The sequence below is a fragment of the Crinia signifera genome, chromosome 11, assembly GCF_055691185.1.
Source record: "Crinia signifera chromosome 11, ASM5569118v1, whole genome shotgun sequence".
In the NCBI taxonomy this organism is placed as follows: Eukaryota; Metazoa; Chordata; class Amphibia; order Anura; family Myobatrachidae; genus Crinia; species Crinia signifera.
In genome coordinates this window covers 109,860,649-110,004,827 of record NC_139227.1, presented here as the reverse complement: position 1 = coordinate 110,004,827, position 144,179 = coordinate 109,860,649, and the positions used below count along the sequence as shown (strand labels likewise).

General features: G+C 43.6%; 1 protein-coding gene across 1 annotated transcript; it reads left to right on the top strand.

Moving 5' to 3' along the window:
* Positions 1 to 25,986: 25,986 nt before the first annotated feature.
* LGR4 (leucine rich repeat containing G protein-coupled receptor 4) lies at positions 25,987 to 133,507 on the top strand. The gene is made up of 18 exons (XM_083164215.1): positions 25,987 to 26,456; positions 60,074 to 60,145; positions 84,029 to 84,100; positions 86,453 to 86,524; positions 100,731 to 100,946; positions 102,393 to 102,464; positions 110,376 to 110,444; positions 111,383 to 111,454; positions 113,156 to 113,227; positions 114,141 to 114,209; positions 115,589 to 115,660; positions 115,780 to 115,845; positions 116,444 to 116,515; positions 119,123 to 119,194; positions 119,642 to 119,767; positions 120,546 to 120,667; positions 129,394 to 129,471; positions 130,102 to 133,507. The coding sequence occupies exons 1-18, from the start codon at positions 26,245 to 26,247 to the stop codon at positions 131,376 to 131,378; spliced, it is 2,883 nt and encodes a 960-aa protein (XP_083020341.1). The 5' UTR covers positions 25,987 to 26,244; the 3' UTR covers positions 131,379 to 133,507.
* Positions 133,508 to 144,179: the final 10,672 nt, after the last annotated feature.

Genomic DNA, 144,179 nt, shown 5'->3' with positions numbered 1-144,179 from the left:
TATGCCCTCAATACTCTGTCAGCGGTTCCCAAACTCTTTTGAGAATTAGAATCAGAATTATTTTCACGGAACCCTTAAACCAAAAGTTTCTCATTGAGAAAGTCAGATAATAATAAAAAGTTAAGTTATGTGGTAATAGACAGGATACACTTCTGTTAGTCCACTATTTGCCTATAACATTGGCCATAAATAATTTGAATTGGTCATGGACCACCAATACAGGGCACCCCTGCAAGTGCTCCAGTGCACCCCAGGGTGCCACAGCACACAATTTGGAAACCACCGCTGTTTGCCTGCAATTCCTTGGCTACTGGCCTCCGGGTAACCAAAAGGTTTCCCAGCATCTAGACCGCATATGATACATCGTGTGTGCTCCTTTTGCAAACTATGTATTGTATGTGATGCCATTGTATTGATACCACAGGATCCCACAAATCCATGTGGTGGCCATGGAGATCCCAGGGACCGTGGATCGGATCTGGAGGTAAAACACATACGTTATACCTCCACAAAATTTATCAGCCCGACACTGGGCTGGACCGGCCATCTGACACTTCAGGCAAATGCCAGAGGGGCAGATGTTCATGTGGGCCGATTTGTCCAATCAGGGTGGAAGCACCAGCTCCCGATTGGTGCACAGAGAAAGCCACTGGACTCGCGTTGGGTCCAGAGGCTCTATCTGTGCACCATTCAAGTCCAAGAGAGATGGGGGCATCACATGCGGCTATGCCTCACTCCTGCATGCCGGAAGCAGCGGCACACGCATGCCTGGCGTGTGCGTGCTCAAGCACGGTTTGTGCACGTGCATGACTTCAACGAGTGCGAGCACAAATGCCAGTCCATCCCTGGCCCAAAGGGTCGATGTCATGTGAAAAAGGGCCATAATTTATAAGTGTATGACCACCATTAGCCCTCCCCTACAACCTATCAATGGGACACTGAAGCAGCTTATCTTTGGAAAGACCAATCCATTTGATGTCCATTGATAAACATTGCATTGCATTCAGTGAGAGATTAAAACTCCATGGGGGCTCTAGGCACCCTGCTGATATGAGCCCACTTCTCTCAATTTGTCAAAAAAAGCAAAACCTAAAGACCCTACCACCGAAAACAGGGCCACATTCGGCCCCATCCGAATGGGTCTGAATCAGTCCCATAGAATATTAGCAATGCAAGGTGAGGTTCTGCGCCCCTACACTTATCTCATGGGCTGATCAGTGTAACCCATCAATGGCTGGGGCAGCATGGATGGTGTAATGGTTAGCATTACTGCTTGACAGCATTGAGGTCATGGGTTCTATCCCCACCATGTGTTATATATACTGGGCAGTACGGATGGTGTAATGGTTACATTACTGCCTTACAGTACTGAGGTCATGGTTCTATCCCCACCATGTGTTATATATACGGGGCAGCACGGATGGTGTAATGGTTAGCATTATTGCCTCACAGCGCTGAGGTCATGGGTTCTATTTTCACCATGTGTTATATATACAGGGCAGTACGGATGGTGTAATGGTTATAGCATTACTGCCTCACAGCACTGAGGTCATGGGTCCTATCCCCACCAAGTGTTATATATACAGGGCAGTACGGACGGTGTAATGGTTATAGCATTACTGCCTCACAGCACTGAGGTCATGGGTCCTATCCCCACCAAGTGTTATATATACAGGGCAGTACTGATGGTGTAATGGTTACATTACTGCCTCACAGTACTGAGGTCATGGGTTCTATTCCCACCATGTGTTATATATACAGGGCAGTACGGATGGTGTAATTGTTAGCATTACTGCCTCACAGCACTGAGGTCATGGGTTCTATCCCCACCATGTGTTATATATACGGGGCAGTACGGATGGTGTAATGGTTAGCATTACTGCCTCACAGCACTGAGGTCATGGGTTCTATTCTCCCCATGTGTTATATATACAGGGCAGTATGAATGTTGTAATGGTTTGCATTACTGCCTCACAGCACTGAGGTCATGGGTTCTATTCCCACAATGTGTTATATATATGGGGCAGTACGGATGGTGTAATGGTTCGCATTACTGCCTCACAGCACTGAGGTCATGGGTCCTATCCCCACCATGTGTTATATATACAGGGCAGTACGGATGGTGTAATGGTTAGCATTACTGTCTCACAGCACTGAGGTCATGGGTTCTATTCCCACCATGTGTTATATATACGGGGCAGTACGGATGATGTAATGGTTAGCATTACTGCCTCACAGCGCTGAGGTCATGGGTTCTATCCCCACCATGTGTTATATATACGGGCAGTACGGACGGTGTAATGGTTAGCATTACTGCGCTAAGGTCATGGGTTCTATCCCCACCATGGTCATAACTGTACGGAATTTGTAAATTCTCCCCGTACTTGCGTGGGTTTCCTCCCACATTCCAAAAATATACTGGTAGGTTATTTGGCTCCTATAACAAAAACATTTTTACCACAATTATATTTTATTTAGTCTTAAATAGTTTGTTGTTGGTTTATTATGTATTTTATTTTATGTTTGATTCCTACTTCCAAATTCCCATGTTGCCACAGTCCCGTGTTTGTGTTATCGGCTGATTCTGATTCTGATTGTATTGGATAGCCACTCTTTTGTTAGGTTCCGTTCAATTTTCAGTGGGGACTAATGTTTTATGCCATACTGTACAATGTTTGTATTTTCCATGCAATTTACAACCATTCCAGTATTATCCTCCCTATTTTAGGGAGTCAGAGGGCGGCTTTAGCAGGGAGTCGCCACTCCTGTCAATCAGAGGCTGCAATGGCTGCTTTGGTTCAGTCTTAAAGATCAAGGAGCCGCAAATAAATAAAAAAAAAAAAATTCTACAACAGCTGCTTTGATGTGAGCGTGTTTGATTGGCAGATGCTGAGCAATGTTTTTGGCTTAGAAATCCTAAGGCTTTAAAACAATATTATGTACCACTTCTAAACTTGTTAGGAAGTCATGGTCTGACCATGATTATCCAGCAAGCCTTCCTCATGGCAAACAGGAATGGAAGAAAACACCTTATTGGCAAGGAAATGGTGTTCAAGCCAACAGCGAGGTTTATGAAAGTAGAGATCTTCTACCTCCATATATGAATATAATTTATTGTCATCATCAAAAGCACATACAACTTGACAAATGACACTTCTATTTACAATAGCCCTCCTGTACAATAAAACAGCAAATCACAGTAATACAAACAAATGTAGCAGCTGAAAGGTAGCTATTGTGTAGTCACCTTGTATGTGCAGGATACTGGAAGATTATCAACTTCGATAGGTAAGTGCACTTTACCATATGAAAAAGCTACCGCTGGAGAAAGGAACCTTGAAGTTCGTCCCAATCAATCCGTTGGTATGCGTCCTCTCTAGTGATCACGGTACCGGTATTTACTACCGCTGGAGGAAGGAATCAGGAGCGGTGTCCCAATACGTACAAGAGATACCGGATCCTCTCTAGTTTGCGGAGATATAAAGGTGTAGTGCCAAGATGCTGGAAGGCACAGGGTGGTGAACTTCAGGGTGGTGATCCAATTGCTGGTGGTTAGTGATGGGCCTGGAGGGTGGAGGCCAATAACCACTGACGCGTTTTGCTACTTACCAGTAACTTTATCACGTACACATCGGCTTACGAACGCATGGAGGTCACTTGGATGATTTTTATCTTACTTGTTATGTAGGGAGCAGCCATCCCATAGCACAGAGACAAGAGGAGAGCAGAGACTCTCTCTGTCTCTCCTGTCTCTCCTCCCAGCAGCCTCCATCCACGCGGCACACGCTGCCGGGATCCTGCCTTCTGCATCCCTGCACAGCCTGTCTCTCCTCCCAGCAGCCTCCATCCACACGGCACACACTGCTGGGATCCCGCCTCCTGCATCCCTGCACAGCCTGTCTCTCCTCCCAGCAGCCTCCATCCACGCGGCACACGCTGCTGGGATCCCGCCTCCTGCATCCCTGCACAGCCTGTCTCTCCTCCCAGCAGCCTCCATCCAAGCAGCACACCCTGCCCGGGATCACGCCTTCTGCAGCCCTGCACAGCCTGTCTCTCATCCAAGCAGCCTCCATCCACACGGCACACACTGCTGGGACCCTGCTCCTGCAGCTCTGCACAGCCTGTGGCTCAGCCAATCACTGAGCCTCCGGCATCTCACTAGCACACTACAGGACAGCTGAGCCATCGCTCGGCTGCCCTGCACAGCCTGTCTCTCCTCCAAGCAGCCCCCATCCACACGGCACACACTGCCGGGATCCCTCCTCCTGCACGCTGCCTGGGATCCTGCCTCCTGCAGCCCTGCACAGCCTGTCTCTCCTCCAAGCAGCCCCCATCCACACGGCACACACTGCCGGGATCCCTCCTCCTGCACGCTGCCTGGGATCCTGCCTCCTGCAGCCCTGCACAGCCTGTCTCTCCTCCAAGCAGCCTCCATCCACACGGCACACACTGCTGGGATCCTGTGTCCTGCAGCCCTGCACAGCCTGTCTCTCTTCCAAGCAGCCTCCATCCATGCGGCACACGCTGCCCGGGATCCCGCCTTCTGCAGCCCTGCACAGCCTGTCTCTCATCCAAGCAGCCTCCATCCACACGGCACACACTGCTGGGACCCTGCTCCTGCAGCTCTGCACAGCCTGTGGCTCAGCCAATCACTGAGCCTCCAGCATCTCACTAGCACACTACAGGACAGCTGAGCCATCGCTCGGCTGCCCTGCACAGCCTGTCTCTCCTCCAAGCAGCCTCCATCCACACAGCACACACTGCCGGGATCCCTCCTCCTGCACGCTGCCTGGGATCCTGCCTCCTGCAGCCCTGCACAGCCTGTCTCTCCTCCAAGCAGCCTCTATCCACACGGCACACGCTGCCTGGAATCCCGCATCCTGCAGCCTCTATCCACGTGGCACACACTGCCCGGGATCTCGCATCCTGCAGCCCTGCACAGCCTGTCTCTCCTCCAAGCAACCTCTATCCACATGGCACACACTGCCCGGGATCTCGCATCCTGCAGCCCTGCACAGCCTGTCTCTCATCCAAGCAGCCTCCATCCACACGGCCAGTGCCAGATTAAGCCTTCGGGGGGCCCGGGGTACTTTAGACAGGGGGGCCCCCTTGCACTTGTCATTACTGGCCGCAAACTGCATGGGAGAATATTACACTGTCAATACACAGAGTAAAGGCAGAATAAACTTGGTCAATCGGTAACTGCAGGGGAGATTTTATATATAGCTTTAACCCAGGAAAATAACACATGTTCATTTTAGCTATGATGTGCAAACAGTTGCCAGGTTCCCATGAAAATCAGTTGTTAGTGTAGGACTTGCAGTGAAATGGGGTCCCTTGGCGATGGGCTGCAAGCTTAAATGCATTGATCAATTCATGAACTAAAACCCCATCATTTATTGAATTGATTATTTGAATGTTAAGGTGAGTTAGTTTGTAGTAGTGAGTGCTGGGCCCCCTGTGTTTTGTATTTACTAGAGTGTGTGGTTACAGGCCAATGCACCCCATCCTGGGAAGTGGGTGCTGTTTGCACCCCATTCTTAGGAATGGCGAGTGTGTTGGTACTTCTGTATCTATACACACACACACACACACACCACATGAAAAGCCTGTGTTTGTCCCTCTACACTTTACTCTGTAGGAGACCTCACAGTCCTAGTGCTGCCTCTGATTAAAAACCCTCCCATGACTAAGCTGCTGCTGCTGTTCTCCATGGGCCTGAGAAGCATGTAATGAGCTCCACCAATCAGAGCTCAGCACAAACCTCTCAGCCTCTGCCCTCTGGTGCAAAGTGTCATGGGACTTAGTAAACTCCCAGTAATGCACAGCACACTTGTGCAGTCAGTGTGCCTTGGCTCCCGATGTTCAGTACCATCATTCATTGTCACATTGGCAGATAGGTGAAGCTGCAGCACTACCCCACTCCCATGCACAAAACCTTTAGCTAAAACAATATATATATATATTTTTTGAAAAATACATGCCAACCACAGGGGGCCCCTAGCTATAAGGGGGGGCCCAGGGGCACTGACCCCTTGTGCCTCCATTATAATCTGGCCCTGCACACGGCACACACTGCCCGGGATCCCGCCTCCTGCAGTTCTGCACAGCCTGTGGCTCAGCCAATCACTGAGCCTCCGGCATCTTACTAGCACACAGAGCCATCGCTCTGCTGTCACTCAATTGAGTCAGAGCAGCGGGGAGTCGGGTTATGCGGCACCACTGAGGAAATTCCGGCCAGCTGCCCCTGTGTGGAGTGCAAAACATGTCCTCAGCGGCACCGCGGGCCATTCAAGATTGGGTTGTGGGCCGTAGTTTGCCCACTCCAGGGATAATTGGTACTTTTGTTTCATAAAACTCACCTGCAACCACATTTGATTAAGGTCCCTGGTGTGGATCTGTTTTTCGGAGATGGCCGACATCTTTGAGAATGGCTGGAGTTGTTCTTATTCACAGGATAATATTATATTTCAGCTATAAAACCCTGACAGTCAGAAAGGAAGGGTGATGGGGGTTTTCGAATATTAAAAAACAGACTGCGGAAAGGCTCGGTCTTATCCAGCATGATATCCAATTATCTCGTCTACCTGGAAATGTGCTCATGCGTAATGTCACCTGTTTCCCATTGCTGGAAATAACAATTATCATTTTAGATTATTTTCCGCTTTATGTAAAGATTGACCATAAAATTATAATATAATGGTCAATGCACAGAATCTTCCCGGAATATAAGATAGTTGAAGTCATTTTAGATTTTGCCGTAACCGGAAACCTCCTAATTATGTTATTAGAAACCAATTACAGCTCAAATGTGTCTTGGGGGGTTAAACATAAGTGATATCTCCAATTGCAGGGTCAATTCCTGGTAATATGTAAACGTGTACTTTCTAACCTTTCTACTGATGGATGAGCTAAGATATGAGAGAAATACTCTATTCAGCACGGATGGTGTAATGGTTACATTACCGCCTCACAGCGCTGAGGTCATAGGTTCTATCCCCACCATGTGTTATATATACAGGGCAGTACGGACGGTGTAATGGTTACATTACTGCCTCACAGTGCTGAGGTCATGGGTTCTATCCCCACCATGTGTTATATATACAGGGCAGTACGGACGGTGTAATGGTTATATTACTGCCTCACAGCCAGAGGCGTAGCTAGGGCGGAGCCGGCGGAGCACATGCTCCGGGCGCAGGTATGTCACCTGGCGCCGGAGCCGTGCACTTTGCCGCCGGCTCCCCCGCCCTGCTCGCCCGCTGTGCCCGTCATCAGTACCCCTGTACCGCCATGAAAACCCGGCGAGGGGGGCGTGGCCTGGCCGGCGGGAGGTGTGGAGCGACGGGTGGGGTGTGCAGCCTGTTTCTCCTTCTGCCCTGCCTCTCGGCGGCGCAATCTTGGAGGGCTCCGTCGGCGCAGATTCCTGCAGCCTCCAGCCTGCGCTGCGGCCTCTTCTTCTCCTGTGCCCCTGTGAGTGGCTCTGCATCTTTTTCTCTCCCTCTCGGGCATGGGACACACAGTGCTGAGCTGGAGCAAGATCACCTCTATCCTTAGTGGGGTGAATGTAATGATGCAGCCTCTGTCCTCACACTGGGAACCCCTGCTCTTCCTGTCTGGCTGTCTCCTGCATTATCTGGGGAACTGCTTTATTACACTGCACACTGGAAGACATTGCTTGTGCACAAGGTAATCTTTACTGCTGGTTAGACTTTGCAACATGCCAGACACCCTCCATTATGTGCTAGAAACCCTATATGTAGCCAGGTTGTCCAATCCTTTGGAATAATATTATTCTTGGAGTCCCGAGGTCCCCCATCTCCTGAACACAATTGGCGCAGTAATCTGCTACTGGGTGTTCTTCTTGCTGTCAGCCTCCTGTATGCACTTGGTGCTGTGCTAGCCACTGCCATCTCTTTTCGCGGCCATCCTACAGCTGAAGGTTGGCTTTCTTGGTGTCTTTGGTATTCCTGATTAGTGTGCTCTGTATGGGCATATGGAGTCCTTAGTTCAGCAAAAACCTGGACGAGCGCTCTCACTGCGCATGCGCTGGTTTGGGATGCGGGTGCCAGGGATGTGGCGCCATGATGTCACGTCATGGCACCGCATCCCTGGCACCGGCATCCCTAGCCGGTGCATGCGCAGTGAAAGCTCCTAGCAATGAGCATCTAGGGAAGTGGCACTTATGTGACAAATGTGTAATGGGCATTACAGTTTGTTATATAGTATGTAATGGGCATTACGGTGTGTTATATAGTATGTAATGGGCATTACGGTGTGTTATATAGTATGTAATGGGCATTACGGTGTGTTATATAGTATGTAATGGGCATTACGGTGTGTTATATAGTATGTAATGGGCATTACGGTTTGTTATATAGTATGTAATGGGCATTACAGTTTGTTATATAGTATGTAATGGGCATTACAGTTTGTTATATAGTATGTAATGGGCATTACGGTGTGTTATATAGTATGTAATGGGCATTACAGTTTGTTATATAGTATGTAATGGGCATTACAGTTTGTTATATAGTATGTAATGGGCATTACGGTTTGTTATATAGTATGTAATGGGCATTACAGTTTGTTATATAGTATGTAATGGGCATTACGGTGTGTTATATAGTATGTAATGGGCATTATGGTGTGTTATATAGTATGTAATGGGCATTACAGTTTGTTATATAGTATGTAATGGGCATTACAGTTTGTTATATAGTATGTAATGGGCATTACAGTTTGTTATATAGTATGTAATGGGCATTACAGTTTGTTATATAGTATGTAATGGGCATTACGGTTTGTTATATAGTATGTAATGGGCATTACGGTTTGTTATATAGTATGTAATGGGCATTACGGTTTGTTATATAGTATGTAATGGGCATTACGGTGTGTTATATAGTATGTAATGGGCATTATGGTGTGTTATATAGTATGTAATGGGCATTACAGTTTGTTATATAGTATGTAATGGGCATTACAGTTTGTTATATAGTATGTAATGGGCATTACAGTTTGTTATATAGTATGTAATGGGCATTACAGTTTGTTATATAGTATGTAATGGGCATTACAGTTTGTTATATAGTATGTAATGGGCATTACGGTGTGTTATATAGTATGTAATGGGCATTACTGTGTGTTATATAGTATGTATTGGACATTACATTGTGTTATATAGTATGTAATGGGCATTACGGTGTGTTATATAGTATGTAATGGGCATTACGGTGTGTTATATAGTATGTAATGGGCATTACGGTGTTATATAGTATGTAATGGGCATTACGGTGTGTTATATAGTATGTAATGGGCATTACGGTGTGTTATATAGTATGTAATGGGCATTACGGTGTGTTATATAGTATGTAATGGGCATTACGGTGTGTTATATAGTATGTAATGGGCATTACGGTGTTATATAGTATGTAATGGGCATTACGGTGTGTTATATAGTATGTAATGGGCATCACAGTTTGTTATATAGTATGTAATGGGCATCATGTGTGGCCTTATGTGTAATGGGTATTACAAAGTTCGCCAAGATGTGCAATGGGCATTACGGGTTGAGGTATAATGTTAAGCCACGCCCCATTTTCGCCACACAAGAGACTACTACAAATCTGGGGGGAGGGGGCGTGGGGGGGGGGGGGGGGGGCGCGAGACATGCCCTTGCTCCACGCACTGTGGCACCTAGCTACACCACTGCTCACAGCACTGAGGTCATGGGTTCTATCCCCACCATGTGTTATATATACGGGGCAGTACGGATGGTGTAATGGTTACATTACTGCCTCACAGCGCTGAGGTCATGGGTTCTATCCCCACCATGTGTTATATATACAGGGCAGTACGGATGGTGTAATGGTTACATTACTGCCTCACAGCGCTGAGGTCATGGGTTCTATCCCCACCATGTGTTATATATACGGGGCAGTACGGACGGTGTAATGGTTATATTACTGCCTCACAGCACTGAGGTCATGGGTTCTATCCCCACCATGTGTTATATATACGGGGCAGTACGGATGGTGTAATGGTTAGCATTACTGCCTCACAGCACTGAGGTCATGGGTTCTATCCCCACCATGTGTTATATATACTGGGCAGTACGGATGGTGTAATGGTTACATTACTGCCTCACAGCACTGAGGTCATGGGCTCTATCCCCACCATGTGTTATATATAAGGGGCAGTACGGATGGTGTAATGGTTAGCATTACTGCCTCACAGCGCTGAGGTCATGGGTTCTATCCCCACCATGTGTTATATATACGGGCAGTACGGATGGTGTAATGGTTAGCATTACTGCCTCACAGCGCTGAGATCATGGGTTCTATCCCCACCATGTGTTATATATACGGGGCAGTACGGACGGTGTAATGGTTAGCATTACTGCCTCACAGCACTGAGGTCATGGGTTCTATCCCCACCATGTGTTATATATAAGGTGCAGTACGGACGGTGTAATGGTTAGCATTACTGCTTCACAGCGCTGAGGTCATGGGTTCTATCCCCACCATGTGTTATATATATGGGGCAGTACGGACGGTGTAATGGTTAGCATTACTGCTTCACAGCGCTGAGGTCATGGGTTCTATTCCCACCATGGCCCTAACTGTGTTGAGTTTGTATAGTCTCCCTGTACTTGCGTGGGTTTCCTTCGGGTTTCTTCCCACACTCCAAAGATATACTGGTAGGCTAATTAGCGCCCCAAAAAACTTAACCCTAGAATGTTTCTATGTGTGCGTGTACATGTGGTAGGGAATATAGATTGTAAGCTCCACTGGGGCAGGGACTGATGTGAATGTCCAATTATTCTTTGTAAAGAGCTGCGGAATATGTGTAACTGTTTATAAATAAATTTTGACTTACACAATGCTTTGTCTTGCTATGAATAGAGTTGTCGGCACTAAGAGGTGTAACTAGGGCTGATGCCCAGGACAAATATAAAATGGAGACCCTTGAAAATGGCTCAAATGCGTTTTGCACATATGCAACTTTTTTATTACCTGAAGAACTACAGAATTGCGCAGGCGCAAAGAATTGGCTTTGCAAAATTGTTCAGCTATAAGCTAATGCCGCAGTACACCGGCACCTTCTGCCAGCTTCCGTGATCCGATGTTCGCTATCGAATAACTCTGCGTTACCATTGGTCATCTTAGTAATCTTCAGTAGCAATATTTCATAGAAAATTTAACTAGAAAATAGTATGCCAGGACTACAACTAGACCAACAACCAGTCCATGTGTATATACAATTGTGTGTAGGGGATAATACCAGGACTATGTTACCAATAAATGTCTTCATTTATTGGTAATATGGATCCACAGGAGATAAATACACAGGGTGAGATTTAATAGGATGAGAGATTCAGAAAGTGAGAGATTTAGTAAGAGATCTCCAGTTTTTTAAAGCGGCAATCATTTACACTGCAAAATCAAACGGGTTTTGCAGTGTAAATGATTGCCGCTTTAATAAAAACCTGGAGATTTCTTACCAAATCTCTCACTTTCTGAATCTCTCAACCTATTAAATCTCACCCATAGAGTCTTCAAATGGTATAAAAAAGGACATATTATAATCAACTAAACAAATTCTAGCTTGGTTCTTACCAATGGAGGCTCCAGAGGAGGAGCTGCCGCTGTTTAAAATTCAAAAACTGCCACTAACTGCCATTTCAAACGGACTCATTAGCAGTTGTTGTGGCTCCCCTATTTGAATTTTGAACTGTGCTACAGTCCCACCCCTGAAGCTGCCAATGGTTCTTACCCATCAAAAAGTTTACTGTTTACACGGGTCCGGGTTTGCTGGGTGGACCTGGGTCCCGCCCCCCCCTCCCTCCTTACAGGTAGCCGGGCAGTGGGGAGCCACTGCAGCACAGCCTCTCTCCCCAGCCCAGCACATGCTCGTCATCATCGGATCGGAGTCAGGAGGTCGGACAGGCTGCACATAAGTTTTGCGAAATCTTATGTACAGCCTGTCCCCGGACCCGTGCGGGGAACTGCAGCTGGCAGGGGATGCCGTCTAATAGACAGCCGGGCAGAGAGAAAAGGGGAGGCGGCGTAGGGAGCCGGGCAGGTGAGGAAGCTGTTGCCCTCAGACTCATAGTGCCGACGGGAGCAGCGATTGGCTGAGAGAGGTCTCAGCCAATCAATGGCTTCCTATTCATCTGTATGGGCTTTTTTTTTTTTTCAAGTGCCCTGCTCCTCCTACCGCTGCCCGGCACCAGCGTCTTCTCCTGCCCTGTGCCGGGCGCCCTGCTCCCGCTGGCACTGTGAGTCAGAGGGCAACAGCTTCCTCACCTGCCCGGCTCCCTATGCTGCCTCCCCCTGTTCCCTCCGCCCGGCTGTCTATTAGCTGGCATCCCCGCCCGCTGCAGTCCCCCGCACAGCTTCCTCCCCTGCCCGGCTCTCCACAACAGCTCCCCCTGCCTATCCAGTCTCAAGACTCCCTCCTCCTGCAGCTCCCCCGTGACTTCATATGATAAATCCATGTGATTTTTCATATGCAAAACTTGGCACATCATGTGCCTAATCGTGTGTCCCCCTCCCGGGGAGCTGCCGGGGAGCTGCCGGGGAAATCAGGTCCGACTTGTCCCTAGGACAAGTCGGACTAATGTATGAGGGCCTTAAGAGAACTCACTAGATTACATTGCTTTGTGTAAAGGGGTCCTAGCGATAGCGCTGCGGGGCCCCACACGTCACTATCGCCAGGTGATTAAGATCCTGCATGCTGGAAAAATCTAGTTACATCGCTGGTCAGGAGAACACTGGTCAGGAGAACGCTGATACACCGCTGTGCACCGTTGTGTGCTGAGCAATCTTGATGAGCGTTCTGACCAATCTAGCATCAGAATGCTCAGCAATATCTCCCCAGGTGTACGTCCCTTAAAGGTCTATACACACTGGGCGACTATGCCCAATGTGTATGGGCAGCGATGATGACAATCATCTCTGTGGGGAAACCAGCAGATGAACGGCTTTCTCGACGATGTTGCGGGAGCGCACAGCAGCGCTCACCGCTCATCGTCGGACCATACACACTGGGCGGCTTTGAGCTGAAAGCCACTGTTGAACCTGCTGTTTTGAGTGACTTTCTGCTCAAAGTCGCCCAGTGTGTATGGGCCTTAAGTGTCAGAGTTTAGCAGTAGCTCTTACTTATCTCGCAGGAGATAACAAGATGTCTAAACAATTCTAATATCACTTCAACATAACAAATGACTCATCTTGGGGCGCATTCAATTTAGTTTTTTTTTTTTACCTCATCACATTTAACACCTTACAACGTGTCATGATGTCCATCTTAAATATATCTATCACACCTGCCCTGACCTCACACCAATAATCCTACTATTCAGTGCCTAAAAAATCCCCCCCCCATGCATTAATTATAATTTTTTATCTACATGCTCATTGGCAGAGGTTTCTTGCTCGTTGCCAGGGGTTTCTTGCTCATTGCCAGGGGGTTACATGCTCATTGCCAGGGAGTTACATGTTCATTGCCAGGGGTTTCTTGCTCATTGCCATGGATTTCTTGCACATTGCCAGTGGGTAACATGCTCATTGCTATGGGTTTCTTTGCTCATTGCCAGGGGTTTCTTGCTCATTGCCATGACTTTCTTGCTTGTTGCCATGGGGTAACATGCTCATTGCCAGGGGGTTACATGCTCGCTGCCAGGGGTTTCTATGCTCATTGCCAGGGGTTTCTTGCTCATTGCCATGAATTTCTTTCTCGATGCCAGGGGGTAAAATGCTCATTGCCAGGGGGTTACATGCTCATTGCCATGGGTTTCTATGCTCATTGCCAGGGGTTTCTTGCTCATTGCCATGAATTTCTTACTCGTTGCCAGGTGGTTACATGCTTGTTGCCAGGGGCTTACATGCTTGTTGTTAGAGGTCACGTGCTAATTTCCAGGAGTTTAGTGCTCGCCGTGTGCCAGCGTTTCCCAGAATCCTGCACTTCTGGGTAATGTTGTATGCTCTCCCCTGACAGACACTAGAGGACCAGCAGGACAGAGGCTATTTTTGGGGGGTCTTTTTCAGCAGATTCCAGATGGCCAGACCACATGGTATCTGCAGAGACCCTTTGCCCCCGCAGTGCAGGCTCCACCCCCCCTCCCATCATCATCTGTACATGTAGGACGAGGGAGGATATTGTTAGCGAGAGCCCAGCCAATGCCGGCAACCCAAACATGTCCTGTCGCTCCCAATATCACGCTGGTCACATATTGTCTATCCAGCTTAGGGTGTTTTTTTTCTCATTTTATATTTTATTCATTCTAAAAAGTAAAAGCTGAATTTACAATACACATGCACACACATAAAGGGCCTAGTTCAGACCTGACCATACAGCTGCTAATTTTCAGAGCCTTGCGATTGAGTATACGCTGCCCCGCCAGAGTGAAATCCCGCCCCCTGCGAATTGCTTAGCACGGCCTGCGATTAGCTGCATATACATTTACAAGCCGCTCACCAGGACTTACTCAGCGGCTGCGATAGAAACAGGCTGTTCGGAGACAGAGCTGACGTCACACATGTGCAGCCTATCGATAATCGCCCAGCCTGATCATTCGCAGCAGCGCCATCAGGTCTGAATTAGGCCTTACTTCCGACATTACCAGATATTGCACAGGGTGGTGCGCTCATAACTTAAGTCCTTTTGGAGCCGTCTGAATTTATCCCAACAGATTTATACATTAGGCACAAAGCGAGATCGGAAATAAAGACGAATCGCTAAAAGGGATGAATTAAAGTGCACTATAAAATGTTCCTTTAACTAGAAACAACATAAATCCTTTTACCTCTCTTTTTACCCTAATGTATTTAAATGGAACATTTGCTAAATTGAATAAACTAATATACTTGTACAAGGGATTAGGCTGCTACTATTATTCAACTAGAAATAATTTAGATAATGAAAATAAACTCTCATTTAAAGATGAAGCACTTTATAGTTGGTTGATGTCAGTTTGGTTCCACCCTTAAACCATATATTATAGGGGAACATGAAAAGACATCTCCGAGTATTAAGAAAGCCAGCACCAAAAAGAAAAAAACCTTAAAGGAATGCTAATTCAAACATGGTGCTTGAATTAGAGAACTTTTAAGTATATTTGCAAGTTTAAAGCACAACTAAGCTCCAAAATTTGGAGACTGAAGGAACAATACGTTTTTCAGTCTTACCCTTATTTTCCATAACAAGTTTGATATACAAATGCAGCCATGCTCATCGTCGCCGTGCCAAAAGCCACGTTTGACTTTTGTGGCGATTGACGCAATCCCTTCACCGCGCACTTGTGTCTAATTTGCTTCGCAGATCACAGAAACGCATTGTGCGATGCTGACGCAGGGTGGTAATTCCGTACCACAGGTGCGATTTTGGCGCGACAAACAAGCACGCGGCAATGATGAGCATGTGTACATCTGTAGGGAAAAATATAATTGGGGAACATCATTAACTTTTTAGAGCATTACTGCTGTGTCCAAACCTGCAGAAGCAATGTGGAATCTAATGTGGAACCTAGATTGATTATTGCAATACTCCCCAATATAGACTTAAGGCCCCCATACATTAGTCCGACTTGTCCTAGGGACAAGTCGGACTTGATTTCCCCTGCAGCTCCCCGGGAGGGGGACACACAATTAGGCACTTGATGTGCCAAATTTTGCATATGATAAATCTCATGGATTTATCATATGCAGTCCCCGGGGAGCTGCAGGGGGAGAGCCGGGTGGGGGACGCTGGGGAGCAGCAGGGAACAGCTGGCAGGGTGAGCTGACAAATAGTCAGCTGGCCGGGGACACTGTTGATCCGGGCATGGGGAGAGGCTGGCAGGGGCAGTGTACACATAGGCAGCGGGCGGGGGGACGCCGGTGAACCGGCGAGAGGAACAGCTCACGTGCTGGGCAGGACCAGGCAGACGCAGCTTCAAGGAAGAAAAAAACCAATACAAAGAATGGGGAGCCAGTGATTGGCTGAGATCTCTCTCAGCCAATCGCTGCCTCCCCATTCATTTGTATTGAAGCTTTGTCTGCCTGGTCCTCCTGCCCATCAGTGAGCTGTTCCCCTCGCCGGTTTACCGGCATCCCCCCGCCCGCTGTCTATAGTGTCAGCTGCCCCTGCCAGCCTCTCCCCATGCCCGGCGTCCCCCGCCTGCTGACTATTTGTTAGCTCACCTTCCCCGGCGTCCCCCGCCCGCTGACCCTGCCCGGAGACTGCACATAAGATTTAGGAAATCTTATGTGCAGCCGGTGCGACTGCCCGACTCCGATTCGCACGGGACTGAATACATGTAAAGTGATCCGCGTCCCCTCGCCACGCTTCGGGCTCGGTGGCTCGCCACACTATCTAAAATCAACTCCACGCCGACGTGGATAGTGGGGGTATGAAAAGGTCGGACACTGCGTAACGCCGCCCCTCGCGGGCTCGCTGCGCTCACCACGCTTCGGGTTGGCGTTGATAGTGGGGGTGGCGTTAACAATGGGGGTGCATTTAACATTGCAAATCACATCGCATCGCATGCCACTTGCTGGCATGCGTTGCTATGCGATATTTAATTGTACAATCAGGGGCATTTTCCCGAAAATCACATCGCATACCATCGCATAGTACCTGGGGGTGTGCAAGGATGGAATAACATGCAAATCAACAGGAAATGGCCGAAAATCGGCTAAAAAAATCGGCCGAAAATTGGACGCAAATCGGCCGCAAAATCGCATCGCAGATCAAATCGCCCAAAAAATCGGCAGAAAATCGTCCGCAAATTGGACGATAAATCGGATGCGATATCGGATGCGATTTAGATGAAATCGGGCGCCGTGATAATACACAAGTACCGATTTTTGTTATGAGCAGCACGCATGATCTCCAGCTCCGATGCGCAGAGCACAGTGTATCGGATCGGATGTCATACACATGCGATTTGGCCCAGATTTCTCCCCTGATTTTTCGTCCCGATCTGTCCGGTGAAATTGGGCCCAAATCATGTAGTGTATGGGGGCCTTTAGTAAGGTCTGCCTCTCCATACTCATTAACTGTCCTATTCACTGCAACAGGACTTTCTCCGGACTGCACCCACTCTGTGGAATTTTCTCCCTCGCACAAACTATCTTCCATCTCAATGCTTCAGGTAAGCTTATGAAAGAAAAGAGCCACTCATGTCACCTCCATAATATATTTTCTCTCTGCACAGTTTATACATAACTTACATATGTTCTCTTAAACTCCTCCAACCTTCTTACTCAGGACTCAGTGCTGCAAGTAAGGGGGTACGGTGAGGTACGTCGTACCTTTAAGAAGGGGGGTTGCAGCCTGCACCCGAAGGGTGACACCATAGGATACCGGGATCCCCTGCGGCTGCTGCATTTATCTACCAAGCCTCCGGCGGCAGCAGGACCATCTCAAGTGCAGTGGGCTGGCTCATGAGCCCAATCCGAGCTCGCTGCCCTGCAGCCGCACTGACTGGCTGCCAGGCCGCCTGCTCTGAATAGCTAACTAGTCAGTGTTGCATTTGAAATAGCCGGACGGCCACCAGAGGCGCGGTAGCTAAAGTGCAGCAGCCATAGGAAGAGTGATTTGAGGCGGACAGTGAAGGGACCACCAGGTGGGTGCTTTGTGGTGGACAGGGTAGGGGTCAGTGGGAGGGCTGTGAAATGGAATTTGAAGGGGATCAGGGATGCAGAGAGTTGGACAGTGAAGGAAATGGAGTGCTGTAAGGTTGACTTGGAAGGGGGAAGTGCAGGGGTGGGGGTCAGCAAGTGCTTTGAGGTTGACAGTCAGTGCTGACCAGTGTGCGATATGGGGGGCAGCATATGAGTTGTGACTGGGTCAGTGAGGTAGGGAAACACTGAAAGAGGCGTAAGTGCTGTAAGCAGGTCATTAATGCAGTAAGTTGGACAGTGAATGCTGTTAGGGGGCAATGAGGGGGTCAATGTGTACTGTCAGTGGCAATTTTTCCGCATGCGGCTTTGGCGTGCACTGTCAGTACCACTAAGAAATAAAATTCTACTTGTACCACTGCCTCAGGTCAACATTACGTAGCACTTATCCCTGTATATAAATGAATCTTTATCCAATATCTAGTACTCTTGTGAGAAGGGAACACTTAGCCTTTTTGTCTCTTGTTAATGAGATTTAATTTATTACGGCTTTGTTCCCAATTGTGAAGAACAATAGAATATTCTGGTGTTATACTGTGTAAAGAAACGTAAAAAAATACAGAGCGAGGTGACCCGGAATATTCTGTCCTTACTGTAATATTTATACTGTGATATAAGCAGCGTTAGTTCATCCCCAGACTACGGTACTGTTGGCCGCTTGCAGAACACACTGTGTACCTACTACAACAGCATGATACAATGAGACGTAGGTATCTCTATGGAAACCGTTACGGTATAGATGATAGACAATGTCTAGATTGACAGTGACTAAGTCGACACTGAAAAAAGGTCGACATACTTTAGTTCGACACTACCAAAAGGTCGATACAAGCGTATGGGCCAGGTCGATATTCAAAAGGTCGACATAAGTGTCATGATTTTTTTTGGTGTCTATGTAATTGTATGTCGACACATGGACACTGTATATACATACCACATCCCCTCGGGCACGGTGCCTCGCGGCGCTCACCAAGCTTCAGGCTCAGTGCCTTGCGGTGCTCACCAAGCTTCAGGCACGGTGCCTCGCGGCGCTCACTGAGATTCAGGCACGGTGTCTTGTGGTGCTCACCGAGATTCAGGCACGGTACCTGGCATCGCTCACCAAGCATCAGGCACGGTGCCTCGCATCACACACCGAGCTTCAGGCACGGTGCCTCGCATCGCACACCAAGCTTCAGGCACGGTGCCTCGATGCGCTCGGCAAACCATTATGTTCCCACCCTATGTCCACTTGGATAGCAAAGTATGGTGGGTGTCAGATGTCAAGAATGACAAAGTGAAAAACGAATGTCAACATTTTTGCATGTGTTCACCTTTTCTCAAAATCGACCTACCTAATGTCGACATTTTGACTATCTAGAACAGGGGTGGCCAACCAGTCATAGACAAAGAGCCAAAAAATATGCTTTGGGACGACGAAGAGCCAACATCATGCGCATATGTACATTTATACATCGCCAACCTCATACATACATTTATACACCGCCACCCTCATACATACATACATACATACATACATACATACCATTTATAAACCGCCACCCTCATACATACATACCATTTATACACCGCCACCCTCATACATACATACATTTATACACCGCCACCCTCATACATACATACCATTTATACACCGCCACCCTCATACATACATACATTTATACACCGCCACCCTCATACATACATACCATTTATACACCGCCACCCTCATACATACATACATACATTTATACACCGCCACCCTCATACATACATACCATTTATACACCGCCACCCTCATACATACATACATTTATACACCGCCACCCTCATACATACATACCATTTATACACCGCCACCCTCATACATACATACATTTATACACCGCAACCCTCATACATACATACCATTTATACACCGCCACCCTCATACATACATACCATTTATACACCGCCACCCTCATACATACATACATTTATACACCGCCACCCTCATACATACATACCATTTATACACCGCCACCCTCATACATACATACATTTATACACCGCCACCCTCATACATACATACCATTTATACACCGCCACCCTCATACATACATACATTTATACACCGCAACCCTCATACATACATACCATTTATAAACCGCCACCCTCATACATACATACCATTTATACACCGCCACCCTCATACATACATACATTTATACACCGCCACCCTCATACATACATACCATTTATACACCGCCACCCTCATACATACATACATTTATACACCGCCACCCTCATACATACATACCATTTATACACCGCCACCCTCATACATACATACATTTATACACCGCAACCCTCATACATACATACCATTTATACACCGCCACCCTCATACATACATACATTTATACACCGCCACCCTCATACATACATACCATTTATACACCGCCACCCTCATACATACATACATTTATACACCGCAACCCTCATACATACATACCATTTATACACCGCCACCCTCATACATACATACATTTATACACCGCCACCCTCATACATACATACATACATACATTTATACATGCCACCCTCATACATACATACATTTATACACCGCCACCCTCATACATACATACCTTTTTTACACTGCCACCCTCATACATACATACATTTATACACCGCCACCCTCATACATACATACATTTATACACCGCCACCCTCATACATACATACCATTTATACACCGCCACCCTCATACATACATACATTTATACACCGCCACCCTCATACATACATACATACATTTATACACCGCAACCCTCATACATACATACCATTTATACACCGCCACCCTCATACATACATACATTTATACACCGCCACCCTCATACATACATACCATTTATACACCGCCACCCTCATACATACATACATTTATACACCGCCACCCTCATACATACATACATACATACATTTATACATGCCACCCTCATACATACATACATTTATACATGCCACCCTAATACATACATACCATTTATACACTGCCACCCTCATACATACATACATTTATACACCGCCACCCTCATACATACATACATTTATACATCGCCACCCTCATACATACATACATTTATACACCGCCACCCTCATACATACATACATTTATACATCGCCACCCTCATACATACATACCATTTATACACCGCCACCCTCATACATACAAACATTTATACACCGCAACCCTCATACATACATACATACATACATTTATACATGCCACCCTCATACATACATACATACATTTATACATGCCACCCTAATACATACATATATACCATTTATACACTGCCACCCTCATACATACATACATTTATACACCGCCACCCTCATACATACATACATTTATACATCGCCACCCTCATACATACATACCATTTATAAACCGCCACCCACATACATACATACATACATACATACATTTATACACCACCACCCTCAAAAAAGTGTGTGTGTGTGTGTGTGTGTGTGTGTGTGTGTGTGGGTTAACACTATAGAAGCCAATGGGGTTCACATTGCTATTCTCCCCCACCCACCCAATACTAGCAGTCAGGTCTCCTGTGCCCTGATGCCGGCTTCCACGTTCCGCAGCAGTGGGGATGGACCATGTGAGAGCGAAAGAGGTGGGGCAAGAGAGATGACACAAAGAGGGAGTAAAAGGCAGGTAGATAGAGAGAGGTGTGGGGGAAAAGGGGTGAGGGGAGGAGTGCGAATGTAAGGCAAGGCAAAGGGAGAGAGCATGGGTTAGAAAAGGGTTGTGTCCCCCCCCTCCCTCCAGATCTCCTGGACTACGTCTCCTTCTCACCTGCGGCTACGTAATCAATGTCAGGTCTTCTCTATGCCCCGGCGCCGGTCCCCGCGCAGTAGCTGGCCTCCTCTGCTTCAGCAGCAGCTGGACTTCCGTGCAGCAGCAGCTGGCTCACTCAATGGCTGCTGTTCCCTCAGCCACGGAACCTCCATCGGCTGGTCTCCTCGGCCCCAGCGCTGGCTCCCGCAGCATCATCTCCTATGCGCCGACGTCTTCTCAACGGCGTGGGTAAGGGGGCGGGGGGCAAGATGATGGATGTCCATCATATATTAGGAGGGGGGAGGGGGCTTGCTCCGCGGCTGGAGTCGGACCTGCTATGCAGCCGCTCACTGTGTGGGGAGACGCGGGCTGCCCGATCGCTGCTGACCACAGTGATCGGGAAGAACTTTAGCGCTGCGACGGGGGGTGATTGAAGGAGCCTCAGCTCCTTAAGCAAAGAGCCGCATGCGGCTCGAGAGCCGCTGGTTGGCCACCCCTGATCTAGAAAGTCGACCAACATTAGTCAATCAATAGAGGTAGACATCCACTAGGACTACACATGAAACAGCTTGACCTGCATTAGGTCGACATGGTCATTAGGGTGACACAAGCATTAGGTTGCCATGAAAAAAGTTTTTCATGTTTTTATGCATGTCGACCTATTTCATCCGTTGACCTAATGACTGCTACATAATGCTTAGACCTAGTGATCGCATCTCATATATAGGTGTATATAGGAGTGGTGTATACATGCCATACAACACAGTAAGGACAGTACTGCCATACAGATAACACTGGGCCTTATTCTGATCAGTGCGGCCCGATCAGAATATGCGGCCGCAACCATGCAGGCGAATCCCCGCCTTCCATACGGATCGCCACCTGCCGTCCGTACGCGGATATGTGGCGATCCGCATGAAATTGGACGGGGATACGCCTCCTCCGTCTTGGGAGCAGCCCCTGCATTCGATGGTCGCCGAACATCGAATGCAGGGCCGCACGCTCCACCAGGTCCCGCAACACAAGACCACACGGACACTTGTCCGTGTGAAATCATGTATGGGGGCGGGCAGCTGACATCCGGCGATGTCAGATGCCCGCCCCGTACCCACGCGTCACGGCCTCATTACCATGCATATGCCCCGCGTTTGCATGGGAACGCCCATGAAACGCGGGGCGTATGCATAGGGTAATGAGGCTAAGTAGCCCCTCACGCCCCTCTACGCCCCCTGTGCGGCGTATAAAGAATCCGTGCGGCGAAATCGCCTGCACATGCGCAGAGTGACCTCTGCACATGCGCAGACGATCAACATCGGCGGTCCGTCCGCATGCGGGAATATCCGCACCGATCAGAATAAGGCCCACAGTGAGGACAGAACTGCCATACATATAACACAGTGAGGACAGTACTGCCATACAACACAGTAAGGACAGTACTGCCATACAGATAACACAGTGAGGACAGAACTGCCATACATATAACATAATGAGGACAGTACTGCCATACAGATAACACAGTGAGGACAGTAGTGCCATACATATAACACAGTGAGGACAGTACTGCCATACATATAACACAGTAAGGACCGTAGTGCCATACATATAACGCAGTGAGGACAGTAGTGCCATACATATAACGCAGTGAGGACAGTACTACCATACATATAACACAGTGAGGACAGTACTGTCATACATATAACACAGTTAGGACAGTAGTGCCATACATATAACACAGTGAGGACAGTACTGCCATACATATAACACAGTAAGGACAGTGCTGCCATACATATAACGCAGTGAGGACAGTACTGCCATACATATAACACAGTGAGGACAGTACTGCCATACAAATAACACAATGAGGACAGTACTGCCATACATATAACACAGTAAGGACAGTACTGCCATACATATAACACAGTGAGGACAGTACTGCCATACATATAACACAGTGAGGACAGTACTGCCATACATATAACACAGTGAGGACAGTACTGCCATACATATAACGCAGTGAGCACAGTAGTGCCATACATATAACGCAGTGAGGACAGTACTGCCATACATATAACAGTGAGGACAGTACTGCCATACATATAACACAGTGAGCACAGTAGTGCCATACATATAACGCAGTGAGGACAGTACTGCCATACATATAACACAGTGAGGACAGTACTGCCATACATATAACACAGTGAGGACAGTACTGCCATACACATAACACAGTGAGTACAGTACTGCCATACATATAACACAGTGAGGACAGTACTGCCATACATATAATGCAGTGAGGACAGTAGTGCCATACATATAACGCAGTGAGGACAGTACTGCCATACATATAACAATGAGGACAGTACTGCCATACATATAACACAGTGAGGACAGTACTGCCATACATATAACACAGTGAGGACAGTACTGCCATACATATAACACAGTGAGGACAGTACTGCCATACATATAACGCAGTGAGCACAGTAGTGCCATACATATAACGCAGTGAGGACAGTACTGCCATACATATAACAGTGAGGACAGTACTGCCATACATATAACACAGTGAGCACAGTAGTGCCATACATATAACGCAGTGAGGATAGTACTGCCATACATATAACACAGTGAGGACAGTACTGCCATACATATAACACAGTGAGGACAGTACTGCCATACATATAACGCAGTGAGGACAGTACTGCCATACATATAACGCAGTGAGGACAGTAGTGCCATACATATAACGCAGTGAGGACAGTACTGCCATACATATAACAATAAGGACAGTACTGCCATACATATAACACAGTGAGGACAGTACTGCCATACATATAACACAGTGAGGACAGTACTGCCATACATATAACACAGTGAGGACAGTACTGCCATACATATTGCCATACAATTGGCTGGACGTTTATCTCTCCTTATCACCCTTGGATTTATCTCTTGTTAAAATGGTACTTGTGAATTATCCGGGCTGCCGATTTTTTTATCGCGCCCGAAAAATCGTGGGCATCGCGTCGGTCGCGGCCATTATAAGGGGCCGCGACGCGACCGACGCGATGCCCACGATTTCTCATAGACAGTAATGTTAAAAGATGCGATGGACCCGATTTCCCATAGACAGCAATGTTAAAATTATTACAGTAATGTTAAATGATGTGCAAAATAAAATGACAATGTGAAATGGGCCAATATGGCCATTTCACATTGGATATGTTTTAAAAAAAATGTTTCATGGCCCCGTCCTCCGACCTTTTCATACCCCTACTATCCACCTCGGCGTGGAGTTGAGAATAGAAAGTGTGGCGAGCGCAGCGAGCCACCGAGCCCGAAGCGTGGCTAGGGGACGCGGACACCTGTGAAGCCCGCGAGGGAACGCGGATACCTGTGAAGGTATCCGCGTCCCCTCGCGGGGCTCGCTGCGCTCGCCACGCTTCGGGCTCGGTGGCTCGCTGCGCTCGCCACACTTTCTATTCTCAACTCCACGCCGACGTGGATAGTAGGGGTATGAAAAGGTCGGAGGATGCGTACCGCCGCCCCTCGCGGGCTCGCTGCGCTCGCCACGCTTCGGGTTGGCATCAATAGCGGGGTGGCGTTAACGGTGTGGGGGCCATGAAACATTTTTTTTTAAAACATATCCAATGTGAAATGGGCCTTATTTTGGTTCATTCTTTCTGACAAAATCCTTCTTAGATGGACAAAACCATGTGCACTGCAGGGGGGGCAGATGTAACATGTGCAGAGAGAATTAGATTTGGGTGAGTAATTTTGTTTCTGTGCAGGGAAAATACTGACTGCTTTATTTTTACACTGCAATATAGATCTCACTTTGAAGTAAAACCCCACCCAAATCTAATTCTCTCTGCACATGTTACATCTGCCCCACCTGCAGTGCACATGGTTTTGCCCATCTAAGAAGGATTTTGTCAGAAAGAATGAACCAAAATAAGGCCCATTGTCATTTTATTTTAACATTGCTGTCTATGGGAAATCGGGTCCATCGCGTCTTTTAACATTACTGTCTATGGGAAATCGGGTCCATCGTGTCTTTTAACATTACTGTCTATGGGAAATCGCGGGCATCGCGGCCCCTTATAATGGCCACGACTGACGTGATGCCCGCGATTTGGGGGTAAATCGCGGGCATCGCGTCGGTCGGGTGTCCTTAAGTTAACTAAACTTAAGGACAAAATCGGCAGCCCGGATAATTCACAAGTACCGTTACAACTTAATACATCTGCCCCAATGTGCGCACACCTATGCCCCCCTCATGCAGCAGTGTACACTGAGGAAGGATTTTATTCCTCACTACAGACCCCTGTATGCAGCAGCAGCAGCAGCCGCAGCCAGACGGCCCAGTGTTACTATGACCACGCCCCCCAAACCACCGACCAATCCCAAAGAAGACTGTGTGTCTGTGCTGGAATTTGCATACGAACGCGTGCGGGCCAATGGGAGCTGTCCGCTCATTAGCATGCACCTTGGCTGATGCGTGCAGCGCTAGGAGGCAGCGGAGTGGCTGCGGCGGTCACACTGTGTCCCTGGTACTAGCGCTGCGCTGCCCGGAGCAGGAGGAGGCGGGGATAGGAGCTGCCCCCGGTGCTGCCCCCTGTGCCGCCGCCGCCGCTGGACTGATCGCGGGAGGCAGAGGAGAGAGGGAGCGCTGCATGGACTGATCCCTCCCTGCCGCCGCCGCCGCGCTCATTGTCTGCACACAAGCGGAGGCTCCTACTGCAGCCCACACTGGCCAGGATGAGGATGAGCCGCCCCGGCTGGCTGCGAGCTCTGCCCGCCCTCCTACTACCGCTGCTGCTGATCTCCCCTTCTTCAGGTGGGCCCAGCGGGGCTTCATCGCCGTCCCCCTGCCCGGTGCCATGCCGCTGCAACGCGGAGAGAGGAGTGGACTGCTCCGGGAGAGGGCTGCTGGCTGTGCCCGGGGGTCTCAGCGTCTTCACCAACATGCTGTGAGTAAGGCAGGTGGGGGGAAGGTGCAGGGGGCAGATAGGGGGTAGGGGTGCCCCCCCTCCCTCCCTAGCAAGGGGCAGATGCAGGTTGGTGGGTACTAGGCATAGTACTGTGACTCGGTACCAGGGGGTCAGTGTGGTGCCCTCTGCCCCAGCCCACACTCCCCATCACTGTATGCATGGGTCAGAGTCCCCCCCCCACCCCCCCATGCAGAATCCAGGGCAGGGTCACTCCTGCTGCTACCCTGTATGATAACCTAACTCCTGCAGTGCCCCACAGCTGGGTCACCACTGCCCCCATCCTGCCAGTCACCTGCTTATTCCATAGCCCTGGCATTCTGTATAAAGCCCTTTAAACCCTGAACTCTGGTGATAGTGGTGACCACAACTTATCCTGCTGACAGTCTCCTCATCTGAATCATTGTTGTTGTTATTGATGATATTTGGAAGTTGATTTATTACAGGCTTTGCTTATTCACTGACATTGTTGTGTAGGGAGAATATTCTATTTTCTTTATACCTTGTACTTTGCATAGTAGGTAAAGGTCACATCGCACCCAGATCATGGTGGAGATATTACCATAGAAGTCACTACTGGCTGCTTACAATGGTTCTGGCAGTGCCCGCTGTCTGAAGAGTTTTGCGTCCCCTGCTGTAACTGGCATCAAAGTTGCCATCAATTTCTTTGATTCATCTGAATTCATGCTTTAAATTCCTTTGTTATTGTAGCTACCAAATAAACCTTGGTTTCTTTTTGTGGCCTTTCAAATGGACACTTTTGTGTGTTGATCCAATAGTTGTGTTTCTTTGATAAGTCTATCTGTGTGGAGTTGGCATGTTCTTTCTTTGTATGGGTTTAATGCCACAATCCCAACACATACGTGTAGAGTAATTGCCATGTAAAACTTGTGAAAAAGTGTGTAGCTATAGATTGTAAGCTCCACTGCGGCAGGGACTGATCTATATAGATTGTTTCTTGCAAGTCTTCTATTAACCCTTTGAGTGCCAGCATCTGTAAGAGGTGCACAAATATCTGCAAAAAATCCCAGCGTTACTCACATTTGTTATATAAATTCAAAGAAAAAAAGATTATATATCCTGTATAAGGGAAACACTACATGTCATTATGCTGAATACAAATGGCATAGTTTGTATACATGTGTTGTGGCTGGCAGTCTAGTTTTGGTGTGGTGTTGTGGTCGGGTCTGTTTTTGCTTTTTGTCTATAGGTATAAGATAAAGACCCCTCTCCCTGCAGAGGTTGGTACATGACAAGCCCTTCAGTAGAATACAATATTGTTGAAGTCCTCCTGCAATTACCCCTACAGACCTATCTTCCCACCCAGAAAGTCCCAATGCTGTGCAGCCCTGGTGTTTGTGTCGTACAGTGGGACTGATGGTCTTGGGAAACGGTGTCTGGGAATTCTAGTACTGGACTATGGGACGTGTATGTGTTGGTTACTGATGTAACTATTGTACTCTGAAGATGTGCAGTCAAAAAAATGAACCTAGTGATATGTTTGTGACCGATGGACTGCTGGGACATGCAGTTCTGCAAGTGCTTACACGGCAGAACATCTAACTTAATGTGACAAGCAGTATATTTGTATGACACTCTCTTGAGGCATTTGTACCTCCTGTGTCACTTTACTTCCTCTGGCAGTGTAAACGTCTACAAATAAATCAGCTCCTTTGTGGGAACGTGTATATTTGGTGTGGTTTTTTTACACCGCGTACAGATTTTACTTCTGCCACTCTTTTTTGTATAGTTTATACAGATTTGTATGACTTCATGATCCCATTGTTGTACCATAGTTGAATAGAAATTTGTTGCTCTGGGTTTTTTTTTTGGGGGGGGGGGGGGGTGTTATGTTGTTGAACCTTCAGACAGCATTAAAGTTTATCCCTATAGATTGTGAGTTTGCGAGCAGGGCCCTCCTACCTCTATGTTGGTTTGTTTTATCACTGTTTCCATTTGTAAAGCACAACAAAATATGCAACGCTCTATACAAGACTGTAAATAAATAAAGTGCCTGTTTTATTGTCTAGTATAAGTCAAGGAATGTTTCGACCGTTAAAAGAATTAAACATTGACCTTGGGTGAGGAATAAAACTTCTGCACTTCCTTGGAAATTGAGACTTATCTGTAGTATATAGTCCATTATCTTTGTTCCTCTGCAAGGCTGTTGCAGGTTTTATATCCCAGACAAGTCCTGGCTATAAATTAAATCAATATGATTTTTGTTCCTCACTCCAGATGCGATACAGGTCAACTGTTTGGCAAGACTGAACTTTTTTTTTTTTTCTTCCCCCAACTACGCTTTCCAGTACAAGCAGTCCTCTTAATTATCCTGTGGTTTAGCTATTTCCCTTTATACAGAAAATCATATTTGGGACCTGTAATGTAGGCTCAAAGTTTATTAAAATAAATGATCTAAATTGCATTTGAATATTTTGTTTTTCTTTCTCTCCTTTTTCAATAAAGATGGCTGTGGTGAACTTTATTTTAACCCTTTAAGGGCCAACATCTGTGAGATGCACAAAGTATCTGCTAAAAATTCGTTATAAATTGTTATATAAATCAAATTAAAAAAAAAAATCTTGATTAAAAAAGGTATTTGCTATATCAGGCTGACATTACAGGACATTATGATAAAAATTGTTTGCTTGCCAATTTTCACCCCTATTTTGACAAATTGACTTGGCACTCAAAGGGTTAAAGTGGGGAGTGTGTGTATGTGTATTCTATCCGATCTTAAAAAAAAAAAAAAAAACTTGGAATACAACATATGAACATATGAACATATGAACAATGTGATAATGTAATATCTGTTAGATTATATAAGTATGGTAAATTATATCTGTATAAACTATAGTTTTGCAATTCCATGTTATTTTGGTTGTCATCACATTTTTGTTATAAAAAGTTGTGTTATATGGATTTTTCAACTGTAATTTTCAAGGATATTAGAGGATTTCTGTTTAGGACCTTTCCAACAATAGTTTTTTTTTTGTATGGTTAGCAAACTCCTTGCTGAATTGTAATATTAGTACTGTTTACAGGAGGGATTGCGTTATCCCATATACATCCATATAAAGGGTTGTGGTGTCCTGTACAGGCGTTACAGTTCTCAGAGAATCCCTACTTTTCATATAGTCACAATTTTAATATCCCTAACTTAGTGTTCATTCTAGCACCCGCCATCTTTGAAAACCCATGCAGTTCCTCTTCCCTGTCTGGGGTGTCGCTGTCTGCTGTGGTGCTTCTAGCACAGTGTGGTCTGTATATCAGCACTGATATGCAACCCAGATCTGTGCTAGAAACCCCACAGCAGACAGCGACAACCCAGGCAGGGAATAGGAACTGCATGGGTTTTAAAAGATGGCGGGTGCTAGAATGAACACACTACCTGAAGTTTACCTGACACAACGGAGGCAGCCATTTTGTGCAGAAACTTGTGTAATTGATAGGATATTGAGAGCACAAATTCTTACAACAATATTTTCTGTACAAGTTTTGAGCAAAAAATTGAGCATGGTAGACTTTATTTTTTGTGGGTAAGGGGTAAACCACAAAAATTTTACTTTGCTAAGTACTTCTAGTCCATGTAGATATATATGTGGTGTGTCCATGCCAACTGAATTATGTGGCATCTAATCGCTTCCCAGAAAGTACAAATGAGGTCGTTTTTTACATAGGTGGAGATGCCATTGGTCTACCTTGCATGATGTTGGTTACCTGTCACTGCCATATTGGGTGCTAACAGTTATGCATTCAAATTGATGTTTTCAGGATTGGCTGCGTAAAGATTGTTGTGGTCACCATACAAACTTCCTATATGTTATGATTGCAAGGCAATTCTGTCCCTATTTTTGGCATGTGTGATCTTGTCTATAACTTTGTTTTTACGCTTCCTTGTTTTTTGTTACTTTGACCCCATTTGGCTTATTTGTAGGTCGCAGGTTCATTTAATCAGCGTTTTTTTCTACAATGCAATTGCTCTACCTCTGAAGACTTTAGTCTTTCAGAAAAAGCATCAGCGGTAACAGGACAATGAAGGGAGACATTATGTAATTACATTAGTGTAATGCTGTATATTTTGGCGATTGTACAGACACGATTGAGAACTATTGTGGTAAAGGAATTTCAAAGTAAACAAGCAAGCAGCAACAAGTCAGGATATTTGGCTTCCTACATGTAGTATCTGACAATCTACAATAAATGCCGTGTGCACGGTACAATGAATTCACCTTTTCCATTTTAAAAGTTTGGAATATATATATATATATATATTACACTTTTTTTTATATTTTTTTTACACCTATTTTATTTTCTTATTTAACCCTTTGAGTGCCAATATAGCCGAGAGATGATCATAATATCCACTAAAAATGCCATCATCGCTCACATTTGTTATATAAATTCAAATAAAAAATGTGTAAAAAAGAGATTTTATTTCCTATATAAGGTAAAGCTTGTGGGTCGTTATGATGAATAGAAATGTTTGCTGGGCAATTATCCCACCTATTTTGACAAATTCACTTGGCACTCAAAGGGTTAATATTTGTTTTATTTGTGGTAGGGAATCTAGATTGTAAGCTCCACTGGGGCAGGGACTGATGTGAATTTAAATATTCTCTGTACAGCGCTGCGGAATATGTGTGCGCTATATAAATAACTGCTAATAAATAAATCCCCCAAACACACACACACACACACGCACACATTCTCACAAATATACAGAGAGTGCGAGCATTAGCACATAAGGTGCAATGTTCCGATTGACTGCAAATGACTTTCCTTGTGTCACCTTACTTTTTTTAATAGGAAAAACAAACAATGAAGCACAAGCTGCCACTGAGAGGGTTATGAAACTGTTTTCCATTTGCCAGGGGCAAATTTGGCAGTGAACTGCTTCAGCCCCCTTCAGGCAGGAACAGATGAACGACTCACATTGGTGAATGCACAGTAGTATTAGCACAGATGCTGACACAGCCCGCACGTTGGATGCACAGTAGTATTAGCACAGATGCTGACGCAGCCCGCACGTTGGATGCACAGTAGTATTAGCACAGATGCTGACGCAGCCCGCACGTTGGATGCACAGTAGTATTAGCACAGATGCTGACGCAGCACGCACGTTGGATGCACAGTAGTATTAGCACAGATGCTGACGCAGCCCGCACGTTGGATGCACAGTAGTATTAGCACAGATGCTGACGCAGCCCGCACGTTGGATGCACAGTAGTATTAGCACAGATGCTGACGCAGCCCGCATGTTGGATGCACAGTAGTATTAGCACAGATGCTGACGCAGCCCGCACGTTGGATGCGCAGTAGTATTAGCACAGATGCTGACCCAGCCCGCACGTTGGATGCGCAGTAGTATTAGCACAGATGCTGACGCAGCCCGCACGTTGGATGCACAGTAGTATTAGCACAGATGCTGACGCAGCCCGCACGTTGGATGCACAGTAGTATTAGCACAGATGCTGACGCAGCCCGCACGTTGGATGCACAGTAGTATTAGCACAGATGCTGACGCAGCCCGCACGTTGGATGCACAGTAGTATTAGCACAGATGCTGACGCAGCACGCACGTTGGATGCACAGTAGTATTAGCACAGATGCTGACGCATCCCGCACGTTGGATGCACAGTAGTATTAGCACAGATGCTGACGCAGCCCGCACGTTGGATGCACAGTAGTATTAGCACAGATGCTGACGCAGCCCGCACGTTGGATGCACAGTAGTATTAGCACAGATGCTGACACAGCCCGCATGTTGGATGCACAGTAGTATTAGCACAGATGCTGACGCAGCCCGCACGTTGGATGCGCAGTAGTATTAGCACAGATGCTGACCCAGCCCGCACGTTGGATGCACAGTAGTATTAGCACAGATGCTGACGCAGCCCGCACGTTGGATGCACAGTAGTATTAGCACAGATGCTGACGCAGCCCGCACGTTGGATGCACAGTAGTATTAGCACAGATGCTGACGCAGCCCGCACGTTGGAGTACTCCTGTTTTGTACTTGCTTCGCATTGTTCTATCTCCATAAACAGACTTTTATTTCTTGGCATCCAGAAGTGACAGGTCTTTTTTGGCCGTCAATTTGGCATGCCCCCTGGTTTCCTGGAGAAACATACGGGCCACATTCATGCTAGTGTGCCAGTTTTCAATATGATTTCTTTTTTGCCATGAAGAGGCAAAGAAATGTGTATACATTGGAAATTGTACTTCAGTTACAAAAATGGATGTAGTATGATTCACATTACAGAACGTAAGCCGTATGAATAGACCCCCCCCCCCTACCCCTATTATTTGTTTAAACACAAGAAGCAGGATCACTGTCTTAAGGTGCGTACACGCTGGCAATAAGGTCGCTGGATTGGAGTGTGCACCGGTGAGAAATCGCCGGGTGCGTGCTCCCGTTTTCAGCCCCCTAATGGTCACTGGTTGAAGAAGCCTCTTCTCCCGGCAGTGTGACATTTTCATCAGTGACAATCTCTGGTCTCAGAATTTGTGGGCTAGAAACGGTCACAGCTCAAAGTGAAAGTACATTGCAGAAGCTGCCATTTTGATAGGCTTTTAACTAGTACTTGATATAAAAATGAGAATACAACACGTCTACAAGTACGCTGATCATACTATCACATTAAACCAGGACACTCATGAATTACACATGTTCTATGGCTGGCTGACTTCAGGCCTGCATTTCACCTGGTCAGTAATCTGGAACACAACCTGCGTAATCCATGAGAGTTCCAGTATAAAGGGATAGTTTGGCCTTCACTTATGCGATGTCCGTTCATAGGCTGTTTACTCAACAATATTAGGTCAAACGACCCAATGACTGTGTTTTCCGAAAACATTGTCACCTTCTGTGCGATGGGTAATCGTGTCCTTTATAGTTACACCTTTTAATAATCCAAAATGATGAACACCTCTTATGTTTATGTTGAGTTTAAGTAATTGTTCTCTGCAGCTCCCATTTATCTGAACAGACTATTTAGTCTGATACTCATTTAGATGTGTTTTGTGTTGAGATGATTATGAGCCTTTTGAACTGTACCGTAATGTTTTTTTCTTGTTTTGTGAATGGGACTGTCAAATGAAATTGCCACTTTAATCTTTTTAAAAGCCCTTAGTAACAGGTGAAGATGAGAAGGTGATGATCAGAGATCTGATCTATTCTGTACACGACTCAGTAAGGGAGGGATACATTGGATTTCCTTTCATATTTTTTGCTGATGGATTATCCTGTCTACTACTCAGATTTGCTCTCCATACCCGCCGCTGAATGGGGTAGGCCAGTGTATTCCCTTTTCCGTTTGATGTTCTTGTTGGCAATGCACAAAAGGCGGCCATTTTGTGAGTTTACCCCATTTCAACAACAATACACTCAATCGCTTCGCTAGGGTAGTACTTGCAGAATCAATCTGTGGCCAGTTGCTTTTTTTAATTGATTGTTAATTTGTTTTATATTTATCAAACCTGAGCTTGATTGAGGTGAGATTCAGTTAGCGCCGTTAGTTGAAAAAGGGGGTAACCTCGGACTCTAACGCCCGCGGCTATTCAGTTAGTTTTATTTTTTTAAGTTGGATTTTAACACAAAGAATCTGAAAAGTTTCCAGATTCTATGCATTTAGCAGGTTTGTGGGACAAGGTACGGCTATGGCTAGGACCTATTCCCATACAGATTTATGTAGGTCACAGCATAGGACACATTTAAGAAAAAAATAAAACGGGTGTTGCTTGCTAACCGCACATATGATTGAAAGATGCCATGGCGTTATGGTTAGTGGCTGCATTGGTGCAAATATTGGGAGTACTTGTGCATCACCAACAAAGATGGCTTCTGTTCAGTGATAGGTTGTATAGGTAGAAGGTGGATGCTTTAACCGCAAAAGGCCAATAAGAGTGGAGTTGGCGTTGAGTGGCAATTTTGAGGGCTTCAGTTGAGTTTTGGGCTTATGGCCGCTGCCCTGAATTTTTGGTCCGGTCCCTCTTCCCCCTCCCTAATTACTCATTACCGGTGGCAGCGGCGCATCGTTACCTTCCATCATCCCCTCGGCATCTACCCTTCCAGAGGCCGGGGCCCGGGACAGCTGTACCCATAGCCACACCCCTGTCAGTGGCCCTGTGTGGGTCATTTATCTAAGGTCTGATTCAGCCAACCTCCATGGTCCGTTATTCGAATCGGCGAATCAATGTCTTGGATGCTCCATTTCCCATAGTTCCCCAGTCAGCAGCACAACGAGGAATTGCCCCAATAATTGCCGCGAATGAGCTCCTAGTATCTCCTCTCTTGGGTGATAGGATTGTAATGGGAACAGTACTTTTTTAATAGTATCATATCTTTGTTATTTCTTTTATTTGTGAAGTGGCTAGGAAATGATAGAATATGGTTACTATGGGCAACATCACCTCTTCGTTTTTTAGAAGGTTTGGTAAATGTATAGGGTAGTGTGGGGGGCAAGATGCCAAAACCTAATTACAATAAGATGCACTGCCTGTGGGGACCCAGAGTCCCTCCTTATACTGTGGTTCCTGCTAGGACTAAACATTTCATTGTCAGTCTCTTTCCATCCCAGATAATCTTGTTGCAGAGCATTTAAATAAAAATGTTTGTATATGAATTATAATAGACCATGGGGAGTCCATCTGGACCGGGGACCTTGGACGGTTCCTGGAATTTTAGTACAGTTTTCATTTTGTCAACTGTTATTTCATTGTTGTGGAATCTGACAGATAATTGGTCTAGAGCAGTGATTTTCAACCTTTTTACCTTGCGGCACACTAAATAGGACTTTAAAATTGCCAAGGCACACCATGAGATCCCCACAGGGCAAAACACATTGGCCACCACAGGAAAAACAAACCTATTGGCCCCCACATTAATAACAATCACACTGATCTCCACAGGTAACAAAAATAAAATAAATTGGCCCTTTACATGAAAAGAAGAGATCAGTAAATTACATTTGAACTGGTGGTGGCTGTAAATGGGTTTGGGCATCTCTAGATGTGGGGGCACACTTGAGAACAGCTCAAGGCACACTAGTGTGCCACGGCACACTGGTTGAAAAACACTGGTCTAGAGAGTGACGAAGGATTGTATATAGTGCATCCGTGTGCTGGCGAGGTGCGGTCCTGCGGATATGGTACAGGGAATAATACGCCTAGAATATATTGCTGATCGGTTTACTGTGGCAGGTAGTCCAGGCGGCACCGGCATAAGCTGTGACTATAGTACGTTATTTGTGCTGTATGAAGGATGGGTGCGCTTGGCAAATGGTTTTATGAATGAAGAACTGTATGTTTATGGGTTATGATACGGAGAAAACACATTGGGACTCTTTCAGACCTGTTTGCTAGGCATTTGCGTGCGAGTGGATGCATGCGCGTGTGAAAAATCATTCAATGGTCTCCGACCATCAAATTTTTAGTTTTTTTTTTTTTTTTTTTTTTTTTTAGTGCTTGTGATACTCGCCAAAGGCGTTCGCACAGATTTACACATGCGCATATTTGAAAACTGGTCCCAAATCTGGCCCATTATTCATGCATCTCTGGTTTTAAAGGACGTTTTTTTTTTAGGCATATTAAATTGAGCTATTCTTGTTACGTTTGTTTCTTTGTTGCAGTCTAGGTCACTTATGATGGTACAGTATATAGAATGCCGTTCTGGCCAGAAAAGACATGTGTCATTGTGTCCTCTACTATTGTATTGGTCTTGTATATTATATTATTTTAGCCTTGGCTTCACTTGCGGTCCCCTTCTCCTGATGCTTGTGATTACGGAGATCAAAAGTAATGTTCAGCCCATTTCAAGGTTAAAGAAGCCTCTGAAGTGTCAGGTTGTCTGTCATGACTGTATACAGGGACGGTAATGTATAAAGACCGTGTAATAATAATAAGAATATTGAATGGAGGCGAATAATATTCTGCTCCTTTCATGTAAAATACATTTACCTCCCGTTAGTGACTTAATTACTTGTGTTTGTTGCCGCTAAACCTAACATAGAAGATTATTTACAGAAGGAAATGGCCTCTTGTAACACTGTATCCAGGTGTTTGCTGTTGTCTTCTGTTATCAGGTTACCTGCAGTATTTTTTTTAACAGCTTTATAGAAAAAAAAACTATTTCCTGCTTTATGAAAGCCCTGCACTCGGGTGAGTTTATTGCACTCTAGATTCATTCTCTGATCGTTTTAAAAAGTGATGCAATGAAGAGTGATAATCCAGCAGCCAATCGGCTTTTAACTGTCCTGTCACAGGCTGGGTTTGAAAACTGACAGGCAGGAGCTGATTGGTTGTAGGTTTTTCACTCTCTGTTTTATCACTTTTGAAACTTAGTGCATCTGGTGCTAACCCTTTTAAACCGGGACACTTATGGATTACACAGGTTTGGTGGTTATTAAAACCAGGTGAAATGCAGGCTTGACAGCCAACCACTGAACCTGTGTAATTCATGAGCGTCCCGGTTTAAAGGGATAGCATGGCACGGCTATATTTAACGTTCAAGACATGAAATAGGTCGTCAAGGTTGTCAGGTCGACACTTTTTTACGAGCCGATGTGCCGACAGGTGGTATTTCATGCCCGACCTCCCACTAGAGCATGGAGGAACACCCATGCAAGGGGAAGCGGTACACTTTGACAGTGACATTCGGGACAAAAAACTTTAAAAATTCATGTCGACCTTTTCACGGTTAGCCGTTATCGACCTAATGCTTGTGCCAACCCTGTCGAACTTAGCCATGTTGACCTACTTCATGTTTCGACCTTCTGTGGAGCATGTCGACTCAATCACTCATTACCTATTCTCGCACCCTGCATTTTCCAAAACTCATGCAGTTGCTCTTCCCTGCCTGAGGGGTCGCTCTCTGCTGTATTGCTTCTAGCACAGTGTGGTTTGTATATCAGTGTGGAAATACAGACCACAGAAGCACCACAGCAGAGCGCAACACCCCAGGCAGGGAAGAGTAACTGCATGGGTTTTGGAAGATTCAGGGTGCAAGAATGAACACTACTATACTAGAAGCTTCTATGTACTTTTGGCTTTTTCCCCTTTTACATCTATTTGTTGTCAACTGTTTTGTATGTGTGCGATTACACCACCAATCTTTAACTTCGGCCACGCACCCGGACCATACGCATTTGTGCAATGTACGTTCTCCTTAAACTGAACTTTGATCCTGTGTCTCGACTGAATCCATTAATCGTTCCAGAAACACTCTACGACCCTGGTGCTTCCTTGGTCAGTGTCCTACACGTGTTTACAGCTATTTGTGCCCCAATGCTGCCAGCTATGTTTACAGCCTGCACTCAGATGTGGAAAGTTCTAGTGCTGTGAGAAATTCAGTATGTGCACAGGTTTCTCTCTCCTCAGACCATCTGCAGTAATGACAGCCGTGTGTTGACCGAGCTGTTAATATTTCACTCAGGTTGTGTAGGTCAGGTGTACTCGAAGGCTCTCTCCCTTTCCCATAGTGCATTGCATGGCACCCTTGCCGAGCATAGTCTGTGGGTTATAACGTTCGATAAACAGACTCCGTTGGAGGAATACAATTCCTGTGAGGTTTTTGTAGGTCAACAGACTTTGATTCAACCAATAGAATGAAATGGACCAAAGTCTATGCAAAGCATTATGGTTATGTGTGTAAAGCAGGGGTGGCCAAACCTGTCCTCAAGATCTACTAACGGTGCATGTTTTCCAGGCAACCTGCCTAGAGTAGGAATGAATGCAGCATGTTTGAAAATGTGACAGTTAGTGACAGTGGTGGATTCAGGGGGGGGGGGCACCCGGGCACGTGCCCCCTGTCATTTATTTTGTAGCTAAGGACCAGGGCTTTCCAATGAGCCCAGCCCCGTGTCTTTAGCCCCCCGGGAACCAGAGCTATCGCTTTGCAAACCTGTAACGTTTTTTCCCCATAGGATAATATGGGACCCGTCAATTCCGACCCCCACCCGGTTCCGACGGCTGCCAGTTCCCGATCTGGCATCACAGAAGCTTGTGGTTGATTTCATTCAATTCCAAATCGCTGGGCCTTTAATATGATATCAGGCTGGTCCAAATAGGTCAATCGGTTCCAGAGATATTGCATGTAAACCGATTTTTATTATTTTTTAAATGTAATCTCATAGCTGTTCATGTTCTTTGAGGGCAGATTACTCTGGAACCAAACGTTCCTGTTTCACTGGACCAAAATCATTCAAAGCCCGATCAAAAGTTCTTCAATATAATACTTGTCTCATGTAAATGGGTCAGTTGGTTCCGAAGATATAGCCGGTTAAATGAGATAACTGGTTAAAGGGGGGAGGGGTGGTTTTCTCTCCCCCTCACACCAGAAAATGCAGGGACTAGGCTGGTGTAAAAGGGGCCAACCTGGGAATGCATTTTCTGGGACCTGCAGTGGACCTGCAGTGCTCTGAATACAGCCAGGCTCTGCCACTGTCGGTGGCTATCACTTCTTCTGCTTGGCGGCGGCTGTCCCCCATTTACCACGAGCATGTATTCCTCCTTGGCAATGAGCATGTAATCCCACATGGCAACGAGCATGGAACCTCTGGCAATGAGCATGTAGAGAAGCAGCACTTATGTAGCATAATTTTTAATAGGCATTATGGTGTTTGGCATAAAACATAATGGCGTGTAACTTAACGTGTAATGGACATTATGGTGTAAATGTTTAATGCGAGCCTTTGGTGGACAATGTCCTTGTTTATGAAGTGTATTGTGAATTCTGTCTCAATCCATGTGACATTATGTGAATTTTGTCTCAATCCGTGTGGCATTATGTGAATTTTGGTTCAATCCATGTGGCATTTTGTGAATTTTGGCTCAATCCATGTGGCATTATGTGAATTTTTTCACAATCCGTGTGGCATTATGTGAATTTTGGCTCAATCCGTGTGGCATTATGTGAATTTTGGCTCAATCCGTATGGCATTTTATGCATTTGGCTCAATCCATGTGGCATTATGTGAATTTTGACACAATCCATGTGGCATTATGTGAATTTTGACACAATCCATGTGGCATTATTTGAATTTTGGCTCAATCCATGTGGCATTATGTCAATTTTGGCTCATTCCATTTGGCATCATGTGTAAGGGGCAAGTATAATGGGGTCTAGTATAGTTGTATAGTGTTGACACGCCCCCCTGTTGAGTGGCCACACACCCTTTTCCGGAGCGCGCCTTTGGTGCGCGCACAACTACATCCTTCACTTTTGTCTCCATGGTGGGCCTGCGTACTTTAAATGCCAGGGTCTATTTTTTATTCCATTCCCACCCTCTCCTGCCACTCTCTTAGCATGTACACTGGCACCACTAACACCGCCCCTCCCCCACCAAACCCTTTTTTATCATGGTGCCCCCCCTGTCATTTTATCCTGGATCCGACCCCTGGTTAGTGATGACTACAGCTGTGCACCAGCTAGGTGATCTGGGAAACGTGACAGTTAGTAATGACTACAGCTGTGCACCAGCTAGGTGGTCTGGTAATGTGACAGTTAGTAATGACTACAGCTGTGCACCAGCTAGGCGGTCTGGGGAATGTGACAGTTAGTAATGACTACAGCTGTGCACCAGCTAGGCGGTCTGGGGAATGTGACAGTTAGTGATGACTTCAGCTGTGCACCAGCTAGGTGATCTGCGGAATGTGACCGTTAGTAATGACTACAGCTGCGCAGCAGCTGGGTAACCTGGAAAACGTGGACCGTTGGTAGATCTCGAAGACCGGTTTGGCCACCCCTGGTGTAAAGCGTCCCCAGGGTGCATCTTTCTGACCTACGTACCTATATACAGTGTTGCCTGCTACGTTTGAACTTTTAGTATGTTGGTTTCCAAGTTTTCCCCTTCCTTTATGACAAATGACCTAGGAATACCATTTGCCCATTTATTACCAAAGCAGCAGGAGTCTCCCTATATCCGCCGAACCCATCTAAATCCATAAAAAAAAGAAGCTTTGTCCATTGTGTTGTCACCCCAGCTATTTGGACCTGAAGGTGCAGTACGACTGCGATCAGTAAAGGCCAAACATAACCGCTACTTGTCTGGCTTATAAGCATTCATTGTCCAGTGCAATTTGTATGTTGATTCATTGTAGCCCCTTCTACAGTACTATGTCCAGTTCTAAAGTTACTGCAATAACATAATTTACCTAGACGACACACAACTGTTTTATAGGGGCCTATTTGTTTAGCTATTTAAAACTCGTTGCTTATTAACCAGGCACCGGTCCACAAACCACATGCACAATTATAGGCACCCTGTAAATCGTATGCCCATTGCATCCTGGAATCGGGTGACGTAATGAGGGCTGGGCTATCCGATGGTATATAAACTGACAGATCGCACATCGCATTGCAATAAATAGCATGTGTTTAAAAACCAACTTGCGATGCGATAAATATGTGCAGCACTTAATATCTTGAGATGCGAGATTCAACCAATGTGTCTGTGCATCGTGTTGGATGACACATGCGATTGTCGTGCGCAATGCAATTTGTCGAAATTGTATGCTATAGCTCACAAGTGTATAGGCTGCATAATAAATACCCCTTTTACAGCAAGGCAAAAACCCAGGTTTTTGTCTCGTGGACCTGGGTCAGTGCTGGTGTAAAAGCGGTACTGGAAAAAAAAAAAAACCTGGGTCCATTTTCCTGCAGTGTAAACGGGTATCCTGGGTCATCCGACGCTGGACCAGTTTCCACCAATGACGGAGCCCCTGCCTCCCGACCACAGCATCCTGCAGTCAGTCCGGAGGTTGGGCAGGGGGCGCGTAAGCCTCCACTGCTGTATTATGCGGAGGAGGTGAATGGATGTCTGTGGCTGCGTATTGAAGTTGGGGGCAGCCCAGTAGCTTACCTTGGTGCTGGGCTTGCCCCCAGTGTGTTGATGACTTTGTGGGGGTCCCGGCTGGCAGATTTCCAGGCGCATAGAGATGTCCTCTCCAATCTGCCTCCGCCGGGGGATCGCGGTGGACAAAATCCTGGGTGCGACTCTGCGTTTTGGTGTGAAAGTGGTGTAACACTCTTTCCTGATAAACCGGAGGTTCTGAGCAACATTGGGCCCTAAGTATTGAGTCAGCAGCCTTGGTACTTGTCTTGGTTCTTGCAGTATTTCTGTACATTGGAATGTGAATCCCCTCTGTTCTAATAGGCTTTCTCGCTCAGTGCTCCTGATTGGGATTAGCCAATGGGAGTTGTCCTTAGGTGAAAGCTTTAAAAGACAAATTGTGTCTCTCCCCCAATTTACCTTCCTGATCCACTGTACAATCTCCTCTCATCTGTACTCCATGGCTTGTGAGAGATTTCCTCACAATAATTACCTTCCCTGCCCTTTGGCCTTTGTAACATTTGTATGGAGTAAACTCTGTGTTGCTCAGTGAGCGTTTCCAAACAAGGCAGTGCCCCAAGCTGTCCACACAAGTGATTTATGCCATTGACAATGCGTGTCGGGCCTCACTGCCTGAGATACACACATTCTCAACCTGCTTTGTGTACAGAGAATACAAGCAAATCAGTTTTAGTAAAAGTTCTACCAGGAGCAAACACTGAATAACCAGTGCAATCTGTTCCACGCTGATAAATTTTTCTACGAATGTTTCCATCCCTGCAGCTTTATGTGCTCTCTGGTATTACTGTTACACTGTGGTATTACTGTCCGTAGTGATTTCATATATGTATTTGTTTATTTATTAACCGTTTCTTATACCGCTTCCAGATCGCAAATGCAGGGTCACACCGGGACTTTGAAACGTTTCAGTCCCGGTGCAACCCTGCATGTGCGGTCTGTTCAGATTGCCTCTGCGAACCAGCATTCTTGCCGGTTCGCTGATGTCATGTGGGGGAGCAACAGAGCATGTGCGCATCATCAGGGGTGGGGGAGGAGGCAGCGCTTAGAGCTGGCACTGCCTTCTGCATAGTGTGAACGGGAAACGGGGCACTCCACCTGTTTTAACCCGTTCACACTGCACGGCAACAAATCTGTAAGAACTCTGCTTTTTTACCCGGTTCGGATTGCCATGTTGCTACCGGCTAGCTGTAACCGGTAACCCCTTTCACACCGCACTAATTACCGGGTAGAACCTGCTTTTACCTGGTAATTAGCTGCGACGTGAAAGGGGTATTATATAGCGCACACATATTCCGCAGCGCTGTACAGAGAATAGTTGAACATTCACATCAGTCCCTGCCCCATTGGAGCTTACAATCTATATTCCTTCCACGTGTACACGCACACACAGACATTCTAGGGGTAATTTGTTTGGAGCCAATTAACCTACCAGTATATTTTTTGGACTGTGGGAGGAAACTGGAGCACCCGGAGGAAACCCACGCAAGCACGAGGAGAATATCCAAACTCCACAGTTACGCCTATGGTATATGATGCGAATCTTGTGTTGGGTCCCGGAAACGTATGACATGAGTGTTTGTGATATTGCCTTGCTTTTTATATATTCCTTCTGTGTACTTTAAAATGTGAGAGTCTTCTTGCGTCATTGCAACTTGGACACACAAGGAACTGAGTAATGTGATAGCACAAGTGTATATCTGTGTGCGACTGAGTCTCTGAGTCTGTATATGAAGTGTTACAGTGTAGCTGTTTTCTGGTACTAGTGGGGTTCTGCACAGTTAGTCACACACTATACCAGTGTTCTATATCTAATTAATTTCAAATATGATTAATTTTTCAGCAAATACAGACAATTGGTAGACTCCAAAACCGGTAACACAAAGCATTCGTTGTCCAGCCTGTGTTATATAGGGCCTAATTTAGACATGATCGCCGGACAGATGTGTTCTCAAAATGTGCAAAATCAAGCTGCACTGCAGGTGGGGCAGATGTAACATGTGCATAGAGAGTTAGATTTTTTTTTCCCAACTCTCCACCTCCGTGTGGTATGAGCTGAAATAAAGGCGTTGGCAGCTGTTTGCTCCAGAACGGAGCAACAATTGAATAGCTCTGCAGTGACCCCTATTTAAAATTTGAATTCCGCTTCTTAAATGAATTGTGCTGTCAACCTTAAGGTGCCCACACACTAGAACGATTTTTGGTCCGATTGGCCGATTTTCGATAAATCGGCCGATATATCGACCGATATTTACCGATAATCGGTCGAAAATCGGTCGAAAATCGGCCGATGCTCGCTCCCGTGGATCTTTTGCTAAATCTTCTGATCTTACGTGCTGCACAAAAGATCAGAAGATTTAACAAAAGATCCATAGGAACGCACACGGGATCTTAAGAAAAATCTTTGGTAAAGATGTGCGCTTGCCTGAAATCTTTTGTCCAGATCGGACAAAAGATTTGAAGGCTAATTTATGCGCACATCTTATGATCGCAGATCTTTCTAGTGTGTGGGCACCTTTACTCCCCATATACACTAGACAAGAAATCAATAGATATCGCCCTTTAATAAAAAAAAAGTCTAGTGTGTACAGTATAGGCAATGACCCGCAGTCGTCTAGTGTGTATCCGGATCGTGTCACAATTCCCTTGATGTGTGTAATTTCACATAAGATCTGCAACTCCAGCATACTGGTCACTGGCAGCATCTTCAGATATCATAGGATCCATTTCACAATACACACCTCACGATATGCGCAAAAACACGCACACAATACATCATACGAGCCGTCTAAATCGTGAATTCAGGCTGGAAATCATTCTGCTGGAGATTTGGGCGAGGTGTGTTCAAACTGAAATTTCAATTGCAGTGTAAAAATAAAGCAGCCAGTATTCACACTGCACAGAAACAAAACTCGTCCAAATCTAACTAAATTACATCTGCCTAACCTGCAGCGCACATGGTTTTGTCCATTTACAAACAAAATGTGCACCGCAATGAGGACTGAATTAGGCCCTTAGTACTCGAGCACTAGAGTCTAGTCCAATTTAAACTGTTGTGATTTCTTAAATCCGAATTCCTGTGCTTATAACAGAGATACATGTTTTAAGTTGTCACTTCTTGCTGAACTAATACATGTATACTTTCCAAAATAGGGGGGGGGGGGTGTTGAGACGTTGACAGTGGCTGCGAATGGTAGGACCTCTGCATTCATTGATGAATCCATTGTTTTGAATGAATCTGGGACACCTTGTTCACATGATTATGTGCTCATGGGAGCTCATTAGCTGCAAAAGAGGTGTTTAATAGTTTTACATCCCGGTCATATATACATCAGAATTCTGTGGAAATGGAAGCTGACATGTCCTCCAGTCATGGTCAGAAAGCTGCTGATTTATTGCTGGAAATTCGACTTGAGCAACCTGACCCGTGTTCTGCCCAGAAATGCGGTAATTTGAGACTATCTCCCTGGCTTCTTCCCATAGTTATCACATAATGGGTGTGGTGAACCTTTATCTGATAGTAAACCCCCACCACAATGTCATGGCCTGTGGCGCCTCTATGGTGGCTGTGTTACTGAAATGCCATCCGGCACTTACAAGGTTAATGTCGTTTTTTTTAACCTTTATTATTTACTGGGTGTGACTGTTCCCCCGCAATATCAATTAATAAGATTTATATTGAGCGATGTTGCAATATGATGTGTTCGAGCAGTTTTCGTTTGCACTTGTTTATGCAGTTTTCTCTTCACAATAAATGAATGCAATAAAAATGAAGAGGGTTGATCTTAAGTCACAGTGGATGTAGTTGTGAGGGGAAGCGGTCATCTATTAGAATGAACTTAGGTCTAAAGTCATTAGGTCGACCCCACTAGGTCGACTGGCAGGAAGGTCGACTGGCAGGAAGGTCGACTGGCAGGAAGGTCGACCTGACTTAAGGTCGACATGGGCCAAGGTCGACATGACTTAAGGTCGAATTTGCATAAAGGTCGACATGAGGAAGGTCGACTGGTCATAAGGTCGATGGGGTTTTTCACTGTTTCTTGAGCCGACATGTGCCGACAGGCGGTATTTCATGCCCTACCATCCACTAGGGCGTGGAGGAGGTTATTAAAGCTGTGGCGAGCGAAGCGAGCCACCGTGCCCGATGCATTGCGAGCGATGCGAGGGTCCGATTCTCATTGCCAACTGTGTCCATGTCGACTGTGTCGACATTCGGATAAAAAAAGTGAAAAACCCATGTCGACCTTATGACCAGTCGACCTTCCTCATGTCGACCTTTATGCAAATTCGACCTTAAGTCATGTCGACCTTGGCCCATGTCGACCTTAAATCAGGTCGACCTTCCAGCCAGTCGACCTAATGACTGTAGACCGAAGTTCATTCTGACAGATGTACCGATTCCAGTTGTGAGCACACGTGGAAGCCTGGTTTACCACCATGTGCAGGAATTGGTGCAGCTACTGCGGGGTGTGTGTGTGTGTCTGTGTGTGTGTGGGGGGGGGGGGGTGCTCATGTCCCTGCAAAACCTAATCATTAGTGTTTGCACTTGTTCCAGCTCATGCTAAAGGCTTCCCCTCCCCGAACACACCAATCCGTATTACCCAGACATTTTAGTACATGCCCATGACACTCGCCCATCCACAGACTTTCCGATACTCATGGCTGTTTGACGCAACTGCTGCACAGATCTGTGAAGGCTCCTTCATGTTACTCATTTCTGGTCTCTCTGTGTATAATACAGACCTGGAATGTCCGGTAGAGGGTTTGACAGTTCCCCCCGGATCCTGGCAGAGTGGATGGAGTATTCCTCAGTGGAGGGGTTGGATTGGGGGCTTTATAGTGTGATTTGGAGCATTGTACCGCAGAGTGCTTTCTGACTTCCCACCTAGGATAGCAATTCCAGGCACCAAGTCTTACAGGCAGAAACATATTAAATGTTTTTTAATAAGCAAACAAACATTTTGAAATGTTTATTGATGTTTTTACTATTGCAGAATAACCCTCAATAGACAGTGTAGCAAATAGAATTCATCCGCACATTGTCCGTGGCTAGTTATGTGTTCTACAGAGCGGAGAGTCACTGCGTTACTTCTCCTGGCTTATGTGTGTTCTGGACATCTTATGTGTGTTCTGTACATCTTATGTGTGTTCTGTACATCTTTTACTCCTCCTGTCTGTGTACTGTGTGCGCTACAATTTTTCTTCCATAAACACCATGGTAATATGGCAATGGCCTGCCTGAACCCATCCGTGTTGACTAATAATGATTGTAGATGAATACACCAGAGAGGTGAGAATATCGAGAAAACTTTGCTGCATTTCCTGGTTTTGAACAGAAGCCCTTGTGCGTGCTTCAGGTACAAAGGCCCAGCATTCCACAGGTTACATGAGCCATGCTGTGTACTTGAGGCCAAGCCCTGCAAGACTCTGCACCCTGGGACCCTCGACAGAGCTGGTCTCGGTGCTACATTAACAATTATCGAGAAGTGTGTGTGTGTATATACAGTATGTTATTTCTGCCTGCTCCTGTTCCTAGAATCTGCAGCAGGTATATATGTAATTGTAGTATTTTTAGTATTTTTGCTTTTAGGATTGTCTGCTTATTGCTGTACTTTGTTATGCTTGTTGGACTTCTATTTCCCACATTACGTTGCAGTGGGACTTCTTCTTGGCATCTCAAAAATGTATATTGATATTATTATTATTATTATTTACTAGTGAAAATCTCATCAAAATACGGCTTCTACAATGTACTTGTCTTTCACTTTGAGCTGTGACAGTTTTTAGACCATAAACACTCCACCCCCAGTCCCTATCTGCTCCAACCTCCAATCTGTCTTTTATAAGCTCCCTCTCTCCATATCCAGCAACTTTGAAACACCTCAGTGTCCCTACAAAAATTGCTTTCACTTTCTTGACCTCTTTTAGTACAAAAAGGAGTAATATGGTCCGTTGAGTGGCCTCTAGTGGTCACTGGCGGCACTTCACCTTATAATGGTGTGTCTGCATTGGCAAGTGCATAACCGGATAGCAGGAGTGATGGCACCGCAGCAAGGCCGAGTGAGGATGTCAGACAGGAGCGCGCAGCATCTGCAAAATCAGGCCTACACTGGGCTACATTTAGATTTTCTTGTTCCGGCCAGTCGGGATTGGTGAGGTCATAACGACTATCATCTAGTGTGTACCCAGCTTAAGGGGGGATATTCAATTCTGGGGTCCCGACTCTCGGTACATCACGACAGTTGACCCTGGCCCATTTTCGTTTTGCTTGCCTGATATTCGGCAGGGTGGGATTCAATGTGAAAATGGCTGTGTATTGTCGAGATACGGTCGCGATCTTGACAATCCACGGGCGTTTTCGGCAAAATGGGCCCAACTGCTTTTAAAGTCGGCTTCGTTCTGCCGAGATGCCACTTCAATCCTGTTGAAAGAATACCCCCATAAGTCTGGTTGCTGTTCTAGTAAAGCCATTAGTCATCAGGGGAACTAGAAGTCTCAGCATGGTGTGACTGCTGTCTGAAGAATAAAAAAAAAAAGAAACTGGGAACTAGTCTAGTAATTCTGAATCTTTAGTAGTAGAATTTTTTTATTTTTTTTTATTTAATACTGATCTTATTTGGTTTGTATAATATTTAAAACATTTGTTACGTGAAGTGTTCTCGCTGGCATTCCTAGGTTATATAAAAGATTTGGGTGTACATGAAGTTATTAACATAGCAATGTAATTACTAGTGCAGAACAAAACCGGTTCATTCACAAAGGTTGGTCAATGACTTAAAGTTTAATACTTTAATAAGATGATTTTTTTTTTTTTTTTTTTATTATTAACCATTGTACACCCCATGGTAATGTAAACCGACCCTTTTTGTGCGTGATTTAATCGTTGTAGTAAAGCGTCTGATTGTCTGGCCTTTGTAAAAATCCAATTGAAGTTTTTGTGACAAATAACATTTTATCACGGAACCAAAGTTCACACAAAAGCTTCTGGTGTCTGATTTTCTAAACAGCTGCAGAGTACAGTTTGTGCTTCTAAAGAATACAGCCTTTAATAGTCCTTGTCATTGTGTCCTCATTGTGTTGCACTAAATATATACATTTTTGTTTGCACTAGGCATACAGGGAAGATGTATTGTATTGTTGGGTTTTGTAGTTCTATACCTTGTGAATTTCAATGCAATAAGTAACAGAAGTTGAACCTTTAATATTCTTTTTGTTGTAGTTAAAGGGTATTGCTGGTCAAAACAGAAAAGCCAATGTTTAAATTGGGTCCAGCATTTTAGGCCCCTAGTGTGTTTACCTTCTATGGCCTCCTGGCAATCATTTTGAATGGTACAGGTTGAGTATCTGTTATTTGAAATGCTTGGGACCACAAGCATTTTGGATAAGTGATTTTTTTTTTTTTTTTTGCAGGTTTTGGAATTTTTTTGTCATACTTAACCTCGTGCCCTAATGGTCCCCCACTGTCCACTGTGTCCACTGGCATCCATTGTGGCCTTTGAAATCCTCTTCAGCGGCATCTCCGGTCCCAGGGGTGCATTGCGTGGGTGCTCCCACGCAATGCATCCTTGGAACCAGGGATGCCGCTGAAGAGGATTCCGATGGCTGCCGTGGACACCGCGGATGAGGTAAGTATGAAAAACCATGGTTTTCTGAATATTTAGTTTTTTGGCTTCAAAGGGAGAGTCAACCTGTGTGTGTGTGTGTGTGTGTGTGTGTGTGTATGTATGTGTGGTGAAGCCGGCTGCAAAACTGACCTGTTTATATTTAATACCTGGACCTAGATCTGTTTTCTTTCCACTGAGGGAAGAGTAAGAACCCACAAAGAGACACATTGGACATGGTGATGGCGCTTGCGGCATGGTTCCACAGAGTGGTGGGATGCACAGCCAGGTGCCTGGATGGGTTCTGGCTTCCCAGAATGCACAGCAGTGGTAATTACAGATGACGTCAGCCACATCCAGGAAGTTGGCTTTCCTCCTGGACGGGTGTCACAACTAAGAGCTTTATTCTGCAAATCTCCACATAAAGTTATATATGTAAGGATAGGGTTAATACAGGTTCCTCATTCCAACCTTAAGTAGGTCTGATTTCCATTTAAACCAGGAAATCGTTATTCCCTCTCTTACGAAAGCAAAGCAATTAGCAAAGACTAATTGTCTGTTCGATGTGGTGAAAGAGTTAAGGATTTACTGGGACAGGTCTCCTAGTATTAGAAAAGCCTTCTATTCATTCTGTGTGGTGCGAAGAGGAGAGGTTGGCCAACATCTAAGCCGGTGATTGATTACGGCTATGATTAAGCAGGACTTTACTGGGGCTGATGGGCCTGTTCTAGTTAAGGTTTTGGCCCATTTTACTCGCTCTATCGGTAAATGAAATGGGGCATTCATGGAGCAGTTTCATGATACAACAAAAATTACAGTTTTCATGACTTTGCGGGCAGCGAATCTGACTTTGGACTTCCAATATTAAATATTAGGGGCGGCTTTTGTATATCCCTATCCTGATGAAGGAAGCCAGTTAATATCTGTCTCTGACCTCTCCTGGGGGACAGTTTGTTCCATTGCTCAGTGGTTGAATATTTGTGATGGTTTATAGGTTTCTTTAACCTGTCCTAGTCTACAGTAAAGTTTACTATAGCCTCTACAAATGAAGTGATGAAGTTGCCCATAGCAACCAGTTAGATTCTGCTGTCTATTATTTCTCATTTCTATTGCTTCCTAGAAAATGATGGTCTGGTTGCTATGGGCAACATCACTTTTTTTTTTTCCCTTCCTTTTAAAGAAGCTTTGATAAATGTACACCTGAGTTTAAGGAGAATTGGCTCATTAAGTGCTGGTGCCTCCATCCCTCACTCACCCCATGGTACCCAGTGTGCCGCAGATTCTGGGCCAGATGCACTAAGCTTCAAAAGTGATAAATGGAGAGTGATAAACAGCCAGCCAATCAACTCCTACCTGACATGTCACAGGCTGTGTTTGAAAAATGTCAGACAGGAGCTGATTGGTCGGTTGTTTATCACTCTCCATTTCTGGCCCAAAGTCTGAGATTTAAATCGCAAGTACCAAACTAATCTTGTTTTGAATAAAGCAACAATTTTAATATGTACCTTTTTTTTATGTTTAAAAAGAAATGCAAATGTAATACTATAGCTATCTATATATCCAATTCATTTCTTGTCCCATTATATACAATGTTCTTAGCACTTTTGTGTGTTTGTTTGTTTTTGTAAATGCTCAAAATTTTTATTTATGGGGCAAAAAACAAACCTAAAATTCTTTTAAGAAAGAAAATAATATATTTCTGCTTTATACTTGTACCTGTAACGTGCGCTTGTTTTGGGGATCTGATATTGAGGGTTTTTGTGCTGTGGGGTTAGAAGCGTTTTATGGACACAGTATTTCAGCAGCCCCTCAGTATAGTATTTTCCCCCCTTTTCTTTAAGTTTAGCAAAACAGGCGTGTAATTCGTTATTGAGCGGTAGCAGTGGGGCTGCTTTGTGCAGGTCTTAATTAGGGGCTTTGTGAGACTCAACAAAAGAGTGGAAAGAAGTATTGCTTAGGGCTCATTGTTGCCTGTCCCCATTGGCCTGGCGTGCTGGACGGCTATTGGTTCACTATGTGCTTTCTGAACATAACGGACACTTTTGTTTGTGGCTAACCGGGGTGAAAGAAGCCAATTATTGGCGCTTTTATGCTAGTTTTTATTTAAAAAAAAAAAATTCTAACTCTGTTGAAGGACAGCTGTGAAATGATACAAATAAAAGCCAATATGGACTTACCCTTTTAAATGTTTTATTTTCTGTGTTTGTGTTTTGCATGCTGCAATGTTTATAGAGAACGTTTAGGTTTTGTGACTTTTTTTTTATCGAGGTATATTCAAGTAGTCTGATCTATTCCAACATGCATCTGTCGAAATAGATCCGACAATACCTATTCAATTGTGCAGCCAAATTAGACTGTCTGATTTGGCCACTGCTCCCCCCATCTCCGTCCTCCCGGTGGTGCTGCTACTCATCCGGCACCATCCTTCCCGCCACATCTTTGGCCCGTCGAAAACGGGCCAAAAGCTGCTATTCCACTGATCAACGTGTTTTTTCCGACCGGTCAGGAAAAAAATAATTTGAATAGGTAGAATCATGGATTCGACTTAAAAAAAATAAAAATACTGAGACTGCCATTTTCTGACAAACGGCAGTTTCCGACTAATTGAATAGACCCCATTGCCTAATTAGCATTTTAGTTATAAGTGCGGATCAGGTTTACATGGTAAATATTTAATGTACCTAGAAAACTTCAGGGCATTGAAAGTGGTGATATTTTCAAAATAAAAATCAAACTGAAAATCTGTTTATGAAGTATTTTTTGGCTTGGTAACCTGTGCACGATCGGGTGCAGTGAATACTGGGTCCCCCGCTGGCTATGGGGGGGGGGGGGGGGGGTAGCTTGTGCTGCCTGGGTCCAGGTTAGCCCACCTCCCCTCCACATATGTTCTAGTGCAGCCAGGGAGACTTTAATCTCCTTGGCTGCCACCGTCCCACGGCTCCCTGCCAGCTCCCTGCCGCGGACGCTCGTCCGCTGCAGCGGTTAAGACTCGCCGCGAGTGGTGGCGAGTCTTAACCACATTGAATAGAGGGAGCAGGAGTGGCAGCGAGCCCTCCGGAACAGGGCGAGTGCATGGCGAGAGAAAAAAATCTCTCGCCATCCACAGCGAATTTTTTTCATTGAATACTGCCCATAGTAATGCTGGTTAATGGGTAAAACGGAGCATACAATAAAACTCCAGATCCACCACATACCATAAGCCAGCAGTTAGGTACCTAAATTGTACCATTCAAAGGTCCCCATACACTAGTGCGAAGTGTCGCATGTGTTTTACCTCCGGATCCGATATGCATTGTCATGCGCATCAAAACGGATCCTGAGATCAAAGGTACTGCAATATACATCTATCTGATCCCGCAGCCCTTAGCGCATATGATCCGAGTATGTCGTATGCAAAAGGACCATACATACATATACCCCATGTGATCCTGCTGCCGGGGTATTGCAAGTGACACCTCAGCATAGTGTATGGGACCTCTTTGGTGGTAAGCCCGGAAATTTCTCAGGCTGAGCTGCAGGGGCGGGCTCTCCAGAGAAATTTCCGGACACGCCGTTGTAAAGAAAGGGTGCGCCAGTGTTGCCTCCAGCGGTGACCCACTGGTGCACAACCGCACCCCCCCTCCCCCCCCCCATCACTGATTCCCCCTGGGGCCAATCTGCTTCTTCCCGTTCTTGTGTTCAGGTGTCCAAACTCAGGAATGCCCAAACAGATGAACGGCCGAGTGCCCGAACACCCGAGCCCTCCCAAGTGGCCGCAGCAGCCGCCCCAGGGGAGCAGGGTTTGCCGCAGAAGGCAGCGGCTGCCCCTTCTGTGGTCAGTATTTCTGGGGCAGGTCACACCTGCCCCATGAAAACCCAGCACTCAAGGGGTTAAGGCTTATCATGCTTTATTGTTGACTTAATGCTTGTGTCGGCTTTCCCACTCTGTTTGACCTTAGGTGTATTGACCTATTTAATTTGTCAACCAAATCCCTGTCAACCTTCTGTGGTCGACCCAATGCATATCTAATATTGCGTGACCCCATACCCTTTCTTATTCCGTGTTTCCTTTCCTGCACGTTGGGCGACTGCTCACCCCAGTCTTGTTTAATCACTACTGTGCATTTTCCATTGTTCCCTACTGGGCGGTGAAAGAGGAAGAGAAATCCGCTACAGGGCATATCACCCACTTACAAAGTGACGCTTTGACTTGCTCCAGTTGACATTGTTTGCTTAGTACTTTGGCGCGTTGTATACAGTGCATGCCAGTGTTTGTCTACCCCTCGCTGTTCTTGCCATCTTGGACACTTGTAAAGCTCTAGGTGAGTCAATAAAGGTAAAGCAAACTATGGCACATGGGACGTGCCAGCCGCTGTCTGTCAGGAATCTCTGAGCTTGGCAGCTGCTTGTGTGTCCTCTATGGAAGTTTTGTTTTGTTAAATCACTGGTGATAACGCAATGTTGGGGTGTTTCTAATACGCAGTCTTCCAGCTGTTGTGGAACTACACATCCCAGCCTTCCCTGCCACAGTTTTGCTGTTATGGAATGCTAAATGGTAGCAGAGCATGCTGGGATGTGCGGTTTCACAACAGCTGCAGGTCTGCGTTTAACACTCCTGATTAACAGTGGGTGGGAATTAGATAGAAAGGTCCTAAATCGCGGTGACCTTAAGGGGTCATTTAGAACTGTGGATTCTATTTTAGAACTCCTTTTTTTTTTTTTATATGCTGAATGGGGGTAAATGAAGAATGACCCCTTAAGGTTCCCATACACTTGCGCAATTTGTGCCCTTTTTTTATCGGATTCCCACGAATCGGGCTGAGAAATCTGATAAAAAGTGGCAAATTGCGTGAGTTTCAGCTCAGATTCCGATCCGTCTGTATCGGAGCAGAGCTGGAGATCGCAAGGGCTGGAATATAGATTTATCGGATCTTACAGCCCTTGCCGGGTTCTCATGCAATATATCTTATGCAAAAGGACTGCATACGATATATCGCATGTGATCCACCTGCCGGGGGAGCTTACGGGGTACTGCATGCGGTACCTCGGCTTAGTTTATATGGGCACCCTTACCAACTTGCATTCTTAAGAATGATCCCATGCCTGGCATCTATAAGAGTGCGTTCGTACTATGCGTTCTCCTGGTAAGAGCTGACCGTCGCGATGTTTGTGTCTCTGCACATCTGATTAAATCTCTCTCAGAGGGAATTAACCTATAGAAGCTTCTGGGCTTCTTTGCGATACATCGTATCCGGTCATTATGCATACGATTTATCGAATGTGATCCCATTCACTGCCCTGGAATATGGTGTATCCTTGGTGCAGCAGTGACAAACTGTGGATAAGATCCATTGGGCACAGATCAGCGCATTGCATTGTAATCGGAAGCAAAGGACGTACAATCTGATATTATCACACGATTTATTGGCCCGATGCATCGAGATCGTGTAGGAAAGGGTCGAATCATACTACCGTATCGGCCACATTTGCCACTCTAAGTGCTTATTCCTATTTTATTAGCTCCTTGTTTCCGATTGAAGGGCATACATGGTATATTGATCAGTGTTAATAATGATATTGTCATTTTTATACTACTTTGAGGTCCGTGAAGCGGCTAGAACTATCATGTAGTTGTTCTCCTAGCACACAATAGCCAGGATGTGGTATGTAGTCCCGGGGGTCAGTATATCGACATTAGAATCCCGACTGCTGGTACTCTGACAAGGGAGCGAGCACAGTGAAGCCCCTTGCGGGCTAGCCTCACCGCATGTCCCATTCTCCCTCTAGTGGGGTCTTAGGCCCCCAGGAGGCAGAATAACCCCTGTCAGTTGGGAACCCAACTGTCGGGCATTTAAATAGTCTGGATTCCGATGTCTGGCTTTCATCCGGCACCCCTGTAGTCCCACACTTGGAAGAGCGGTTTCTGGTGGGTGCAGCTCTGTAAGGACCATCAGCCAGATAAGTGCGTTTCTCTCTTCTCCCAAAATCCTCCTCCAGGTAGCTCAGAACACCACATTCAGGGACTATGCACCTCTGGATGGAATGTGTTCTCCATCAGACATACTAACCTGAGAGAATTTCTGACCCTTTCCCTTGGGAAGTAGCAGATAATGATTTGTAGTAATCCCTTTTCCCCTTCCCCTTTCCCAGGGGGTATTCAGAGTTTTCTAGTCTAGTAATGTGAGTCTTATCTTAAATACCTGACCTCTGAATTCATTATCTACAACCTTTATAGCAGCCAGTGTGGTGTGAATGGCATACATTCACAGTGACTCTCACAGGGTAATGGATCTAGGTAGACCCCCCCCCCCCCCCCCTATGAGAACTGTCAGTTAACCCATGTGCGACTGTGTTTTGGCCTGAGATGCTGGATATAATTGCTTCATTTGAGCGCCCTTATCTTTATTACTTCTGTCCTTCTTGTCTATCTTTGTACCGTTCCAAAATATTAGTATTTATGCCGCTGCAGCGCTGATAACGGCCCGTTCAACCGCGGAAGGCTGAATTCAAGGACTAGTTTTTATTTCCCGTCTGGATCATTTTGTTTAGAAAGGAAATTTTATTATGCCCCGATCATAAATAAACAACAAGCATCCTGTTGCTATGATACGCAATCAAAACACCGCAACCAACCCCGTGCACAATAAAGTGATCCCTTCTTTTTAAAGTCTGGTATAAGATATTTCTAGTGAAAAGAGGGCCAAATACATGACATGTTTTCCATTTTAAGGCTGTGTGTTTCTCATGCTACTTCGGGCTATTTCCGTCCAGCATTTCCAAACCATCACGTCTAATTTAAAAGTGGCAGTGCATTATCTGGCTCGCAGAAGCCTGGTGTGCTGCTTTTATAGGCTCTCTCCTCCAGAACCGCTGTGTACGTTTTGTGGTGGAAACAATAGTTATTTCTGTCCTCCGCCAGCTTCAGTATGTGCCAAGGGCTCTACTATTAAAATTTGCATGGTCAAGTGAAACAACAAGTTACTGTATTGTCAGAGTAATTCCCCTGCTGTTTTTGTAATGGTGAGCTGGTAATACAGGATAACAATTCACGTAACCTCATTCACATCGCACAAATAACCCGGGGTCCGACCCAGGTTTTTGCTGGGTCGATGTGCGGTGTGAAAGGGCCCCAGATCCAGTAACTGGCTTTCGGACCCGGGTTAAAAGTGGGGTTGGACCTGGGTTGCTGTGCAGTGTGATCGGGTGACACGGGTCCTATTCACACTATATAGAGAGGAGGCAGCATTCACTCCAAGCACTGCCTCCACACCCGCCCCCCTGGTGACGCTCCGCCATGCCCCAGATGACATCAGCGACCTTGCTTAATATCAGGGTGCTGTGGGAAACCTTACATTGCAAAGAAATGCTGTGTTTGCTGTGAAGCTGATTGAACCAATGTCACTTGGACCCAACTTCAGTATTTCCTGAGCTCTGTCAATAAGACATTCTAAGGTGTAAAGCGCAAAAGAATCTGCTGCGCTATATAAGACACTGTAACAGAATCTGCTGCGCTATATAAGACACTGTAATGGAATCTGCTGCGCTATATAACACGCTGTAACGGAATCTGCTGCGCTATATAAGACACTGTAACAGAATCTGCTGCGCTATATAAGACACTGTAATGGAATCTGCTGCGCTATATAAGACACTGTAATGGAATCTGCTGCGCTATATAAGACACTGTAACGGAATCTGCTGCGCTATATAAGACACTGTAACGGAATCTGCTGCGCTATATAAGACGCTGTAACTGAATCTGCTGCGCTATATAAGACACTGTAACGGAAACTGCTGCGCTATATAAGACGCTGTAACGGAATCTGCTGCGCTATATAAGACCCTGTAACGGAATCTGATGCGCTATATAAGACACTGTAATGGAATCTGCTGCGCTATATAAGACACTGTAACTGAATCTGCTGCGCTATATAACACGCTGTAACGGAATCTGCTGCGCTATGTAAGACAATGTAACGGAATCCGCTGCGCTATATAAGACACTGTAACGGAATCCGCTGCGCTATATAAGACACTGTAACGGAATCTGATGCGCTATATAAGACACTGTAACGGAATCCGCTGCGCCATATAAGACACTGTAACGGAATCCGCTGCGCTATATAAGACACTGTAACGGAATCTGCTGCGCTATATAAGACACTGTAACGGAATCCGCTGCGCTATATAAGACACTGTAACGGAATCCGCTGCGCTATATAAGACACTGTAACGGAATCTGCTGCGCTATATAAGACACTGTAACGGAATCTGCTGTGCTATATAAGACACTGTAACAGAATCTGCTGCGCTATATAAGACACTGTAATGGAATCTGCTGCGCTATATAAGACACTGTAACGGAATCTGCTGCGCTATATAAGACGCTGTAACGGAATCTGCTGCGCTATATAAGACGCTGTAACTGAATCTGCTGCGCTATATAAGACACTGTAACGGAAACTGCTGCGCTATATAAGACGCTGTAACGGAATCTGCTGCGCTATATAAGACCCTGTAACGGAATCTGATGCGCTATATAAGACACTGTAATGGAATCTGCTGCGCTATATAAGACACTGTAACTGAATCTGCTGCGCTATATAACACGCTGTAACGGAATCTGCTGCGCTATGTAAGACAATGTAACGGAATCCGCTGCGCTATATAAGACACTGTAACGGAATCCGCTGCGCTATATAAGACACTGTAACGGAATCTGATGCGCTATATAAGACACTGTAACGGAATCCGCTGCGCCATATAAGACACTGTAACGGAATCCGCTGCGCTATATAAGACACTGTAACGGAATCTGCTGCGCTATATAAGACACTGTAACGGAATCCGCTGCGCTATATAAGACACTGTAACGGAATCCGCTGCGCTATATAAGACACTGTAACGGAATCTGCTGCGCTATATAAGACACTGTAACGGAATCTGCTGTGCTATATAAGACACTGTAACGGAATCTGCTGCGCTATATAAGACGCTGTAACGGAATCTGCTGCGCTATATAAGACGCTGTAACGGAATCTGCTGCGCTATATAAGACACTGTAAATAAATAATCGATGAATATTCTACATACTTAATGAGTTTACACACCTAAAACTCGTTAACAAATGGGGCCCGAATAACTCTGTTATCATGCCGCGTTGTATAGTCGGTGATACCTGTTTTCCTAAATTCGGACAGACCTTAGCCAACGCTCCCTTCCAGGTCTCTCCATTTCTTTCTCTGACTTTTTTTCATATTCCACTGACAGTTAGAGGCCTATATAGGATCATGGTGTGTAAAGTAGTGGCGTTATTTCTCCACGTGTTTCAGTCCTGCTCCGTCAACATCTAGAACTGTTCCCTATTGATGTGAATGTGGTTTTACAGAACTCTGTGCATGGCAAAGAGCCGGTGTTCTGGATTATACCAGCACCGATCTGCATTGGCTTCAGGTGTTGTGCACTGTTGTTATGTATTGTTCTGTATATAGTGTAACATTGTACCAATATTCAGTAAATGAAAGCAAAGTGGTTGACTATGCCCAGCGTGTATGGACAGCGATGATCGCTATCATCACTGGGGGCAAAGACGCTCAGTGCATACACACTGAGCGGCTTTCCCCCTGCCCGGCGCCGTCCTCAAAGCCGCTCATCTCCTGGTATTACAAGCAGAAGAACGGATTTCCTGGCGATGGCTCGGGAGCACGCAGCAGCGTTCACCGCTCATTGCTGGAACATACACACAGTGTGACTTTGAGCTGAGTTTTGTCTTTTGAGCTGTGTACTTTTTTGCCCAGTGTGTAAGGCCCGGCGGTGAGCACTGATGCACACTCCCGCATCATCGCTGGCCCCGCCACTCATCCACTGGCATTACCAGCAGATGAGCGACGGGGTGGATGGCTTTCCTATCGTCCCGCTATGGAAAGTCGTCCACCCCCCCCAGAATATCGCTAAAATTGCTCAGTGTGTATGGCCCTTACGGAATAGGTTGACTACGAAGCACGTCCTCTCAATCAGACAGGTTATAGTTTGGCTCGTTAATAGACCGGTGTGAATTCACGCTGTATCCAGGTGAGAGAGATCAAATCCACGAAAGGGGATGCGATTGGTTGCTATAGGCAACATCCCATCTTCAAAAGAACGCTCGTTTTGTTAAATTTATCCCCCCCCCAATATGTAACGATTCTTGTGGCTCTAGAATGATTGGCGATCCTCAGAGCTGTGCAGGAAGTCTGCTTTAAGAACATTCGCGGGGTAGAATCATAGACGTCCTCCATATGTCATTAAAGATGATTTTTGCCAATTTTGTGCTTACGTGGAAACCAGAAACACGAAGACATATTTTTAGTTTTCTCCAAAGTGTATATTATATTAAATCCGTACTCAGCCCTATATTTACTTGGACTGTAAATCATAACTAAATACTTACTTAGAATACAGAACATATGTCTGTCCAGAGATTAACTTTTTTTTTCCTCTCTATGATATTGCAGATGAGATTTTGTGTCCCATGCAGTAATTTGTTCTTTGAAACACAAAGAGGGGTATTCAATCCCTTCCGCTATTTTGGATGGGGGAAATAGCGGTGGGCGCCTATTTAATACTGTGTTTACCAACAGCATTGAAGAGACAGATCGACAGAACGGCTGGCGGGCCCGTTTTGCCGATAACTGCCGTGAATTGTCACGATCTCAGCTATTTACGCGGACACTCCCCCTTTTTGCCGATCGGCAGGCGGGCGAACTAGGTCCCATTCACAGTATGGAGGAGGCCGCGCTGTCAGCTCCAAGTGCTGCCTCCTCCACAGCCCCTGGATGACGCGCAGCCATTCAGCTCCGCCCCGTGCGACGTCACCGACTCTGCAAAAAGCCTGGTCGGACGCAGAGCTTTCAGACCGCAAATGCTGTGGCGCTCCGAGAAATGGACCAGTGTCCTAATCCCGGGTGCGACCCGGCATTTGCGGTCTGAATTATTAAGGACAGAGATTTGAAACCACTGGTCTAGTGCATTGGAGACTTGTACCAGTTGACAAGATGGTAGCATATATGCAAATGATGGCGAATACCCACAGAATATTTGGTCATTAATGACTAATGAGGACGTACTACAGGATCTGTAGACTAAATGAATGGCCTACCTGCTTCTTACAGATTTTGTTTTTTATTTACAGAGATATCAGTATGAACAACATCACAAAGCTGCCAGAGGGTGCTTTTAAGAGTTTGCCGTACCTCGTAGAATTGTAAGTATATCTCTCTTCTTAATTGCTGTAATTAAACAAAGAAATTAAAACTGAACAGTATACACCAGTGGCTTCCAAACGATGTGCCTTGGCACTCTGGCGTGCCTTGTGTTGGGGGTCCAGGACCAATTATGCCCCTTTCAGACCGCACATATTAACCGGTATATTGCCGTTTTTTTACCGTTTCAAAACGGTAATATGTGCAGTCTGAAAGGTCCGGAGTGAATTTTCTGGTATTTTAAAACGGTAAAAAAAGCAGTGTCCTACCCGTTTCAGACCAGATAGCAAAAAAACGTGTCTGAAACGGTACCCAGGCAGCAGTGAGCACTATTGGTCCCCAGCACCGTGCATATTAATGAGCCGGACACTCATTACATATGCGCATATGTAATGAGCGGCCGGCTCATTAAATATGCACAGCGCTGGCTCAGAGAGGACCAGCTAATGCTCCGTGTACTGCCTGCGTCAGGTACTGGGGTATGAGGGGGGTAGTATCCCTCCCCCCATTTACCTCCAGCAGCCAGCGAGTGTCAGCAGATCCCTCATTCCTCTCTCTGCTATTGGCCTGAGTATGCTCACTCCGTGAGTGCACCTCCCTCTCCCATGCTGGCTGTCAGGCTCCTCGTGTAACGTGTTACCGCCAGCCAGATCACTTCTCTGCACGGATCTCCTGCAGTATCCCCCTGCCCCAGAGAGAGACTTCAGAGAGTGGAGGGCACAGCAGCACAGAACTGTTGCTTTCACTCCGCAAACCTGCTATTGACCAGGTATTTATATGCGATGTGAAAAGGGGTTAAACTTGCTCTGACCCGTTTAAAAAAAAACACGTTTTAAATACCTGGTTTTGCGTTGTGAAAGCAGCATCAATTTTTTTTTAATAGTCCATGCAATATGCAAAAAAAAACCAAAAACCGCTGGTAATCATAAAATATTTAGACAAACGGAAGAAAATCTGGTCCCTCACCACATCATTGAACTTTAAATAGTGTTAATATGTCATCCTTCATTAAATTACAGTTTTATTTTTTTTTTTCTCAACAAAAAGCTTTTTTTCTGAGGTTGAAATGTTAAAATATTCTGGTATTCTAGGGCTCAATGGTTCCAAAAAATGTGTGAACCACTGGTCTACACTGTATAAGATTATAGTGGGAAAAGGTTCTCCTAAAGAAAAATTATTTAAATGACTCCCTCCCTTCCAACACTATAGATTTGACATAGGCACTACTACCTCGGTGCACTGTAGCGCCTGCTCGTCCTAGTCCTGTATCTACAGTAGATTCACAATTGGCAACAAAAGCGATAGCAGATTAGTTCACTTCCCTAATAAAGTGGGAACACAACTTGTCCCAGCTTCTGATAGTTGTGCCTTTTGCCAGTGGTGCACATAATGTATATAATATACCCTAGGATACTAAAATAATTGAGTTCTGTCAGGGCACTACCATTATATCGGATATTCAATTAATTTATAAACTCGGCATTGTACCAAGGGACTGGCTCATAGCTACCATAGTACGAATATGTAAGAAAGGTAGCAAAACTAACCCTGAAAATTATAGACCGGTCATCCTTACATCCATTGTGGGGGAAATATTAGAAGGAATAATAAGTATCCAAAATTTCTTAGAACAGGAGAAGATAAGTAAGGCTCAGCATGGGTTCGTCCAAAATAGATCACATCAGATTAATTTAATTAGCTTCTATGAGGAAGACAGTAGAGGGCTGGACTTGGGGAAATCTGTTGATGTAATACTTCTGGATTTCTCTAAAGCTTTTGACACGATGCCTCATAAAAGGTTATTAATAAAACTAGGTAATTTAGGGTTAGAAGATAAAATTTGTAATTGGATTAAAAACTGGTTGCACAATCTGGGACAGAGTGGTGGTAAATGGCATACGTTCCAGCTGAGGTATAGTCCAAAGGTTCAATTTTGGGACCCAAGTTGTTAATGTATTCATTAATGATAAAGGAAGTGACATAGTGAGTAAAATTGCAATATTTGCAGATGAAATTGAGTAAGGAAATGAACTCCGGAGAGGATGTGGATACACTACAACGTGACTTAATAAAACTGGAAAGGTGGATGGAATGGTGAAAAATGCAGTTTAATGTTGATAAATGTAATTCATTATGGGAACAAAATTGAACAAGCTACTTATAGGCTAAATTGAGTTATTATAGGGACTTCTTCTGTAGAGAAGGACTTGGGGGTCATCATAGATGAAAATCGGACACTGGCATGCATTAAAAGGGGTATGGCTTCAAGGGATGCCAATGTGATGATGCCTCTTTACAAGGCATTGGTGAGACCACACTTGGAATACTGTGTTCAGTTCTGGGCACCGCACCTTAAAGAGGACATAAATGAATTGGAACAGGTACAGAGAAGGGCGACTAAGCTAGTAAATGGTCTCCAATCACTAGAATACAAATATAGGTCTACCAGGCTGAATATGTTCAAAAACAGGATTGGGAATCTTATGGAACCCGGGAGATGATTTGTTCACTAATATGCCTATACTTAGGACACGCGGGTATGTACTGAGGCTCGAGGAAAATAAATTCTGTACTGAATTAAGCATAGGATTCTTCACCATTAGAGCAGTAACATTGTGGAACTCCTTGCCGATGGGGGTGGCTACTGCAACTACTGTTACATTTAAAACTAAACTGGATACATTTTTGGCCACTAAGGGAATCTTAGAGATATGACTTACTCACGTCAGTAGTTAGTCAGATAGGTTGAACTCTATGGACGAACGTCTTTTTTAATCCTTCATTACTAAGTTACTATTTATTATTGGCAGCCACTGCTAATGGATTCCCCTTGGGCTATCCTATCGGCCCATTGCAGGCTTGCTGTTCCCTTGATGCTAGCACTTTAAGCGTAATCCCCGATAAACAGTCCTTCAGAGTCGTGATAACAGATGGACCTGGGAATTTATCCTTCCCGGATCCCATGCATTAACGTTCGCAATGGGATTTTTTTCTTCCAGAAAAAGGGCTTTTACCGGTTAGCCCGTTACTTGCCATAATGCAGATATTGCAACAAATACTTATTTAAGTACGAAAAATAACGGGGCTAATAGGACATCCCCTCTAAGTGTCTATAAAAATGTTATGCTAATTTTTAATTCTTGCCTACTTTTCTGAGAGACTCAAAAATTCCGGCCCGTTCTCCCAGAATCTTTTTAGTCGAGGTCAGCCTTTCCGATCTCTCCCACTACCCCGGCGAGGAAGCTTGATCAAGATTATACCTTCTAGCTGTGTCCACCACTGTGTGATACAACAGGTGATTTGTACCCCTATACAATAGTACGATATGGTCCTTTTTTCCCACAATTTCAACCCATTTGGCCTATAAATCCTGTGAAAAGTGCCCTCATGTTGATGTCCTCATTTACTTCTGCACATCAAATCCAGAGATCACCATGTTTGACACAAGGATTTGCCATATGACTGGCATCGCCTACGATAGGTCATATGCAAAAGGACCACGTACGATGCTTCCTAGCCAATGGGCAGATGGGAGTTGAGGAGTGTAAGTATAAATGGAGGCTTTTAAACATCCCCTCCAAAGAGATTCTGAATTGGAGAGATACATATAATTATTACTGTTTAGTATAATATAGCCAATTTACCTTTTAGGTTTAGCAGTACTTTAAAGGAATGTAAACCAATTCCAAGTCTGCCTTCTCATTCCGTGTTACATTAAGGCATCTGCGATTCATTATTGTGCCAGATGCCAGCACATGCTGGTGACGATTCACGTTCCTAGTGACCTCTTCTCTGCTCGCTCCCATGTGTGCTGGGGCGCAGTGTGTAGAGGAGTCTTCTTTTCCTTTGCAATGAAAGTGGGGATTGGTGCGGCAGTATATCGTATTCTGTATCGGACGTTTCACAGTACTAAGCCATAGAATGTTTTGTGCTGGATCAGAGATAGCAGTTTGCTGTTATGTATTTGTACATGTGGTGTTTTTTTAAAATAATGTAAATTCAAACTAATTAGTGTTTACAATATCTAAGTGGGTGGGAGTTCGCTACAGTACAGTCCGTGTGTGCGTAGAGGATTTCGGGATGGCTTGCCCAACTGATTCCAATTAGACCCATCCTGTCAGTGTAATCGGAAGGGGAGAACATTGCCGATGTTTACATCTTGTCAGAAAAATGGTTTATTCAATGTGCTTGGTGTAGGTGGGTGGTAGGATGTGTATGAATGTATATATATTTATGTATGTGTGTATGTATGTTTATCTATATATCTGAGACACACACACGTGTACACTAGTATAGTTGTAAAGTAACTCCATATGGTTTTCGTATCCAACCTCTAAATCAGGGGTGTCAAACTCAAATTCATCGGGGGCCGCATCAGCAGTTTGGTCACCCTCAAAGGGCCGGTCCCCCAAAAAGTACAAATGACAGAAAACTTGTACAAGGTGTACTTTAAAGCAGTATGAAACAGGACATGCATATAACAATAATGGTGGGCCATCAAACACAGAGCTATGCTGCAGAAATTTAATTCCACATCCAGTACTAATTATATTGAGGTGCAGGGTTCAGTGGTAGACAGGGACAGAAGGTACAGAGCTGCCTTAGGGATGCTAGAGGAGGTGACACCATTTTGGGAAAGACATTTTAATGTGGGCTAGCAAGATAGACAAGCAGTGACTAGAGGAGAGCATGGCCTGGTGTGTAAATGTCACCCTCAGTGACAGAGATCCCCACGTACAGCAACCAGCCCGAGCTATACACTACTAACCTATTTCAGTCAGCTGCCTCGCACACGCGGTTACCGCTACTACCAGCAGTCTAGCACGGATCGCCAGCTGCGTGACGTCCCAGTCACCAACCCGCAGCTCGAGCGAGTGAGTGCGCGCGAGGTGGGTAAGAGGAGGTGGCCTAGGCAGGAGCTGGGACACACTGCCCCTGCGTGCTATCTCCTCGCGCGGGCCACATGACTAGGTCTGGCGGGCCGGATTTGGCCCGCGGGCCTTGTGTTTGACACCCGTGCTCTAAATAGACTCTTTGATCCTGGCTGTATACTTGCAGTGACTTTATATTTTTCAGGCAACAGAAGCGATCGCCTGTTAACAACCTTTGTGTAAGTTGGACGGTTGTGACTTAGTTATGGCGTTTGCCACACAACAACTTGTGGGAAGTCCTCTCATACAGAACACAGGGTGTGACGAGGGTGGAATTTTTAATGAGCATTTATTAGCAGTACAAATCTCTTTGCACGTACAACAGAGAAACGGCTTTATTAGGAAGTTGATCCTGTTAAGTAAACAGTGTAAGGGATTGCTCTCTGTTTTGGGGAGTATAGTGATAATTTCGTGCTGCGTTTACATTTGGTGCTGTAGGAGTAGACGCGAGATTCGACCAGTTAGATTTTTGCTGTCCTTTATTCTTGTTTTTTTTTTTTTTTGTATTTACCTTCCTGCTGCTGTGGAACTAGACTTCCCAGCATGCCGTGTCACAATTTTGCTATTAAAACGGAGGCAGGACGTTCTGGGATGTGTAGTTCTACAGCATTTGGAGGGCCTGCATGTTAAAGACCCTTGTTCTACAGACTAGTTGCAGTTAGAACTATTCACCTAAGCATTATATATGTCTGTGTTCTATGGCTGTTCATGTGGACCTTCAAAGCATGTATGCAGCACTGACCGCATATACCGTATTACCCTCTGCTTACTGCCATCTGTGAAAACAGAGGGACTCAAGCGGCACTTTCACTGGGTTACTAGATTATCATCCGTGTTCTGAAAGCCAATGTTTCCGCAGCGCTTTACAGAGTATATTAGAACATTCACATCAGTCCCTGCCCCAGTGGAGCTTACAATCGATATTCCCTACCACATGTACACGCACACACAGACATTCTAGGGTTAAATTTGTTGGGAGCCAATTAGCCTACCAGTATATTTTTGGATTGTGGGAGGAAAAGGGAGTACCCGGAGGAAACCCACGCAAGCACAGGGAGAATATACAACTTCCGCACAGTTAGGGCGAGATGTATCAAATGGAAAATGCGGTAAAACCCCGGTTTTACCACATTTTCCAATGTATCAAAAATGATACAGCAGTGTAGGGTATCGCCACCTTTTGGGTGGCGATACCCTATAGAAGCCTATGGGCTTCTTTTCGCCGCCCGCCGACGCAAACCCGCCGCTTTGCCGACCCCCCCCCCTCTGGCTTACCTTCCTGAAGGGTCCTCCTGGACCCCGGAAGGTAAGCCCCTCCTCCCCCTAGTGAAGCAGCCGGACATCCTTCCGGCTGCAGGGGGGGAGGAGGAAGCGCCGGGGACAGCATGCATAGCTGTCCCCGGCGTGAGGGGAGAGCGTGGCGGCAGGGAGGTGACGGAGACCCCCGCACACCAGTGTACAGGTATCGCGGGGGGCCTCCGTCACCGCACCGCGATGCCAGCCGCATATGTTAGTACATATGCGGCGGGGGGGCGGCGAAGGGCGCCCTTAGAGCCATGGTGGGATAGAACCCATGACCTCAGTACTGTGAGGCAGTAATGCTATAACCATTATACCAACCGTACATGAACAGTAATACATGTAAAACCTCAGCTGTCCCAATATGTCATGTTTTAGCATTGGCAGGTCAAACTGATTTGATGTTGTAATATTAAGTGGGGGGGGGGTCTTGTCTTCTGAGAGTGGCCATTGTATTAATTGGACATTGCAGATCAGCTCTTACCAAGTCTAGCATTAAAGTCCGATTTATCAGCGCTGCATGTCAGCTACATGTAATTAATACTGTGTGCTCACACTACAAGCTCATTAAGCCACAAGCTTGTCGAGCAATGTCAGAACAGTGTTCACCACACATCGTGCATCTCTTTATCTGATCGCAGCAAGGTGTGTCTTGTGAACTGCGGCCAAACACCATTATTCTCCGATCACCCGTGTGCCTGTGTGCTCATAGCTTAACCAGTGCCTCCTGCACTGCAGCTCATGGTGGTCCGAGTGTCTGCTTTGGCTAATGCAGCCTTACAGACATCTGTAAATTGCTTCCAGATGAGTGTCTGTTGGACGGACAAAAGAGAAATGTTAAAAGATTTTTAGATTGCAAAATTCGATATTTTTAATGGATTTCTGGATTGATCTGCTCTCGTGTGTGTATGTATGTATATGTGTGTGTGTGTGTGTGTGTGTGTATGTATGTATATATATATATATATATATATATATATATATATATATATATATAGATATATATATATATATATATAGATATATATATATATATATAGATATATATATATAGATATATCTATATATATATAGATATATCTATATATATATATATCTATCTCGAATCAAGCATTGATGTGATAGCTATGTGTATTGTAGCCATTTTCAGCGATAGTGTTAGGACCTTCAGAAAAGTGGGGTCCCGTGAAGGGGGCTGCAGGCTTAAATGCATTGATCAATTCATGAACCAAATCTCCACTATTTATTTTCAGTTAATTAGGTCGTCATGGGGTTTTTCACTGTTTTTTGTGCCGACAGGCGGTATTTCTTGCCCTACCATCCACTAGGTCCTGGTGGAAGAATAAAATAGTGTGCCGATCGTAGCACGGTGAGCGATGTAAGGGGATGCAGTGCACTTCAAACTGTGTCCATGTCGACATTCGGGTAAAAAAACAAACTGAAAAACCCCATGTCGACCTTTTGGTTGTCGACCTAACGGTTGTTGACTTTTTTGCTGTAGACCCCTTGCCTCACTTCCGGCTTTCCATAGTGCAGCACAAATGAACGGCTTTCTCTGCGATGATGCTGGAGCGGCAGCAGCGCTCATTGCCAGGCCGTACACGCTGCGCGGCTTTCATGCTGCTCAAACGAGAAAACTGAGTGGCTGTCACGTGAAAGTCGCCCCGTGTGTATGGGCCTTAAAGCAGTATTTGCAATATCTCCACCTGTGATTGTGTTGTGCAGCTATCCCTGTGTATAGACAAATTGTATTCTACTTTAACCCTTTCTGCCTCTAGCACCAATAAATAAGGTTTCTTTGCCCCCTCTGTGTAGAACTCCCCCCTGAAACCCCTCCGTTATAACTGACGGTGCAAGCTGCGTCTATGTACAGCACTGGTCTGGCTAGCGGGGAAAATGAAACCATTTAAGATTAGGTCTGGAGCCTGTCTGGGACTGAATGTTGGTGAGCCCCATGTGAAATCACTTTCACACATTTAAAGGTTTTTTTTTGTTTTGTCATTATGAATTTGAAATAGGGGTTACATATGTGTTTTACTCACTATCCCACAGCTATTGTTCCAAACCTGGATGTCAATGCCGATTAGCTTATTATTGTTATTATTTTTATTATTATTTATTAACAATTTCTTATAGTGCAGCATATTCCGTTGCGCTTTACAATAGGAGACAGTGATACAGCAAACTGGGTATTTACAGATGGTCAAAGGTATGAGGGCCCTGCTCGCAAGCTTAAAATCAATAGGGAAATAGGCATTAGTTCCACCAGAATGCAAAGGTTCCTGGTGTGCTGTATGATACGGTGACCCAGCAGTTTGGCCCGGGGTCAGAAGGATGGAAAATGTGAAAAAGAAAGAGGATATGTGTGCACTGTACAGCGTGTACTGTATGTGATTGGATAGGAGTGGATATGTGTGCACTGTACAGCGTGTATGTGATTGGATAGGAGCGAGGATATGTGTGCACTGTACAGCGTGTATGTGATTGGATAGGAGAGGATATGTGTGGCCTGTACAGCGTGTATGTGATTGGATAGGACAGAGGATATGTGTGCACTGTACAGCGTGTATGTGATTGGATAGGAGAGGATATGTGTGGCCTGTACAGTGTGGATGTGATTGGATAGGAGAGGATATGTGTGGCCTGTACAGCGTGTATGTGATTGGATAGGAGTGGATATGTGTGCACTGTACAGCGTGTGTGTATGCATGCGGCCGCTTCCGACAGTGCTAGGTTTGTACTGCACATCAAACCTGCAGACATCGCTAGTGACACCATACATGTGAACTTCACTCAATGTGTACCCAAGTTCCGATATGTTGGCCGTCGGACCAACAATTCAGTTGGGTACACATTGCTATAGTATATACCCAGCTGAAGAGGTGTTAAGGTGGCAATACACTGCTCCAACGTCCCCAAGCGATGTACTGGCATCCGATCCCCTTGAGCTGCTGGGCGGCAGGATTGCATGTGATACATCGAATTCTGGCCTTCTTCGTGTGACTATCATATGTGATCCCCGCTGCAGGGGAGGGGGCCCAAGTCGTAGATCATACGCGCAGCACATATGATCCCTGGCTCCGGTCCAGTGCGCATGGGACCGTGCATCGGATTGGATGTCAACACCGGTCTGATTTGGCCACTTTTCACCAGATCCGTCGGCCGGATTCCTCAGACTCATGTGAAAACGGGCCAAATCCGACCTGTGCACGGGCACCTTAAAGAATGTAGCGTGGAATATTTGCCTTTAGTTTTGCAATATATGCAGTTATTTCATCCAATGTAAGGACAGGCGTCTACGTATTATATGCTTTCATACCTTCAGATTGTGGTTTTCCTGAGCACCAAATTTACTGTACCTTAAGCAAGAAACAATGTAGGGCTTATTTAATAATTACCATATTCGTTCAGCTTTGCTTAGATGTCAATTTTTTTTTTTTGTGATGTGCATTTGAGATATATATATGACCCCTTTGCTGTGCTGCTGCTGTAGACCTGTAATTCTGCATGTGGCAGATAAGGGTATCACCTAACAGGCACAGATAAGGGCTTAAACACCCAACCGGATTCTGGGAACTGTCCTGTCTGAAGACGAAGGAGCCAGGAGCCAGGAGCCAGATACAGACCACAAACATGCTGATTGCGGTCAGGCACCAATGAGGGTAGGAAACTTAAAGTTAGAAGCGGAGGTGAGGATTGAAGAGAACAGAATGCTTGTGGTCACCAGCCTGGGGTCTGGGGATGGAGAGAACTGTGGTCATGTGGCCACATTGTAACCGCTCAGTAAATGCTCAGACGTCAAGGGGGGCTGGGAACAGGTGCTTTGGATATCAGTGATAGAGGAGCATGCACTAACGAGGCTTGTTGTCGAAACCCTGTGACAAAAAACAATGTTGTACTTAGACAAGTGATGTAATAACATACTGACATCACACATACCCAATTCCCGAGTTTGGCAAATATGCTGATAATGATCCCAAAAATATTAAGGGTGTCTTGTTGTGGGTCATTATCCACGGTAGTGCAATGCAGTGGCTCCATATCAAAACGTACAATATCGAAAGCTTCTCTGGTAATTCAAAATGGCTTCGTAGATGGTTTCCGTATGCATGATCTTTTTAATTAGGCTCAAATTTTTGAAGAAGTCAAACTGACGCCATTTTTTGCATCATCCCTGCCACAGGTTCTCAAACTATGGGGCCTCATACAGTGCAAGTTTTGCAGATCTCCTCACAGAATTTGAAGTGAAATAATTATCTCCGTCTGTGGATCTTTTAAAAATTGTCAATGTGTAATGAATGAGTTAAGAACCCGCGATCGCTGCTGTTGGATCAGCCGAAGTCTCCCATATACTTGGCCAGATGTATCACGCTTCAACAGGTGCAGAGTGATAAACAATGAGCCAATCAGCTCTTAAATGTCATGGTACAGGCTGGCTTCAACAAATGGTAATTAGTAGCTGATTGGTTGTTTATCACTCTCCAGTTTATCACTTTTTGAAGTTTGATACACCAGTCCCATTGAGAGAAGCTTGAATTATAGTTTTTTTTATTATTGTTTGTGTGATTTGTATGTTTTATGGATGGTTTTATATTTGTAAATGGGGTTACATGATGTTCTTTGTATGTTTTTGCTTTTGTGCTTCAGTACAGAAGATATATTGGAAGATCCATCACGTTGTCTGTTAGATAAACGTTCCATATTTAATATTTTGGTACAGAACTACTACTTTATTGCTTTTATTACACATTGGTGGATAGTGAGATCCTATTGCAATTGGAGGTGACATTTTGTTTTTGAACCCTTTAAGTGTCAAGTTTGTCAAACTAGAGTGAATTGCCAAGCAAACTTTTTTAATTCATTATAATGAACCGTAAAGTTTATCTTTTATATATAGGAAATATAATAATTTTCTTTTTATACCAAACATTTTTTATTTGAATCTATATAACGAATGTGAGCGGCGCTGCCGTTTTTTTTTTTAGCAGATATTTTGCACAACTCTCATAGAGATGCCGACACTCAAAGGGTTAAATTTGTAGATTTGGTGCGCATTGCACAATTTGTTGCAGTCCTGTTATGGGGAGGACATGATTTGTTTTTGGACTTGTTGTGACTATTTGTTGGTTTTTTAATGATAATTTAGTATCCTTTGTATATGTATATTAATATTTAGTAGTTTAAAACACAGCCTTCCTTATAACGTAGCACTTAGAACAGCGTACACTATCTGGATATTGAGCCATACTTAATATGCTGCAGCTCTTTTAGATGCATCTTCCACAGCAGCGATATCCATGTTAAATTTTCTTCCCGAAACCTAAAACCATGGCCACAGTTTTGCTAATCCCCATTCACAGTTCAGCAAATTACTCAGCTGGGTAACTCACTGCAAAATAATGTTGACACTTAGTGTGGAAATCATAGCCCAGCTGTAATAAAACACTTGAGTAATATGTATCGTACGCAGCCAAGATATGTAAATAGTTTTAGTTTTAATCATTTTAGCCTTTAAGAAGGCTACTCCGCTGCTATTTGCTTTGCAGAGGGTCAAAAACAAGCTTGCTCATTTTTTAGGAGGTCAATTGTAGGACGTCAGCACGTTAGTCAACTTAGAACCAACCTGTAGTATGGAAAATCTGCAAGAGGTTGTGTTTACGGACGTTTATCATAGACTAGAAGATAACTCTTTTGTGTTATATCATCTGCAAATTGGGTTGTTTCTGGGGACTGGTACAGAAGAGAAAAAATAGGGGGGAATAGCAAAAATAAAGCTCTTTAATAATAAAACGTCAATCAAATTGAGGGAGAGCAGTACCTAACTTTGGGGCATATGTATTAAGCCTGGTAAAGTGATAAAGTTGTGAAAAAGAAGTGATTAAGTGGAAGGTGGTGACACACCAGACAATCAACTCCTACTGTTCTTTTTTTAAACTCAACTGATTGGCTGATGGTGTTACCACCTTAAACTTTATCACTTCTCTATCCGGCCTGATATCTGAAAACTTAAGTACCAACCAATATGCTCCTAACTACCAGTTTTCAAACATGGCCTGTCAAATGACAGTGGTTACTTTCTCTGTCTCTACTTAATTTCTCTCCAAGGATTAATACACCTTCCCTGAATCGTTTTATGATGGTTATTAACAGTTGTAGAGTATATGTTTACTGATAGTCTGGTCGTTCTACGGCAGTAGTGCCCAAACTTTTTGTCTATGCAACCTGGGGTTCCTCAAGGCTCTTGTAGGGATGCCTCCTTTGGTAGTCCAGGACCAAATCAAATTATTTGCAGTTGGTATTCTAGTCCAAACCAGTGCTGGTGACCATCTTAAAACATGAGAACAGTAAAAAGCACAGGGGCAGATTCTCTGATCAATGCAGCTGCACATCGCTGGCATTCGCATAGTTAATAATCGCATATGCACTAACATATGCGATTATTTAGGCATAGGACACTTCTTGCAATATCAGCTATTAAATTTAAAAAAAGTGCTGTGAAAAAAATACTGATAATCTAGGGCATTTGATTCAAGAAAGTTTGTTAACCACTGTTCTAGGGTATGTGGCACTGGTCCTAGCAGTCGGGGTCCCAGGTGCTGCAAAAGTGTTAGTTAATTCTTAGCTTTGGCCACAATTTTTTTAAATATGAGTTAATATATGACAGCCTCACAAGGAATGTGCAGCATAGTCCATGTCATTCCAAGTGGTGCGATTTGAGGATAGGCGTTTATGGACACATCCGTACATTTCATAATTTATGGTTTATAGGCTAGCTATAATATGTTGTTTTATGTTGTGATGTAATCCTACTGAATTAGTGGATTCCACAAACATTTGAGTGACGCACACACAAACAGTTAGAACAACATGATACACACTTTATCATTTGGATTTACAGAATACCTTAAATACAAAACAAAATAGTGACTCCAAAATTAGGCTCAGTCACATTTGTGTATAATGCTCACTCCCACAGATACGCCCCTGTGCACACTGTGATATTGACAGTACTGTAGTTACACCCTTGTGTCTGCTACCAAAGAGGCCGATTCACACCTTTTTTTTTTTTTTTTTATCTTTTCAAGTACATTTCAAAAGAAACGTCACATAAAAGGAACGGACACAACAGCAAATGATATGATTAAATCTCTTTCTGCTATAAGAAGTGCATGTGTATAGTATCTATCTATCTATCTATCTAATATGGTACAGCTCCCGCTTTACCAGAATATTTTAACACGTTTTAGGGTATTTTGGAGTTGCTGAATTCAAAAATTAAAGTATTCTTGGTTCTAGCTCTTGAGAAAATGGTTACCCTCGATTTAATAGTGTCCTTAACTTATGAATATGCAAATCTACTGGAACATTCTAGAAGACTCATTCCCAACCATAGATCTCAAGGCACCCCAACATTGCGGGTTTTAGAAGGCGAGACAAGTTCACCACAATATAGCTCGTTTGAGATGACAGCATTGCTCTAAATAGATTACTTTTTGGACATTTAAAGAGTCTTATACAATTAGGGGGTGATTCTAATTGACTCGCAGTCCTTGTGATGCCGCCCGCCAAATACACCCACCCGCCCCTCCCCATTTCAATGATATGTTCTTGGTTTCCAGCAGAGTCCACTTTTATGTGAGCTAATCGGCAGATCTCCTTTTAAGCGCAAATATTTAGTAATGACTCGCTCCCCTTTATACAAAGTTTAGGAATGAGTGAAAGGCGCAATGTACGAGCAGTAGGGGACATCCATGAAAATGTGTGCAATGGTAAAATACTGTTTATTTTGTTTGTTTTTGTTCTCGCAATGACATGAAGGTCTATTTTTTTCAAATAAAAAAAAATAAAATAAAAAAAAAGTGCAACTATACTTATACAACTGAAGGTTGGGCAGATGGCTCTGCGTGGTGACTGAAATGTGCCCTGAACTGACCTGAAATTTAAGGCATTTTGGTCTGAATGTTATATGTCCATATTGTAGATTGTATGTCTACATGTGTGGCGGCAAATTCGATTTTATGACCGCTTTTTAATCGGGTTCATGTTTTGAGGGGATTCTGCTGTTAGTGTCCACTTTGGTAAAAGAAGACCTGATTGGCATCTTGATCGCTTTGTTAATGGGTAATTTAAATGGTGGGGTAGTCTTGAGTTGTGCAACAGAAGTGGTGGCACATTGAAGCCATCCAAGTCACGTGTAGGTTAGGTTTGTATGTCCAACCTCTGTTTCAGTGGGTTTGCTATGTAAAGTGCTTTGCGTCCTATTGGGCGAAAGGACTTGGCGGTTCTTGTACAAACACAGTGAGCACTCGCACATACAGGGAGTGCAAAGTATTTTATTATTATTTTGAATAAATATTTACTGTTACCCTATTAGGGCATACACACGGTTCGTTTTTGGCTAAATCTATTTGATTTTGCTTTATATAAGCAAAATTGAATCAAAATCGAGCGCATTTTAATTCAATCCCGTTGCGCGGCATCGAAATCGAATAGAAAATAGTATAGATATAATGTTCTTCTAGGTACTGGGCAGGGGGCACGAAGGCAGCATAAGGGGGGCAGACCGGGCCTGCCGACATCACCGTTGTGGGCGATCCTGGACCGCCAACGTCATGATAGGGGCATGCCCGGGCCACGATGTACCGAAAAGGGGCAGGGCCATCACTACAGGGGATGGGCATGGCCCCGCCGAAGTCACTGCGCACACCGGCGGGGACAGGCAGCAGGCTCTTTTAGCGGGGTGCTGCTAGAGGGGCAGGGGGCATTTTGCACTTTAAAAATAAGGCATGGCACAGCGCCCTGCTAAAACAGCCTAGCGGGAACACTAAATATATGTACTTTTTTTAGTCTAAATTGAATGTGTACACGGTGCCGTGCGATTCGAATCCGATCGGGATTGAATACAAAGTGCATCGTCCTTTAATATATAGATATATTTAATATTTCTGTATCTTACATTATGTTTTTGTAGTCATGAAAGCAGCTCTTGTTCAGGTGTAAATTAGCTTAGATATGTAATTACCCCCAAATCGGGTAATTACCTGAGAGTTAATCCATCTGCTTCGGATCTGTGTGCCCAGGTATTGCCTTGATGTTGAAGGTTTATTATGTCATTTAAGATTAAACCCCTGATGTCTGGAGGCTAAGAAATGTCATCTTCCTTTCCTTCAGCCCCACAGGCATTATTTATATCATCTGAAGAGTTTGTGTCTAGTGCTAATAGCGCACATCCCCTCCCCGCCCCTAATTATGAGGTTCTTGACCCTTATAAGCAGTAAGTCCGTCAACGGCCCACGAATATTTGGCAGGCATGTTAGAAAAACCCTTTCGCATACTCGGCCAGTTGTATCCTGTTTCCTGGAAGCTTGCCAGAGAAAGGAGAAACGGATGCTGCTTAAATTGCTCCTCTCTGTTAGTTGGTTTAGCTGGCTGAATAAACAGGAGTTGCCTTGAGGTAGGCAGCTCATCTCTACTTAAAGTCACGCAACCGCTCTTGGTCTCTGTGTGTTCTTCCACAATAAACCGGGGACAGTGGTTAAATGTGCGTGGTCTTTTTTTTTTTTTTTTATCCTCCCAAGAGACTATATTTAATTCAGCCCTGTTATGTCTCCCCTGTGTTTAGTCTGATCTTACTGATAAAGGAAGCACGAAATTACTATCAATTAATTTTATTTATTTATTAATTATTATATTATTATTATTAGCAAAACTGTAGCAGGGCATGCTGGGAAGTGGTAGTTCAACAACAGTTGTGGGGCTGGAGGTTTCCCCATCCCTGGTTTAATGCTTAACATTGAAAAATTACAGTTAGCAGTTAATTAGTACTTTGTCGCTCCTCACTTGATCTCTCTCCAAGGTTTGATACCTGTAGTTTTAGCTACCCTGATCCCAAGTGCTGGAGTTTGTGCTGCCCCTAGTTGGAATTAACAGCTAAAAGTGAAACTTGGTTCATTTCCAGAGGCGGCTTTTCCCATAGACTGCTATAGGAATAGGGAAAAGCTCGGATTTACCCTGTGGATAACCTGTTAATATATAGTAAGAAGTGGCAATGAAGCCTTTCTCCTGAGTTTCTCTCAGAGCTTTGTCTGGTCTCTGTTTCATAAATAGTCCCTTCATTGTGCAATATGGCAGTTTGTAGTAAGTGGTAACTGATCTTGGCGAAGACTGGGATGTTCTTCTCTTTACGCCCCATTACTCCACCTGCTTTGCCTGAAACATTTCACTTGCAGATGTGAACGGACCTTTTTTTTTTTTTTTTTATGCACCAATAAGCACAATAGATTTTTGCCTGCCCCATTCGTCACATATTAGTTCCTCCGCCAGCAAAACATACAAAGAATGAAAAGTTGGCAATAGTGTAATACTGTTTAATAAATCCAAAAGATAATGAATAAAAAGGTAAAAATGAAGGTCCACCATGAATATAAAATGAAGGCGTACCATAGTGCTGTGGTAGTGGGTGCAGAGATAAACCTACACCTGTATTCGCATGTTGGTATAAAACCTTATTTCCCGGGAACAGGAATCTCTGCAGGATAAGGTGATCTTTGGTGGTGTCCAAACCCAATGGTAGCCCTCTGTACAGACCTCACCAGAGATCACCTGCAGGCGTAGGTTCATCTCTGCCCCCCACTACCCACGGTACACCTTGATTTCATATTCATAGTGGATCATCTTTTTTTATTTATTTATTTTTTTACCTTTTTTGTGCATCAACTTTTTGATTTGTTAATCAGTATTACACTCTTGCCAACTTATCTTTCTTTGGTTCTCAGATCCCCGTTTGTTTTCCTCCGCCAGCGAACATACAGTCATATTGAAATATCGTATCTTTATATTCCCTACCACATGCATGCACACACAGACATTCTAGGGTTAATTTCGATGGGAGCCAAATCACGTACCAGTATATTTTTGGATTGTGGGCGGAAAATGGAGTACACGGAGGAAACTCACACAAGCACGGGGAGAATATACAAACACTACACGGTTGTGGTAGGAATCGAACACATTACCTCAGTGCTACAAGGCAATCATGCTAACCACTACTGATATTGCTCACGGAGCGTATCTTCTAGAACAGTGGTTCTCAAACTCGGTCCTCAGGACCCCACACAGTTCCCGTTTTCCAGGTCATCCAACAGGTGCATTCATTACTGACTGACACATTTTAGAAGATCCACAGGTGGCGATAATTATTTCCCTTGTGATTCTGTGAGGAGAAAACATGCACTGTGTGGGGTTCTGAGGACTGATTTTGATAACCTGTGTTCTAGTTTGTACCCGCTTAAAATTGTTGAAACTGGTGAAAAATCTGATCACCTAGAAGTCTCATTACATTTTCAGATTTATAGATCAATAAAATACAATGGGCTGAATGTTTTAAGCCTTAACAAAGGGGAGCATTATAAGGAGCCAATCGGCTCCTAACTGCAATGTTACTGGATATGTTTGACAGGAGCGGATTGGATGGTCCTTTAACTCTTTATCACCTTCCATTTTATCACTTGGTAAGGCTAAATACATTTGGCCCAATGTATGTTACAGATCAGTGCCTGTATGATCTTATTATAGGTCGCCACATAGGTTCCGTGTGCGGCACAAAGCAGGACAGGGTACATAAATACAAACTTGTACTGTTGCACGACACATAATTGCATAATCGGTGTTTAATGATTTAACTATGTAGAAAAAACAATGGCGTAAAGGCCACTGCTCCCAGGAGCTTACAGTCTACTCTAGCTTTGAGGATGATCATTGTTTATACTTGTTACAGGGACTACTTTCTGGCCATTGTGATGGTGGAATGCACTTTAGTGTTACGCAGGGTGCCGGACGGCTCCCCGACAGTCAGTACTCCGACGTCGGAATTCCGACTGCTCCCTCGTCGGGGTCCACGACCCCCCATAGAGGGAGAATAAAATAGGTGGCGTGCGCAGCTCACCACCGCGCCCGCAAGGGGCTTCATTCCGCTCCCCACGCTGTGCAGTCGGGATTCCGACGTCGGAGTACTGACTGTCGGAATCCCGACTGTCAGGGTATTACACCACACCCGTTACGCATTCCCCTGTTCTAATGCCATGCTGCTATAGTGGGTAGCTGTCCATTCCCCGCCTTATTAGAATAGAGGTTCCAAACATGGTCCTCAAGGTACTTTAACAGCCTAGGTTTTAAATATAACAACCAAGCTTGGACACCGGTAACTTAATTAGTACCTCAATCAATTTAATTTAACCATCCGTGGATAGCCTTAAAACATGGACTGTAAAGGCCTGATGTCACCAGATTTCGATGGATCGGGCTGCGAAGTCTGTCTAAATCGCATGTGTATGACATCAAATCCAGTCTGATGCGTAATCCCGAGGTTGGACCTGCTGCCGGTCTGACCACCGACTCTGCCCCCTTCTCAGTGGTGGTGGATGGGGTCGGATGTGATACACCGCATGTGATGGCTTAAGGGGGATCGGATGGCCATACACTGCTGCAAGACATTGCAGTACTGTATGGCCCCATTTATGTTGCCTTGAGGACCATTTTTGGCCTGGTTTTTCTGACGTTGGCCTCTTTTTTTTTTTTTTTGCTCTTGATTAAGTAGTTACGGTACAGAAGACACCAGTGCCGGAAATGGAGGCGCGGGGACTTTTTAGTGAGTTTACTACAGCTTGGTACAGTTATTCCTGAACATCTGCTGGTTTTGCCTTCTGTTGCAAATAGTCCGGTTCCTGCACTACGTTCTATCTTGCTCGATACCCAGCGGTGCAATGTCAGGTTGATTTGCCGCTTCGTAATGACAGATCTACATCGCCCAGTATATGCTGGTAATTGCATGCTCCTCCGGATGCTAGATTTCATGTGCGCCATCTGAAACCTAATGATATTTCTAACCACCTTGTTTATGGTTATAAAGGATGGAACATGATCGCGCCGTCCTTCCCAAAAACAGCTCTGTGCGCACCAAATCTGCGCTTAAGGGCATTCATTCCAATCTCTGAACGAATGCCGTTGCTCCAGTGTGTATCCAAATGCAAGTACTGAAATGAGTAAAAGTGTATATGAATCCATGCTCTCAGTATACTTTCACTTTTAAAATAAAGGAAACAACATTATCAACTAAATAAAGACCCCAAACTAAAAATTAATTTCAAAAGCAGTGGCTCAAGGGGTTTTTATTTTTACTTTTTCCTCCAATAAAAGAGCTAGCTCATTTTGATTCCTGTTCTATCTTCCCTCCTCCATAAAGTGGAGGGACGCAGGATATGGATTTTATAATGCACCACAACCCATTTGCTACACCCCTTCTTTTAAACTCTAGTCACCTGCGACTTTTCACTTTTTCATGTCAACTTCAGTGATAAAATAGGAATACATTTTTACCATTAAAATGAATAATCTGTATAAGAAGGTAACTGACAAAGAGATAAGACGTGGGAAAGAGTTGTAATCTCACAGAAACTGCCTGTACTTAGGTTAATCGTTTAAAAAAGGTTGCTAAACAAACATGTTGGACCAGTAACCAAATATGGAGGCCTGCACCTTCCTAGGTACTCAGCGGGTCGAGGAAACAAGTCAACAAAAAAAGAAAAAAAAAATATTGACTGGACGAAGTTGAACTTTTTTTATTTTTTTTTTGCAGACTTTAACCATTTGAGTGCCAACATCTCTGGCATATTTAGCATGTATTTTTGCACTCTCGTCGCTCACATTTGTTCTATAAATTCAAATAAAAATTGGGTACAAAAAAAACTTCAATTGAAAATTACATTTCCTATATAAAAGGTGATTACGATGAACAAAAATTTTTGCTTGGCAATTTTCACACCCACTTTGACAGATTCACTTAGCACTCAAAGGGTTAAGTCTTTTATCTGTAAGAGCAAGTAAAGCAAATTCAGGGTGTATAATCCGTGTTTGTTACTGGGTGACTTTTCTGCAGCTGTTGTGCCAATCTAACCATTTTAGAAATAAAGGAGTACAATGGTTTTGGTACATCTAGTTTTCATTATGGTGTGATAAAAATGTTGGCATTCATTACATTGACATGTCGACCCTTACTATGTCAACATTGCTAGAATATGATCAGTCGGCAAGTCTCCATAGCACTTTTTTTTACCCGATTTTAATCCTATGTGCAGTTTACCGCTGACTCTGAAATGGACTGATGGACTTCTGTTTTTTACATTTACAGTGTCGACATGTCCATGTCGACGTTCTGCTTGTGTCAACATACTGTCTGCATACACTGTTATTCTTAAAGTATCTTTGGTACTGCTCAGGTGCTTAGTCTGCCTGTAGGTGGCCCTGTACACCAGAAAGTGGCAAACCTAACTTATACCACTTTTACACCAAAACTGCCGGGTCTACCCGGGTTTTTGGACCTGAATGTGACCCAGCAGTTGCTCCCTTTTACACCGTCGTCCTCCGGCGTTATGCCTGGTAGGGGACGCTGTGAGTTCGGGCCCTGAGCCGGCGCTCGGAGATTACATCATCTCCAAGCGCCGGGAAGCCCTCCGGCCGTCACCCCCGAAACGCTGCCTGACACCCACGAAACGACGACCGACATGCTGGGGGGCAAGTCCAGCACCCAGGCAAGCTGCTGGGCTGTCCCCAGCCTCCGTCCATGAGGTGAATGGATGCCACACACAGGCATCCATTCACCTCCGCTTCTGTCTGCATAGTACCGCAGACAGCAGCGGAGGCTGTACGCGGCCCGCTCCTAACCTCCGGACTGACCGCGCTGCGGTCTGGAGGTTGGGGCTACCTGATTGGAGGAAATGAGTCCCTGGGTCTGATGACCCGGGTTACCCATTTACACGACCCCTGACTCCGGGGAAGCCCAGTGTCAGACCCTGAACATTTGCCAGGTCGGACACCGGGTAACAGGACCGGGTTATTTTTTGTTTGCCCTTTTACACCAAGCAGCGGCAATAATCCGGGTTGCGGCTCGGGTGTAAAAGGGGTATTGGCTAACTTTACAATTTAAGCTTTTTGCCCTGCATCAGATTGCCAGTGTACACTGTCCAGATGCACGGTAGGTGGTTAGCTTTTGGGCATGGAGTGTAAATATGTAACTAAACATCATTTTACAAGTCTTTACTGCAAAGACATTGCTACTTTTCAAAAACTAGGAAAATTGTCTACAGGCTAAAATGAACGAATTTGTATGTGTGCCGTTAATATGTTTATTGAAAGCTCCACTGATACACGGTCTGATGTGTACAGGCAGATATGTACGCTCTGATGTGTACAGGCTGATGTTCTGTGTAAAGCACTTATCACTATAAAAACAATAGGAATACTTTTAGCGGTATGAATCATTGGATAGACAAAAACTAGGTTGACACCACAAGGTAGGGAAGGTTGAAAGTCAAAAGGTCGACATGGGTTTTTTCCCTTTTCCCCCCCAAATTACTACACTGTCGATATGGACACTGGAACGTAGGACAGCGTCCCCTCGCTGCGCTCGCCATGCTTAGGACACATTTTATTCTCCCACCAAGCCCTAGTGTAGGGCATGAAATACCACCTGTCGGCACATGGCTCGAAATAAAAGTGAAAAACCCCATGTTGACCTACTGACCCTGTCGACCTTCAGTCATGTCGACATAATGCTTGTAGACCTAGTAACCGTATCTCAAATTTAGTCGGCAGCCAGTTACCAGTATATCTTTGGAGTGTGGGAGGAACAGAGTACCCAGAGGAAACCCACCTAAACACTAAGGATACTCTCGGATCTGAAAATGAACCTAGGACCTCAGTTACTGTAGGCAGGATAGCTATCCATTGGCCCGCAGTGCTTCCCATGTGGCCCTTGACATATTGTAATCCGATTTTGGGGAATGGGGTTGTTTTTCTCATTTGTCTAGTTACAGCCTAACGCGATCGTTCTAATCGTTGTCATTTAGCTTCTGTTAATTCATGGTTAGAGGATCTTGCTGTTAAACACCAGATGTAAAACCAATTAGCCAGCAATTATCAGCACATCCCCTTACTAATAGCCATGTAAAATGTGAAGAGCCGGCTGAAGAGAGCTCTGGGACAGGCCCAGCGAGCCCCCACCGCTCTCCAGCCTGTGCTCAGCTTACCGTGTAAAGTGATTCCTGTTGGCAGCGCGGTGGCTGAGATTACTAGGTGTGCCACATTTTAGCACTTGTCTGATGCTGCATTCAGTAAAGGGCTTGTGATATTTAAGCCTCGGTGCAGCAAAGGTTGGACCACACAGAACATGTTTATCAGGAAGTAGTACCGGCAGAAGGAAACAAACCTGGAGGACTGACTGTTCCGGGGAATGAACATCTAGAAGGCATTGGGAGGAGGGAGGAGGTTGCTTCTTGGTGTTGATCCTTAAACATTGGCAGAATCTCATGCTGTGGTATTTAGGGGTCTAAAACACTTTGATTTGTGCATTTCTTGGTATTCACCCATTTGCTGGCGTTAGAGATCGTTATCCATTGTTATATTAGTTAAATATAAAGAAATTAATAAAAAAATCTATGCATTCATTGTTGTAATGACTGCACATATAAAGTTTTGTGTATAGTCCTACTACAATAGTTAGAAGCCCGTCAAATGACGGCTTCTGTAATGTGCTTTCACTTTGAGCTGTGACAGTTTTTACCTTGAGCTGTGACCGATTTTAGCCCACAAACTCTACACCCCACCCCCAGTCCCTATCTGCTCCTGCCTCCAATCTCTGTCTTCACCGCTCCCCCTCTCCATATCCAGCAAGATTGAAACAGATCAGTGTCCCCGCAAAAAAATGCTTTCACTCTCTGTTAAGGAGTAATTTGGTCTGTCAAGTGGTCACTGGTGGTACTTCCCCTCATAGAGATGAGTAGTTCTATATGTATATTATAGGGAGACATATGACCACCTCCCAATGACGTTCAAGGCCATTTCGATGTATGGGCTTGAATGGCAACTGCCTAAGGGCCCCTAAATTGTATGGGCTCAAAGTCTACCACCTCTGTAGGCAAGGCATAACAAAACCTCCCCCTTCACACCCTGTTCCACTACCACCAATCACCCTGATAACTGTTTACGCTGATGTCCACCCCCGCAGTGCATTACTGGGAATTGTCTGGGTGGGGACGCAGCGGCCGCACCACTGGCGGGAGAGGTGATATCCCTGGCCCATGCCTTTAAAATCTCAGTAGTAACAATGCATTTTACTTAAGCTGGATTTTAGAAAGGCATTAAAGGTAGGCGAAGCTAACCACCATTACAGTTGGGAGGGGGAATGTCCGTGAAAAGGAAGAATCTCCAACTCCGTATCTGTATAGCTTGTCCTAATACTTCTAATGAGACATCATTGTGACACTACTGATCTAGGTCATTCTCCAGCTCTCATAATGGCCATTGGCACTTGACAAGCAGGAATGGTGATGTCCTGTCTGAGGCTTTGTCTGCGTGTAGAACTGTCCTTATTGTGCCCTTTCCAGGACTAATTATTGGAGAATGTCTTTAGTTTAACAAGTCACTCATTCTTCACAATCAATTAGTGATGGCTCTAAAGATTTCTAATGTGGTTTTTTTTTGTCTTTCTTTTTCTCAACTCATTAATATAATATTTTTAATAAATTCTCGCTTTATCTAAAAAAAAAAAATAATGAAAAATTTCTCTCCGAGTCTCAATTATTCTTTCAATTTTTCTTCCAGGCGGCTGGCGGGCAATGACCTCTCTTTCATCCATCCCTTGGCCTTGTCTGGCCTGAGAGAACTCAAAGTTCTGTAAGTAATTGTGCAGTTTGTTAGTAATTACATGCATGCCCTGCTCTGTCCGCGCAGCGAGCCTTTCCCTTTAACCCTTCTGGACCTGCTGCAATTCTGGGTACTTGTTTCCTAGCACGGCCACACCGATTTCCATCGGTGTGGTCGTGTCGGAAAAATCGCGTCGGTTGCATCGCATGCGATTTGGTCGCATGCGATGCGACCGACTTGATTTTTTTATTGAATCAAATGTGAATAGGGTCCCTGGGACCCGATTTTACATTGGATTCAATGTAAAATATTCTCTAGACCCCCAATTTTACAATGTAAACCCCACCCCACGATTGACGCCAACCCGAAGCGTGGCGAGCCCGCGAAGGGCGGTGGTGCGCGTCCTCCGACCTTTTCATTCCCCTACTATCCACGTTGGCGTGGCGAGAATATAAAGTGTGTCGAGCGCAGCGAGCCCCGCGTATAACTTCACAGGTATACGCGTCCCCTCGCAGGGCTCGCCACGCTTCAGGCTCGGTGGCTCGCTGCGCTCGCCACACTTTATATTCTCAACTCCACGCCGACGTGGATAGTAGGGGAATGAAAAGGTCGGAGGACGCGCACCGCCGCCCCTCGCGGGCTCGCTGCGCTCGCCACGCTTCGGGTTCACGTTAATTGTGGGGTGACGACGAAGACATATATAATGTGAAATGGGTCATATTGGCCCATTTCACATATTTTACTATGTGAGATGGACTTAATCAAGTCCATCTCATCTTGTGCCGTTATAATGGCACAAGACCGACGTGATGCTCCCGATTTCAATGTTAAACATTACATTAACATTGAAGCCTATGGCAAAATCGTGGGCATCGCGTCGGTCGCGTCGGGGCCAATGTTAATGGTCGTGACCGACGCGATGCCCGCGATTTTCCCTTTGCCGGCAAAATGGACCTGATTTCAAAGGAAATCGGGTCCATCGTGGGCATCGTGTACCTTAACTTAAAGGTACACGATGGCCGCGATTGTGGCCGTTCTAGGAAACAAGTACCCAATTCTGTCCTCTCGCCTTGGCATCTGCTTCTACAGACGCTGCATGTAGACTAGTGACCCTTACTTGTGGGCATCACTATCTATGGCTTAATCATCCACTAAAGGGGATTGGGTCAGTGGGTTGACCAATATTAGTTGGACATGACTACAGAAGGTTCAACCTAATCACTGTATACCATTAAAAATGGGGCAAGAAATTTTTGCAAATAAAAGCTTACATGAAGTGTTATTAAAGTTTTTTTATACCCGTATAAATATACATTTATATACATATACTGAGTTGCACAGGAGAGTGTTTATGTGTGTATAGCCGGACCCCTTATAGCCCACCTAATACATCCCCAGCCATCTGTTTTGGCTACGTGTCTGTCCTTCCTGCTGTTATACAGAACAATAATCAGTGTGCAAAGGAGAAATGTTTTCCCCATGTAACATTGGTTTATCTGAAAACTTTTCTGGCGGTAGTATGGGGGTAGATTTACTAACCAGCTGTTAGAGCTGCTAATCATTAATGGCTTTTAAAACTGCATAAGAAATACACTTTAAGGCTTTCTTAGCAGTTTTCAGTTATGACCATCCACAGTTTAGTAAATATGCGCCAAATGTAAATATGGGCCAAATGTATTAACCCTTATTAACCCTTAACAAGAGGTAAACTGGAAAGTGATATGCGCTAATTGGCAGGTGCTTAATAGTGTAATGCTGGGTACACCATAGAACGATCATGATCGGGAGTTGGCAATACGATGTTGGCACGATCTGATGGTGCACACAATCTGCTCATGATCTACATCCAATCCGATTCCGGTCTGTACCTGGTTTCAAATCCTGACTGCACATCGGATTTGAACCGGATCTAAAACGTTCCCAAATTACATACTATTGTTCGAGATTGTATCGAAATTGGGGAATTGAGGCCAAATCGTTCTGGTGTGTACCCAGCATAACTGCCATGTTATAGACTCTGTTTAAGACTGCTGGGAGCTGATTGGCTGATGCTTTATCACTATTGATCGCTCTTCTTTCTCTTGTTGATGCTTAATACATTTGGCCCTATGCCTTTTATACGATCTACACAAACACAATTTTAACAATTTTTTTTTTTTTGGGGGGGGGAGGATGTTTCTTGAATTTATATAACAAATGTGAGCGACGCTTGCATTTTTAGCCATTATTTTGCGCATCTCTCACAGATGTTGTCACTTAAAAGTGTTAAGGACCCTTGGAATTATAAATTAGCAGGTATACGACCAACAAAATACATGTAATTGTCATTAAAAACAATGGAAACCGCCTGGATACTCTAATACTATCACGTTTGTTTTGCAGGACTCTTCAAAATAACCAGCTGAAAACTGTCCCTAGTGATGCTTTGAGGGTCCTACCGTCCCTACAGTCCCTGTAAGTGGTCCTCGTTATTTATAATTTATATACAGCTATAGCTTCAATTATTGCAAAAAATGCAATGTTTAATTATTCGATTAACGTTGGGGGGGGGGGGGGGTGGGTGGGTGTATTGAAATAAGTGCCACGTTGTATAGGGCAAATCCTTTGTGCCTTAGAAACGGCCGAACATTTCACCATTTTTCTCATTGACGGCTCAATTACATTTTGATCACACACAGGACTCAGTCAAAACCGCTGGGACCCATGTGTACACCCCTATTAGTTTTAATGCCTTATAAGAACACTTGCACGGTGCTTCCTAAGCATAAGTAGTCCAGTGTGAAAATAGGGATGCACATTCCCCTTCGTATGTCAGTAAATACGTTATTGTTTATCGGATAGTGGGGAAGCACTTTCCTTTGTTTGACCATACAGGTGCTTCGTTATTACTCTCCCAGGTAATTAGACCAGTGACTCTGGATTCTAGCGTTGCTACACCTGACCTGAAAATAACTCCTAGATTGTGTAGGAAATGTTAGCTCAGATCACTGGTAAGGAAGCCAAGGCTAAAATTATGCAGCAACATTCTCCTCCCAAGCAACTTGCAGAAATGCCGGGGTCCTGTGACTGGCACCCTGCCATCTGTGAGATACCCAAGCCCTGGCAGTGATGAATAGTCAGCGCTCCTTCTCCTCCTCTCCGGAGTATACAAGATCATTCTGAATCGCAAGTGCTGCTGACAGGACACTTTTACTTCTGGATGGAGTTCCTTTTATATATCATGAGACTGTGAAGCAGATGCTCTGTTTCTCCACTATCGGATAGAATTGTGCATCACACACACACACACACACACATGTACGTACGCACTTCTGCCTGTTTGCATTTGAATATGAATATTTTAAATACAGAAGATAGTTGGGAGGGTTCCAAACTTTTTAGATGTAATTTAATCTTTGCAAAGTTCTATTTTTGAATCCAAAAAAGTGTCAGTCTTAAAACAAGTACAGTAGGTTTCAGATTAAGGGCGGAATTCAGTCCCCGCCACTATTTTGACGGGAAATAGTGGCGGCAACCTGTTCAATGCTGTCGTTTCCGACAGGCGGAGTTCGACAAAACGGATCCGACTTGAAAACCAGTCGGATCTGTTTAGTAAAAAACGGCTGTGCATTGCTGCATACATGGCCAGGCAATCCATGGACGTTTTGCCGACACACCCCCTTTTTGACAGTGGACAAGCGGAACATTGAATTCCGCCTGTCGATATTCTGTTGAGCTGGGCAAAAACGAGCCAGGATTTGGACGGTTGGAATCCAGGATTTAAAGCCCCCCCCCCTTAAGCTGCCCATGCACTAGGCGAAGTGGAGAGGTCGTCACAATCCCCATCCTTGAGCCGCTCAAGACAAAGGCTCCAATGTACTAATAGTGATGCTGTATCTCTCAAAGGACCTAAATCAAGAAATATTATCAAATATAATGAAAATCTATTGAACCGCGTGTAGCCTGTGTTGTGCTTTATTTTAAGAGCTTCGAGTGCCGCTCCTCTGCCAACATATAAAATATGCGGGTAGTGATTTTTATGCAGCACATCCCCTTGTACTCCGTGTACTGTATTTATGGCCGTCCTCCGTATCCCGGGGACCTGTTCTGTAAAAAAGGTGCTTTTGTGTGGAGTAAGAGAAGTTTTTTATGTGAGCAGGGAAACGTTGAGCCAACTGTTTTAGGATGGCAGGCTTGGCACATTGGTTGTGTTCCGTGAGACCTACCAGGTTGTCTGAAACCTTCAGGAGGATTTGGTTTTAGTTCAATGTTTGAACAGCTCCTGAGTCTCTTGGCAGCACGTGTTGAATACACAATGGAAATGATTGAAATAAAATGTCAGTGTCCTCTGCTCGTTAGACACCCGGGTGCACACGCCGTGTCACTAACTTTATTTACTTTCCATTTACGCACAAATACGTGCATGCCTAATTTCTTTAGCCACTGTCCAATGGTGCCCACACACTGGGAGATGTGCCGCGGAGAGTTCCGAGCGATGCTAGAATGCTCCGCATTGCTCAGCGCTGTACAGCGATGTGTGGCGCTGAGCGATCTGTCAGAGCCGATGTTCTCCGGTGAGATGCTCTGACACCAGTGAATATAGATTTATCCATTGCTATCGATGTGACCCCAACACACACACACACACACATACACAGCAATGTAGGGCCAATTTCTGACTGATTTAGTTAAATAAAGTAATATCGCAGGTTGCGTGTGTGTGATGACCTCCTTGTTCAGGAGTGCCTTTACTGTCATAGAACACTGGGGCGGATCTGTTAAGCCTGGTGAAGTAATAGTGTCCGGTGATAAGGCAGCAGCTAGCCGGCTCCCAACTGTCATTTTTAAACCCAACCTGCAACTTGACCGTTAGGAGTCCATTAACTGGTGCGTCATCACCACCGACCGCTTTATCACTTCTCCTGGCTTAATAGATCTGCCCCACTGTTACAGCAATGCTGTGTACACACAGTGAGATTTGACATTAGATTTTGACTATATAGATCATATGCTGATTGTAAGCAGATCGCACAGGTTTTTTTACCTTGCGATCCCGATGCGTGCTCCTGTGACAGCACAAATCGATACCCAGATCCAATAGCAAGGTAATCTCACAGTGCGTACACCCCATAAGACACAAGTGTCCTCAATCTTTTGTCCATTCCCTTTAATGTTCTGCATTTTTATTAATATTGGTTCAGTCCATAAAGTACAGACTGATCCAAGTAAAGCAAAGAACGCAAATAACTTTGTGATTGGAACAAGCCGTGCAAAGGCAGTAAATACATTCATATTTTTTGTGTGCAGGGTTAATACCGGCTGCTTTTTCGTGTAGCCCACAAAAGTTGAACAGCTTTATTATTACGGTGCCCATACACTGCTGCGACGTCTCGCAGCAGTGTTCGGACACACGATACCCCTGCGAGCCGCCGGGACCTTCCTGGCGGCAGGGACGCATGTGATCCGTTGTGATGGACCGCATGCGTCCCTGCTCCCCGCCTGCCCCAGGATGGGTGGTCGGACGGCCAGCCGGTCCGACAACCTAGTCGGGACCGCACATCGGACCCGACTGCAAGCAGGGAGAGGCGATTTGGTCCAATTTAAAGGGCCGATTGGCCGAAATCAGATCAAATCACCTCAGTGTATGGGCACCTTTACATTGTAGTTCAGATTTCAGTATGAAAACATCCCACTCCCATCTAATTCTCTCTGCACTTGTTACATCTGCCTCCTCTGCAGTGCAGTTTGGTTTTGCCCTGGTGTTTTTGCTTTTATGTTTTTTTTTTTTTTATTTACAAACTGGAATCAACTAGGGATGGACATTGGATGAACACCATCAAACGATGGCTGGGCTTCCGCCATCAAATATTTTGATGCAGTGGTAACTAACCATCGCATCAACGTGTGCGACAGAAAAACAGTTTAATTTGCACATGTGCAATCCACTCTCTACCTGCGAATGGGATTGGGAGCCAGGACCCATTGGGATCAAAGTAACACCATCGAATGTTTACCGTTTGATTGCAGGAAACGTCAGAATGCTATCATTGAGTGGCAAAACTTCCATCACATTAGTACCACCGCAATGTGATCTCTACCGCAAGCTACCAGTCATTGCAGTAATACAGAAACTCTGCAATGTGGGTTTCTCTGGTTATTGGGGATATTTGCTGCACGTAAAACTTGTTTTAGAAACGAACAAAATTCCTCTGCAGCGGATCATTGTTTTTTTTCTACTGCACATGCATATCCATTGCACCGCCAATGTGCCGTGTTAATGATTGGCTTCTCAATGATCTAGCCAGATTCGCATGAAGTCCCGCACTTCCTGCTTCATGAAGTCGATTAGATTTAGCCCCTAGTCTTTAACCCTTTGAGTGCCAACATATCCGCTAAAAATGCCAGCGTCGCTCAAATTTGTTATATAAATTCAAATTAAAAGCTTGTAAAAAAAAAAAAAAACATTTCCTATATAAGGTAAACAACATTACAGGTCATTATGATGAATCAAAAATTTTGCGCCGCCTATTTCGACAAATGCACTCAAAGGGTTAATGTTCTGAAACTATAACTACATTATAGTTTGCGTTTCTGGTATACTGGGTTGATAAATTAGAGTTTAGAAAAATAAAAGTGGATGCATTTCCCATACCAATCCATCATATTTTAGATAGCATTTCTGTGTTGCATTCTGGGAAGTGATATACAGAATCAGATTTGGTTGCTATGGGCAACAATGATTTTGTAGGTTGACATTTAATAGAGTGAGAGTTTCAGAAAGTGAGAGATTTGGTAAGAAATCGCCAGGTTTTTTTTTTTTAAGCGGCAATCATTTACACTGCAAACCCAGTTTGATTTTGCAGTGTAAATGATTGCCGCTTTAAAAAAACCTGGAGATTTCTAATGGAGATTGTTTGTTAATGCTGACACTTTTTAGGAAATGTTGGAAACTTTTAGTTATTTTTTATTGAAGTGAATATATAGGCCAGTTAACTTCTTTTTTATTTTCTTTTTTTTTTTTTTAACTTCAACAATGATATGACTGGGTAACCATGTTCTTATTATTTTTTAATCTTCTCATACTTCACTTTTTGGCAACCTTTACCTATAGAAATTGTAACGGTGCAAAACTCTCAAATCCTCTCTGGTTCCAAGAATTCTGCCCAGGGGAAAGCAATGGTTACCTAGATTTTCTTGGTTCGTTACGAGGATGCCTTCTGAATTTATATCAGAGTATTCTTTCCAAGTGTCCTTGATTAAGATGGAACATATTGGGGGTGGGGGGCTGTTACTGTGTGAAATACTTCCTATTGTAGTTTTCAGAAAATTCAAGTTTTAAAGGAGGGCTAACTTTAAATAGGAGAGGGAAAAAACATACTTTAAAAAAAAATACATGCGTTGTAGATAGAATATTTGGGCATGTTAAAAAAAAAAAAAAAACAGTGTTAACCCTTTAAGTGCCAATGTTTCTGTGAGCAATCCTCAAAATATCCGCTAAAAATGCCAGCGCCATTCACAGCGACTGATCTTTTAGTATAAACAAAAATACAGTTCAGTCAATGATTTGAAGTTTAGTTATATATTGCACCCAAATAAAGAACAGTCACTGGGGCGGTTCTGGCATTTTTAACTGATATTTTGAGAATCTCACCGTAATGTTGGCACTTAAAGGTTTAAGCCATTTGTTTATAATGTCGCTATGTATGGACAGTGCTGGTGGCTATTTAAGCTCAAATATATATATATATATATATATATTTTTTGAGCTTGTTAAATTGCCCGTCACAGTCCTCAATAGATAAGGCCATCTTGAGATGGCATTAACAGGCTCTGCCTATGGGAAAAGCTCAGCTGACTTTATATATCGAACTACTCCTCACCTCTATAAGGTGAGGTACCGTCACTGAACACTAGAGGCCACAGAGTAGACCAAATTACTCCTTTTGTGTGCTAAAAGAGGTCACAACAGAAAGTGAAAGCAATTTATGTAGGGACACTGATCTCTTCCAAACTTGCTGGATATGGAGAGGGGGAGCTGTGAGGACAGAGATTGGAGGTAGGAGCAGATAGGGACTAGGGGTGGAGTTGAGTTTGTGCTCTTAAAACTGTCACAGCTCAAAGTGAAAGTACATTGCAGAAGCTGTCATTTTGACAGGCTTTTAACTAGGTTTTTTTTTTATGTTGACTATATGAAAAAATTATTAACATTATTAAATAGTTTCTTTAAATAACAATTCCATTGTCCTGGGGAGGAGTTGAACAGATGGTGCTATGGGTGAGTATTTGTAGTGTCTGCGTGTTCCCTTGGTTATCTGGGTACTCTTATGGATATCATTTTGGCCAAGCTTTGCGGTGAAACGTTTTCGATGGGCTGCTATATGTGCCTATAACGTTAGGTCAATACACTGCTCCCTGTTTGTCTATAAGGAAATAAAGAAGGTATTTTCTTGGCGCTTGATGAGTTTATCCTACCGGAAAATCTCTCTTTTGATCTTCAGGGGAGGTTTTTAAATCTGGAGTAAGGAGACAAAAAGAGACAGGTATTTTCTAGTTCTTTTTTTTACTGGAGCCCCGGGGCCTTTTGTGTCTTGAGATGCTTTAATGCACCTCTGTTTAAATATCCCTTTCTCCTGTGCAGGCAAAGATGAGTCATCAATACAGGATTATTTATTTGCATTAGGTAAGAGGCGCGCAGGTGGCATTACGTAAGGAAGAGTCGTTTCTCCGGTCACTGCTCTGCATCAACAATGTGTTTTGAGAAGATCTTTCTTCCCTTGTAAAAATAATTCTGACACGTTCATAAGCCTCTAAGCAACTTGACAAGTGTGACAGGGGTGGGGGGGGGGGGGCGGGGAGGGGGGATTGATGTGGAATAGAATTAGGTAGTGTCCAATGTTTGTGAGCGAAGCGTTCCAAGACAACCTTTACCTGTCTAATTTGCAATTAAAGTAATCTGCTGCTGATTGGAGTCGTAATCTAGTTACAACTCCAGTTTAAATAGCTGCTAGACCAATTTAATAATTACCAATAAACTACCCTGTCTCCGTTTAAAGGCTCGGCCTAGTAGGTCGGCCTGCTGCCTAGTAGATTTTTTCTTTAAAAAAATTAGAAAGTAAAGGTCCATACACACAGGGTGGTTTTGCCCAGCGTGTATGGACATCGATGATCGTTTTCATCGCGGTAGGGAAAGCCGCTCAATGCATACACACTGAGTGGCTTTCCCCCTTCCCGGCGCTGTCTTCAAAGCCGCTCATCTGCTGGTATAACCACTGCGGTCACCTGAGCATTGTTAATCAAGGGCCGTGCCACAGAATGCAGCATGACACCTCTCCCCCCCCCCCCCTCCATATCCCCACCGCTGTTGCTTGCTGCACACCAGGAACTTTTTTAAATGCTTGGCTCTGCTGATTTATTTAAGAATTTTCAGATTTTTTTATTCAAATTAAAAGTTCTGTTTTATTCTGTGGAATTCACAATATGTAACAATATCTGTTAGTAAAATGGTAAAACTGTAGCAGGGCACGCTGGGATGTGTAGTTCAACAACAGCTGGAGTGTCAAGGTTAGCCATCACTGCCCTAGGTGATACAGCACTCGCCGGACTTTTATAGGATCTGATCCAATGCGCACAGGAACGCGCATCGAGTGTCCAGTTTTAATTCCCTATATCTTGAGAATCCACCCAAATCGTAAAGAAACGCCCAAATCGGTCCTGTGTATGTGCACTTTAATTTATACACATTCTTTAAAACGAGAATAAATCCCCTAGGGAACACAGTACCCCCCAGACTTTGTAGTAGTATTCAACCACCAAAGGGGGCCAAGGTTTATTCAACAATTCAAATTGAATTGTGACTGCCTTGAGGAAGGTCCTTCTCGGATCAAAATGTCGGCAGGTCTATATTACCTTGTTGAATAAACCTTGGACCGTTTGGTGGTTGAATACTACTACAAAGTCTGGGGAGTGCTGTATCCCCTAGGGCAGGGGCGGCCAACCGGTCAGAGGTAAAGATGCGCGTTCCTGTGCGCATTGGATCAGATCCCATAAATCCACACGTGTGCACACTGATCTATTGCTTTGGACCCATCACAGACCTATCAGGGTCGTAGGTGTGTGTGAACCCCCCCCCCCCCCTTTACTGTCTTTCACGAGTGATCAGCCAGTGTGTATGGAGGACGCACTGCGCAATCAGTCTGCAGATATATCTACTAGAGTGTACCCAGCTTTAGGGCCCCATTTATCAGGTAATATTTGCGGCTAAATCCCTGGAAACAACCGTTTTCGGGGGTTAACTGCAAATATTAAGTATCACCAGAATGTATTAAAGGGGGACTGCAGCAAGAATCTCCAATCCCTGCTGCGATCCCCCCCCTGCGGCGCCGCCGCCCGCCTCCCCCATAGGTTTCTATGGGGGATGCGAAGCTGCCCCATGTATCAACATCGGGCAGCCCGGCTTCACACCCCTGGGCTATCGCCATTCTGAGATGGCGATAGCCCATTGTAGCCTATGGCTACACATCGAACTGCCCGAGCGGCAGTGCAGTCAGCGGGGTCGCGCGGGGGTCAGCTTATAACAGCGCATGCGCAGACCGGGACCAGGCTTCCGGGTCAACGCTTCGCAGGGACGGGCTCCTTTCGGTGCCCTGTCCCTGTGCCCTCAAGTTTAATACATTCTGCTGGTGTGTATACTCCCAGATAGCATTGTAAATGCGATCTTGGTAAATGTGCCCCTTAGTCTGTCAGTATAACCCCCTCCACGCACCTGAGTGATATCACTAAACTGATTGAATGTCTTCCATGTATGTATTTCTGTCTGGGTAAATCTATCTGTATGTGTTAGTTCCTGAATATTATCAGGCATTAATATGTAATTGTTAGAGCCCATAGAGGCATTCTCTGTATCTGACCATATGGCCCGCAGTATTTTACACAGGAAGTTAAATACGGGGAAATTAAATGAAAACTGCTCCTATGTTCATAGAAAAAAAGGATTTATTTTGCTTTAAAAACATGTGACCTATATTTCTGAGGAAATTAAAAAGTACAAAGAGCCAGATGAATATTTAATAAAGCTACTGAGATCCCTGAAGTATTTGACGTGGTCATTGGGTTTAATTTTACCTTTTAATAACTTCAGCATGTCTTCTAATAGCCGCCCTTTATGAAGAATTCCTGCTATAAACCTACAGGCCCAGGAGTCACCGGTTCTGCTATTGGGGTACGGTCACTAGGTCCACACACAGGTCGGCGTGTTTTTTTTTTCAACTCTTTATTTGAGCCAACATGTGCCGACATTTCATGCGCTACCATCCACTAGGGCGTGGTGGGAGAATAAAATAGTGTGCCGAGCATAGCGAGCAGACACGGTGCACTATTTTAGTGCCCATGTCGACTGTCGACATTCGGGGCAAAAAAAAGTGAAAAAAAAACATTTGACTGTCAACTTTCCTATGTCAACCTAATGACCCTGACAACCTTCAGTGTTCGAGCTAATGCTTGTAAACCGAATGTCTGTCTATCCTATGATCCTTTGCCCTTCCATTTTGTGTGAACACCAATAGAAGCTGCCATGTTGCATACCGCGTGGACTAAAACATTTCTGAGAATGCATTCATTGTGGGCTGGTAATGTCGCTGAGGTAGCCATTTTGTGACTGAGCTAACTTATGCATCTCACCACAGCTTCCTAGTGTTATGAAATGGCTCCGTTCTCCGTTCTCTGTACCTCTAAACACCCAGCTTGTCTTTCTTGCAAAGTGGCTGAACCCTGAAATCCATTTGGCGTTATCGTGACCCATCTCAATCTGCGGGCAGGGCCTTATTATGTGGAGAGGAGGTTCAAAATGTCTGGCCTACACCATATTTACATACGCCACCATTACCATCCAGGTTTTAAGGAGGTTTTACGTAATTTCATATTTTATTTCTAAATAGGAAAGTAAAGCCCTAGTGGTGCCATGAAATAATTCTGATAAGTTGGGGCGCCGTGATTTAAAAAAAAATTACAAACTAGTGCCTAATGGGGCCTATACATGTAGCGATTTACAGGCATTTTCTAAGTGATCTTACTGCTTACAAAATGCCCCTACATCGATCCGTGTGTAGGGACCTTAGCGGTAGCAATGCGCGGCCCCACACGTCGCGATCACTGTGTGATTGATATCTAGCACGCCGGATAAGTCTAGTGGGCCTCCGGGGTCAGGGCCAGTGTTCTCTGTTTGATCTGTCAGGGACAGTGTTCTCTGTGGAGAACACTGGCCCTGACAGATCGCTCAGCCGCACAGCGCTATGCAGCGATGTGTTCTCCACAGAGAACACTGGCCCTGACAGATCGCTCAGCCGCACAGCGCTATGCAGCGATGTGTTCTCCACAGAGAACACTGGCCCTGACAGATCGCTCAGCCGCACAGTGCTATGCAGTGATGTGTGCTGTGCATTTTGAGTGATCTAGTATCACTCAGAACGCTCTCGCAGCACATATCCCCCATGTGTAGGTCCCATAACACTCTTCCTTGAGATCTATTGGTATTGTGACCATCAGTAGTGTCGGGATCCTGCCTAATAAACGGACAGACTCGGCCAGTACAATGTGCATTTTTTTTTGCCCTCAAAAACAGCCAAGTTTACAAACTTCTCCAGCCACTTAGCAGCGGACTGACTGTTGGAAATTAAATAAAATGGAGATTTATTCTAACACAAGAATCTATTGTATGCAGTTGTTCACAGATCTCAAAGACCCCCAGTGAAGAAATGAAAATCGTAGAGTGGTCTGTTGTTTTTTTTTTTGTGAAAGAAAATAAGGCGCAACTGTTGCTCATTTTCTGTTCATTTTTCATCTGACAGCTACTAGGAAGGCACAAGATTGTAGACCTGTAAATGATCTCTCCCTGCTTTGTTTTGAGAGGCTTAATGCATGGCAGCTCGGCTATTAATCAGGAACCTGACAGGAGAGTGCAGGTGTTTTTTGTTTAAATAAGGAGGGAGCCTGTCCATTTATGTTTAACCTACATTATGCCAGAGGGACATCGTCCCCAATCTCTCCTTAACTCTTTCATGCCTGCAAGTTACTTTTGTTCCTATGCATAACTTCACTTAACTCTTTGAGCTCCAGCATCTGTGAGAGTGGTGCAAAATGCCAGCGGCCCTCACATTTGTTATAAAAATTGTGTAAAAAAAAAAAATAATTATATTTCCTATATAAGGTAAACCTTACAGGTCATTATAATGAATAAAAATATTTGTTTGCCAATTTTCACACCTATTCTGACAAATTAACCCTTCCAAGTCCAACGTCTAGTCAGGATCAACAGCGCTAGCGTAGATCCAATGGTGAGCCACTTTAAAATAAGAACATTAACATCGTTCAATATTCAATGTAGACTATTTTTGAATAATAAAAAAAGACAATTTAAACCAGACTGTTTTTAAATTGCAAAAATTGGACTGCAAAAGGTTAAGCAACTGGTAAGATTCATAGTTTTACCGGTTCAAAGTATTCCTGAAAAGAGGATTCATTAAACAACCCCCTGAAATGTGATAGTCTGGATGGGTCGTTAGTTCAAAGCTCATCTTTTGTTGTAGACTTTTCTATGATCTCTTCTCTATTGTATTGATCTTATTTATGTTACAAAAAGCATCTACTGCTTGTTGGGGAATGGAGCAGAGGAGCGAGGATTGTTCTAGGTTCCGCCTCTAATTTTATGTATTTGCCCTAGTGACAAAATATTTGCGGGGGAAAAAATCACTTCGTCTATTACAGTAGCTCGCATTAAAGGTGTTGATTTTAAAAACCTAAAAAAAAAAAAACTCTCCAAATCAATTACTTTTGTTTGACAGATTTGCCCATTGAGGGGAATTACAGGCGCTGAGGTGGGCTCCTAGTTCAAGCAGCTGTGGGAATAGTGGGCAAGTCACTCCCAAAATAAGCAGAAAAATACAACGGTAATATCACAGCGCTAGTTTTAGGAGAAGCTAATAATAATGATATTCAAGGGATGAAATTTAATAGCATTAATTTATTATTATTGAAAGTTAGATCGACTGGGACATGATGGACAAGCCATGCAAGGGGTCACTGTACACTTATTTGGTGTCCATGTTGAATAATATCAATATAGGCACCCAAAAAATTTGAGTAACTTTCGTTACTGTTGATTTAAACGGTGTTGACTACCTTTAGACGCGTTGGAGGGGTCAAACACGTGATAGTCAATCTAGACGCCGTTGATCCGCTTTTCCAGAACCCTTGAGACAGTGCGAATAATGTGCAGTCCAGATATCAAACAGTCTCGACTCTCCCTATGATAGGATCCCACGTGGTGCTGAACTCGCACTGAGTAGGTGGATGTCCCTGGTGTGGAGAAGGTTTACTGGTAGCTTGCACTGTAAAGCTCCAGAGGCCTGGTCCGGGTTGGCGTGAGTGGTGAAAGGATGCTAGTCCTTCTTCGTACAAGCGCTGTGATATTACCGTTGTGTTTTTCTACTTTAGTTTGGGGAAATCTACATTTTTCTAAGCGATTTCTTCGAAAAATGCCCTGAAATCACCCTGCTGTTGGCAATCGATTTGAATATTATTGAACCATCACAAGGAAAGATGGGGCCCAGAGATTTTTGCAGTGTATAAAACCTGCCAAATAGAAGCTGGGTTTAATAGAATCATGACTGGCTTTATAATCCCAAATTGATGATAAACTCTGTCCCCACACTGAACGCTGTTAATGTCCTTTTTGTACCACTACCTGCCTCTGTTTGGCAATTGTTCCCATTTGTGTATAGTAAGGCCTCATTCCATCAGCGGTTGGGAAAGAGGAGTCTGGTCTTTGTGGTCATCTGTAGCAGTCTTGGTATTTTGACAGTGAGGGTTTTGCCGGTTTCTGCGCCACCACATTTCATCACATATCCTGTAATTAGTCTAAAACTGGAGTAGAGGGCCGTAAAATTGTGGTGCATGGTGACCACGCAGGCTAACAGAGTTTAAGAACAATCTAGTTTTGGTGATGCAATCGTGGGAGAGCTGTATGAGAATGTGTCAATATTTACACTATTCAACGGTCGGGTTTGAAATCCTGGCAGTCATTATATTGATGGTCAGGGTGTTGACAGTGGAATCACGACGGCCAGACACCCATTCTTACCATCCCCTCCCGCTGAATAACCCCACCCGCAGTGCTTACTGTCGGGATTCTGCTGTTTTGTACTCTGACCGTTGGGATCCTGGCTACATCGACCTGGTAATATCACATGGTTGCTTGTCCATGTAGTTATCTATTGTGTATAGAGAAGTATGGTAATAGGTCATCGCTGAGCAGGTGCATTTACATTTTCTTCATTAGTTTTTTCTCTTCTCTAAATACTACGTAAAAGTGATTTTTTAAATCTAACCTGTAGATTCTGGCCCTGATTCAGGGGGCGCTCGCTGACCAGTGGTCGTTCGCTGGTTAGCGAGTGGCTTACCGCCACCCGGCCTTCCGATATATTATAAACTACCGTGGGCCGTGGCTCCTCTCACGTGGATGTCTGTGATCGTTCAGAGGAACTCGCACACACTGAGTGTAATGAGCCTGGGTTTTCTATTATCGCTTTTTTTCCTTATGTTACATTAAGATAACACACAAGTTCTTTTCTTTCCCGGTCACGAAGATCTACAATAGTGAAAACGTGATCCAAATTCTTTCTGTAATTTTGCATGATGCCAGAATGAATGGACAGAGAAAAATTCTTAAAAAAATTTGTTCCATTTCCAAAGTTCTTGAAGTATATTTCTCAAAAAAAAATCTGTGTACAGACACAACCCTAATACGGCGTACACACGGTTCCATGTCTATTTTTCTATTTAATTTTGCTTATCAATTAGAAAAAAGACTGTGTAGGCAAGACTATACGGTACAGATCACTAGCACTATATAGTGTAATACCCCTTTGCACAGCGCAAATAACCCAGGTCGGCGTGCGGTGTGAAAGGGCCATGTCGAGTATCCCGTGTCCATCAACCCGACAATCTGACCTGAGAAGTGTTATTCCTGGGTCGGACACGGGTTGCTGGGCAGTGTAAACGGGTAACCTGAGTCAATCGACCCAGATCCTGTTCACTTCTATGGAGCAGGTCAGTGCTGCCTCCTCCCCTGCCCCTGCCTGTCGCTCTGTGCCCGCCCCCGGGTGACGTCAGCAACCCGGCAATAAGCTGGGTCGCTGTGAGCAGCAAACATCGCAAATGCCGGGTCACTTCGGGGACGGGCTCCTTTCCAAATCAAGGGTGCGACCCGGCATTTGCGATGTTAAAGGGGTTTAAATCAAATGTGTACACGACGCCATGCGAATCGATTAAATTGCAACGTGTGTACACTACTTTAGTTTTATTACTATACTGATGTACTGTAAATAGAATCCTGTTACTTCGACCTGCGTTGAAGCGCCCTCACACTATATTAATAATAGAATTTGTAAAAAAAAATAAAAATTCACATTCCAAAGTGGAAATATTTTCGCAGCTCAAATTTCCCCTTTCTCTCAACATCACACCGTCATAGATCATCTTTTGTGCCAGGTTCACTGTTTTGCTTGTCAAACTTTTTTAGCCTCAAAAATATTTTATCTCTTCCCTTTCAGTAAACTTGCTCCTGGTCATGACACTAAACTAAACTATTTTGATGAATCGGGTGTTTCTCTATCTCCCTCTCTCCCAGGCGACTAGACGCTAACCACATTGTCACCGTGCCAGATGACAGCTTCGAGGGCCTTGTGCAGCTCCGACATCTATGGCTGGATGACAACAGTTTAACAGAGGTTCCCGTGCGGCCTCTCGGCTACCTCCCATCCCTTCAGGCCTTGACGCTGGCGCTGAACAAAATCACTCACATACCAGATTATGCCTTCTCAAATCTCTCAAGTCTTGTTGTGCTGTAAGTATTCGAAGATCATTTCTCAAGTTAATGGGAAACTTTATCTTGTATGTCACATCTACTGGTAATTACTTCTGTGTCTTTTTTTGTGTGTGTTTTTGAATTTTTTAATTTTTTTATTTACATATATTAACATGGTTTACGAGTAACTGCAAAACAAAAATAGAAGCTGTAACCTGTAGCGATCGATCAGGTTCTAGTTGTTTTTCCTCTAGTATAGTTTAGGGGAAGAACAGACTGCAATTAATCATCCAGGGGTTGAGTTGACGCCGGTCGGCCTTAATTGAACCTGCATTGACTGCACGGAACGAACTGGAGATATTTGTCTTTTTGCAGAGACTACAGTCTCGCTGCTTTAATCCAAATACTTTACTTCCTATCAGTCATCCTAATCGGTGTTCACTTGGTGCAGAAGATCTATATATTTGTCATCCCACATGTTTGAATAGTCTGGAATCACATTAAGTAACCGAACGTAGGCGAACAGGCGACTCTGTTGTAGTGCAGATTTACAAATTGATTAGGGTGTCTACCGAGTAACAAAATATATTGGTACCTATTTACATGGTCCGCTTTTTAGTTACATTTAATACAATTTTTAATATATATATATATATATATATATATATATATATATATATATATATATATATATATATATATATATATATATATATATATTTGTGTGTATATACAATTTATTAAATATATACATGGTGTTTTTTTTTTAAACAAAATACATTAATTTCAAGATGTTAACAGTAGTAACTACTTTTTGTAGCAAATTAATGTTCATTTAAATCAAGTCAGTCCAACCTATGGCTCTCCCGTTGTTGTAAAACTACACTTCCCAGCATGCTTTGCCACAACTTTAGCATTCCTTAAATATGGCAGGGCATCCTGGGACCTGCAGTTTTATAACAGCTGGAGAACCATAGGTTGACCAAGCCTGTTCTAAATACCACATCCCATGGATGTTGCCCCTGATCTGGGTGATCCACTGCTGCTTCCGAAGGTCTGGCCTGCTTTCTTCTGTACTGCTACCATTGCTTGGTCCTGAAATATGGTGGTAGGGGGATTATGCCATCTGTGGGAAGAGAACAGCATCAACAATGTCCAACATAGGCCATCTTACACCAGTATTGAGGATGGCAGTGCCAGACCATCTGAGACAGTGAGGTGCAATTTACTTGATGAAATTCTGAACCCCAGGTCAGTAATTCTTCTGTGTTTCTGAACCCCAGGTCTGTTTTTTTTTATTTTAATATGTTGAAAGCCATTATAATTGTTTACTTTTTTAGTTTGCATTGTCACATACAAGTTAATTGGTCTTAATCTGGAATAATATGTATGGTTTACCCTATTCATTTATTTTCTTCTTAATATTTCTTTAATGTAATCCAAAATGTATTTATTTACAAAATATTTTTGTTATGTGGTTTCTAGGCACCTTCACAACAACAAAATCAAAAGCTTAGGACCCCACTGCTTTGACGGGTTGGACAGCCTGGAAGCGCTGTAAGTAGCACACCTACATAACCTGCCTATCCGATAGTCCTGCATCAGCTCGCTCCTTCCCAGAGTTTAAAGAGCTGATGGCGTGACTTAAGTGTTCCTGTGCATTGTGTCAGAGCATACTTCCTTCATGATAGATCTCTTGCTCCAGGGGCTGCGAGGATGGGTTTCATCAACAAAACACTTAATTGCTCTATTAGAAAGATACAGGATGTGGGCAGAACAGACACTCGGGTTGTTTGTGAATTTCTGGAGCATTCAGATTGTAGTGGGAGTTTTTTGTTTTTCTTACTGGGCGACATTACTTGCAAAATCCTAAGATAGTCGAATGTTGGCCATTTCTTGGCTGCAGGCGCGATGTCCTACATTCGATCAGAAGGTTGAATGTAATTTGTACGTGAGCGTTTTCCTGTAGAATGAAAACTGTTGTGTCATGAGCCGGAATACGGTGAAATAGGTTGGATTAAAGCAGACTGAACAGTGGGGAATGCTGATTGGCTGCAAAGCTTTGCATTAAACTTAGTAATCAGATTTCTGTTTTCTAGAAAAGGCCGGGACTAGATTCTTTTAGGGACCTCGGATCAGCTTCCAGGGTCACTAGACAGAATATGGTCGCTATGTTGACACTGTGAAAGTCGATGTTTTGTGTTCGCGGGGCTCTTTACGCTTCGGGGTGGCGTGGATAGTGGGGGGATGTGTTAAACCTATTTTTGGGACATACAATCATATTATTGTATACCTAATGTCATGGCATTGCACACCCTATAAAATCGCATGCGATTTAAAATCGCATGTGATGGCATGCGATTTTGCGGCCGATTCGATGGCCCGGGGCTGAGAGAGCAGTAAATAAATTACATAGGAAAATCGCATCGCATGGCCCTAAAATGGCCCATGCGATGTGATTTCCCTACGCAGAATAGCCCACTAAGCAAACTGCTTAATGGGCGCCGTTCTAGGAAACAAGTACCCATTTTTATTTGAATTTATATAACGTGAGCGATGCTGGCATTTTTCAGCTGATGTTTTGAACGTCTCACAGAGATGTTGGTACTCAAAGGGTTAACTTCTGTTTTGTTTTGTTTTTACGCGGTTTTTATAGAATCCATGGAGGTAGTGCATCTATTTGTCGACTTGAACAAACATGTGGGTTTGAGGTTTTTTTTATTAAAGAGAAAAAAAAAAATGTTTCCTAATGCGCTATGGCTGTATTGACGTCTTGGAGCCGTCCTTGTAACATTTACATCTGATACAGCTCCGTTTTCAAGTCAAGCTTAAAGACGTTTGTTCCTCTTGACTTGTTAAGGATAAATGTATCTAGATTTGTTTCCTTCCCCTTATCCTGTCTTGCTCCCATTGCTGTTATCAGCTCACACGAATGGAGGGTTTGTTGTACTCTTTTAAGGTAATAAAAAAAAAAGGAAAATACTGAATAGTTCTATTATGTCAATAGAATACCGTTGTTATCAAGCCATGTAACCGTAATGATATTGCTCTTAATTCAACATGAGCAGGTATTCAAACAAAGGTGGGAAGGATGGAAAGAAATCATTTAAGTGCAGATAAGTTATGTTTGAACCAAACAGGGCCTTCAGATAGGATCTGTAAACACTTATAGGTGGTGCCAGTCACCTCTTCCATTCATAGATTAAATTGCATATGGCGTCTTACTTTTCCGATGTTGATTTCTTAGCTTGTGTGCATTTGCACTTGATTTCGCAATGTCTTATTAAAATATCAGTGTTCAAAAGATTTTTTTAAGAATTGTACCTGCCAAAAAGTCTTTCTCGTTCCTAAATGGCCCTAGACACGGGGCATTTTCTAGATCGCTTAGAAAATGCCCCTACATTGCTCCATTTGTAGGGGCCATAGCGATGCGCGGCCTGGTGATTGATGTCCAGCATGCTGGCTAAATCTAGTTATTCGCCGGGCAGAGCCAGTGTTCTCACCGCAGAACACTGGCCCTGGCAGATCGCACATGCACACATCGGTGTGTACTGAGCAATCCAACATCACTCAGAAATCACTCTCAAATCTCCCTGTGTGTAGCCGCTTTAGACCCAAGAAAAGTGTGAGATTTAGCGTTGTAATTACACTATTTTATATTTCGGAAGAACCATAAAAGCTCTTGATGATGATTTACTTCTATTTTCACTCTGCTTTTAAACATGGCCCCTCGTTTTTTAATCCATTTATAAGACGTATATCCTGCCAGATTAATCTTTTTAAAAGGATTGTTACAGGGAGAGTGTTGACAGATTATTTTGAACCAAACTTAAGTGCAGGGGGTTATGGGTACTCAGACCTTAAACTCCAGAGCAGTAACTAGGAAGGTATATTTACAAAATTTCGAGGTCACTTAGAATTGATCTTTTTTGGTGTTGGGCTTCCAGGCCTAAAACACACATTTACCAATAGTTTCAAAATTAATCAAAAAAAAATCTGTAAAACCGTGGAATTAAGATAGTTTTTTAATCGCTCAAAATCGACCTTTAGTAATATACCCCATGGTTTTAAATAACTATGTCTATACCTAGAATTTGAGTATTGTGGTAGAAGACCAAATTTCAATCACCCCCCTATCTTTGATTTCCTCCTATCATTCGCCCCTGTTGCTCCCTCCATTTACCATATTTTGCCACACAAAATGTAAAGTTCACCATGAACCACCTGGTTGGAGTCCATCCACAATTACCGCCAAGACATCTGATTGGGCGAGTATTTATTTATTTATTTATTTACAGGTTCTTATATAGCGCAGCAGATTCCGTTGCGCTTTACAATAGTAGACAGTGATAAAACAAACTGGGTAACAACATACAGACTTGGAGGTAGGAGGGCCCTGCTGCAAGCTTACAATCTATAGGGATATTGGTGGAAACACAAGGACAGGCACCAGTAATACCATAGCAGTCCCACCAAGTTACAAGTCCAGAAGGGTAGCTATATAATACATAAGTGCCTCAGAGGGTTATGCATGTAGAACTTAAACATTATAGGCTTGCCTGAAGAGGTGAGTTTTCAGGGAACGCTTGAATGTTTGGAGGCTATTGGAGAGTCTTATTGTGTGTGGAAGGGCATTCGTAGTGACTGTATCACCTTGATAGTCCAATCATCCTTGTGACTAGCAGTTATTTCATTGTTACAACTATACTATACGATCATTTCAAAGTGGTTACTTTTAAATTGCCGTTTTATTGCGTCTTTAGTTTTTGTTTTTGAAAGCCTCGTTGGGGAAGTAGAGAAAAGTTTGCTGGTGTTCCTACATTTCTGTTTCTCTGCAAAGCTGTACTGCACGCACAAAGCTGCTGTCCTGAACTGAGCTGACCTCTGTCCGTTGTTTTGCTGGATCAGATATAAATTGCATACTGAAGGAAGTAATTAAATATGGAAAGACAAATACTGTGGTGTAGCTAGGGGATAAAGAATACCACTCATTTTGTGAACATGCCAACCATTCCCCCCCCCACCCCACATGTTTTAAAAAGAAGTTTAAAGGAACACACTCTCCAAAAATAAATACAATTACATAATTTAACATTTCTAACCTACCACTAACAGTTGCCCTTAGGCTGAATATAGAAAAGTGTGTTTTAGGGACATATTTATTTAAAAATGCACCCAGCCACTGGAATTCTTATTGCTTAAGTACGGTATTATTCTGTCGTTGGGACACTGCTCCCATAAGAGCCCTTTGAAATGATTATTGCGGAGTAAAATAATTGCATACATGCTCATTTTTCCTTCAGACCTTGGGCAAGCAACTGTGCGTTCGTGGCTATCTAGCTATGCAATGCAATAATTTGAGGCATTAAGATCTTCGTCTACTCCAGCACTCCGGAGAAGACGTACAAAATCCTCCTTGGAACGGGTAATGCAGTGGTTAGCAATCTTTAATTTGGGTGTGAGCCTCAAGAAAACTGTAAACTCTTGAAGAGCTACTAAAATAAAAAAAACTGGTTGTATCAAGTGGTCTGCATACCTGTCTGACCCACAACTTTGATTTGACCACCGCCTACAGTCTCTTCTGTAGATCCCCCTCTTCATCCCACATTGACTCCCATTTACCTTCCCCTTACTCCACTGTGGAGTGTTAGCTGTGCTGCTGTCTCCCACTGATGGTGGGGTTAATTTTAGCCCTCCAACGCAACCACCTGTCTGTCCTAGGACACTGACACCAGATCACTTCCTCCAAACAGTATGTGAGGACCAAGGAGTGCCAGTCCGATACTATTATCTGTAGTACAGGGGTGCTTGGCACCATTTCTCTTTACTCTCTATAATGCAGATTTCACATACAATTCATCAACCTGTCATCTACAGAAGTTCTCTGATGACTCTGCTATTGTGGGCCTTATAGTAGATGGAGACGATAGGGAGTACAGAGAACTTGTGCAGAACCTTTCTACCTGGTGTGTGGAGAACCATCTTCAACTTAATACAAGGAAAACTAGGGAGCTGGTAGTTGATTTCAGGAAACGTCAGCATACACACACACACACACACACACACACACACACACACACCCTCCTTCTCCCCCCAACTCCGGTGATCATTCAGGGAATGGATATTGAGGTCGTAAGAACTTACAAGTATCTGGGTTTTCACCTTAACAATAAACTGGACTGGTCTGATAATTCCGCTGCTCTGTATAGGAAGGGGCAGAGTAGACTTTATCTGCTGAGGAGACTGAGGTCCTTTGAAGTGCAGGGAGCGCTCCTGAAGACCTTCTTCAACTGTGTAGTGGCATCGCCCATATTCTATGGAGTGGTCTGCTGGGGCAGCAGTGTTTCAACAGCCGACAGTAAGAGACTAAACAGACTGGTAAGGAAGGCCAGTTCTGTCCTAGGAATGCCTTTTGGATTCTGTAGAGATTGTGGGTGAGAGGAGAATGATCAGCAAGATGACATCATTATTGGATAATGCTTCACACCCGCTCAAAAACGTTTTGAAGGATCTGTGTAGCACTTTCAGTGATAGGTTGCTTCACCCTCGATGCTCAACTGAGAGATATCACAGATCTTTCATTCCAGCTGTAATTAGAATGTACAACTGTCATGGTCTGAAGAAGACCTGCATGTTCCTAGATTCTTGAGTTATATTGTTTGGATCTTATCTTATTATGTATTCTTATTATGCTATTACTCTTATCTGTACTTGAACCTTGCTGTAACGATTGAAATTTCTCCATTGTGAGACGAATAAAGGATTCTATCTATCTATAAACTGTCTCAGCAGTACTGCAGCTAGGTGAGCTACCCAAATTAGGACTGCAAGCTACCTGTAGCTCGTGAGCTACAGGTTGGAGACCACTGGGCTAAAGGCATCTACTTTTAGTAGATCTTGTTGCGCATGTCCCCAGGGGAAACTATGGGAATGGCTACTGCAAAGGTTGGCGACCATAAGCCCCCCCCCTTGTCGGGATTTATTACCAATCCCATATAATGTATGTAATACTTACAATTTTGACTCTGTCCCTTTAAGCCTTTTGCTTCTGTTGGTGGAAAGTCAGCATATACCTGTACTATATCCCTAGAGTCAGAAGCACTTTGTCCTTAATAATCTATTTGTATTTGGAGCGGACATTATCAGGTGGAACACAGTGACTGCTCTGCTCTTTTATTTCCATTGTGATATTGGCACAGCCAAGTCATTGACTAAAGACCTATTAAGGCAGGGTTTCATAGATAACGTTGTGTAGCACTATTTAAAAGAGTGTGTCAATGTTTCTGTGCTACTTAGCTGATAAATGTTTTATTAAATACCCCTTTCAGACATAAGCCAAAAACACTTTATATTTTTTAAGTTTTTTTGCAATAAAGGGGGCAGTATGTGACTGAAAGGGCCTACTGGGGTTGACCATCCCATGTCCTGTGGCCCTGATCTTGACAGGGTTATTCCTGGGACTAGTAGCCCAGGTCAGTGCCCTGGCTTCCTGCTGTCTGAAAGCTATGACCTGGATCTTGATGATCCATGTAATGCCTAAGAGGCATTGATTGATGGGTGATGACTAGAGACAGGATTATATGCAACATAAAAAGCTTGAAATATGCATGAAAAATATTTAAAATATGCATAAAAAGTGTTAAAATATGCTACATTAAATAATAAAAAAAGTAAAATAAAAAAATAATTTTTTTTAACTATTATTTAAAAATCAGGATACAATTAGTTGCAAATAAACCTCAAAAATAGGCCCACAGCATCTGCAGATGTCTAGTGCTGTACACAGGATTTTTTTTCTTCCTGGCTGCTACAGCAGACTGCAGCGTCCAAAGGTCTTGTTGCATCAACTATGCGGACCCTCATCTCCAGTGCCTATGGGCCCAAATATCTGCATAGTGTGTGAGGGCAGCGCAGTGGAAGGCTTTCCCTGCGCTGCATACTCACTGTGACACGGAATTTCCTCCACGCCGCATGATGTCACAACCCTTCCGCCTACCTCCTCTGCTGCAGAAGTCTGTCTCTTGGTGTAAAGTCCCAGGCCAGGGGCAGGCAAAGGTTCAGGAGCCTTGTAATGGCATCCGCCCCGACTGATTTTTATCAACATGGATTGGCAGCCTAGAGCAGTGTCAGACGTGTAGCATACATCCAAGGTTCCCCACACTGTGCACATATTGCCCCAGCCTGTACACTCTACCACTACCTGGCCAGCAGCAGCAGGGCAAAGCAGTGCTGTAACTCGCGGGTGGGAAGAGGACGGGGCCTAAAATATGCACCATCACTAGATTTTATGTAAAATATGCAATAACCAGTGAGCATGGGCAAAATATGCAAATGCATATAATCCTGTCTCTAGTGATGAAATAATATCTAAAGCTGGACATTCATTAGGAGTGTATGAGTGTACCTGTAAGCCCGAAGACCTAGGTCCAGTTTGAATAGTGATGTCACCGTTCACAGGACAGTGGTCAGATGACCCTGGTTATTCCCTGACAAGTACTGAACCCCTGAATTAGTAAACAACTACATTGGGAGAAAAATCAATGACATCACTGTATCTAAATTGAAACCGTCCCAGGAGCTTATAGTGTTTTAAGTTTTCTTTCATTTTTAATGTTTAACCCTTTGAGTGAATTTGTCAAAATAGGTGTGAAAATTGCTAGGCAAACATTTTTATTCTTCATAATGACTTGTAATGTTTACCTTATATAGGAAATATAGGGGGAAATGTCATGGGATGAGAGATTCAGAAAGTGAGAGATTTGGTAAGAACTCTCCATTTAAAAAAAAAAAAAAAGCAGCCATCATGTACACTGCAAAACCAGTTTGATTTTAAGTGTAAATGATTTCCGCTTTAAAAAACCTGGAGATTTCTTACCAAATCTCACTTTCTGAATCTTTCGTTCTATTAAATTTCATCCATAATCTTTTTTTCCACAAAAAAAAATTATTTGAATTTATATAACAAATGTGAGCGACACAAGCATTTTCAGCGTATATTTTGGACCGCTCACAGATGTCGGCACTCAAATAGTTAAACATATGCAACTAGGAACAATATGTTGTTGTGGTTGTTGTTTACCAGTTGAGACCACCAAAATGAAACACAGGCACACAATTCTTTATAGTTTAATTATATTCACGTGGTACGAATAAGTCTAGTATTGTTTTAAGTGCAATGACCATTCCCAACTTCTTGTGGAGCGTACAGAATGGAAACGTTATTTTTTTTAATTTTTTTTAAGGTTCCGCTTACTGTCATTGTCTTGGTCCCAATTAAAAATAGCAAGGATGGAAAATGGTGTAATTTACAGTTTCTCAGGGACGTCTGACCATGTGTTATTTTATTTTAGGACACAATATAACTTGACAAAGCAAAATACAAAGTAACAATATTCAAAATTAAGACATTACTTTATGGTTGTGATTTATTGAATAAGTTAATATTAAGTATACTTTTCTTTTATTTAGGGACCTTAATTATAACAATCTTATGGATTTCCCAGATGTCATAAAGTCCCTGGGAAATTTAAAGGAACTGTAAGTATGATTCGTTTTTCTGTTTATTTATAAAACGTTTCACATATAAATGAACAGAGAATATTTCATTATTTTATTTACATAGTGTATACATATTCTGTAGTAATTTTACAGAGAATATTTGGCCAATCATAACGGGCCCTGCCCCAGAAGAACTTACAATCTATGTGACCTCTCGCACTAGGGTTCATTTTTGTTAGGATAACTAATAAACCAGTGTGTTTTTAGATTTGTTGTATTACCAGTAGGAATCCCACACAAGCGTGGGGAAAATATACAGCCTCAACATGGTTGGGTCCATGGTGGTATCGAACCAAAGATCTCAGTGCTGCTAAGCCTTACATCAAGTACTCATCAGCCCATGTCCTATTGGTTATGGCAGTGGTAGACCACTCCAGTCCTCAATAGCTACCAACAGTTAACATTTTCCATGTCTCCTCACAGAATCACAAGTAAAGTGTTTCGCTGCACCTGTGGCTCTTTTAAAATATGTTCATCCGTAATGAATACATCTGTGTACCTTCAAGGTGAGCTGGAAAACGTGAACTGTTGGTAACTCTCGAGGACTGGAGTTGGCTACCCCTGGGTTATGGTATAAATGGTAGACCATGTCTAGGTCGACAGTCACTAGGTCAAAAGCTTGAATTTTTCGACATACCCCCAAGGTTGAGTTTTCAATGGTTTTTGTTGTCTGTCGACATGGACACTATAAGTGTACCGCCTCACTGCACCATTAGTGGTCGATCTAGACATGGTCTACCCAGTGACCCTATATTGTCCTATCAGAGTTTATAGACTGAATTCTAAACCGCATATATGGTAGCAGTCCACTAACCTTCCAGTATATTTTGTTGGACCCACCAGTACAAACTACTGATAAATGCATTGAAATAACTTATTAATCTTTTGTTGTGGTTTCTCTTGCTTGATTGGTTTAGAGGCTTCCACAGCAATTCCATTTCAACTATCCCTGACGGAGCATTTGAGAAGAATCCTCTGCTAAAAAGCATGTAAGTTACATTGTTTAGAAGGGATACGGCCATTGGGTCAACCACTGAAGGTCCACATGGCTTAGGTGGACACATGAAATAGGTCCACATGGCGAAGGTCAACAATGGGAAGGTCCATGGCCAAAAGGCTGACATGAGCTCTTCACATTTTTTTTAGCAGACATGTGCCAACAGGCGGTATTTCATGCCCTACCATCCACTACAGCGTGGTGGGAGAGAAAAATTGTGTGCCAAGCACAGCGAGGCTCCTTGCCCAAAGCATGGCGAGCGCAGCAGTACACTTTGACGGTGTCCATGTCCATTAAAAAAAAATAAGACTGTCAGTCGACCTTATGCCCAAGATGGATGGTAATTCTTATCCCAACTACCTGGCACCCATTTATGCATCTACTGGAGCACATATAGGAACGGACAGTCCATTCCATTAACTGAGCAAAATCGAATTCCAATACTACACATACCTGCTAGCAACTCTTCAAGGGTAATGTGGTTTAATGTTGGTCGCTTAACCACTTGAGTGGTCTGCCGCGGAAAATTTCCGGGCATACCAATAAAATGAAGGTGTGCACCACTGGCGCATCACCTGTCCGGGCACTCCCCAGTGGCCGCTCTGCTGTCCCCTCCCCTCAATCCCCCTCACCTCAACTTAGCTCCGGCGATTGTACGCCAGAGCTCCCCTGCCCCGCCGCCATTAGTACCTAGTAATTGACAGGCGGGGATGTTCGGGGGGACTCGGGAGAGTTCAGGCACCCGAGTCCTCCCAAGCCGCCGCAAAACATCCCCGAGCCTGCTGCCTGTGTGATCACTGACAGGCGGCAAGGGGAAGCGGCCGTTGGGGAGCTCTGGCGTACTAACGCCAGAGCGAAAGTGTGGGGGGGCTGGCCAGTTCCGATGATCTGTGTTGGGTTTTGTTGGGGCAGGACAAACCTGCCCTGGTACAAAGCTTTCATCCTTAATCCACAAATTTGACCACACCATTCATGGACCCAGTGGCGGATTTTACCAATGGGCTACAGTCAGTGCATTAAGTTATACCATATATACATTTTGCTGCAATACAGAGGCTGACCTATCATAGCACATATTGTGATTTCCAAAATTTTCCATCACATGGAATATCTGAGGCACAATAGGATATTATAAAGTGGCCAGTCTGAGCCAGATTTCTCACATGTGGATATCTAAGATCGTGAACAATGATAAAATGGCGGCAAATATTGTCCTTACTGGGAGACCTTTCATATTGGATTTTTTTTTTTTGTTATTTAATCGTGGCTTGCGTGTGAAATTGTCTATTTATTTCAGCAATTGAGCGGAAAAGGGCATGCCACTGCATTTTGTTGTGTTGGTCATCTGACAAGTTTAACCAAAGCTTGGAGAGAGATCAAGTACTGTCCAATCAGCCCCTAACTGTCATTGGCTGTGCTCGAGAAAGGTTATGAGCGGTTGGTACTATCTTTCTTCAAGCTTGATAAATATCCCCCATAACCCTTTAAATGTTAGTGATGTTGGTCTTAAAAAAAAAAAAAAATCCTATATGTCCTGTAGATGAATAATCGGAGTACAAAATGTTTGATTTTCGTGTACTTTCCGTCCATTAATAATGCTTTGTCCCAGCTAATAGAGCATTATTCTGACATGTACAATCATTGAACAGTACAACTAACCAATTGTCCTCTTCTTTTTTTTTTATTCTCTTAGACAATTGTACGATAATCCGTTGTCGTTTGTCGGGAATTCAGCTTTTCAGAACCTATCAGACCTGCGCTTCCTGTAAGTACTTGTCTAGCCTTTAGTAGAATGTGTGAAGTGAAATACTTGACACAGCAGCAGTGGCTATGGCTGCTTTCTATAATTACATCGCTTAACTGTACTCTGACCCGCTGACCTCTAAAAAGGTTAAATAAAAACATTCAAATGTAGTCGGCCTTTGAAAATTTCGTACTGATGCAGGTACTGCCATATCGCACACTAACAGACTGTAAAAATGTCAGTGGTTGGCATGTTGAGGGTCCTGGAGAGCTTTAAATAATGGGATTTAAACATTGAGCGTTCTGAAATCCTCCTTTAAAGTTCAACTAAAAGCCAGTAAAGGAGAACGTACAACCTAACTTCTTTTCTTCTAGAACAATTTTGTTTTCTTCTCATTATGCGGGTGCTAGGCTGGTTGCTAAGTGCAAGCTCTAGGCTGATTGCTAACCCAAGAGCATCCCCCCCCCCCCTCCAAATTTATTTGTATTTGCTTTTCTGTTGCCATAGAAATCCAGTTACTCACACAAGTATGGCTGTAAGTTAAAACGTTGCTTCCCAAAATCAGCTGTCAGTGACCGGACACACTAGTCATACTTACAGAAGTTAATCACTAGCTTGGTGATGAGGTGCTTAACTAGAAGTATCGCTAATGCTCTGTACAGCTACCGACATAAATTATCTTGACAGCTCACACTCAGAATGAGATGTGTGAAAGTACCGATGCCTGATAAACACGCCAGACCTTATTAAAGAATGAGGTCCTGCCTCCAATATTCTATTTTAATAGGCATTATTTTATCATTTATTTCTAAGCAAGCAATTTAAAGTTCTAGTTTTATTTTTTAGTATCGGTTACAAAGCGTTCGTTTCCACAGTTGCTGTCACAAATACTAAAGCTCATAAACTTTTTTTTTTTTTTTTTATTTTATAACAGGATCATACGAGGAGCATCTGATATTCAGTGGTTTCCAAATTTGACGGGAACGGTTAACCTTGAAAGCTTGTGAGTATTTTTTATTTTTTTTAGTGCAAATTATTTAAATGTCTTTTTGGGCACAGAAACAACTGGCCTATGCTTTTTTTCCTCCAAAAACTTTGTTAGTGTGAGATTTAATACAATATACATGCAATAGAGTATAAATACTATAGGAGGAATGTCACTGTGCAGTTGGGTAATGATGGAAAAAGTTATCATTTACTGGGATCCATCGTTAAAACGGGTGTTTTTTTAGGTTGACCGTCAAAAGGTTGACCACTGTTGGTCAACAGGCAAAAGGTCGATAGATGAAAATGGTCAACATGAGTTTTTCAAAAAATGTTGGTGTCTGTCAATATAGGTCAATATGGACACTGTATGATTGCACCATGTCCCCTTCCACGGCTCTCGGCACACTATTATATTCTCCCATCTATGCCTACTGGGATGGTCACATATGAACAAGTCTGTTTAAAATTTATGAAAAACTCATGTCGACCCTTTGACGAGTCTACCTTTTTCATGTGTCAACCTTTTGACTGTCCACCGATAGTAGTTGGCCTTTTGACTAGACCTCATGACCACATATCGTTAAACCCTGGGGTTAAACCTGGAAACGGAGCACCGTTGGCAATAATGCTCCCGCTGTATTAGGAGTTTGTACAGTTCTTCGACATTCCAAAGAATTCTAAGTATTTTAAATATGTAAAAATGGCTGGTATGGGACGTTGGGTTGACCCATATTAGGTCGACAGGTTTGGAAGATTGACGCAAGCATTAGAATGACCATGGGAAGGTCAACAGTCGAAATTTCGACATTCTTTTTGGTCCGGAATGTTGACATGGACACCGTGTGTACCGCGTCCCCTCGCATGGCTCGCTGCGCTTGGCGCATTATTTTATTCTCCCACCACGCTGTAGTGGATGGTAGGGCATGAAATTCTTCCTTTTGGCACGTTGACTCAAAAAAAAATAAAAAATAAAAAATTTAAACTTATGTCGACCCTTTTGGCTGTAGACCTTCCCATTGTCGACCTACCAATCCTTTCGATCTTAGATGCGTCGACATTTGGTTAGGAGGCATGATGGCATTTACAAGTCACCCTGCTTAAGCTAGTCACTTAGTGCATGCCAGAGCTGAGGTGAGGGAATGAAGAATGCCAAAGGGACAACATTGGGAAGTAGTTTGGGGAACAGGACATACTGCTACCCTACCGGTAGGACCAGGGTGCTTAGGACAGTGATGGAAAGCCGTCTCTCTCTAGCTTAGCATTGTAGCAGATGGCTACAGGTTACCTGTCCATAGCGAAGGTATAAATATTACTGCTCCTATATCGCCATCTGCTTCTGATCTATCACTGCTGATCTAGAGGAGGTAAGATCTCTAATACATTGTGTTTGTACAGGACCCTGACGGGCACCAAGATAAAGAGCATCCCACTAAACTTATGCCAGGAGCAGAAGATGCTTCGATCATTGTAAGTTCATGTTGGTAACATGTTATTGGTTGTTTTTTTTTATATGAATTGTATTTTATTATTATGTATATGCTTTTTAGTCTTGTCTAAAGCTTATTGATCTCTCCTCTGCCAAACAGGGACCTTTCCTACAATGAGATTGCTACATTAAATGGATTGAAAGGATGCAGTTCATTGGAGGAAGTGTAAGTAACAGAATTTCGGTTTTCGTCAGGTACTGATATGGTTAAACAGATGAGAACGACGGTAAAATAATAAAACTATAAACATCATCTCACCCAGGAGAAGAAAAAGAGTCTAAATTGCCCTCTATGATCAGTCAGGTTATCTTAACTGCTGTTGACTAGCTAAGGCAGGGCTGGGCAACACCGGCCCTCCAGATGTTAGTGAACTACACATCCCAGAATGCCTTGCATCAGTTTCAGCATGGCCACATAGAAAAACTAATGCAAAGCATCCTGGGATGTGTAGTTCACTAACATCTGGAGGGCCGGTGTTGCCCAGCCCTGAGCTAAGGTGAGAAGTATAGGGTAAAATCACCATTACTCATTCTCTGATGTGCTGGTAACAGTATGTACTTATTTTTTTTTTTAATTAAGGCTTTCATAAAACATATAAATAAACCCTTGTAAATACTTGCTGTAATTCCTGATGTAGCATTTTGTTAGGTTTTATATGGTATCCTGTATATGAAACATGGGTGTTATTTCTATGGTCTGTAATTATTTTTAATAGCCTGTTTGTATTTATAGTTTTAACTAGCTTCTTTTGCTTTTTTTATAGTTACTTGCAACATAATCAAATCACAGAGGTTCAAAACGAGTCTTTACAGGGCCTGACAGCTTTACGTGTACTGTAAGTATATACGGTTTACAATTGATTGTATTTGTTTCGTGTGTTTTTTTTTGTCTTGTTTTTTTTTTTTTTTTTTTTTTTTTACCATCCCAAAATTTCCGGGCAGAAAGTGATCAATGTAATTCTGGTAATTTTTGTTACTGCAGTAATGGCTTGTTTTTCTTAAACAAACGGGGGTTTGATAACCTGATATATGTGCACATATATTATAACCAATAGGACCCAAAGGGTATTGGGGGGGGGGGGGGGGGGGGGTGTGAAAAATAGCCACAGTAACACTTTAATTTACCGCTATCAGAACCATACCAAATATGGATGGTAAAATGTACCTGGACCCCCCAAAACAGCCAAACGAATATAGGAAGACCGTATTAGTCTTTTAATGGTCATAATAAAAAAAAGATTTGCAGTTCTTATTTTGTGTCCGATAGAAGTTGTATGCATTTTTCAAAAAATAAGTTAAAAAATTCCATAAAGCAAGTGTTTTTTTAGTGCTCAAATTAGGTTGGGGGTTCATAAAAGAATATATGTATAGATTTGGATCATTTTACGCCACTTTCAAAAAACTTCCAAAGAAAACCACCAGATTACTCCCACCTGCAATCCTAAAAACACTCCATAAAGCACCCCAATATACCCATCCCATATGTTCTACCCAATTATTTAATTTGACATTTTCTGACAAGTCCTAATTACTCATTTAGGTGGGTGTGCCAGGTTTTCAGAACCAAATCCCCAAATATTTACCTTTTTAAAATAGGGATTGTTTGAAACTTATCACCGGCTCAGACATTGGAAGGGTAATTTGCGGTAAACCAATGAAGTATTGCCAGAAATTCATTATAGTCAGATGAATATCGTGGGTCACGATAAAAGCCCTGTTTATACTGCAGAAATGGGTTATCACGGCTAATTGTATCCCCCCCCCCCCTATCTTACTACACTAGGATATTCAATTGGTTATTAAGTCTGCATGCACCATTAATTTATTAACCTTTTTTTTATCGCACACACATATTCCACAGCACTTTACAGAGAATATTTGTACAATCACATCAGTCCCTGCCCCAGTGGAGCTTACAATCCATATTCCCTACCACATGTACACGCGCACACACAGACATTATAGGGTTAATTTGTTGGCAGCCAATTAGCCTACCAGTATATTTTTGGAATGTGGGAGGAAACTGGAGTACCCGGAGGAAACCCACACAAGCACGGGGAGACTATACAAACTCCACACAGTTAGAGCCACGGTGGGAATCATACCCATGACCTCAGTGCTGTGAGGCAGTAATGCTAACCATTACACCATCCGTACTGCCCCGTATATATAACACATGGTGGGGATAGAACCCATGACCTCAGCGCTGTGAGGCAGTAATGCTATAACCATTACACCCTCCGTACTGCCCTGTATATATAACACATGGTGGGGATAGAACCCATGACCTCAGCGTTGTGAGGCAGTAATGCTAACCATTACACCGTCCATACTGCTCCGTATATATAACACATGGTGGGGATAGAACCCATGACCTCAGTGCTGTGAGGCAGTAATGCTAACCATTACACCATCCGTACTGCCACGTATATATATAACACATGGTGGGGATAGAACCCATGACCTCAGTGCTGTGAGGCAGTAATGCTATAACCATTACACCATCCGTACTGCCGTATACAGTATATAACACATGGTGGGGATAGAACCCATGACCTCAGTGCTGTGAGGCAGTAATACTAACCATTACACCATCCGTACTGCCCTGTATATATAACACATGGTGGGGATAGAACCCATGACCTCAGCGTTGTGAGGCAGTAATGCTAACCATTACACCGTCCATACTGCTCCGTATATATAACACATGGTGGGGATAGAACCCATGACCTCAGTGCTGTGAGGCAGTAATGCTAACCATTACACCATCCGTACTGCCACGTATATATAACACATGGTGGGGATAGAACCCATGACCTCAGTGCTGTGAGGCAGTAATGCTATAACCATTACACCATCCGTACTGCCGTATACAGTATATAACACATGGTGGGGATAGAACCCATGACCTCAGTGCTGTGAGGCAGTAATGCTATAACCATTACACTGTCCGTACTGCCCCGTATATATAACACATGGTGGGGATAGAACCCATGCCCTCAGTGCTGTGAGGCAGTAATTCTAACCATTACACAATCCGTACTGCCCCCCCCCCCCCCCCCCCCCCGTATATATAACACATGGTGGGGATATAACCCATGACCTCAGTGCTGTGAGGCAGTAATGCTAACCATTACACCATCCGTACTGCACCGTATATATAACACATGGTGGGGATAGAACCCATGACCTCAGCGCTGTGAGGCAGTAATGCTAACCATTACACAATGGTTCTTATCTGCCGTCAAATTCTATGTTTCTATGCTCTTTACACCCAGATAACTTTAGTTGCATAAAGTCAGGAATGCAACCAGCAATTTTCTATATTTACTAAAGCTTCTAGAATATAATGAAGTAATGGTTGTGAAGTAATCCGACACTTGGTGAAAAATCAAACCCTGCTTTACGTGAAGATTAATAATGCTCCGATTTAATGTTTACAGTGATCTCAGCAGAAATTCAATCAGCCGGATTCACAATGAAGCTTTCACCACTCTCACAGCGACATCTAAACTGTAAGTGACCTATCAAACGGAACATTCTCATCCACCAGAACTGCTGTACAGATAATCTCCCTCCCCCACCCCCTCCATTCTGTGTTTCTTTGTATGCTAAGAAGCTTTACCTCCTAAAAGTACTTAATAAGATCATAGACCCTTAGGGTAATTACCAGAAATCAACGTAATTTACCATTAAAATAACAACCGTGCTTTGAAAAGTACATTGTAGTCAGATTAAGATTTTTGTGGTGATATTAGAGATGTCAAGTTGCAAAATCAATATTGTGCGAGCAAAGTATTATAAACTGTGGTTACTGAACACGAAAATACAGATGTCTGGCGCCCAGTCGTCAAAATTGTGCTAGGACGCAAAGTTGAATGAATTGCCCGTTAATATTATGCAGCCTTAGGTTATTTCTAAAAAAAAGGTTGATCTCTCTTTATCATGTTGATATTTTTCAGAGACCTGAGTTTTAATCAGCTGAAAACCTTTCCAACTGGAGGACTTCAGGCCTTGATGCAGCTGAAACTCACCGGGAATCCTGCATTCAAAGATTCACTCTCAGCGAAGGACTTCCCCAAACTCCAGTAAGTCATCGCAACACATAAATGTTTCAACAAAATCTTTTATATAGATTGGTTCCGGTAGAGTTGACTTCACTTAAATGATCTTGCAAGACTCTTGTAGACTTCTGATCCATACAATGCGGTTTTGGGGAATTTGTTATTTGGAGAAATATATCTAATGTATGCTGAATTGCATTTAAAAATGATCCAACTTGAGTGTCTACCTGCTTCTTTAAATTGTATTGCAGTACTAGCTGATGTTGACTTAATTTAGAGTTGGGGATGAGTTTAGTATTTCGGCAAACAGGAAGCCGGCAGTTACCATACCAACGCTGGAATGCTGACATTGATGACCATGCTGGTGCCATAATGGAAGCCTGTCGGGAGTGGTTAGTGAAGTGTTAGGCTGGGGGGGTAGGATAGGTTTAGGCTGTGGAAAGAAATAATTAGGCATAGGGTGCGGTGCCAAGGGGGTTAGGTATAGGCTGCGGGTAAGTGACAGGTGTTTACTCTCCTGGGGCTAGACAAATTCAAAGTGTGATAGGGGAAACTCTAAATAGAACTCTGAACACATGAGTCTGCAGTGGCATGTTGTTAACCCAAGTCCCATTTTACTCTAAATCAGGCCCTAAGACTGTAATCGAGGGCACTCAAGGGTTATGCATGTGCGCATGTAGTAATTAAAGGATTTCATGCCTTTTTTTGTAACTATTTGGATCTTCCCAAAAGACCCCATATACATGGATATAATTTTATGGGCATTGTACTTATGGCGATTGTATCCTCCTTTGTACTCCAGGTCAGTGTCCGTTCCATACGCTTATCAGTGTTGTGCATTTTCTGCTTGTGACTCCTACATAACCTCAACTGTTGAAGAAGATGCATCAAAGTATCAGAAACTACTGATGGACCATGAGAAAGGTATTCACATTAAAATCAAAAGATCATTGAGCCAGACAACCATACTGGAAATAGGACAATTAACTAAGTGCTACTACAGACAGTACAAGACTACAAAACTCACATATTGGGCATTACAACATGATCTAGAAGGGAAACCTTACAGATAACGAGATAATGATTCATTCTTTTAGCTGAAGACCAGATAGAAATATTGCACTTGTCCGATCAATCTGACTGTAAACTAGACAAACAAGTTGCACCTAGCTGCAGGTCATTACAGCTTGTGAATGTTCCAAGGTGAAGTTCATGACATTCAATGAATGTGAAGACCACCTAGCACAGAAGATCCACCTCAAATAAAAACTATTTAATGAACTCTACTTTACATTATCTTTAAGTTCCAATAATAGACGTGTATTGGTTATATGACTAGTATCAAGACATTGGTAGTGCTTTCTATTGTCAACACAATAAAAAGGAACTTAATATACAGACGCAACTGAAAGCACAATATTAAATTGTTGTACATAAGTGAAAGACAATACAAGGAAAACAATAGTAATAATATTCTTACATCGCTTTGATACTCAGTAGGTTACTTTTAAAGCTTAGCAAGTAATATCAGGTGGACGCCTTCAGAATATCTATTGAGGATAGTTTAACCCCTTCACGACATTTGACGTATATATACGTCATGGCCGGGAAGTACTTCCCGACCGTTGACGTATATATACGTCATGGCTTAAAACTGTCACTGCGTCTAGAGACGCAGTGACAGAGGGACGATGTCTGCTGTCCCTGACAGCAGACATGTCCGTGCATGCCCAGGGGGGGCGGCGATGCCGCCCCCCCGTCGGCGATCGCTGTGATTGGCTGTTCATTGTGAACAGCCATTCACAGCGTTTTCTGTGTCACCGGCGAATAACGTTCGCCGGTGACACGGGATCGGAGGTGATTGGTGCTGTAAAGTACAGCACCAATCACCGCGGGGTGTAAGGGTGACACTGGTGTCACCCCACCTCACCCCTCCCGCCCCCAAAGGCCGTGATTGGTTCGTCGGACCGACGGACCAATCACAGCCATGGAGGGGGGTTTAAACTAACGGTGACTGCACTGCAGACGCCATTCCGGTCTGGAATAGCGTGCAGTGCGGTCACCGTGCCCAGCTGCCGCCTATACTGACCAGAACCCATCCAAAATACTTACCTGATCATTGATATTGCTTATGCTTGTGACATCTTGTGACATCTTGTGACATCCTGTGACATCTTGTGCTGCTGCGATTTATTAGATAGAGAGAGAGTTAGAGAGAGAGAGATAGAGAGAGATAGAGAGAGATAGAGAGGCCTAGTGCTATATTTTGTGCTGCTGCAGTGTGATAGAGCTATAGATAGAGAGATAGAGAGAGAGAGATAGAGAGAGAGATAGTGACAGATTGTGCTATATATTTTTTATATAACTGAAAGAGATAGAGAGAGATAGAGAGAGATAGAGAGGCCTAGTGCTATATTTTGTGCTGCTGCAGTGTGATAGAGCTATAGATAGATAGAGAGAGATAGAGAGAGAGAGATAGAGAGATAGTGACAGATTGTGCTATATATTTTTTATATAACTGACTGCTGCCCCCCCTTTTGTGCTGATCAGTATAAATTAACTGATCAGCAACTTTTTGGGGGCGCAGGTTTTTTTTTATATATAGATATACCTGTCAGTGCTGCTGCTGCAGTGTCATAGAGTGATAGATAGTGAGAGATAGAGAGAGATAGTGACAGAGAGTGCTAAATTTTGTGTCTGCTGCCCCCGCCTTTTGTGCTGATCACTATATCTGAGGTGATCAGCAACTTTTTGGGGGTACAGAGGTTTTTTTTTTTATATATACCTGTCAGTACCACCAAAGGTTGTGCACCTGCTGCCCCTCACTGGTAATCAGTGTCGCATCACTGATCACCTTTTTTTATTTTTTGTGAGTGCTGTGGGGTCTTTTTTACATTTTTTTTTTTTACACACACTGTGATTTTGTGTGTGTCCTGTGGCCACTGTGCGCTGATCAGTGACGTACATCACTGATCAGCTTTTTCGGCACAGGGTTGATCTATTTTTTTTTTTTTTTTGGATCAAATTCCTGTTGCCTTTGAGCGCTGTTCAGTGACGGACGTTACTGACCAACATCTGTGCTCAATTTTTGGCGCAGGACCTTTTTTTTTTTTTTTAACCCCTTCCATTTTTTTTTTTTAACCCCTTCCATTTTTTTTTTTTAACCCCTTCCATTTTTTTTTTTTTTAACCCCTTCCATTTTTTTTTTTTTTTGAACCCTTCAATTTTTTTTTTTTTGTATTTTTTTTTTTCTGCACTACATACACACTACACACTACATACCCCCCGGGTTGAAATAAAGTTTGTACCCCCCCCCTACACTATACACGTGTTGAAACATTTCACTACCAGTAACACAAAAATATAAATGGCATCCCAAATGTCATCCCAAATGTCGTCCCAGTCATCCAGGAGAATGTATTCGGTGGAGGAGGCATATGCCATGCTTGCCTCTGACTCTGACACAGCCAGTGAGGCAAGCGGGGAATTTGAAGGATTTGTCTTAAGCTCCTCTTCCTCCTCTGATGATGAGGGACCCCCTCAAAGACGCCCCCGTAGAGCAGCTGAGACCCCCCCCCCAATAATTGATCTCGTATGGACCCCACCACCAGACAATTTTGAGCCCCAGGTTCCTGAGTTTTTGGCCATCCCAGGAATCCAATTTGATTCAACAGGTCTCAGAGAAATTGACTTTTTCAAATTATTTTTCTCTGATGATTTTATAAATTTAATGGTGGACCAAACTAATTTATATGCCCAGCAGTTTATTGCTCAAAACCCCACGTCATCATTTGCTAGGTGGACCCCTGTAGATGCAGTAGAGATGATGACGTTTTGGGGTCTGGTGTTACATATGGGCATAGTAAAAAAGCCACAAATTAGGCAATATTGGAGTACAGATGTTCTGTACAGCACCCCATTTCACCGTATGGCCATGCCCCGGGCTCGTTTTGAGGCAATCCATAAATTTATACATTACACCGATAATGCACAGTGCCCACCCAGAGATGATCCCACCTTTGACAGGCTATTCAAAGTCAGGCCGGTCATTGATCATTTCAGTGCCAAATTTGCAGAGCTATACATCCCTGATAAATGTATTAGTATCGACGAGTCCCTTATACATTTTAAAGGAAGGGTTAAATTCCGCCAGTACCTTCCCAGTAAGAGGGCAAGGTATGGCATAAAAATGTATAAGCTGTGTGAAAGCACCACAGGGTACACCCACAAGTTTAGGGTATATGAAGGGAAGGATTCAAGAATTGAACCGCCAGAATGCCCCCCCTCCCTCGTAGGTGTTAGTGGAAAAATTGTCTGGGATTTAGTGCACCCCTTCCTGGATAAAGGTTATCACCTCTATGTGGATAACTTTTACACCAGCATCCCCCTGTTTAAGGCCCTTGGTTCAAGAGGTACAGCAGCTTGCGGTACTGTGCGCAAGAACCAAAGAGGCCTCCCCAAAACGCACATTGCCCAAGTACTAAGAAGGGGTGAAAGCAGGGGAATATGCACCGAAAATATGTTGTTGGTCAAATATAAGGACAAGAGGGATGTCCTTATACTGACAACAATTCATGGAGACAGTACCACCTCCATCCCTGTACGAGGTACCAGTACCCACACCTCAAAACCAAATTGTATCCTAGATTACAATAAGTACATGGGCGGAGTGGATCTTTCAGATCAGGTACTGAAGCCGTACAGTGCCCTGCGGAAAACAAATATCTGGTACAAGAAGCTGGCCGTGTATATCATCTAGATGGCACTGTATAACGCTTACGTGCTATTCCGTTCTACCGGCCAGAGGGGGACATTTATGCACTTTCAAGAGGAAGTCATAAAGGGCCTAGTATTTGGGAACCAGCAGGCAGAGGGCCCCAGTACTTCTAGTACTGGCCCCCGTATTGTACCAGGGCAGCATTTTCCCAACGAAATCCCCTCCACTGCAAGAAAGGGCAGGACACAAAAAAGGTGCAAAGTTTGCTATAAAAAGGGAATAAGAAAGGAAACTATTTTCCACTGTGAAACTTGCCCCGACAAACCCGGCCTATGTATGAAGGAGTGTTTCAAAATATACCACACATCTATGGATTATTAGGTTCATCATTTCACCGTGCTTCGGGGGTATTGCTAATGCCATATAGCACCCACCATTCATTCCACCAGAATCTGAGCTGCAAAATCCAAAAATCACTCCTTCCCTTCTGAGTCCTGCCATGCACCCAACTGGTATTTTTTGGTCACATGTGAGGCATTGCCGTACTCGGGAGAAATTGGGGCACAGACTTTGGGGTGCTTTGTCTCCTTCATTCCTTGTGAAAATGAAAAATTTTGAGCCAGAACTGCATTTTTGTGTAAAAAAAATGTAATTTTTCATTTTCACAGCCCAGTTGTACCACAATTGGTGAAACCCCTGGGGGTTTGAAATGTACACTATACCCCTAGATGAATTCCCTGAGGGGTGTACTTTGCAAAATGGGGTGACTTGTGGGGGGGTTCCACTGTATTGGTAATGCAACATAGCACCCACCATTCATTCCCCCAAAATCTGTGCTCCAAAATCCAAAAATCACTCCTTCCCTTCTGAGTCCTGCCATGCGCCCAACTGGTATTTTTTGGTCACATGTGAGGCATTGCCGTACTCGGGAGAAATTGGGGCACAGACTTTGGGGTGCTTTGTCTCCTTCATTCCTTGTGAAAATGAAAAATTTTGAGCCAGAACTGCATTTTTGTGTAAAAAAAATGTAATTTTTCATTTTCACAGCCCAGTTGTACCACAATTGGTGAAACCCCTGGGGGTTTGAAATGTACACTATACCCCTAGATGAATTCCCTGAGGGTTGTACTTTGCAAAATGGGGTGACTTGTGGGGGGGTTCCACTGTATTGGTAATGCAACATAGCACCCACCATTCATTCCACCAAAATCTGTGCTGCAAAATCCAAAAATCACTCCTTCCCTTCTGAGTCCTGCCATGCGCCCAACTGGTATTTTTTGGTCACATGTGAGGCATTGCCGTACTCGGGAGAAATTGGGGCACAGATTTTGGGGTGCTTTTTCTCCTTCATACCTTCTGAAAATGAAAAATTTTGAGCCAGAACTGCATTTTTGTGTAAAAAAATGTAATTTTTCATTTTCACTGCCCACTTGTATCAAAATTGGTGAAACCCCTGGGGGTTTGAAATGTACACTATACCCCTAGATGAATTCCCTGAGGGGTGTACTTTGCAAAATGGGGTGACTTGTGGGGGGGTTCCACTGTATTGGTGCTTGGGGGGTCTTGCTAATGCGACATAGCACCCACCAAAATTCCACCAGAATCTGAGCTGCAAAATCCAAAAATCACTCCTTCCCTTCTGAGTCCTGCCATGCACCCAACTGGTATTTTTTGGTCACATGTGAGGCATTGCCGTACTCGGGAGAAATTGGGGCACAGATTTTGGGGTGCTTTTTCTCCTTCATACCTTCTGAAAATGAAAAATTTTGAGCCAGAACTGCATTTTTGTGTAAAAAAATGTAATTTTTCATTTTCACTGCCCACTTGTATCAAAATTGGTGAAACCCCTGGGGGTTTGAAATGTACACTATACCCCTAGATGAATTCCCTGAGGGGTGTACTTTGCAAAATGGGGTGACTTGTGGGGGGGTTCCACTGTATTGGTGCTTGGGGGGTCTTGCTAATGTGACATAGCACCCACCAAAATTCCACCAGAATCTGAGCTGCAAAATCCAAAAATCACTCCTTCCCTTCTGAGTCCTGCCATGCGCCCAACTGGTATTTTTTGGTCACATGTGAGGCATTGCTGTACTCGGGAGAAATTGGGGCACAGATTTTGGGGTGCTTTTTCTCCTTCATACCTTCTGAAAATGAAAAATTTTGAGCCAGAACTGCATTTTTGTGTAAAAAAATGTAATTTTTCATTTTCACTGCCCACTTGTATCAAAATTGGTGAAACCCCTGGGGGTTTGAAATGTACACTATACCCCTAGATGAATTCCCTGAGGGGTGTACTTTGCTAAATGGGGTGACTTGTGGGGGGGTTCCACTGTATTGGTGCAACATAGCACCCACCATTCATTCCACCAAAATCTGTGCTGCAAAATCCAAAAAACACTCCTTCCCTTCTGAGTCCTGCCATGCACCCAACTGGTATTTTTTGGTCACATGTGAGGCATTGCCGTACTCGGGAGAAATTGGGGCACAGATTTTGGGGTGCTTTTTCTCCTTCATACCTTGTGAAAATGAAAAATTTTGAGCCAGAACTGCATGTTTGTGTAAAAAAATGTAATTTTCCATTTTCACATCCCAGTTGTACCAAAATTGGTGAAACCCCTGGGGGTTTGAAATGTACACTATACCCCTAGATGAATTCCCTGAGGGGTGTAGATTGCAAAATGGGGTGACTTGTGGGGGAGGTTCCTAACTTTTAGCACTTATGGTGCCTAGAAACCTACATGGTGCCTAAAAAAAAATCTCATAAAAAGGAGGCTCCAAAATCAAGTAGGTGCTCCTTCTATTATGAAGCCTGTGGTTTGGTCAACGTGCACACTAGGGCCACATATAGGATATTTTTGAAAACAAAAGAATTGGGGGAATCAATTTTTAGTCACATTTCTCTAGTAAAATCTACTGTATTCGTTAGAAAAATGTATTAAAATTGAAACTCTGCAAAAAATAAGAAATTTTGAAATTTCACCTACACTTTGTTTTAATTCCTGTGAAACACCTAAAGGGTTAACAAACTTCCAAAATGCTGTTTTGAATACTGTGAGGGGTGCAGTTTTTGAAATGGCATCATTTATGGGGGTGTCTCACATACAAGTCCCTCAAAGTCACATCAGAACTGAACTGATCCCTAAAAAAATCAGTGTTTGAAATTTTCTTGAAAATTTGAGAATTTGCTATTCATATTGTAAGCCTCCTAGTGTCCAAAAAAATTAAAAGGAAGTTGAAATAATGATGGAAACATAAAGTAGACATATGGTCTATGTTAGTTATTAACTATTTTGAGTGGTATGATTATTTGTCTCACAAGCAGAAAATTTAACATTTTGCAAATTGCTAAATTTTCCATTTTTTCACGATATTTTGGTATTTTTCACAAAAAAACACAGACTGTATCGACCCAAATTTACCACTAACTTGAAGTACAATGTGTCACGAGAAAACAATCTCAAAATCACTGGGATAAGTAAAAGCAAAAAAAAGTTATCCCCACTTAAGTGAGACATGTCAGATTTGAAAAAAAGGGCTCTGTCATGAAGGCACAAACTGGCTCTGTCATGAAGGGGTTAATATCTCTAGTGGCTGATGTAGATCATTACAAAACACCAGGATAATAAAGTTGAGTTACTCGGCTGTTTCTACTGAAATAATTTTTAGGCTTTGAGAGATTTTATTTATTTATGACCAGTTTCTTATATAGCGCACACATATTCTGCAGCACTGTACAGAGAATATTTGAACATTCACATCAGTCCCTGCCCCAGTGGAGCTTACAATCTATATTTCTAACCACATGTACAAGCACACACAGACATTCTAGGGTTAATTTGCCTATCAGTATATTTTTGGATTGTGGGAGGAATCGGGAGTACCCGGAGTAAACCCACGCGAGTACAGGGAGAATATACAAACTCTACACAGTTAGGGCCATGGTGGTATTCTAACCCATGACCTCAGTGCTGTGAGACAGTAATGCTAACCATTACACCGTCCGTACTGCCCGGCATATTAAGATCATTCATAGCCAGTAGCATAATAAGACACCCCTTAACCCGCTATATTTGAAAATATGGATGCCAGTAAGTGGTCATCTTGGGACAGTCCCACCAGATGTGAGCAGCTGTAGCTGGTGAGAGACCATATGCTGTGTACACACGGTGAGATTTGACATTAGATTTTACATATATAGTCAAAATCGCATACAGATCGCACAGGGTTTTTACCTTGCGATCCCGTGACAGCACAAATCAAAACCCAGATAGACAGGGCAGCAATGACTATATGGTGCAAATCTAATGCAGATTGTATGTATTGTATGTAACTAGTACAGAGTTAGCAAAGATTGCATAGCACTCGAATCTTAAGTCGAATGGCAAAGTACACACCATTAAACGTGTTTTGGTGACTCTAGTACAGTTTGTGAAGCACACAGACATTTGTAGTCTATGTATGTAACAGAAGTATTTGGTTCCCACTTGTTTGAATAAGAGGCATTCCTCCCATTGCTTTTCGTGGATGTGTAAGTTGAACATAGGATACTGGAGGGATTGACTCATAATGGTATCACAGTATCTATTGCTATATGGTTGTAATATAGGGGCAAATGTATTAAGCCTTAACAAGAGATAAATGCAAGGGTGAGAAGGAGAGCTAAACGTCCAGCCAATCACCTGCCAACTGCCATGTTACAGCCTGTGTTTGAAAAAAGTCAGTAAGGAGCTGATTGGCTGGACGTTTATCTCTCTTTATATCTCTTGTTAAGGCTTAATACATTTGCCCCAATGTATGTAATTGGTTCTTTTTGCACTTCAAAGGGAGAGACTGTAACCTACTCACGCTTTTTATAGTTAAGTCAAATACAGTTTAAAGGGCTGAAAAGCAATGGATACTGTAGTATGTTTTAATGGTGCCTCTTCTATCTCAGGAGCCATTGAAGATTACATGATCACAGAAGATGAAAAAGACCATGTGCCAACTGTTGTTCACTGCAGTCCATCCACAGGTAACTGTTCCTAAACTTCAGTATTTTGTGTCCGTGGATGTTTAATCCTGTTGTTGATAGTTTCCTAAAGTGCATGGTAGGTTCATGCCTGGATTTGTACAGCATAGCTAACGAGCCCCCAATCAGTATACCGTATAGGATCTCGGTCCAGCATGGAAACACATGCATTAGGAACATCTCATATCGGTCATTCCAGCACCCTGAACCTTTCAACGCCTGTGCCGTTCCTCTCTCATGCCTGGGGTGTCGCTGTTGTGTTGGTGCTTCCAGTACAGTATGGTTTGTATTGAGATAAAGGCCACAATGTGATAAACCTCACAGTAGACAGCGACACCCCTGGCAGGAAAGAGGAACTGCATGAGTTTTGAAAGGTGCATGGTGCTAGAATGAACACTACACTTCTAGTAATTCCCACTATGTTGAGTAGTATAATTGCATTGGGTCCTGTTTTGGAGATAGATCTAACTTAAAACTCCATTATTGGTTTGTCACTAGCCCTTACCGTAATCTGTTAACTCTTGGTCGTTTTAATTACTCTCGTTAATTTGAATTAATAATGATCTTTTTATGTGCCTAAAATGTTTGATTTATGAACTGACCTGTGATTTCGTTCTTCTATCTCCCTTTCAGGTGCTTTTAAACCCTGTGAGTTCCTGCTTGGCAGCTGGATGATTCGTCTCACTGTTTGGTTCATCTTCCTGCTAGCTCTGATCTTCAACATCATTGTCCTCATGACCATGTTTGCTTCCTGTTCACCATTGTCCTCCTCCAAACTCTTCATAGGGCTCATATCGGTCTCCAATCTCTTCATGGGCATTTATACCGGCATTTTGACTGTACTGGACACAGCCTCTTGGGGAAAGTTTGCGGAGTTTGGCATCTGGTGGGAAACTGGCAGTGGATGTAAGGTGGCAGGGTTTCTTGCAATTTTCTCTTCGGAGAGTGCCATTTTCTTCTTAACCTTGGCAGCCATTGAACGGAGCTTGTCGGCAAAGGATATAATTAAGAAGGAAAAAAGCCAGCATTTAAAGAAATTTCAGATCGCTTCAGTTCTTGCTCTGCTTCTGGCTATAGCAGCGGGTTGCTTGCCTTTATTCCATGTTGGGGAATTTTCCTCCTCTCCCCTCTGTTTGCCTTTCCCAACAGGAGAAACCCCCTCTTTGGGCTTCACGGTTACCCTGGTTCTCCTGAACTCATTGGCGTTTTTGGTGATGGTCATAACCTATACTAAACTGTACTGCACTTTGGAGAAAGAAGATCTCTCGGAAAGCACAGAGTCCAGTATGATCAAGCACGTTGCTTGGTTAATCTTCACCAACTGCATCTTCTTCTGTCCAGTCGCCTTCTTCTCATTTGCACCACTCATCACGGCAATTTCCATCACTCCTGAGATCATGAAATCAGTGACTTTAATATTTTTCCCATTGCCAGCCTGCCTCAACCCTGTACTGTACGTTTTCTTTAACCCCAAATTTAAGGAAGACTGGAAGCTGTTGAGGTGGTACTTGACCAAGAGAAATGGCTCTGTTGCCGTTGCAACCAATGCACAAAGGGGATGTGTGACCCAAGATTTTTATTACGACTTTGGAATGTATTCCCATTTGCAAGGTAACTTTTCAATGTGTGACTACTGCGAGTCAGTTCTCCTAAAGAATCCTCTGCCTTGTAAACACTTAATAAAGTCTCACAGCTGCCCTGCCTTGGCGGTTGTGCCCTGCCACCGGTCAGAAAACTACTGGTCGGACTTTGGTACTCAGTCTGCCCACTCAGATTGTGCAGACGAGGAAGATTCCTTTGTATCGGACAGCTCGGACCAGGTCCAAGCCTGCGGCCGAGCCTGCTTCTATCAGAGCCGTGGGTTTCCCTTGGTACGTTACGCATATAACATACCGAGAATGAAAGACTGAGGATGTACAGATGGACATATTTGTAATGAATCTATCATTTGTCAGAAAGCACAAATCATTAATGACTTATCGGCAAAGGAAGCACTTTTGTAAGCAAGTCACTTATAAGAAGGGAAGTGGACGGATGACTTTAGGACTCTCAACTGAGAACTTTTTGTTGTCCATGGGACCGTGTGTTTTTGAGCTGACAAGTTCTTTACGCCGTTTTATGCCTCTGCGGGAGACAAAAGGTTAAAGACTGACTGTCTGATAATTTGTAAACCAAAATTTTACCTACATATGTTTTATGTTTGTCCGTATCCTCATCCATGTAACTCTGTGCCTGCTTTCTTTTTATATGATGTACTGTCCTTTTATGTTGTTTTTGTATGTTCTCTAGGTCGGTCACCTGTAGGTTTTGACGGAATGTCATTAGATGAAGACAGTTGTTGATTTTTTTTTTGCAGCAAAATAACTTGTGTATTTAGTGACTCAGGATAACTAACTGCAGGGCCTAGAAGGGATTTTGTTCTGAAATGTCAGTCATCCTAAGTATGTCCGATCTGGTTTTACTGTAGAAGAATTCAGCTGTGACGGATGCTGCCCTGCCCTGAGTATAGTAGATGACCTATGGGAGTGAGCTTGCTTTAGACAAACTGTACAGTACAGTGCCAAGCATGCGGGAATCCGTGGCCGCTACACATGGAACATTGTGCGCGCATAGCGCTAAAACAGCTTCTGCAGTTGCATACATTAAAGAAGCGCAAGTGTGAGCTGTTTATAAATACGAAACGTGATGTCAAGCAGTCAGGTGAGAGACCTAATCACACTTCCAGTATTATGTTATGCACTCAAACTTAAAAGGCATAAGTAGTTTGGTTAAAAAACGACATCCTGAGTTTATCGACATATTACATTTGATTTAATATTCAATTTAATTTTAGTTTTTCATAACTAGCCTGGTGGCCAAATAAGCAACGGCAAGGCATGATGGGACTTGCAGTTTCACAACGGCTGGAGGGCCATAGTTTGAACTTGACTGGTGTAAGCAGACCCTTCTCTAATCATCTGGAATTTGCTGCTGCTGCGTCCGTGGACATTAGTGAGCTGAGTAATACCCCTTTCAGACATACTACCTGGGATTTTAAACTGGTACAATCCCGGGTTTTCAAAAATCCTGGGTCCATTGCAGGTGCAGGTGAAAAATCCCGGGATTTTTGGTTATGTCTGAAAGGGGTGTAAGCCATTTTTAACGCAGTGCTCACGGTATCAGCGTTGTACACAAACCTCCAAGTTGGGGAGGTGGCCTAGTACATAAATGTTGGCTGAAAATTATTAGTAAGTTGTTTCCTTTAAGTCCTCATTAACTAGAACAGAAATTTGTGCCATTTTGGACCAATTCTGAATTCTTGGCTTGAAGGATTTGCATTCTTAAATAAATAACTTCTAACCATAATGATCATTTCATGGCACAAAATAATTAACTCCTCAATCTAACACGCCTTTTATCAATTTAAATACAAACAGGGCTTACATTGCTAATATGTTTTTTTTTTTTTTGCCCTAGATTATCAATAATGTTCACAAATTAATTTAGAGCACTTGACTGCCAAATATTTTTTTATTTTTTTTCTGGTCAAGCTTTTTAAATCTTTGGAAGTTAAATCAATGTTGGATAGAATTTTTTTTTTATTTTTTTAAAACCATACTTTAGATTCTTTAACTCTCTAACCTGGTAATTACAGGGGAATGTTTGTTAGGTTGCCTGTTCATATAGCTGTTGAATGTTATTAATCAACGTACACACAAAGCACAATTTGTCAAACGTGTTCCCCTGCCATAGCCTCCTCCCCGCTCCTTCCACCCTTTCAGAAACATTCCGGTTTTAACATTGAAGCTAGATTGAAGTTTTACAAATTAAGCTGTATATAGTGAGCATATTTTTTGTATCTTTGTATTGTAAATTATTTGATAGAGTACAAGGTTGGGTTGTATAGCTTCAGTTTATTTTGTTAATTAAAGCTACCTCCTAAAACTATATTGGCTGCCAGTAGCAGAATAAATTGGTTTATATACTTATTTTTCCCCCCTTGCATTGTAAATAAGCTCTTTTGTACATAGCCGCTGTAATAAAACAAAGTTGTATATTACTGATGGGAGATTTCTGTGTTATTGTTTTTTGTAAATTTGGTATGATTTTTTATTTTTTTTATTTTATAAATGAAAAATGCATTATTTGTGTTTTTGGTATTGAGAATTATTTATATAATGTGCAAACTCTCAAGAATTGCGCTAAAGATAAGGATAAATGCACGGTCGCCTATAACACTTGGCCTTCTACAATCGAATTCTCCACACAATAGTGTTATATGGCGCCCTTACATAGGTAAAAAGGTATTCCCTGTCTTTCCTTATTTTACCAATCTATACTCAATAGAAATTTTAAATGTACAGCATTTATTAAAATATAAACATTAAAACAAACTTTTCTTAGCAAAATCTTCTTTTTAGGAGTTTTATCCATAGATTGTGGATGATATCATAAGCCTGATGCGTTTCGTCTCTTTAAGAGACTTCATCAGGGGTGAAACCATTTTTGTACCAATCTGGGAATGTCTTTATTACAAAGTTAAACCAGACAAGTCTTCTCAATTTATTTTGGTGCTCCAGGAGATTTTATAGATTTCTCTCTGTAATAAATGGCTTTATATTAGCTGATAACGGATGTTAATCCTTAAGTAACATTTTTCAATTTCACTCAAATTGGTATAATGGAGATACCACTCATAGGTTAGCTATAATCACACTATTGTCAATCGTGCCCAAATTCACTTTTATAAAGGTGCATAGGGTAAAAGACCTTTGATTTTTTCCTCAAAAATGTATAGTCATCTTTTTTTAAGGTAAAATCAGGGCAAAAAAGAAGTAGATCACTCCTGATGTGCCAGTACAAGTGCACTCTTCAGTGTCCAAACAGCAAGACTGCAAGAATTCACCATAAAAAAGCACAGGACTGTGGGCAGTGATAGTATTTATGAACAAAACAGAATGGTGTGCCACAGTGGCGATATATAAATTAATACTTCTGAAAGAAAATTCTCCTTTTTTAGGGATTCCTGTTCTATTCAAAAACTTCTCCTAGGGAAACAGACTGCAAAAGAAAAGGCATATACTGTAGTGCAATATTGTCCATACAAAAATGGTTACTTTTATTTTCTCCAATTGCACATTTAATAGTACTTATTGCACATATAAATTCCTTTGCAGTGATAGCTTCTCTCTGATCCTCCTGAAGTTCTAAATCTCAAAGATTGATAACAGTGCAATATCATTTTTTTCATTCAACAGATTTATTGCACAATTAAACTTGCATGTAAACAGATATAAAAAGCATACCACCCATCCAGTAACATCCAAGATGATCCACGTGGAGGGTAGGAAATCTGGATTCCAGATTTCGCCTGTCTTTTCTGGATTGGTGATGTCCACTGGAGTAGTAAACGTATGCTTGAACGCATTTTCGGACCAAAAATGTCTTTCCTCAGAAGTATAAGGTGTACTGCTTCACCGGACAAGATACTGTTCGTCCCGTTTTATTCAGGCACCGTTCTCCTGCCAATGATCCGTGACCGTAAATGACGTATCGCTAAGGTCTTGTGACCAGAAGTGACGTATTACTATATAACTTCTATACCCTCCACCTGCGGGCTTGTTGTTATTTCCTTGTGGTGTGCTCCACAAGCGTTCCACCTCACTTTTCCATTCCAGAAACATACGTATTTTGTATGTCCATAAGAGAGTGGAAGATTTCTCTCTGCACTTCACAGGGAAGGAAGTCCATTTATATAATAAATAAAAAAAAGGTACTTGTTTCCTAGCACGGCGCCCGTCGGGGTTGATCGCATGCCTTAAGTTAAGGTACTTAAGGCATGCGATCGACGCGATTTTCTGTCAATTACCAGCTTTAATTGCCGGTAAAGAGAAAATTGCGATGCGATCAACGCGATTTTCCCATAGAGAACAATGTTAAATGAGTTTTAAAGTTAAAATCACATTGATCATAATGGCATGCGATGCGATCAACGCGATTTTACCCAGGGAACAATGGGAAATGGGCCAATTTGGCCAATTTCTCATTGTATATGCCCCCTCATGGGTATTAAGTATGCTTAATGCCCCCCCCCCCCCCCCATTGTTAACGCCACCCCACTATTGACGCCATCCCGAATCGTAGCGGTACGCGTCCTCCGACCTTTTCATACCCCCACTATCCACGTCGGCATGGAGTTCATTATATAAAGTGTGGCGAGCGGACGCGTATACCTGTGAAGATATGTGCCTCCCCTCGCTGCGCTCACCACACTTTGGGCTCGGTGGCTCGCTGCGCTCGCCACACTTTATAAAATCAACTCCACACCGATGTGGATAGTGGGGGTATGAAAAGGTCGGAGGACGCGTACCGCCGCCCCTCGCGGGCTCGCTGCGCTCGCCACGCTTCGGGTTGGCGTCAATAGTGGGGTGGCGTTAACAAAGGAGGGCCATTTCACCCATGAGGGGGGGTTTGCAATGAAAATGGGGGGGTTTTGGGCTTTTTACATTGAAATCCTTGTAAAATTGGGTCTCAGGGACCATTTTACATTGATTCCAATGCAAAAATCGCGTGCATCGCATGCGATTTGGTTGGCATGCGATACGATCGACGCGATTTTTGCGGCCGCGAACAATACAATCAAAGTCGCGGGCGCCGTGCTAGGAAACAAGTACCAAAAAACCTATACATAATATGTAAATATATAGATATATACAAAAATGTATATAAAAAAAATAAATAAAATTATATAAAAAATATGACAACCACATTAAAATGACAATAGGAGAGATAAAAAAATTAATGGTTAACTCAAAAATAGTGATTGTGTGTGTGTGTGTGTGTGTGTGTGTATATATATATATATATATATATAAATATATAGAAGATCTAAAGATAGGTGGGGTACACTCTGAGGATTGGATTACATAATCTCTTTAACTGATTATTATTCATTTAAGACTAAACTTTATTTCTAGTGTATTAAAAATAAATACTATAGTGTATTAAACACTTAAATAAAGCGCAACATATGCAAACACATTTGATCACACTTTTAATGACAATTGCTAATCTTTTCTTGCACAGTCTTTAATTTTTATTAAGTGTATAATACACTATAGAATTTATTTTAATACACTAGAAATAAAGGTTAAGTTTTATCTATGGGGTATATTCATTTACAGTCAAAATTGCTTTTTTGTAGAATAGACGTCAGTTTCTGACTGATTTAGGTTGGAAGGGGTTCCGACCTATTCAATGCTCTGACCTTTCGGAAACCATGTGGATTGGGGGAATAGCCGCAGATCCACAGGTTTGTGGGAAATGCGGCGAAATCCGACAATCTCAATCCGACTTTACAAAAAGTCGGACTGCGGAGATGAGGGTAAGCGGCAGCATCGGTGGGGAGGCTGTAGTACCCTGGTCTTTGCAGAGTCTATCACCCAATAGCTGTTGCAGCTGCCGGCTCATACACCGTACACCCTATGCTCCTCCCTCGGCTGCAGGAGAGTGTATGGGCGGCTGCCTGACCCCAAGCCCCGCTACATGTTTGTGTGATTGGGGGATGACAGCAGCAGCAGGACAGGCACCAGGAATGGCCGAATCCAACAGTTTGATTTGGCTCAAACCAAAACTCCGATTTGGCTGCTTATTGAATAGGGCTTGTCGGCTCCATTCCGACAAATGCATGTTTGAATGGATCCGACTCTTCCTGAATACTATATTTTCTTTTTCATGTGACATTAAAAGTAGAGAAGGGTAGCACCATCCCTAATACCACAAGGGTGTATATGAATTGGGGTAGATTTACAAAGTTTTTTAGTGTGATAAAGTACGATTCAATCATCTAACTGTCATGTTACAGGTTTTGTTTGGTTGGTTACATTAATAAAACAGATTCTGTTGCTTTAAAAAAAAGGGGGTGGAGTCTGAATAGCATATATTGAATGTATGTCCTTTGGAGCTCCAGGCAGACTTCCAGCAGTCGGTGCGGCTGCTTCAAGCATCCCCAGGACAATCATGTCTGTGCTACACTCTGTACAGCATTGTGTGGTAAGATCTGTGAAGGAAAAATAGGAACCGGAGGCAGTGTGGGGTTGGGGAGGGAAATACATTGAAAGTTTTGCCTAGGGTGCTGAGAAACCCTAAACTGGCCCTTGCCACAAGGTGCACTCCTGCTCTGTTACTCTGCTGGTGTTCAGCAACAAGAGTATATGCTCCTGGTTCTCATCCATTACAAAGCCCCTCGTGCTGTACAGCTGAAACAACTTATGCTTAACCACTCTCACTACAATATGCCCTAGTAGTGACAATAAGAGTTAATCAAGAGTCACAAATAGACAATATTAAAACAGTTATTTTAATAAACCAGTGGATAACAAGGTAGTTACACTGTATCCGTTACCTTCTAACCAATATCCAGTTACCCTTGGCAACCGCTACTTGATATGGAATGTACGATGCAGCCCCACGTGTATTTAAGCGTGCAACTCAGATGCATCAGCGTATGAGACTCTCAGTGATATTTTATGCAATGAACATATCTTTATAACCTTAGGTTTACCATGAATTCTCCAACTATATCAATCGACATACACACTGATATCGGTTAAAGCTGGTACTGCGTCTGAGACGCTGTTATGATTATATGGAAATAATACACATAGACACTCTGTTAAATGGAGATCACGGATATGACCCCGTGTCCTAATATATTGAAGGTCCGTAGTGGACGCAGATGAGTACAAGGTTACAAACAATATATGAACTATAGACTTATGCAGTACAGCTTATACAGGAAATGAAGCATCACTACAAAGGGTACAAATGCAGGTACAGCTAACATGAAACAACTTATACATATAAGGATAACATTTACTGTCAAAAGACACCGAGACCACGACCGAATGAGTTTCCCCCAAGATCCTGGGCATGTGTTCTGATTAGATCACATCTGGCTGCAATGATCCCGGGGTTAGACTTTTAAAGTAAGGGGTGTGGGGTCAAACTGGATTTTCATTGGATAAAGGTAAAGGGACTGGGCATCTCCTCATTGGTTCTCCACTTCACGGGTACGACTTTCTGTTCATGAGAGTATCATCCGAGCATGCTGTTCTTTGTTCTCGAGAAAGGGGGAAACTGGGAACTTGTTCTAACTGGAATTCTAGTTCTTTGTCTCTTACTTACATATTGGTTTAATAGATAACAGAGTCCAGGTATCTCTAAGATCATGTATTGTGATCGTAGTGCAATCACCATACTGACCTTGTGACTGTGAAGGCAATTGCAAAAAGGTTAAACACAGTAAGTATGGATAATCAGGTTCCAATACATTTGGGGAGTCACATAGAAACACATAAGAGGGGACAAACCATTAATGTTTCACGTCCGTCCTTGATCGTTATGTTTAAGCTACCGAGATGCAAATGGTGTACTGAAATTGCATAGAAGTTGGTCGTAATACCTTAATGGCGTAGAGGTGCAATTTGGTTTTCCACACCAATTAAAAATCGTTCCCTTTCCAGTCACATTCCGACGCCTAGGTATAAGAAGGTGTAAGTGGCAGAATTACACAAGTCTGCACAAATGCATATGCACAAAATATTTGTCAGCATGGGCTCATCTATGGCTTAAATGGATCATTTAAAGAGGAGAGAAATTGGACTTCCTTTTATTACTATAAAAAATAGTAAATAATCTAAGACTATTGTAAATGTAAGGGAGGTTCTACAGTGTGGCGGACAGACCGCAGCTTAGCCTACATGATCCTTAGCAATGCAAATGCAGGAAGAGGCGCATTCCGCCCCCTGTCTGCAAACCACCCCCTAAAACAGACCATCTTAATGTATAGGCGCACTGCGCATCTGCCCAGGGCCCCACAGTTCTAGGTACCTATAAGCAGGGGCTGGTGGTGGTGTCACAAACCTGCAGCCAGACAGTGAATTGAAATCAACAAGCTGATTGGTGGATGGCTGGAGCTACCCACCAATCACTGCTGACAGCCATTCACTGTATGGAAGCATTGGTTCCCATGGATGAGCGAGAAGGGAACCCAGTGCTTTCATTTGCCCGTTGCTTACAAGCTGTTACAATGGCACTGAGGGAAAGAAAAGCTCAGGCAAACAAGACTGGTGTGGACTGGGGACATTTAAATACATTGGCTTGTATGCATCATGTACAGTGTAAATATTAATGGTAAATACGAGCATGCCATGTTGTTCTAGGCTGGAGTGTTGTTACTATTCATGCAAGCTTTTATTTTCAGGCAATTCTTGACCTAGGTGAAACGCGTGAATAGGAGGCTATGGTCATTTATCTTGTGTGTTTTCAGCCATGCCGACCCTGGCTTCATTCCATTTTTATTTCGACTATAACAATGAAAACTATGCAGGTGCTTATTGCAGCAGTTATTATTGCTCTAGGTATACTTTATCTCTTACTAGACCATGGGTGACCGACACATAAATCTAAGCTTTGATCGCTTTGTTGTAACAGCTACTCTGCCTACATGATCACCAGTTCTCTCAGCGAACATTCTAATAAGTGCCAACTAATCTGGAAATAGGCATTGTCTGTTCTAAGCACAGGAAGAATTGAATGCAATAATTAATATGAGCTTATATACAGTAGTAGTACAAGATTGGTTCTATAGTCAGTGATCTGTTGTATGAGGTTCGGTATATTGTGCTACCGGTCATAGTGGGGGTATTCAATGTAGGATCATGGCTGTGGATCCCTCCCGACTGCCGTGATCGTGGCCCGTTTGCGGTCAGCCCGACGGCTGAACGGCAGGTGGGATTCACTGTCCCGCCTGCCGATTGGCGCAAAGGGTTTGTGGCCGTGAAAATGGCCGTGGTTTGTCGATCTGCGGCCGGGATCACGACACTCCACGGCCGTTATTGGCAGAGCGGGCCTGACAACTTCTAAAGTCGGGCCCGTATACATATACGTATACATGCTTTTGCATTTTTTATATGTATGTCTTTTTCACTATGTTTTGGGTTTTTTCTTGTGGATTCCCACAATGGCACACACTTAATATTGTGTATTTAACGTTGCTTATATTAATATTACAGCATTGGTGTTTGTTGTATTAACATCTCTATAGTAACAAATGCTGACACTAGTATATAGAGACGCCGACGGTGGTAAACTGAGTCCCGGTTGCTGCCGACTCCTGGCTACCTCTGAAGGATCTTTATTGATTGGGCAAGCTGTTTGCTGCTTTTTATCATGTATGTGATCTATTTATTATGTCAAGTAAAATCTTTTTATTACTGACGTGATTGCGCCATTTTCTCCTTCTCTACATATATATATATATTAAAAAAATGATTGGTGTGCGCAACCTAATACATAAAATTATGCACAGTCCGTTAAGATGAATAATCTTTTTAATGCAAGAAATTTCCGACGCGTTTCAAGTACTTCTCTGAGGTATATTTATTCCAATTTAGATGAGGACACACTCTAAATAGCAGCCTTCTCATCCAACATTCAGGAACATTCCTGAATGTTGGATGAGAAGGCTGCTATTTAGAGAGTGTCCTGATCTAAGCTGGGATAAATTTACCTCAGGGAAGTACTTGTAGCACATAACCAGAACTACCCCTAATTGGTTGGTCACATCCACAGTACCATATTGATTTTCTAGATAGTGGGGAACTAAAAATCACACTGATTAGCAAAGCTTCATGCTTGGATCACTGTTTTTACGATCTCAGATCGGTTTGACCCCTGATGAAGTCGTAACGAAACGCGTCGGGTATTTCTTGCAATAAAAATATTATTCATCTTAACGGACTGTGCATAATTTTTTTAATTTAATGCTAACTGGGTGGTACATTTTATGTATTAGGTTGCGCACCTCAATAATTTTTTCTGTTGTGATTGTTGTCCCTCACTAACAGGAGAGATTTTGGTGGTGCTGCATATAGCTTATAGCCCAACTCAGAGTCAAACCCCCAAATCTGTATGTATATGTACCACAACAACTGGAGAATCTAAAATATCAAAATTTATTTTAAGAAACAATTGTTATATTTATATGTATAAAAAAAACGGTATTTGTGAGTTATCCGGGCTCCCGATTTCTAAATCGGGTCGGATCGGGCACATCGCATCGCATCGCATGCGACCATCGGATGCGATGCGATGCGATGACCCGATTTTTCCATAGGAATCAATGTTAAAATGGACTGAGTCCATTTTAACATGGAATTCAATGGGAAAAAGGGGTCATTTTCATACCCCTACTATCCAAGTGGGCATGGAGTTGGATATAAACCTGTGGCGAGCGTAGCGAGCCACCGAGCCCGAAGCGTGGCGAGCGGACACAATACCGTCCCCTCGCGGGGCTCGCTTCGCTCGCCACGCTTCGGGCTCGGTGGCTCGCTACGCTCGCCACAGGTTTATATCCAACTCCATGCCCACTTGGATAGTAGGGGTATGAAAAGGACCCCTTTTTCCCATTGAATTCCATGTTAAAATGGACTCAGTCCATTTTAACATTGATTCCTATGGAAAAATCGGGTCATCGCATCCGATGGTCGCATGCGATGCGATGCGATATCGCATCGCATCTGATTGTATGCCTTAACTTAAGGCATACAATCAAAAAATCGGGAGCCCGGATAACTCACAAGTACCAAAAAAACTTTTATACGGTAAACAATCTAATTCACAATATGACATTTCAAAATGAATCAACTCCTCAGAAGAAATAACATTCAAATAGACCGACTCCGGAGTGTTTTTTAACTAACTTTGTGGGATCCATTTAAAAAATAGATAGTGTCTTGTGCCTATTTACGAAAATGATACTGTCTCGGTTTGCAAACAATTATCATTGGATCATAATGCTGTATCACAGAATTGTGGAAACAGGTATGGTAATTATCCTGAGTGATCAGTTAATGTCAGCTAATTCCAGAGGTGCAGAGAGCCCCAGCGGCTGGGAATAAGCGGCTATACCTTTTTGCTGGTGATGTTATGAACAGGGAATCCTGAGGCAGCAATATGGGGAGCGTCCGTGCGGCTCAAGCTTCACCCACCCAGCGATCCTCCTCCTTTGACAGGCCGCCAATGATGTATTCAGCAGGGAGCGAGCCATCCTGTCCGGATGGTAGAAACATGTGCGCTGTAGATAGGCAGATGAGCCGTTATGATGGCAGTGAGACGCCAGCAGATGGAGAGATGGAAAAAAAAATTCTGCAATTTTAAAGATGGAAGCAATCCGGATGGGCAATATAAATGGGGATATATACCCGAATCCAGGACGCGTTTCTCTGCTTTAGCAACACAGCGGTTTCATCAGAAGGAAGTCTGTGTTGCTAAAGCGGAAAAAAGCGTCAAGGGTTGGGGTATATATCTCCATTTATATTGACCATCCGGATTGCTTACCATTTTCAAAATTGCCGAAAATTATTTTACAATATAAGCATGCAGAATGTCGACAATGATGAAATGTTAACATGTTGTGGACCATGTCAACTATGGTTAGTTAGGATAAAAACTACTAAAGTCAACATTTGTATGTTTTGGATGCGGTCAATATGCCTGCGGTCGAAATACCGACGCCGGAATCCTGACAGCTGCAATGCCGGCACTTTGTCCCTCTATGGGTGTCCACGTTCTCACCCACACCTTGACAAAGGGGCGTGCCAGCCCCGAAACATTGTTTTTTTGGATGTGGTGACCTAATACACCTTTGAGAAAAATCCTTTTGAGTGCTGCTGCTTGTTTGTTCCAAAGCTCTATCCTATTTACCAGAAGGCACCCGAGGTGGCTGTAACAGTTGGAGTGAGTGACGGGCCGCAACAGACTTCCCACCATGTGTTAAATATACGGGGCAGTACGGACGGTGTAATGGTTATAGCATTACTACCTCACAGCACTGAGGTCATGGGTTCTATTCCCCCCATGTGTTATATATACGGGGCAGTACTGATGGTGTAATGGTTACATTACTGCCTCACAGCACTGAGGTCATGGGTTTTATTCCCCCCATGTGTTATATATACGGGGCAGTACGGATGGTGTAATGGTTAGCATTACTGCCTCACAGCGCTGAGGTCATGGGTTCTATCCCCACCATGTGTTATATATATACAGGGCAGTACGGACGGTGTAATGGTTATAGCATTACTGCCTCACAGCACTGAGGTCATGGGTTTTATCCCCACCATGTGTTCTATCACCACCATGTGTTATGTATATGGGGCAGTACGGATGGTGTAATGGTTAGCATTACTGCCTCACAGCACTGAGTTCTATCCCCACCATGTGTTATATATATACGGGGCAGTACGGATGGTGTAATGGTTAGCATTACTGCCTCACAGCACTGAGGACATGGGTTCTATTCCCCCCATGTGTTATATATACGGGGCAGTACGGATGGTGTAATGGTTAGCATTACTGCCTCACAGCACTGAGGACATGGGTTCTATTCCCACGATGTGTTATATATACGGGGCAGTACGGATGGTGTAATGGTTAGCATTACTGCCTCACAGCGCTGAGGTCACGGGTTCTATCCCCACCATGGCTCTAACTGTGCAGAGTTTGTATATTCTCCCCGTGCTTGCGTGGGTTTACTCCGGGTGCTCCGGTTTCCTGACACATTCCAAAAATGTACATGTAGGCTAAATGGCTCCCAACAAATTAACCCTAGAATTTCTGTGTGTACATGTGGAATATAGAGTGTAAGCTCCACTGGGGCAGGGACTGAT

Coding starts and splice junctions, on each gene's coding strand:
- LGR4 (XM_083164215.1), top strand. CDS start 26,245: ATGAGGATGAGCCGCCCCGGCTGGCTGCGAGCTCTGCCCGCCCTCCTA. Junction 113,228..114,140: donor CTATCAGACCTGCGCTTCCT/GTAAGTACTTGT, acceptor ATTTTATAACAG/GATCATACGAGGAGCATCTG. Junction 119,195..119,641: donor CTCACAGCGACATCTAAACT/GTAAGTGACCTA, acceptor GATATTTTTCAG/AGACCTGAGTTTTAATCAGC.